General features: G+C 47.2%; 10 protein-coding genes and 1 long non-coding RNA gene across 19 annotated transcripts; 7 read left to right on the top strand and 4 right to left on the bottom strand.

The window, feature by feature from the left end:
• Positions 1-39567: 39567 nt before the first annotated feature.
• SMIM40 (small integral membrane protein 40) lies at positions 39568-40179 on the top strand. Of its 2 annotated transcripts, none has more exons than XM_045497909.1 (2): positions 39568-39883; positions 40063-40179. In XM_045497909.1, exon 1 carries the CDS (start codon positions 39602-39604, stop codon positions 39842-39844), a length of 243 nt encoding a protein of 80 aa, XP_045353865.1. In that variant the 5' UTR covers positions 39568-39601; the 3' UTR covers positions 39845-39883; positions 40063-40179. The 2 variants fall into 2 exon arrangements, with proteins under 2 accessions (XP_045353865.1, XP_045353864.1); XM_045497908.1 differs by having other exon boundaries at positions 40087-40136.
• A 6500-nt stretch (positions 40180-46679) lies between these two features.
• Positions 46680-51231, top strand: DAXX (death domain associated protein). Of its 2 annotated transcripts, none has more exons than XM_045497891.1 (8): positions 46680-46854; positions 47773-48031; positions 48185-49016; positions 49142-49356; positions 49513-49750; positions 49906-50383; positions 50542-50764; positions 50970-51231. In XM_045497891.1, exons 2-8 carry the CDS (start codon positions 47825-47827, stop codon positions 51027-51029), a joined length of 2253 nt encoding a protein of 750 aa, XP_045353847.1. In that variant the 5' UTR covers positions 46680-46854; positions 47773-47824; the 3' UTR covers positions 51030-51231. The 2 variants fall into 2 exon arrangements, with proteins under 2 accessions (XP_045353847.1, XP_045353848.1); XM_045497892.1 differs by having other exon boundaries at positions 46724-46854; positions 47776-48031.
• Positions 51232-52320: 1089 nt separating this feature from the next.
• LOC123608236 (TAP binding protein) lies at positions 52321-66990 on the top strand. 2 transcript variants are annotated; one of them, XM_045497897.1, is made up of 8 exons: positions 52321-55682; positions 55822-55992; positions 56220-56480; positions 63356-63754; positions 64149-64490; positions 64602-64691; positions 64850-64887; positions 65884-66990. In XM_045497897.1, the coding sequence occupies exons 1-8, from the start codon at positions 55646-55648 to the stop codon at positions 65893-65895; spliced, it is 1350 nt and encodes a 449-aa protein (XP_045353853.1). In that variant the 5' UTR covers positions 52321-55645; the 3' UTR covers positions 65896-66990. The 2 variants fall into 2 exon arrangements, with proteins under 2 accessions (XP_045353853.1, XP_045353852.1); XM_045497896.1 differs by lacking the exon at positions 64850-64887 and having other exon boundaries at positions 55463-55682.
• Positions 52775-55269, top strand: ZBTB22 (zinc finger and BTB domain containing 22). Its single transcript, XM_045497894.1, has one exon. The coding sequence runs from the start codon at positions 52775-52777 to the stop codon at positions 54683-54685; it is 1911 nt and encodes a 636-aa protein (XP_045353850.1). The 3' UTR covers positions 54686-55269.
• A 738-nt stretch (positions 66991-67728) lies between the features above and the next one.
• On the top strand, positions 67729-75247 carry RGL2 (ral guanine nucleotide dissociation stimulator like 2). The gene is made up of 18 exons (XM_045497890.1): positions 67729-67842; positions 68057-68256; positions 69547-69630; positions 69889-70067; positions 70186-70236; positions 70325-70622; positions 70894-71145; positions 71231-71334; positions 71432-71516; positions 71618-71686; positions 71884-71958; positions 72547-72579; positions 72702-72823; positions 72921-73016; positions 73115-73226; positions 73341-73631; positions 74316-74430; positions 74560-75247. The coding sequence occupies exons 2-18, from the start codon at positions 68098-68100 to the stop codon at positions 74769-74771; spliced, it is 2337 nt and encodes a 778-aa protein (XP_045353846.1). The 5' UTR covers positions 67729-67842; positions 68057-68097; the 3' UTR covers positions 74772-75247.
• Positions 75248-75902: 655 nt separating this feature from the next.
• On the bottom strand, positions 75903-77694 carry PFDN6 (prefoldin subunit 6). 4 transcript variants are annotated; one of them, XM_045497905.1, is made up of 5 exons: positions 77584-77694; positions 77066-77213; positions 76749-76819; positions 76530-76654; positions 75903-76297 (listed from the first exon to the last, which is right to left on the bottom strand). In XM_045497905.1, the coding sequence occupies exons 2-5, from the start codon at positions 77127-77129 to the stop codon at positions 76168-76170; spliced, it is 390 nt and encodes a 129-aa protein (XP_045353861.1). In that variant the 5' UTR covers positions 77130-77213; positions 77584-77694; the 3' UTR covers positions 75903-76167. The 4 variants fall into 4 exon arrangements, with proteins under 4 accessions (XP_045353861.1, XP_045353862.1, XP_045353860.1 ...); XM_045497906.1 differs by having other exon boundaries at positions 77066-77144; XM_045497904.1 differs by lacking the exon at positions 77584-77694 and adding an exon at positions 77362-77568 and having other exon boundaries at positions 77066-77144.
• Positions 77695-77703: 9 nt separating this feature from the next.
• WDR46 (WD repeat domain 46) lies at positions 77704-85918 on the top strand. The gene is made up of 15 exons (XM_045497895.1): positions 77704-77907; positions 78013-78225; positions 78335-78415; positions 78556-78668; positions 78788-78875; positions 79045-79106; positions 79375-79479; positions 79569-79719; positions 79842-79977; positions 80171-80270; positions 84462-84775; positions 84924-85018; positions 85193-85288; positions 85437-85550; positions 85646-85918. Exons 1-15 carry the CDS (start codon positions 77839-77841, stop codon positions 85745-85747), a joined length of 1839 nt encoding a protein of 612 aa, XP_045353851.1. The 5' UTR covers positions 77704-77838; the 3' UTR covers positions 85748-85918.
• LOC123608240 lies at positions 80609-84464 on the bottom strand. Its single transcript, XR_006717141.1, has 2 exons — positions 84299-84464; positions 80609-82197 (listed from the first exon to the last, which is right to left on the bottom strand). It is a non-coding gene; the product is annotated as an uncharacterized LOC123608240 (long non-coding RNA).
• A 266-nt stretch (positions 85919-86184) lies between the features above and the next one.
• On the bottom strand, positions 86185-88130 carry B3GALT4 (beta-1,3-galactosyltransferase 4). Of its 2 annotated transcripts, none has more exons than XM_045497900.1 (2): positions 88002-88130; positions 86185-87635 (listed from the first exon to the last, which is right to left on the bottom strand). In XM_045497900.1, exon 2 carries the CDS (start codon positions 87610-87612, stop codon positions 86461-86463), a length of 1152 nt encoding a protein of 383 aa, XP_045353856.1. In that variant the 5' UTR covers positions 87613-87635; positions 88002-88130; the 3' UTR covers positions 86185-86460. The 2 variants fall into 2 exon arrangements, with proteins under 2 accessions (XP_045353856.1, XP_045353855.1); XM_045497899.1 differs by having other exon boundaries at positions 87830-88106.
• Positions 88131-88573: 443 nt separating this feature from the next.
• On the bottom strand, positions 88574-94102 carry RPS18 (ribosomal protein S18). Of its 2 annotated transcripts, none has more exons than XM_045497902.1 (6): positions 94076-94102; positions 93051-93149; positions 89189-89275; positions 89003-89104; positions 88813-88904; positions 88574-88691 (listed from the first exon to the last, which is right to left on the bottom strand). In XM_045497902.1, the coding sequence occupies exons 1-6, from the start codon at positions 94076-94078 to the stop codon at positions 88616-88618; spliced, it is 459 nt and encodes a 152-aa protein (XP_045353858.1). In that variant the 5' UTR covers positions 94079-94102; the 3' UTR covers positions 88574-88615. The 2 variants fall into 2 exon arrangements, with proteins under 2 accessions (XP_045353858.1, XP_045353857.1); XM_045497901.1 differs by lacking the exon at positions 94076-94102 and adding an exon at positions 93619-93726.
• On the top strand, positions 93763-109225 carry VPS52 (VPS52 subunit of GARP complex). Its single transcript, XM_045497893.1, has 20 exons — positions 93763-94148; positions 95013-95097; positions 95244-95296; positions 95482-95557; positions 95756-95823; positions 96124-96299; positions 96693-96843; positions 97132-97232; positions 97344-97476; positions 97616-97673; positions 98030-98163; positions 98642-98797; positions 99273-99391; positions 99790-99913; positions 100188-100283; positions 100400-100507; positions 100732-100797; positions 107710-107821; positions 108026-108144; positions 108347-109225. Exons 1-20 carry the CDS (start codon positions 94059-94061, stop codon positions 108491-108493), a joined length of 2172 nt encoding a protein of 723 aa, XP_045353849.1. The 5' UTR covers positions 93763-94058; the 3' UTR covers positions 108494-109225.
• Positions 109226-116098: the final 6873 nt, after the last annotated feature.

Below are 116098 nucleotides of genomic sequence, written 5' to 3'. Positions count from 1 at the left end.
GTCCCTGTGCAGCTTGCCTGCTTTTTCCTATCAACCTTATATTTTTGAGATTTATATATTTTGAAACATGTCGACCCAGATGACTCATTTTATCTGTTCCATAACAGTGCTGTCCAGTAGAACTTTCTGCAATGATGGAAGTGTTCTATATCTGCACTGTCCAATATGGTACCACTACTGAGCACTTGAAGCATCTGAATGCAGCTAATGTGATTGAGGAACTGAATTCAAACTTTGAAATTTAAAACATAGAATTCATTTGAATCAATTTAAATTTATAATTTTTAAATTTAAATGTAAAGAGTCCCATGTGGCTTGTGGCTACCATATTGAACAGCACAGCAGTCTAATATTCAATTTTATAAATATATCACAGATCATGTATCATTGTTTCGCTTATGGATATTAAAGTTATTTCCACCTTATTGGGGCGCCTGAGTGGCTCAGTCAGTTGAGCGTCCGACTTTGGCTCAGGTCAGGATCTCACGATCCGTGAGTTCGAGCCCTGCATTGGGCTATGTGTTGACAGCTCAGAGCCTGGAGCCTGCTCCGGATTCTGTGTCTCCCTCTCTCTGCCCCTCCCCCACTCATGCTGTGTCTCTCTCTCTCTCTCTGTCAAAAATAAATAAACTTAAAAAAATGGCATAAACCACGTAGACCTATCAGACATTTATTTAAAAAAAATAATTTCCACCTTATTGCTATATAAAATAATGCTGCAATAAACATACTTCTGTATACCTTCTTGTGCAAACGTGGGAGAATTTGGGTATAAGTCTATAAGTGGAGGGGCACCTAGATGGCCCAGTCCACAAAGTGTCCAACTGCAGCTCAGTTCATGATCTCATGGTTTGTGAGTTCGAGCTCTGTGCTGATGGCTCAGAGCCTGGAGCCTGCTTCGGATTCTGTGTCTCTCTCTCTGCCCCTCCTCTGCTCGAGCTCTGTCTCTCTCTCTCAAAAGTAAATAAACATTTTTTTAAAAGTGTATAAATGGAATTGTGTTATCACCTCCACTAGAGATTGCCAGTGGTTTTTCCAGTTTACTCTCTGACCCAATGTAAGAGGGTCCTTATTGCCCCATAGTCTCACATTTGATATTACCAGACTTATCTTTGCCAATCTGATGGATGTGAAGTGTTATCTCGTTATTTTCATTGGCAGTTTTTGTTTCTTCTTCTTTGAGGAATTGTCTTGTGTCCTGTCTTCACTTTTTCTGTGGGGTTTATTGTCTTTTTCATATTGAATTTGTGGAAGCTCTCTATAAATTCTAGATAGTAATTCTTCTTGGTTATATGCCTATATATGACGTCTACATTAATGCACCTTTTATTATTAATTTTTGGAATAGCAATATATTCACATGTATTTCAAAAGGCACACAAAGATAACCAGGGTTCTTCAAAAAGTTAAATATAGAATTACCATATGACTAAAAAAGATTCTCTCCTTGACCAAACTCTAGCCAGGTGTCTCTAAACCCTTTCAATCTAGACCTATAAAGACTTAAACAAATGCTAACATCGTTTCTAACAGCTCAAGGCCACATCCTTGCAATGACCCTTGACCCCCTTAAAGCACCTGCCTGAGAAAACTTGAGGCTGCCAGAAGAATTTACTGTTTGTTCCAGCTGATGCCTGAAGGTAGGACCCCTGCCTCTCAGCCTCTTTGGGAGGGTAGAAGCCTAACCTGGATAAGCACCAGTTAATAAACCCAAATGGATTTCACACGGACCAACTCCCCCGCTTCCTGCTTTTTGTAATTTTCCACTTCCTTGACTCTACAAAGTTGCCACTCACCCCCCTCCCTATTCCCTCATTCTCCCTTTAAAATGCCCAGTTACCTCTGTACGAATCAAAGTTGAGTTTCATGCATGTGGGACTCTTTTCTCCACTGCAGTAGTATCTTACTGACTAAAATCTGTCCTTCCCACTTTAAGTAGCACCCAGCTTTGTTTATTCTTGGTATGAGCCAGCAATTTTACCCAAGAAATAAAAGCACATGTACACACAGAAAGTTGTACAAGAATGTTTATAGCAGCGATTTTTCTAGTAGCCAAAAAGGTGGAAACAGCCCAAGTGTCCATCAACTGATGAATGGATAAGCACATTATGATACATACATAGAATGGAATAGTAAGTATTCAGCCATAAAAAAGGAATGTAGTACAGATACATGCTACTTTGATGAACGCTGAATTATGCTGAGTCTAAGAAACCAGATACAAAAGGTCAAATTGTGTGATTCCTTTTTATACGAGATATATATATAGGCAAATCCATAGAGACAGAATGCAAAATAAACTTACAAAAGGTTGGGGGGGGGGCCTCTGGCTGGCTCAGTCAGTCGAATGTCTGGCTTTTGATTTTGGCTCAGGTCACAATCTCAGGGTTTGCAAGATCCAAAAGCGCTGTGTAGGGCTATGTGCTGACAGCTGTCTCTGCCTCTCCCTTACTTGTGTGTGCGTGTGCGTGCCCTCTCTCTTTCTCTCTCTCTCTCTCAAAATAAATAAATAAACTTAAAACAAAAAACAGAGTAGAGGTTACAGGGTGATGAAGTCAAGGGGAATGTGATTACTTAATGGACAGGAAGCGTGTTTATGGGGTGATGAAAAATCTTTGAAATTAGAGAAAGGTAGTGGTTACATTAACATTGTGAATATACTAAATACCACTAAACTATACACGTGAAAATGATTAACTGTATGCTATTTGAATTTCACCCTTTAAAAAAAAGTAACCAGGGGCGCCTGGGTGGCTCAGTCGGTTGAGCGGCCGACTTCGGCTCGGGTCATGATCTCGCGGTCCGTGGGTTCGAGCCCCGCGTCGGGCTCTGTGCTGACAGCTCAGAGCCTGGAGCCTGTTTCAGATTCTGTGTCTCCCTCTCTCTCTGCCCCTCCCCCGTTCATGCTCTGTCTCTCTCTGTCTCAAAAATAAATAAACGTTAAAAAAAATTAAAAAAAAAAGTAACCAATAAAAAGTCTCCCTCATTATCCTATTGCTTGGCTACTCTGTAAACCCTTCTCAGAGGTAACCAATGTTTTGTTGTTATTTTGTTTTTCAAAACTCCACGTATAATGACTTTTATTTATTTTTTTTAAAGATTTATTTTGAAGTGATCTCTACACCCAACGTGGGGCTTGAACTAACAACCCCATGATCAGGAGTCACATGCTCTTTCAACTGAGCCAGCCAGGCGCCCCAGAAGTTTTAAATTTTAACAGAGACAAATTTATCAATGTTTTCCCTTTGGACTTGTGCTTTTCAAGTATCTTATGCAGAAATTGTATCTTATCCCAATATTCTACTGCCCTACATTTTTCTCTGAAAGTTTAAAATTTTCGCTTTATGCATTTAGGACTTTAATCCAGTTGGGCCTCCTTTCTCTGTATGAAATGAGATAGAAATCTAGTTTTATTTTATTTTATTTTATTTTATTTTATTTTGAGAAAGAGTGCATAAGTGAGTGAGGGGCAGAGAGAGAGAGAGAGAGAGAGAGAGAGAGAGAGAGAGAAGCAGGGCTCACTCAAAGTGGGGTTCATGCTCACCCGATGCGGGACTCGAACTCATGAACCGTGAGATCATGACCTGAGCCGAAGTCAGATGCTTAACTGACTGAACCACCTAGGTGCCCCTTTATTTTATTTTTTCATATGGAAAACCAATTGTCTCAGTGCATTTTATCGAATACTCAATCCCATCCACAGAACAAGGACAACTTACCTATGTCAGTATTAGATGTCCATACATATGCATAATTATTGTTAAGCTTTCTTTTCTGCTCCATTGCCCTGTGAGTTTATCCCTGTATCAGTACCCAACTATTTTAATTACTAAATAATTGCCATAATTCTTTTTTAGTGTTTATTTATTATTTATTTATTTTTAAAATTTATTAATTTAGTTTGAGAGAGAGAGAGCTGAAGAGGTACAGAGAAAGGGAGAGAGAGAGAATCCCAAGCAGGCTCTGTGCCATCAGCACAGAGCCTGATGCGGGACTTGATCTCACAACCAGAGATCGTGACCTGAGCTGAAATCAAGAATCCCATGCTTAACTAACTACGCCACCCAGGCACCCCGCCATAATTCTTGATATATGGTAAGGCACATATCTTGTGATATCTAGTTGTTCTTGGCTCTTTGTTCATCCATATAAATTTTGGAATCAGCTTGTGATGTCCAGAAAAACTATTACTAGGAATTTTTATTAGAATTGCATTAGATTTACAGATTACTTTGGGGAAAGTTGACACTATTGTAATATTAAGTCTTCTCATCCAAAAACATGGTGTGACTTTCCATTTATTTAGGTCTGCTTTAGCACATTTCAATAAAATGATATAATTTTTCTCAGAAATTTCTTGAACATTTTTGTTCAATTTATCCCCTAGTTACTTTCAAATCTTTATTGTATTGTAAAGGGCTGTTATAAAATTATATTTTCTTACTGCCACTTGTATAAAGAAAACCAGTTTTTTTGCTTATTAATCTCATATCCAGTAATATTTCTAAGGTTTCCTATCAATTCTAATAGTGTGTTGGGTTTTCTATGTAGACAATAAAATCCCTATAAATAATACAATAATTATTTATGGGGTTTCCCCCTTTTTAATTGTCAGGTTAGCAGTACACACACAGCTGGGTTAGATTTACACACACACACACACACACACACACACACACACAGCTGGGTTAGATTTACAAAAATCTTGTTTAGGATTTTCCCAACTATGTTTGTTAGTGAGATTAGCCTATAGTTTTCCTATCTTATACTGTCTTTGTCTAATGTTAACAAAGTTATATTGAGCATTATAAAATAATTTGAAAATGTACTCTCTTTTTTCTCTTCCCTGGGAAAGTGTATGCTGTTTTTGTTTTAATGTCAGTTATAACCCTGTATCCAAGTAATAATCTCATGGAGTGTTTTTTCTACCTTCAAATAATTTGTACAAAACAGTGAGCCCCTTGGCCCCACACTCTTTAATTATTTTTTCTTTTTTAATAATCTCTATGCCCAAGGTGGGGCTTGAACTCGTTAGTCAGAGATCAAGAGTCACATGCTCTACCCGCTGAGCTAGCTAGGCGCCCTAATTAAAAAAAAATATTTTTAAGGCCTAGGGCGCCTGGTTGGCTCAGTTAATTAACCGTCAGACTCTTGATTTCACTTCAGGCCATGAGCTCACAGTCGTGGGATCAAGCCCCGAGTCAGGCTCCACGCTGAGTGTGGAGCCTACTTGAGATTCATTCTCTCTCTCTCTCTCTCTCTCTCTCTCTCTCTCAATCCTTCTTTCTCTCTGCCCCTCCCCTACTCTCACACACACACTCTCTCTCTCAAAATAAATAAACATTAAGAAAAAATTTAAGTCTCCTCACTCTTTTACTGGGCTAATTTCTATTCATCCTTCAGTTCTCACTGTGAACTTCATATCCTCAGGAAGCTCTTTACTGCGTCACATGAGATTAGCTGTCCCTGTTCCATATCCCTCATAGCACATTTTATTTGTTCTATCATAACTCACTTCACATTTCATTGTAATGTTTTACTAAATGTTAATATTTTCAGCTGGGCCACAAGCTGCTTGAAGGCAGGGACCCTGTGCTTCGCACACTGATGGCACAAAGTTGACCATCAATATTTGTTGACTGATTAAGTGAATGAGTAAAAGAAATAGCCTCAAAATGGGACTTGAATCAAGTTATTCTTGGATATGGGCAAATTTGAGCTCCCCGCGAAGGCCTTCTGCTTCAGAACAAGTAAAAGAACTAAGAAAGACCACGGCACCAGCTATGGAAGTAGAGGCCTATGGAAGGAGGTGGATGCCCCACCCTGGTCCCTCTGTGCAGAAGCCCAGTATAAAAATAGTGATGGGGACAGAGATGTGTCAGCACCAGGGACCGCATCACCACTGGAGTTCTGTTAGAATCCTGGGCATTCATTGTGCCACCCGAGAGCCAAGTGCTATGTAGGGTTATGGGGAAGACCCTGGAGGTACTCTCACAGACAAGAAGCTGGGGCTTGGACAGGGCTAGACTTCTCTTAATAGGAGGAGGAGTCCCTCAAAATATCAGTTTAAATTATATATAATATATATATATAAAACATATATATATAATTATATATATATAATTTAAACTGATATATATAGATATAGATAGATCAGATATCTGATATATATATATATACATATATATTCACACACACACACACACACACATATATATATATATATATATATATATATATATATATATCTGATAACTGATCTATCTTGTACTGTGTGACAAAATTGTATCCAGGCCTGAGAAATTAAATTATACTTTCAGAATTACCAAATCCTGGGGCGCCTGGGTGGCGCAGTCGGTTAAGCGTCCGACTTCAGCCAGGTCACGATCTCGCGGTCCGTGAGTTTGAGCCCCGCGTCGGGCTCTGGGCTGATGGCTCAGAGCCTGGAGCCTGTTTCCGATTCTGTGTCTCCCTCTCTCTGCCCCTCCCCCGTTCATGCTCTGTCTCTCTCTGTCCCAAAAATAAATAAACGTTGAAAAAAAAATTAAAAAAAAAAAAAAAAGAATTACCAAATCCTGTCAAGACAGGCATGTTTCAATGGCTTCTGTGGGGCCCTAGGGAAACTTGCCTAACATGTCCTCATCCCTCTGACTCATGCTCAGTGACTATCATGTTTATTCTGCATCTGTACCTCAGTAGTAAGAAGTTCCTTGGACAGAGGTATGAGAAATCTACTCACTGGAAAGACATGATATCCTGGGTATTCTAACTGATCTGTCTCACATGACTTTGACTAATATCAGGTAGACCTTTGAGCTTCAATAACTCTAAATACACTGGCCAACAGATCTTTAGGCTTGCAGGGAGGTTCATCAGGCCCTGATCCTATATTGTGGCTGATCCTATATTGTGGTTTGTTCATTCATTCAGTAAACCTTCATGAACACCTACTGTGTGGGATACAATTGTTGGGTCAGTTCCTGGTATCTACCTAGAGAGGTATTTCCATGTGGCCCAGAAATTTTGATCTATAGAATAGATTTGAAGACTGATGGCTTAGACTTGCTATTTGCCAAATTTCCTTTTCATTGTTTCAAAGCAGAAGAGGGGGATGAAGGGAGCAGGTGCTTGAGGGGGCTTATTTTAAGTGTGTAGGTTGATTAAATTGTTGAGTGAGGTCACCATCACCTAACATCTCGTCCTGCATAAAACTCAGAGGAACCTCAGGACTAGCCCTACATCTGAGTATCCTCTGGTGCCTGGCCCTGACTCTTCTCTGAGTTGTATGGCTACAGGGCCAGATCAAAGCCATGTTGGTATTTTTTTACTGCTATACCCAGACTTTCTGCTTTTTCACCATGGAGGCATTTAACTCCATTACCCGTTGAATCAGCTGACATGTATCTAAGAGACTTCAGCCTCACACAAGACTTGGAGGGCAAGGTATCATAGTAAAGTAAAAGCATGTGCTCTGTAGACAAAGCTTGGGTTCAAATCCAACCTCCAGCACTTACTTCTCTAGGCCTCAAGGAAAAATAGAGTTAATAAGAGTCTAACCAGTTTTGGTTAGGATACACTCAGCTGCAACTGACAGAAAACTCAACTAACAGTATAAATATTAACTCATTTCATATTACAAAAAGGTCTGGAGGTAGGTGGCTGGTAAACACCTTAAACTATGTCATCCAAGACCTAGGCTTTCCTCATCCTGCTCCATCATGCTTGGTATGCTGGCTCCTTGGACCCTCTGTGATTCTCCACTGATACTCTTTGCACACGGGAAACTTTGCTCCTAGAATTCACACATCATTTTGGAAATATTACTGCTTGGGAGTGAAGGGTGGGCAGGGAACAGTGGTCCTCTGGCAGTTTCAATTGTTATTCCCAATTCTCTGCCTCCCCTTTATTTAGGTATACATCCATGCCTTTTGCTATGTGACTTTCCTTGGGCCAATAGAATGCCATAGAACATGATACAAACATATACTTTAAATGTGCTTTTGTGATTTGACTTTGCTTCTACACTCCTGTGATGTGGTAAGAGAAGAGCAAATTCCAGACATGCACTGCCCCTCCAGCTTGGGTCCCAGATTAAATAACTGAACATAACCAGAAGTCTGAAGCCCTACTACTCCCTGTCAAGCCCAACTTGGATAAGTCAAACCATAGCCAACTTCTATCACCAAAAGCATGAAAATAGGTGGTTTTTGTTATAAGCCATTGAGATCTTGGAGTTGTTTGTTACACAACAAAAACTGACTCTTGCAGTACATTTTGAGGGTCCCACCAAGGTCTAAGCTCCTTAATAGGGTCAATTATCTTATACTACAACTCAGAGATGTGAGGAGAAATAGTTTATCTATAAGCAATGTAGTCTTTCTTACAAACTTCATCCACTGGGTGGCATTAAAAGCTGTAGTTGTTTCAGTGCAATACCACAGAATAAACAGGCTGTTCAGATATTTTTTAATCTATCTAGCTCAAAATGCTCAGAGTCTCAGATTTCTCAGAGGTCTTGCCTCTTCCCAGGCTTTTTTCCAAGTAGCTGTGAGAGTGCATGGAGAGAGAGAAGAGGAGTGATCTCCTCGGGAATGGGTGTATGAGGAGAATTGGGGTCCTTGTGCTCTCAATGTGTCCTTTGGCTCCTCTGGTTTATGGGCCAATATGCACTTGGTCATTCTCCCCCTGCTGGCCTTTGGCTAAAGTCAGCACTTACAGTATCTCACATGTCTTTCTTTCTTTCTTTTTTTTTTAAGTTTATTTATTTTTGAAAGAGAGAGAGCATGAGTGGAGGAGGAGCAAAGAGAGAGGAGACAGAGAATCCCAAGCAGGCTCTGTGCTGTCAGCACAGAGCCCAATGTGGGGCTCAAACTCGTGAACTGCCAGATCATGACCTGAGCCAAAATCAGGGGTCAGACACTTAATGGGCTGAGCCACCCAGGTGCCCCCTCACATGTTTTTCTTGACTAGGTCTGACTTCAACCTCCCCATAGCTCTGCAAATCCCAGTGGACCCCTTGAATTTTGACATGGCCCCCATCCAGGGTCTGACCCAAACTACATGCCTCTGTTTCCTGTTTGGATCTTCCTGCCATACCATTCTCCATGGCATGCCCGTGGCTCTCAACTGAATACTCATCACTGGAGGACTAGAAGTACAAACTAGACCCTATCTCTCTGACAGTTTACCCTGATTTGTCCATTTATCTACATTGGGCACAAGTTTGTGCCAACTTCAATGATTTCTTCTCTTTCTGGATATTTCTGAAGCCATTCCCACAAAAGCAAGTTAAGCCTCTTTGATTCTTATCTCACTCTCACCTTCTAGCTATCTTCTTCAATGTCCAAGAAAGGAAAGGGCAGGCTTCTCTTTTATTCCTTCGATATCATATCCTTGGCTTCCTGGCCCACTTCCTAAGTCCCACTTCAGAAGACAGAAGTTCATTCTGGAAACAATCCTTTGATATAGGTGTTACCATCATCGTCATGAGTAGATGAGGAAATCAGAGACAATAGACTAAATTACCCCTACTTTGGTGGAGATTTGAATCTAGTTTTGGATCTTGATCTTGTTAAATGGGAGCTAAGTGAATATAGAAAATTATTTCTCTCACAGAGTCCAGTTTTCAAGCCTATTGTTTTGCTGGAAAAAAAACTATTTTGAATTTCAATAATGCATATTAGCTCTTTTCTTCTTAGTATTCCTCCTGAAACAATCTTAATCTCCTCACAAACAGATTGATGCCATAACCAAATAAGAAGGAGGTCATTTCCTTGCTAAGTGCAAAGGGAAAAACACATTAATAGTTTCTAAGGATCTAAGTCAATGGCAAAACTAGAGCTAGAATGCTCCCTACTCTGAAGTCCAGGGAATGTTTGGCTAGTCCTTTGTGGTCATGCACACGTGTCAGTGTGTGTATGCATGTGTGTGAGTATGTGTGCATATGCGTGACAATGTTGAGAAAAATCAGGTCTTCAATTATTCTTTTAAAGAGGTTTTCTTATGTCATGAGTCGTTGGCTTTTAAAGCCCCAAAGGAAAAATTTGACTCATTTATAATCGGTGTTGTATTATCATTCTTTCTTGAGATAAAACCAGAACCCTTGTTTTCTGTGATGAGCATAGGGATGGGGATTACAGAAAATATAGGGTAATAGGTTACTATTGTAAAAGTCTAGTATCTCTAGGATCTAAGTCAATGGCAATGGAGAGAAGAGAGGGCAGTGATGGTCCTGACCAACTATCACTGAGCTGTCTAGCCCTTTCGCTTTTCTTCGACCTCCTTGAGTCATAACTCTGGCTCCAATAACTTACGAATGCAGCAAAATGAAGCCAAGATATTTTTGAGCCTTAACCATATGCCCAGCAGTATGTTATGTACTTTCATATACATTACCTCTTTTATTCTCAAGGCAATCCTTCAAGATAGGTATTAACATTCTCGCTTTTCAATGATGAGGGAGCACAGACTGAAAGAGGTTGAATAACTTCTCCAAAGCCCCACAGCTAAACCATGAAAGAGGTGGGATTCAAGCCCTGTCTGCTATGGTTACTAACCTCACCTCCTTTCCTTATATTAAGGTACTTCTTGAGAGAATGTACCAGCACCACATGAAGAGGATTCTGTAAAGATGAGTATTTTCCTTCTTGCAGGAGTTTATTTTTAAAATGTTTTTCTTTCTTGCAGGAGTTTATTTTTAAAACGTAACCTGGCTTTATGGTGGTAGAACAGTCTCAGAACTGTTTGTATCAATTTGCCATTTAAGTTTAAAGTAAAAGACTGGGGGCGCCTGGGTGGCGCAGTCAGTTAAGCGTCCGACTTCAGCCAAGTCACGATCTCGCGGTCCGTGAGTTCGAGCCCCACGTCGGGCTCTGGGCTGATGGCTCAGAGCCTGGAGCCTGTTTCCGATTCTGTGTCTCCCTCTCTCTCTGCCCCTCCCCCGTTCATGCTTTGTCTCTCTCTGTCCCGAGAGTGAATAAACGTTAAAAATAAATAAATAAATAAAGTAAAAGACTGGTTAATGATAACAATGAATCATAAAATCTTCAGAAGGAAAAGAGGTTTTGTGGACCATTTGTGTGTGTGTGTGTATGTGTGTGTGTGTGTGTGGCAGTTTTAAGTTACTCGTTTTTAAAGTCAGTACTTTTTAATGGAAACAACTTGAACAAAAATCTGTCACAGAATTTTGAGACCCATTAAAACAAAATTTTAATGAGAAAAAAACCCAAAAAACTTATGTTGGCTTCATTTATATATTAAAAAATTTTTTTGATATTTATTTATTTTTGAGACAGAGCCCAAGCAGGCGAGGGACAGAGAGAGAGGGAGACACAGAATCCAAAGCAGGCTCCAGGTTCTGAGTTGTCAGCACAGAACCCAACGTGGGGCCCAAACCCACGAACTGGGAGATCATGACCTGAGCTGAAGTCAGACGCTTAACCGACTGAGCCACCCAGGCACCCCAACCTGGCTTTAAAGGCGTCAGGGGTGCCTGGGTGGCTAACTTGGTTAAGCGTCCGACTTCAGCTCAGGTCATGGTCTCACTACTCATGAGTTCGAGCCCCAGTCAGGCTCTGTGCTGACAGCTCAGAGCCTGGAGTCTGCTTTGGATTCTGTGTCTCCCTCTCTCTGCCCCTCCCCCGCTCATGCTCTGTCTCTCTCTCTCTCTCTCTCTCAAAAATAAATAAACATTAAGAAAAAATAAACTAAAGGCATCAGATCGGGGCACCTGGGTGGCTTAGTCAGTTGAGCACCTGACTCGATTTTGGCTCAGGTCATGATCCTGGGGTCATGGGATCGAGGCCCAAGTTGGCTCTACGCTGAATATAGAGACTGCTTAAGATTCTCTCTCTTCCTCTGCCCTTCTTCCCTGCTTGAGTTCTCTGTCTCTAAAATAAAAATAAATAAGGGCACCTGGGTGGCTCAGTCAATTAAGCATCTGCCTTTGTCTCAAGTCATGATCTCATGGTTTGTGAGTTCTAGCCCTGCATCTGGCTCTGCGCTGACCCCCCGTGAGCCTGCTTGGGATTCTCTCTCTGCCCGTCTCTCTCTGCCCTTCCCCCAATCACATATGCAAGCTCTCTCTCTCTCTCAGAAGAAATAAACTTAAAAAATAAAATATAGGGGCGCCTGGGTGGCGCAGTCGGTTAAGCGTCCGACTTCAGCCAGGTCACTATCTCGCGGTCTGTGAGTTCGAGCCCCGCGTCAGGCTCTGGGCTGATGGCTCAGAGCCTGGAGCCTGTTTCCGATTCTGTGTCTCCCTCTCTCTCTGCCCCTCCCCCGTTCATGCTCTGTCTCTCTGTCCCAAAAATAAATAAACGTTGAAAAAAAAATTGTTTAAAAAAAAATAAAAAAATAAAATAAAATATAAGTAAGTAAGTAAATAAATAAACTACAGGCATCAGATTTAAGCCACTGCCAAAAAATATCACAAATGGAGGAGGCCCCAGCTCCCTTGCCATGGGTTAAAGGGGGCTCATACTGGGATCCGTAAAAAGCCACCCAATCTGAAGGTAGTGTTTGGGGGCATTTCCCACTCTTGTCTTTAAGTTTAGGTTTTTGAAACCAATAGTGAGTAAAGGAGAAAATGCCTAAACTCAAATCTTTTTTAGAGATTTTATAAAAATTCCAAGGACACCTGGGTGGCTCAGTCAATTAAGCATCCAACTCTTGATTTCGGCTCAAGTCATGATCTCAAGCCTCACGTCGGGCAATGTGCTGACAGTGCAGAACCTGCTTGGGATTCTCTCTCGCCTTCTCTCTCTGCTCCTCCCTCCCTCCCCCCCACTCTAAAAATAAAGAAACTTAATAAAATTCTAAAATGCATATTTTTCTTCCAGACCAGTATATGCTTTTTCTTTAACTCTTTTTGCCATTTTCTTTAGCTCTTTTTGAGCACAGTCTCAATGTCATGACATCTTGATGGGTAGAGGCAGTCCCTCAAACATCAAGTACCCGAAGTTCTTCTGGTTCAGTCTGGTGACCTATCGACGCATAACTGCACCAAAACTCGATGTCGTAAAACAGTAACCGCTTTATTGTTTCTCACAACACATGGGTCAGGAATTCTGGCAGGTCGTAGCTGGCTTCTGATTCATGTGATGCCCACTGGCGCTGGAATGCCCTCAAAGGCTTCTTCACTCACAGGTCTTGAGCCTCAGCTGGCAAGGCTCAAGTGGCCAGGGGATGACTGCAATTGCTCAACTGGTGTCATACATCTGAAGCCTCAGTTCTCATTGTTGCTGGCTTCCTCAGTTCTTTGTTGTGAAATCTCAGGGCCCCTCCCTCTCTGTGTGGCCTTTCCACACAGTCACTCCAGCAGGGTAGACAGACTTCTTACCTGGAGACTCAAAGTTCCCAGCAGAGCAAAAATGAAAACTACCAGGGTTTCTTTAGGCTTAGGCTCAGAACTGACTCATAGTCCCATCCACTGTAGCCTATTGGCTACACAAGGTTGTGAATATTGCAAGGCATCCATTAGGGGTCACCGATACAGCAGACCACCATAGGTCTCAACCTATATCAGCCAGTCCTGCAGAAAGTTCTCTTCCCCTTTTGTTTTGTTTTAATTTTTTTAAGTTTATTTATTTTTATTATTAATTTTTGAGAAAGAGAGAGAGACTGCAAGCCAGGAGGGGCAGAGATAGAGGGAGAGAGAATCCCAAGCAGGCTCCGAGCTCTCAGGGCGGAGCCCAAGGAGGGGCTTGAAATCACAAACTGTGAGATCATGACCTGAGCCAAAACCAAGAGTTAGATGCTTAACTGACTGAGCCACCCAGGCGCCCCTCTTCCCTGTTTTTTTTTTTTTTTTTTTTTTTTTTTTTTTTTTTTTAGATGAGCCCACAAGAGGCCTTACATGTGTTTGTAAATATCAGCTCTAGCCTCCATGAAGTATCTGCCGTGTTCCTCCTCTCCTATTCTGATTCAACACTCATAGTTCTCAAAGCTGCTTAAGGAAGCTTTGCTGTTACCGGAACTGATATCCTACAGAAGAAGCCATCAGCCAGTCCTCAGATTACCACATTAACGTGTGTCAAACTGGGACAATAGGCCCCACAGCAGCAGGACTTGTGTCTGGAGTCCCCGACATCTCTCAGGAAACAGCTCCTTCTGCTGATGAGCCTGGATCTATTAACCACTGGCACTCACACTTGTACTAGGGCCCAGGGTGGTGGTGAGCAGACATCACATCCTCCTTTTCTCTTTCTCGTAGATACAAAGCAAAAAGCCAATCAATGCTCTCAAGCTTCCAGAGCAATAAAGGCAGAAAGTTGAAGGGGAAGACTGTCTTCACCAGCCAGGCAAGATGCCCTGTCACTCAAATAACTTTGTGACAATCTCTTTCTGAGAAGTTACCAATGTGGAGTTTTCCCAGTTGATTAGAAGTAAAATGTCACATTGTCTGTGATAAAATAGCAGGTTATAAAAGGACACAGAGGGAATTCTGGTAAGGCATTCTTTTTAATGACCGAAATCACACAGTGAGGAGAATAGAAAAGGAGACAGTAGCAACAAAATGTTGGAAATTGGAAAGCTGCAAGGCAAATGGTAACTAATTTAGTAGATTAGAGAAAGCTGGGGAAACCCGAGCAGCAACCACATTTACATCAAAGAAGCTGCAAAAGGAATTAGTGACACAAATCACCTCTGGAGGTGAGTATGGGGCTGAAAACAGAACGTTTAGCTGGAAGTCTACTTAAGAAGCAGCTGAACCCCAAATACCCCTCCTCTGACAGCAGGTATATGACTTCTCCTCCCAAACTAGCAGAAGTCTGAGCATTTATATCCCAGAAGGTACCAATTAAAGAGTTTCTAGACTGGAGGACACCAGATGGCAAGGGTGTCATTCTAAAATGGGAGGATTGGGGTGCCTGGGTGGCTCAGTCGGTTAAGCGTCCAACTTTGGCTTGACTCAGGTCATAATCTCACGGTTTGTGAGTTCGAGCCCCATGTTGGGCTCTGTGCTGACAGCTCAGAGCCTGGAGCCTGTTTCTGATCCTGTCTCCCTCTCTCTCTGCCCCTCCCCCACTTGTGCTCTGTCTCTGTGTCTCGAAAAATAAATAAGTAAATGTTTAAAATTTTTTAAAAAAAGGGAATTTCATTCAGAAGAAGGATAGACTACTTAACGTATTTGAAGAAATTGAGAAGAAATATGCACTGGGGGATATTTGAACATTGAATTCATGGTAAGAAGGTAGAAATAATTCACAAAAAGGCAATTATTAGGTCAAGGGGAAATGAGAGGTTACGCAGCAAGTAATGTTTGTGCAGTGGTAATAGGTTAACAGTGAATATCCATTTAACCAAAATGAACTATGTTGGACTGACCCGGGGATGAGAAATGGGCAGATAAGGCCCAGTAGGGGGTGGGTGTCGTTTTCGATAACAAGCCCTGTTGAAGTATTTAAACTGTATGCATGAATGACTTTGATAAAATATAATAATATTATGAAATTAATACCAAAATAAACATAAATAAAGACAGGAACTCTAAACAGGAAAGGAGATGAAAGCAGGGATCAGTGGCCTGTTTTTTGTAAAAAGTCTCATAAGATTATTCGACTTTTTGTTTTTCAGCGTCTTCATTGAAAACTTTTTATGGAAGCATGTAACTTGCGTACCCAAAGGGTACATATCATAAACATACAACTTGATATTTTTCACAAAAATGAACACAGCCTTGTAACTACCTTCAAGAGAAAGACATGGAAGATTCCAGAATATTCCCTCATGGGATGGCTTCATCTACCCTCTTCCAATCGCTACCCACAGGGGTAATCCTTTTCCATTTCTAACATGTAGATTCATGTTGACCATTTTGTATTTTATATAAATGGAGTCATACAGTATGTCACCTTTTGTGTTTGATTTCTCTCATTCAACATTACGTCAATGAGATTCATCTGCGTTGTTCCGTGGCCCTGTAGTTCGCCCCCCTGTCCCTTTGTGACAATGTAACACAATTTATCCATTCTACTGTTAATGGCATCTGTCTAGCTTCGAATATGGAGCTGCTACGAGGAGTGGTACTATGAACATTTTAGTAAATGTTTTTGGTAGACATTGTATACACACTCTTGTGGGCGGTATTTTTGGAAACTGCCTGACAATTTTCCAAAGTAGTTGTACCGATTTTACATTTATATCAATAGTGTGTGAGTGTTCCAGTTGCTCCACATCCTTGCCAACACTTGCTGTCATTAATCTTTTTCATTTGAGTCCTTCTGGGGATATGTCGTGGCATCATGTTGTGGTTTTAATTAGAATTTCTCTGACAGCTAATGAAGCTGAGTACTTTTTCATAAGTTTATTGGCCATTGAATATCAGCTTTCGTGAAATGTCTCTCCAAGTTGTTTGCTCGGTTTTGTATTGTGTATTTCTGTCTTTTTCCAACTGATTTGTAGAAATTCTTCATCTATTTTCATATTGGTCTTCTGTTGCCTGTATGTATTATGAATATTTTCTCTCACTCTATTGGTTACCTATTTTCCTTTTGAACTATGTTGCACAAATAAAAGCAAGATCCAAATTATATGCCCTCTACCAGAAACACATCAAATATAAATCCATATCTGAGTTAAAAATAAAAGTATACAAAAAGATATACATGCACACACTAATCAAAAGAAAGAAGAGGGGCTATATTAATACCAGACAAATTAGACTTCACAGTAAGGAATATTACCAGGGATAAAGAGGGACCTAACAATAAAGGAATCAATTTATAACAGTCCTAAAATTTCATGCATTGAACACAGCCTCAAAACACATATAGCAAAACTTCTAGAAGTGAAAAACAAAATAGATAAATCCACAGTTACAGTTGGAGACTTCAACATTCCTGTCTCCGTAATTGATAAGACAACCAGACAGAAAATTAGCAAAGATGTAAAGACCTGAACCCACCATCAACAAATTTGACCTAATTGACGTTTATGGAACATTCCACCCAACGACAGAAAAACAACGTTCTTTCCAAGGATGCATGGGGCCTTTACCAAGATGGATCACATTCTGGGCCATAAAACAAGCCTCACCAAATTTAATCTAATTGAAATTATAAAAAGTATGTTCTCTCACCGCAACTGAACTAAATTAGAAACCAATAACAGAACGATATTTGGAAAATCTCCCAAATATTTGTAAATTAAAGTGTACTTCTAAATAACCCATGGGTCAAAGAGGAAGTCACAAGGGAAACCAGAAAATATTTTGAATTGAATAGAAATAAAAACACAATATTATCAAAATTTGCGGATACCACCAAAGCAGTGCTTACATGGAAATTTAAACATCAAACTAGAAAACAAGGAAAATTTCAAATCAGTACTCTAATCCTCCACCTTAAAAATCCAGGGAAAAAAAAAGAGCAAATTAAATCCAAAGCGAACAAGGAAGGAAATGAGAAACAGCAGAAATCAATAAAAATTGAGAACAAAAAGTAATGAAACCCAAAGCAGGTTTTTAGAAAAGATCGTTAAAATCAATAAACATCTAGACACACGTCAAGAAAAACAATTTAACAAAATCTGTATTGGCAGAAATCAGATCAGTGCTTGCCAGTAGCTCCACGTTGGGGGGAGGGGTTGATCACAAAGCATCAGTAGGGAATTTTGAGGGAGATGGAAACGTTCTATAACTTGACTGTGGTGATGTAAGTGATTGTATACATTTATCAAAACACATAGAATCTAAACAGAGTGAATTTCACTGTATGTAAATGACATCTCAATGAACCTGATTAAATATCAGAATCCATTTTAGCACTTTAGGGAAAAGGAGAGTTTCACAATACTTTTGTTTTAGATGTGACTGTGCTCTGGATTGCAGATAAAATGTGTTTGTTTGTTTTGCCCATATATTGTGGTTTAAAAAAAAAAAAAAAGAAGAAGAAGGAAAGAAACTATCGCTCTAGAACATGCCAAAGTCTTTCCTGCCTTGGAATTTTATACACTAGCCACTTCCTCTGCCTGGAAGGCTAAGACTCATTCATTCTCCTGTTTGAAGTCACCTTAGGAAGCCCTTTCCTGGTCACTCTGTCAAGTAACTAAGTATCTTCCCACTCTCTATATCTCTAACCCTCCCTCACGCTGTTTATTTCCCTCATATGATTTACTACAATCTGTAACTTTTTACTTTTGAACAATACACTGAGTCTGTGGACTTGCAGATTGTAATCAGGTAATAGCTTTACCCTCTTCTCCTACTGCCCTTTGGAATCTGCCTTACTGGGCTAGTTCTTCCACCCCCCTGCCCCCTGGAACAATACTCAGGAAGGCCACAGACCATATCTGCTCAGCCTCTGGTATAAAAAGTCCTCCAAACTTCATTTTAAACTTTCTTCTCTGGGCCAGCTAAGACTGGCTTGACGTGGAAACCTGTGGTGGGAAACAGACACGGTGTGGCTGGCTTCCTCACGCATTCCTTTCTAGGCTCCCTCAGTGTCCACCCTTCCCACCAAAGCCAGATGCAGGGAGGTAAGGGGAGAAAATGCTTTCCTTAACCAGCACAGACCAGAAGTGGTTTTGGTTTCCTCCGGCCGAGGCAGATGTTCATATCGACTCTTGCTCTTGGGGGATGTTTGTGGCTCTGTATATCCCCCGTCGCTGGCTGTCTCTCACCTGCAGTCTCTATCCCAAACCTTGAATTTTATTTTCACACCCCTTGACTCTGGATCAGCCTTATGACTTGCTTTGGTCAATAGAACAAGGTGGAAGCAATCTTGTGTCAGCTGTGAGTGTAGGCCTCAGGAAGCCTTGTATACTTTTCTCCAATCTTGGAACCCTGGCAACAAACAAGCTCAAGCTAGGCTTCCAGATGACAAGACATGGGACCCAGGCACCTCTTGTCACTCTAGAAACACACAGCCAACCTCCAGAAGTAATGCTGTCTGACCAACATCTGATTACAAACACATGAATGAGCCTTGCTGATATTAAAAGAATTGCATGCAGGAGACCAACCCATACTGCCGACCCACAGAACTGTGAGCTAATTAAGTGGGTGGGCTTTTTTTTTTTTTTTTAATCTTTATTTTTGAGAGAGGGAGAGACAGAGTATGAGAGGGGAAGGAATAGAGAGAGACACTCTCTCTTAGGAACAGAGAGCAGACAGCTCAGAGCCTGGAGCCTGTTTCTGATTCTGTGTCTCCCTAGCTCTCTGCCCCTCCCCCACCCATGCTCTGTCTCTATCTCTCAAAAAAATAAATAAAATGTTAAAATTTTTTTTTTTAAAAAAGAAGTTGTCTGTGCTGGGTTGAGAGGCAGACAACAAGAATAGCAGCACGGGGCAGCGGTTCCAGTTTAAGGAGACTGGTCCAAACCCTTATTTGCTTCTCCATCCTCCTGAGCCTCCCCCACTCCTACCTTGTGCACCGTGAGCCTCTGTTCCTACACTCCACCCTCCACCTTTTATTTTCCCCACTATTGCAGCCGCCTCCAGGCGTGTTGCTATAGAGCCTACCAGTGTGTCCATAAACAACAGCTGGAGCAACAACAACAACAACAACAAACAAGAAGTTTTATCTGTGCCAGCTGGATTCTGGTTCATAATTTGCATGACTTTATTTTTTAAAGACTTTATTTTTAAGTAATCTCTACCCTCAACGGGGGCTTGAACTCACAACCCCCAAATCAAGAGTCACATGTTCTACCAACTGAGCCAGCCAGGCACCCCATGTGACTTTTCTTTAGCCTTGTTTGGGTCCTTAGGATTGTTATTAAAAAGCCAAATAATAGGACAAGTATTATTATTTGTTTTGGTCTTCTAAACTATCTTTCCTTGGCATAGGCTCTTTCACTCCACCTTATGAGGAAGAGATTATTATTGTCCTAGTTTTATAGATAGCTAATTGAGTCAAAGAGCTTTAAAAGATTTGTGCAAAGTCATTCAGCTAGCAAGAGGCAGAGCCGGGATGTGAACCCAGGTAGCCTGGCTCCGGAATTGATATTATTAAACACGATCTATCTGTTTCCTGCCATGGTGACAAGTATTTCCTGGGATGTATGTAAACCAGTTTGAGGAACATGGGTTTAAAATAAGGCATCTCTATATTGTTACCTCCAGCTTTTCTATTATTTCTAAAGAATAGGCACCATTTCCCAATATATAAAGAGCTCTTTCAAATCAATAAGAAAAATACTGACAACTGTCGAAAATGGGCAGAGCGTATAAACTATTTTTGGAAAGGAAATTCAACTGGTTTTTGAACCATTTGATTGAAATCGAAGCGTGCTCAATTTCAGTCATACTGATGAAATGTAAATTAAAATAACAAATGGCATACTATATTTTGCCCACCAGACAGACAAAGATAAAAAAAGTTTGATAGCAAAAGAGAGAGAGATTTGATAGCATTCTCAGGTGGCAGGAGTGGGAGAAGGAAATTGGCGTTGTCACAGTGACCTTCCAGACAGCAATTTTACAATATCTATCTGAATTAAATATTTATACATTTTTTGAGTTAGCAATTCTGCTTCAACACCATATAACTCCACTGGACACTTTTGAGAATCATAGGGAGCACTCTTACAAAACAAGGACTCACCTGGACATCTGCATGGAGAGGCACCCTGACCATGAATTATGTGCAAGGATATTCACTGCAGCATTGTGCGTATTGGTAAAATATTGGAAATAACTCAATTGTTCATCAGTAAATTAATGGTTAAATAAAGGTACCATTTAAGCCTACAATAGAATGCAACACAATAGTTAAAAAGGAGGCAGCTCTGTAAATATTGATATCAAGATATTAAGTATAAAAAGCAAGGCAGAGAATGGGTGTGGTATACTACCATTTATGTGTGGTTTTTTGTTTGTTTATTTTTTTAAGTTGGAGGAGCCCAACACCAGGCTTGAACTCATGACCCTGAGCTGAGGTACATACAGAGTTGGACGCTTAGCCAACTGAGCCATCCAGGTGGCCCCCATTTAAAGGGTATGTATGACTACATGTTTGTATATGAAGACACTATCTCTGGCAGATCCAGGGTTGGGAAGTCCTGAAACTTGTACAATTCTGGTGGCCCTTTTTAGCAAATGAATATAGGGGCACCTGGGTGGCTCCCTCGGTTCAGTGTCTGACTCTTGGTTTCAGCTCAGATCGTGATCTAATGGTTTATGGGTTCGAGCCCCATAACCGCCTCCATGCTAACAGCATGGGGCCTGCTTGGGATTCTCTCTCTCCCTCTCTCCCTCTGCCCCTCACCTTCTTGTACTCTCTCTCTATTTCTCTCGCTCTCAAAATAAATAAACTTAAAAAAGAAAATGAATACAAAAAGTACAAATCAAAATTGGGTTCAGGGCCTGGGAAGGGTCCTGAGCAATAAGGATCTCTGATGCCAAAGCATCATTGACTTCGCAGTAAATTGACTGCCTTATCTGGAAAGAGGTAGGAGAAACCAGTATAACAGTTTGGTTCCCGGGAGGTGACCTGGGTGGTTGTGGGACTGGGGAAAACAGGAGATGCACCTTTCTTCCTTTGGGATTTTGCGCACGTGGTATCTATCCAACAGGAAAGATTCTTTTGTTAATTAACTGCAATGTCAAATCAGTATAATACCTAAAAATAGCCAGGACAAACAGGACAGTCATTTTTCAAGAGAAATATGCATTCTTTTCTTTAGAGACTCTCATTTTCAAGAGAAAAAAAAAGAGGATAAATACCGTTTGTTGTTTGAGCTAAATACAATGAGGCCAACTGTTATTTTATATATTAAAAAATGTTTTTTAAATGTTTTTATTTATTTTTGAGAGCAAGGCACAGAGTATGAGTGGGAGAGGGGCAGAGAAAGAGGAAGACATAGAATCTGAAGCGGGCTCCAGGCTCTAAGCTGTCAGCACAGAGCCTGATGCGGGGCTTGAACTCACAAACGGTGAGATCATGACCTGAGCCAAAATCAGACACTTAACCAACTGAGCCAACCAGGCACCCCTTATTTTTTTTTAATATTTATTTATTTATTTTGAGAAAGAGAGAGTGTGCTCATGCAGGGGAGAGGCAGAGAGAGGAGAGAGAAGGAGCGAGAGAACCCCAAGCAGGCTTCACACTGTCAGCACAGAGCCCAACATGGGGCAACATTTTTAAATTAGTTAATTTTTTAGAAGATTTTATTTCATTTAAGTTAATTTATTTGTTTTGAGGGAGAGAGCATGTGCAGGGGAGGGGCAGAAAGAGAGAGGGAGAGAGAGAATCCCAAGCAGACTCTGTGCTATCTGCATGGAGCCTGATATGAGGCTTGAACCCACAAACCATGGAGATCATGAGCTGAGCCGAAACCAAGAGTTGGATGCTTAACCGACTGAGCCACCCAGGTTTGATGTGGGGCTTGAATCCATGAGCCGTGAGATCATGACCTCAGCCAAATTCAAAAGTGGCTTAACCTACTGGGTCACCCAGGTACCCCTAAAGATTTTATTTTTAAAGTAATCTCTACACCCCACATGGGGCTCAAACTCACAACTCTGAGATCAAGAATTGAACACTCTACCAACTGATCCAGCCAGTTGCCCCACAACTGTTACTTTTTAAATGCTAGTAGCTTCTTCCTGCCATAAAAAGTAAAATCCAGGGGTGCCTGGGTGGCTCAGTTGGTTAAGCATCAGACTCTTGATCTCAGCTCAGGTCTTAATCTCAAGGTCATGAGTTCAAGCCTCACAGTGGGCTCTATGCTGGGTGTGAAGCCTAGTTAAAAACAAAATAAAATTTGGATCTTAAAATTGGCCTTAAGTTTTTCTCACATACTGTTATTTCTTACATACTATTGATCTTCTTATGGCAATTTGCTGGGTTTTTTTTTTTTTTATAGCATCCTGTTCTTTTTTTCATATATATGCAGTCTTATCTATGAGTAAGTTTACTATAGTTTATGTGACGTTTTCCTCTTCTGTCTGTTTCCCTTATTTTATTTTTACTTTTTATTTTGGTTTGTTGTTTTTGTTCAGAGTCTTCCTCGAATATCCTGTGTTCCTTAACTGAACACTCACTTAAGATAGAGCCACCAACAAGCCACTAGGCCACCCTGCTACCTCGGTGGGAACTAGTAGCCTTCACTATAGGGCAGTTGAGAGAGAACCCAGATTTTTAAAAAATTTGAATAACCCCTAAATGTTAATATCTGTAGATATTTTTTTCTTGAGGCCGTCAGTTTCCTTAGAGATTCAGACTCCTGTGGGGTAAAAGTTGCCAACCTTCTGGGAAGCATCTGGGAAGAGGGAGCTGAAGGGTTCACTGCTTAGGATACAGACTTCAGAAGTGTGGAGCCTCATCTCTGCTCTCAGCAGAGCCTGGTGTCCCCAAGACCAGAATCTGTCCAGTTTGACTTTCCCCAATCTTTTCCCAGCATGATGTGCTGGCCTGGGGGGTTGTCTGGTTCCTAACTGTGGGGAGAACTAACTCTGCTTCATCAAAAACTTTTAATCCATCTTCCCATTGTATGTCTGCTTTCAAAGGGAACTGGGGCCTCAATTCCTGTGTCTTCCTGAAGTTCTGTCTCAGGAATCAGCTTGTTTCATGTTATCCAGATCTATTGCTCTTACCTCAGGGTTTTGCTTTCCCAGGTTGGCAAAGTCAATTATCACCCCTCTTTCAGCTCTTATCAGCTTTCTGATTTCTAAAAAGTTGGCTTCTCCTATCTTTTTTGTCCATATAAGCCTTTGTCTTTTTCATTCCTTTCCTTCAGGGAAGTTTGGGGCATGAGGAGAGAGAAACTTGAACATCCGATTCTCAAGATTTAACCAAATGAGCTTAAAATTGCCTTTGTAGTCAAAGAAATGAAGCTAGAATTTGTCCTTGGATCAAGATATGCCTTTGTTTGGGAAAGGATTACATTTTTAAACCTTTTATTTGCCATTGGTTCATTCATTAATCCATTAAAAGATATTTCCAAGCATCCTGTATACTGCACAGACTGGACATGACAGGGTTGGTTCCTGCCCTCACAAAGCTTAGATTCCAGTTTTGAGAAAGGACACAGATAAAGGAGAGAAAAACCAACAAATAAATATTATAATAGAAACAAATAAAAGACAAAGAGAAAGAAAACCCCATTGTCCTCTTTTTCACATCCCAGCAAGAGTTGTTAGTATTGACTGCTTCCATCCCCCATCTCCCACTCATTTCCCACAACCTACTCCAGCTGGGCTTCTGCGTCTTACTCTAAATTCCCCAATGCCTTCCATATAACCAAACCCAGTGGACTTTCCAGACCTCCTTGTACTCGGTTTCCAACAGCAGATGGCAAATGGACTTCTACTTTATTGGGACACTTGTCCCTTGTCCTACATGACCCAACATATTTTTAATCCCCCTCTCACCTCTCTGATTGTCTTTGGTCACCATTGCCTTCTTTATCTTGACATTGAATACTGGAGCTGTCCAAAACTTGGTCTTGGATACTCCTCTCACTTTACAATCCTAGGACAGCCCATCCTTAAGAACTGAAAATTTTAGGAGCATCTGGCTGGCTCCATCCATAGAGCATGCAATTATTGATCTTGGGATCATGAGCTCCAGCCCCACGTTGAAGGTATAGAGTTTGGTTTAAAAAAAAAAAAAAACATAGAAATTTTAGCACTCACTTTCCCGTCTGGCCTCCACCAATAATACTGATGTTCCCTTTGGATATGGCCTCAATTCCTTTTCTACTTTATTTTTTCCCAGCATTTTTGGCAAAGCCCTAACTCTACCAACGCTGCCATTGTACTCATGTGGCTGAACATTTCCAAAGGGAATGAAAACCACACAACTTTGCTGGCTGATCTCACTTTGAATTTATCACAAGCCTCCAATAGACCTCAGTGCTGGTTGATAATCCTATTGTGCTTCCCCAGTCCAGAGGTCTTCACCCTAGAGTATTTGGACTCCAAGGAGTACACAAAGACCTTACAAGGGGTATGAGGGCAAGGCCAGTTAAGAAGGTATCCATTTTTGCGTTCCCTGTTGCTATGTGTTCTCTTACTTAAAACTGGCTTGCCTGAGAACTGTTCTGCAGATTCTCTTTTCCCTCTTCTTCCTCTTTTATCATTGCCTCTATACCATTCTCTCAAGGTAGGGAAGTGTGAAAACATCTGGGTTGTCAAACAAAAGTACAATTTGGAGTATTTGAAATATTGTTTTTGAACGTAAATGACTTCAATGATTGAGTAATGAACCCTTTAACAATTCAGGTGGTTTCCAATTCTTTGCTTTCAACAGAATTAAAATAGAATGTAATTGAGTTGTCAGCTGGAATATCATTAAAAATACTTTTAATGATAGCTCATTATGTGATTTTTGGCATATAATTCAGAAGTTCAAAGAAGTGAGTGTTATTGCTATAATAAAAGGATTTCCATTCCCTTTTACTTATTTATGTAAATAAGGACTCTCAGCCCTTACTCTAATAACAAAAGAAAAAAATAGAAAAAGAATTGATAATTAGTGCTGCCTCATTCCAGCAATGTGATTCAGTGATACATGAACTCGTTGAAAACTCATTAATAGATGCATTTTGGATAACATATTAGATTAATATTTAATAATTATCAAGTTTTATAATATACTTATGTGATTTTCATCAGTTTGTGCTACTGCTAATAGTTCAATCCAGAAGAAAAATTGAAACATTTACAGTATTATGGTTAAAAGAAATTAAAAGGAACTAATCTTAAAAAACAATTTTTTGTTGCAGAGAAATATAGAGAGACTCTCAGATATAAAATCCATTAAATTAAGATAAAATTCTGTGGTGAAAGTGAATGAAATATGAATTCAAGGAGAAAAAAATTATGTAAAATATCCAACTGTGGAAAGAGAGTTTATTCCTTTCATTTTTAAAAACATTTTTTAAAAAGTAGGCTCCTGGGGCTCTCGGGTGGCTCAGTTGGTTAAGTGTCTGACTCTTGATTTCGACTCAAGTCATGATCTCACGGTTCGTGAGTTCAAGCCCTGTGTTGGGCTCATCAGTGGCAGTGTGGGACCTGCTTGGGATTCTCTCTCTATCCCTCTCTCTCTCTGCCCCTCCCCTGCTCATGCTCTCACGTGCTCTCTCTCAAAATAAATAAATAAACTTAAAAAAAATTTTTAATAAAAAATAAAAATAGGTTCCATACCCAACATGGGGCTTGCACTCATGACCCCAAGATCAAGAGCCGCATCTCTACCTGCTAAGCCAGCCAGGTGTTCCATTCACATCTTTTTAAATTTAATTTAATTTTAATTTTTTTGAAATGGGGGGAGGGTTAGGGAGGGAGACAGAAAGAGAGAGAGAAAGAGAGAGAATCCCAAGTAGGCTCCACACCCAGCAGGGAGCCTGACATGGGGCTCCATCTCACATTAGTGAGATCATGACCTGAGCTGAGATCATGGCCCAAATCAAGAGTGGGATGCTTAATGGGGTGCCTGGGTGGCTCAGTCAGTTAAGCATCCAACTTTGGCTCAGGTCATGACCTCACAGTCCCTGAGTTCAACCGCTGCGTTGGGCTCTGTGCTGACAGCTCAGAGCCTGGAATCTGCTTCAGGTTCTGTGTCTCCCTTTCTCTCCGCGCTTTCCCTGCTTGTGCTCTGTCTGTCTCTCCCTCTCAGGAATGAATAAACATAAAAAAAAAAAAAAGAGTGTGACCCTTAACCGCCTGAGCCAACCAGGTGCCCCCCTATTTGTACTTTTTCTAAAAGGCTGACGTTGAATATCAAATAATGATGGCATTTAAATTCTATTATACATTTAAAAGAGTAATATAAACAGCTTTTTTTTACAATGTCAACATTTATAAGACATCAGAATTTTTATACTCTTTGTAGTTATTTAAATTCACAGGGAAGGGCGCTTGGGTGGCTCATTCAGTTAAGCATTCAACTTTGGCTCAGGTCATGATCTCATGGCTTGTGAGTTCAAGCCCTGCATCGGGCTCTGTGCTGACAGCTCAGAGCCTGGAGCCTGCTTCAGATTCTGTGTCTCCTTCTGTCTCTGCCCTTCCTGCTCGTGCTCTGTCTCTCTCTCTCAAATATAAATAAACATTAAAAAAAATTTTTTTAATAAATTCACAGGGAAAACAATTAGATATAAGGTAAAAAATATGGAAGAGGTTACATAGTTTTCCAAAATGTTTTTAGGAAACAGGCAAGCAAAAAAATTTGAAGACTGATAGACTAATCCTACTACTGTTTTTTACCCATGCAAGAAGGGACTCTGGCTTGAGATCCACATTCAAGAGGGCCCCACGAGTCATAACACAAAAGGAGTAAGTTTGGAAAAAGTATATGGGTTTCTCTGTTATTAAGGATCTGACACTTAGTTCTGGCACAGCATATTAGTTATCTATTACTGTATGAGAAATTACCCCAGGACACCTGGGTGGCTTAGTCGGTTAAGCAAAGGACTCTTGATATCGGCTCAAGTCATGATCTCACTGTTGCAGGATCGAGCCCTGCATCAGGCTCTACACTGACAGTGCCGAGCCTACTTGGGATTCTCTCTCTCTCTCTCTCTCTCTACCCCTTACCCTGCTCTTTCTCTCTCAAAATAAGTAAATAAACTTAAAAAAGAAATTACCCCAAAACCTAGTGACCCAAAACAACACACATATTTACTCATGGCTTCTGGGGGTCAGAAATCTGGGAAAAGCTTAGCTTCAGCTCTGTTTCAGGGTCTCTCACAAAGCTGTAATCAAGGTGTTGCCAATGATCTCGTCTAAAGGTTCATCTAGGGAAGGATCTCTTTCTAAGCTCACCCCGACAGTTGTTGGCAGGATTTAGTTCCTTAAAGGTTATTGGACTTGAGATATCAGTTTCTTGTTAGCTGTTGCCCAGAGGAGGGCAGTTTCTTGCCATGTGAGCCCCCCCAACATGGCAGCTTGCTTCATCAAAGCCAGCAACAGGGAGAGTGTCAGCAAGATGAAAGTCATGGTTTTTTTTAATAAATTAATCTTAGAAGTGACACCTCAGGCCCAGCCCCAGGCTGCCTCAGCCAGCCTCCTTTAAGGCCTGCGGCCTGGATGTCCTTCCCCACGTGTGCCCCTTATGGGATCTACTCCCAGAGAGGCTCCTGTCTGGCCACTGGGCAGCGGACTGCTCTGCCCTTCATGCCCGCATTGAACCCCTTCCTGGGGCTCTGGGGCACCTATCTGCTGTTGTCTGGGCCTCCTTCCCTGCCTCAGGAGGCTCCACAGCTCAGACCACATCCTTGTTGGTGGCAGTCAGCGTGAAACCTGAGGGTCCCAGCACGCAGATGGCACAGATGGTGATGTCGGGCTGAGCTAAACCCCCCTTTGGACAAGAATGATATAAAGAAAGTCTTATACAAGTTTTACAAGAGGGAAGAAATTCAGAAACTGGGTGCTGATTATGGACTTGATGCTCATCTCTTCCACCAAGCTTTCTTAAGTTTTAGAAATTATAAACCATGGCAAACCATGAGACACTCTTAAGTACAGAGAGCAAACTGAAGGTTGCTGGAGGGGTGTTGGGTGGGAAGATGGGCTAAATGGGTGATGGGTATTAAGGAAGACACTTGTTGGGATGAGCACTGGGTGTTATATACAGGGGATGAATCACTGGGTTCTACTCCTGAAACCAACACTATACTGTGTGTTAACTAATTTGAATTAAAATAAATAAATAAATTTAAAATAAAAAAAAAAAGAAATTTGATCATGCAGTCTCATTCCCTGGATGTGGCCATTCGGATTATGTTGAAAGATATTTGCTTCAGTGCAGCTCATGTGGATGATTTATTTCCATTTTTCTTGAGATGTGAGAAGCAGATATTTCCTGTGTTGGATCCTGGGGTGATCTAGGTAAGATCGGTGACTTCAGAATCCACCTGATCCTAAGAAGCCAGAGCCATACGGTGGAAGATAATATTCCATTCAGGCCCCACAAATGGTGGAAAGGCTTATCATGCAATCCAGAAATACTTGTCAACAAAATCTGGAGTATATTGTGGCCCTTTGAAACTATTGGCACATGATCTCTTCGAAAAGAGAAATACTGCTGCTGTCGGTACACTACTGAATATTTGCTCTTTTTCTTGTTAATTTGGGAGGGTTGGGCAGGGTGAAGGTGGGAGGTGGGAAAGGGCATATGTAGTAATTTACCATTAATAAAAGTGGCCATAGTTAGTTCATTGTTAAAAGAAGAAGAAGAAGAAAAAGAAGAAGAAAAGGAAGTAACATCCCATCACTTTTGCCATATTCAATCCCTTACAAGCAAGTCATTAGATGTAGTCCACACTCAAGGGGAGGAGATTGCACAAAGGCATGAATATCAGGAGGTGGAGATCACCTGGAGCCATTGTAGAAGGCTGCCTACTATACACAGCGTGACCAGAAGTCTAAACATCTTCCTTTAAAATTTACACTATTCAGGTCCTGGGGCACTTGGATGGCTCAGTCGGTTGAGCAGTCCTGGCTCTTGATTTCAGCTCACATCTTTAAGAAAATTTTTTCAATGGTTTTTTTTTTTTTTTGAGAGAGTGAGAGAGAGACAGACAGCGAGCTGCGGAGAGGCAGAGAGGGAGACACAGAATCCAGAGCAGGCTCCAGGTTCCGAGCTGTCAGCACTGAGCCTGATGTGGGGCTCGAACTCACAAACCGTGAGATCATGACCTGAGCTGAAGTCTGATGCTTAACTGACTGAGTCACCCAGGTGCCCCTCAGCTCAGGTCTTGATTCCAGGGTCATGGGATTGAGCTGTATGTGGGGCTTTGTGCAGAGTGTGGAGCCTGGTTGAGATTCTCTCTCTCTCTCTGTCTCTCTCTCTCTCCCTCTGCCCCTCTACCCTGTTCGTGCTCTCGCTCTCTCCAAAAAAACAAAACCAAAACCAAACACTAATCAGGTCCCAAGGAAATGTGTTTCCATACCTCTTGTCTTCTATCATTGAAACAAAAGGTGATGGTAACCAAATGCTGTGAAGATTTATGGGCTGTGCCATTGCCGACTCTAGAGATGGACCCTTGTTTAGAATGCAGGGACAATTTAGCAGTGATAGTGATTAGGTAATAGAAAAGACAAATTAATCAATTTGTCAAATATTCTCTCCCAGTCAGTTATGAAAGCAATGCTTTCTTTTTTTTTTTTTTTTTTTTTTTTTTCAACGTTTATTTATTTTTGGGACAGAGAGAGACAGAGCATGAATGGGGGAGGGGCAGAGAGAGAGGGAGACACAGAATCGGAAACAGGCTCCAGGCTCTGAGCCATCAGCCCAGAGCCCGACGCGGGGCTCGAACTCACGGACCGCGAGATCGTGACCTGGCTGAAGTCGGACGCTTAACCGACTGCGCCACCCAGGCGCCCCTGAAAGCAATGCTTTCTTACATAATGATGTCTCATTTCCCGGTAGGTAGGGCCACAGTTGTACCATGGTGGCTGAGGAACATTTTCCTGTTCTAAACAATTTATATTACTCTTAGATTTGTGAATATATTTATGTATAACAAGCATGACACATGAAGTTATACTGGCAACTAAATCAATAGCCAACACCTGAATTACATATAGCTTTATTTTTATAAAAATATTTAAGAAGGCTTAACTATAATCTCAAAAAGTTAAAATTTAAAATACCATCTTTCTGGGGTGCCTGGTTGGCTCAGTTGGCTGAGCATCCGACCCTTGATTTCAGCTCAGGCCATGATGCCAGGCTTGTGGGATCGAGCCCTGCATCGGGTTCTGTCCTGAGTGTGGAGCCTGCTTAACATTCTCTCTCTCTCTCTCTCTCTCTCTCTCTCTCTCTCTCTCTTCCTCTGCCCCTCTCCCCAGCTTGTGCACTCTCTCTCTCTCTCAAATAAATAAATAAATAAAGCACCACCTTTTTATAATAATTTAAAATATTTATTTAGGGGGTGTCTGGGTGGCTCAGTTGGTTAAGCATCCGACTTTGGCTCAGGTCATGATCTCGAGGTTGGTGGGTTGGAGCACCACATTGGGCTCTATGCTGACAGCTCAGAGCCTGGAGCCTGCTTTGGATTCTGTGTCTCCCTCTCTCTTTCTGCCCCTCCCCTGCTCATGCTCAGTCTCTCTCTCTCTCAAAAATAAACATTAGGGGCGCCTGGGTGGCACAGTCGGTTAAGCGTCCGACTTCAGCCAGGTCACGATCTCGCGGTCCGTGAGTTCCAGCCCCGCGTCGGGCTCTGGGTTGATGGCTCAGAGCCTGGAGCCTGTTTCCGATTCTGTGTCTCCCTCTTTCTCCGACCCTCCCCTGTTCATGCTCTGTCTCTCTCTGTCCCAAAAATAAATAAACATTGAAAAAAAAAATTAAAAAAAAATAAATAAAAATAAACATTAAAAAAATAATAAAACAAAATATTTAGTATAACTTGCATTTTAAACTTTAGTTTTAATAGATGATTTAAACTTAGACAAATAATATTTGAAAGCATGAGTATAATTTTAATTTTAGGTTAACTTCATTTTACATCTGTATGCAAATACTGTATGCAAATATATTCAAATTATGTGAACTTTGAATACAGTTGCATTTGACTTTTTTTAAAAGTTTATTTGTGGGGGCGCCTGGGTGGCGCAGTCGGTTAAGCGTCCGACTTCAGCCAGGTCACGATCTCGCGGTCCGGGAGTTCGAGGCCCGCGTCAGGCTCTGGGCTGATGGCTCAGAGCCTGGAGCCTGTTTCCGATTCTGTGTCTCCCTCTCTCTCTGCCCCTCCCCCGTTCATGCTCTGTCCCTCTCTGTCCCAAAAATAAATAAACGTTGAAAAAAAAAAGTTTGTGTATTTTTGAGGGGGAGACAGAGAGAGAGAGAAAACAAGTCGGGTAGAGGAAATGAGAGAGAGAGAGAGAGAGAGAGAGAATCCCAAGCAGCTTCTGCACTGTCAGCGCAGAGCCTGATGCAGGGCTCAAACCCACGAACTGTGAGATCATGACCTAAGCCGAAGTTAGACACTTAACCAACTGAGCCACCCAGGTGTCCTGAGTTGCATTGACTTTTAAATTCTTTAGCCCATTACCATCAATAGAACACAGATTATTTGAAAATCCTTATTATAACAACATAGCGACTTTGCTAAAATAAAGATAAAATTCATTTATAAAATTAATATTTTATTAATTTTTAAATAATGCATATCTTTATTACTCATCCAACCATATCTTATCCGCCAATTGAATACTTAGATACATGTGATAATGATTAAATGATTAAATATAGTCATTTTGATGTTCTTCCAGTTGTGTTGCTTTGCACATATTTTTTTATTTTGTTATGAAGGTAGATTTCTCAAGGTATGAATAAAGAACATACTTAACAGTTCATTAGCTTGGTTAGTGACTTCAAAAAAATTAGACCTATGATATGTAAGCATCCATTTTTACTCTTGCACTGGGATCCTGCAAATGTCTACACCTTTCTGTCCTCAAATTAACCTCCTGGTGCCCTTCTGATTGTGTTACTTCCTAGTTCACTGAAAGGTGGAGAACTTTCTCCACCTCCCATTACACCTCCCCACCTATCTACACTTTTGCCCTTAGACTTTGTCTTCCCTCCAGACACCATAAATGTAATAGTCTATCTAAGGCCACCTCTTTTACTTGTGGCCATTGAATCCCAGACCCACTCACTCAAGGATACCATTCCTACAGTTGCCACTTTACTCCCTAGTCTCCTCTCTCCCTACTTAGTCATTCCTATAAGCATATCAAAATATCAGAATATACTATTAAAAATATTCTTCCTCTTAGGGTGCCAGGCTGGCTAAGTCAGAGGAGCATGCAACTCTTGATCTTGGGGTCATGAGTTTGAGCTCCTTGTTGGGTGTAGAGTTTACTTAAAAAATAAAATCTTTAAAAAAATCCTTCCTCTTGATCCCATGTTTCCTTCTACATTATGCTGCATCTTTCTCTTTCCTCTCAGGGCAACATTCTTGGAAAGGGCTGGCTGTGTTCTTGCTCTCCTCTTATTCACCTACCACACTCTCTTGAATTCTCTCCATTTCTTCCATCAAGAGGTGGATTTATGAGGTCCATATCTCTTCCTTATAAATCTGAACAGGCTTGTGGCTCTCTTGTAGCCAATAAAAAGCAATGAAGTCGTGCTGCATGATTTCTGAGGTTAGATCTGAAATGTGATGTACCTTCTGCCCTTTTCTCAACGTTTTTTATTTTTATTTTTGGGACAGAGAGAGACAGAGCATGAACGGGGGAGGGGCAGAGAGAGAGGGAGACACAGAATGGGAAACAGGCTCCAGGCTCCGGGCCATCAGCCCAGAGCCCGATGCGGGGCTCGAACTCACGGACCGCGAGATCGTGACCTGGCTGAAGTCGGACGCTTAACCGACTGCGCCACCCAGGCGCCCCCCTTCTGCCCTTTTCACTGCAACATTCGCCTTTGAGCCATGAACACCACGTAAGAATTTTAACTACCCAGAGGTTACCATGCCGTGAAGCAGCCCAGGCTACATGGAGAGGACATGTGTAGATGCTCTGGCCACCGGCTCCAGAGATCTAGCTGACAGCTAACATCAACTGCCAGAAGATGCCTCCAGATGACTCCACCTTAGCAGTTAAGTCATCTCCAGCCTTCAAATCTTCCCAACTGAGGATCCAGACATTGTTGAGCAAAGACAAGCTGTCTTTACTGTGTCCTTCCTGAATTATTGACATCATTCCATAAGCATAATAAAATGGTTGTTTTACACCACTAAGTTTTAGTTATGTTAGGCAGCAACAGTAACTGGAACAGTGTGTGTGTGTGTGTGTGTGTGTGTGTGTGTGTGTGTGTACATATATATATGTTCATATATTTCCTAGCTTGGTTTGCTGTCAGGGGCTAGAAACAATGGCATCCCCATAGTAATGAGTATATCTAGTACCCAGATCTTGGTTTCCAAATACCATTCTGTTAGAAGAAGCCAGAAGAAACAGTTGATTCCTGGGCGGAGGCAGGAAAAGTACAAATTCAGCCTGGATTACCTTTTGTACCAGAAAGTAAGGAAGTGCTCAGGGTGCCTGGGTGTCTCAGTTGGTTAAGTGTCGGACTTGGGCTCAGGTCATGATCTCATGGTTTGTGGGTTTGAGCCCCACATTAGGATTTGTGCTGACAGCTTGGAGCCTGGAGCCTGCTTCAGATTCTCCCTCTCTCTCTCTCCCTCTCTCTCTGCTCCTCCCCCACTCACGCTCTGTCTCTCTCTCTCTCTCAAAAATAAATAAACATTAAAAAATTGTTTAAAAAGCAAAAAAGGAAAGGAAGGAAGTGCTCAAATAATGTTGAGAACATCTCAAAAGGACACAGGATCCAGCTTGAAAGGATATTTCATTTACCAAATTTGGGATCCTTTGTGCATCAAAATAATAATTATAGTAACCGATTATAATTCATTAAGTAAAATAGAAACCCACAAGTCCAGACAATAAATATGATAGTAAGGCGTTACAGTTCATCGAGTAAAAGAAATCCATGAGTCCGTATGATACAAATAAATGAATAAATGAGGGAGAAGGTAATGCTCTCTCTTATAGTAGATTGTTGACTAAAAACTGAAGAAGGAATGGTGGAATTAAAAATCAATATTTAATAAACATTATCATGGTGGTTATTCCAAGGGAGGTTATCAATCGATGCTAAGGCAAATAGATGGAGATTTGATGACGTAGCAGAGACTTAAGAATTACAAAGGGACAAGTGCTGACTTTATGGAGGAGAAACCTGCCGAACTGTATATGGGTTCACCTCCTGCATTTCCTAATGTCATGCACTTGAAAGGACACAACATCATTTTCCTTTTGCCTTTACGTGCATTTAGGTTGAAGGACATCTTGCAGAAAGTAAAAAGCTTGTGCTCTTTAAAACTGATTCCTGAAAGCCAAGGCAAGACAAAGGAGCTACCCAGATTAAAGGAGACTGTAGATATGTGACAACCAAATGCAATATGTAATCCTGGATCAAAAAGGGCAGATATATTATTGGTGAAATTGGAAAGGTATCTGTGATTTGAATAGTGGTGTCGATTTGCTGTTTAGAATAGTGTATTAGTTTGCTAGGACTGTTGTAACAGACTGGGTGTCTTAAACAATAGAAATTTATTGTCTCACAGTTCTGAAGGCAGAAGTCCAAAGTCATAGTGTTGGCAGGCTTGGTTCTTTCTGAATGATGATATGAGAGAAAAGTCTATTCCATGCCTCTCCCTAGATTCTGGTGGTTTGCTGGCAATCTTTGGCATTCCTTGGCTTGTAGACACATCAACCGTATCTCTGCCTCCATGTACACATGGTATTCTCATTGTACGCAGATCTGGGTCCAAATTTCCCCTTTTTGTAATGACATTAGTCATATTCGACTAGGAGTACACTTTAATGCAATATGACCTCATCTTAATTAATCCAATTACATCTGCAATGACCTCATTGCCAAATAAGGTCACATTCTTTTTTTTATTAAATTAAAATCTTTAAATTTACATGCAAGCTAGTTAGCATCTAGTGCAACAATGATTTCAGGAGTAGATTCCTTAATGTCCCTTACCCATTTAGCCCCTCCCCCCTCCCACAACCCCTCCAGTAAACCTCTGTTTGTTCTCCATATTTAAGAGTCTCTTATGTTTTATCCCCCTCCCTGTTCTTATATTATTTTTGCTTCCCTTCCCTTGTGTTCATCTGTTCTGTGTCTTAAAGTCCTCATATGAGTGAAGTCATATGATTTTTGTATTTCTCTGACTGATTTCACTTAGCATAATACCCTCCAGTTCCATCCACATAGTTGCAAATGGCAAGATGTCATTCTTTTTGACTGCTGAGTAATACTCCATTGTATATATACACCACATCTTCTTTATCCATTCATCCATCGATGGACATTTGGGCTCTTTCCATACTTTGGCTACTGTTGACAGTGCTGCTATAAACATTGGGGTGCATATGCCCCTTTGAAACAGCATATCTGTATCCCTTGGATAAATGCCTAGTAGTGCAATTGCTGGGTTGTAGGGTAGTTCTATTTTTAATTTTTTGAGGAACCTCTGTACTGTTTTCCAGAGTGGCTGCACCAGCTTGCATTCCCACCAACAATGCAAAAGAGATCCTCTCTTTCCACATCCTCGCCAACAGCTGTTGTTGCCTGAGTTGTTAATGTTTGCCATTCTGACAGGTGTGAGGTGGTATCTCATTGTGGTTTTGATTTGTATTTCCCTGACGATGAGTGTTGTTGAGCATTTTTTCATGTGTCAGCTGGCCATCTGGATGTCTTCTAGTCACGTCTTTTGCCCAATAAGGTCACATTCTTAAGACACTGAGGATTGGGACTTCAATATATGAATTTTATGTGTCAAAATGCAACCCCTAACAGATAGTTATATTGGGGTTGAGAGAAATGAGCACATATATCCACATGTAGAATGGGGGAATTAGGGTGAAAAAGATACCAGAGTTTTTGATACCATTCTTTTTTTTTTTTTTTTAAGTAGGCTTCATGCCCAGCACAGAGTCCAAAGTGGGGCTAGAACTCATAATCTGAGATTAAGACCTGAGCTGAGATTAAGAGTCAGATGTTTAACCAACTGAGCCACCCAGGTGCCCCTTCTTGATACCATTCTTAAATGTTTTCTGTAAATTTGAAATTATTTCAAAATTAAAAAAAAATCCATTGAGGTGCTGGGTTTATATATTACACAAGACCTTGGTGCTAAACCTATCATGTAGAAGGAAAGATAAAGGTGTTTGTATAGCCTCATCATCAGGGAAATACAAATCAAAACCATGGTGAGATACCACCTCACACCTATCACGATGGCTAAAATTAACAACACAGGAAACAACAGATGTTGGTGCAGATGTGGAGAAAGGGGAACCCTCTTACACTGTTGGTGGGAATGCAAACTGGTGCAGCCACTCCAGAAAACAGTATGGAGGTTCATTCCTCAAAATGTTAAAAATAGAACTACCCTATGATACAAAAATACAAATTTGAAGCAGTACATGTACCCTGATGTTTATAGCACCATTATCAACAATAGCAAAACTGTGTACAATGGTTTTTTTTTTTTAATGTTTCTTTCTTCTTTATTTTGAGAGAGTGAGAGAGAGAGCATGAGCATGAGGGGGAGGGACAGAGAGAGAGAGGGAGAAAGAGAATCCCAAGCAGGCTCTGAGCTGTTAACACAGAGACCAACTCCAGGTCGATCTCATGAATGTGAGATCATGACCTGAGTTGAAATCAAGACGCTTAACTGACTGAACCACCCAGGCCCCCCAACAATAGACAAACTATGGAAACAGCCCAAATGTCCATCAACTGATGAATGGATAAAGAAGATGTGGTATATATATGATGGAATATTACTCAGTCATCAAAAAGAATGAACTCTTGGCATTTGCAATGACATGGATGGAGCTAGAGTAATTTATGCTAAGCAAAATAAGTCAGAGAAGGACAAATACCATATGATTCCACTCATGTGGAATTTAAGAAACAAAACAGATGAACATAGGGAACGGGGAAAAAGAGAGAGGAAGCAAACCATAAGAGATTTTTTTGTTTGTTTGTTTGTTTGTTTGTTTGTTTTTGTTTTTTAGTGTGAGACAGAGGCTGTGAGTGAGGGAGAGGGGCAGAGGGATAGAGAGAATATTTGTTTTTTTATTTTAGAGAGAGAGTGGGGGAGAGGGGCAGAGGGGGGAGAGACAGAGAGAGACAGAGAGAGAGAGAGAGAGGGAGAGAGAGGAAGAATTCCAAATAGGCTCCACCGGTGTGGAGCCTGATGTGGAGCTGGATCCCACGACTCTGGGATCATGACCTGAGCCAAAAGCAAGGGTTGGATGCTCAAACAATTGAGCCACCCATGTGCCCCAAGCGACTCTTAACGATAGAGAACAAACTGAGGGTTGATGGAGGGAGGTTGATGGGCTAAATGGGTGATGGGTATTAAGGAGGGCACTTGTTATGATGAGCACTGGGTGTTGTATGTAAGTGATGAATTACTGAATTCTACTTCTGAGTCCAATATTGTGCTATAATATTAACTAACTAGAATTTAAATTAAAATTTGAAAAAGAAAAGGTGTTTGTGTAGCCTTATTGTAAACTCGTCTGAGACATAAGTGAGGGTATCAGAAATTAATATGTTATATTAATATAGCACTTCACAATTTACAAACAAAAACAAAACAAACCCCTTATTTTACTTGTCCCTTATAACAATTTTGTGAAGCAAGAGATTTCTTAGTTTTATAAAAAAAGTTCAGTGACTTCCTCAAGATGACACTCACAAACAGGTAATAGATAAACTGAGGCATATTAAAAATTCAAAGCGTTTATTTGAGTAAAAATGGATTTGAGGGGAGCCTGGGTGGCTCAGTCAGTTGAGCGACCGACTTCAGTTCAGGTCATGATCTCATGGTTTGTGAGTTCAAGTCTCGAATCAGCTCTCTGCTGTTAGCACAGAGCCTGCTTCAGATCCTGTTTCCTTCTCTCTGCCCCTCCCCAACTTGTATGCACACTCTCTCTCTCTCCTTCTCTCTGAATGAATGAATGAATGAATGAATGGATTTGAATGGGGTAGCACCAAACCAAAAGTGCTTAGGCACATTCTGCAGACAGGAGCCAGGGGAAAGACTTATATAGATAAAGTCCAGAAGCAAAGAAAAGCAATTATTTGTCTGGCTATAGCTTAAAGCCTCGTTGACTGTGATCGTCTTCAGCATTTTGATTTCCAAACCTCGGGGAATTTACAGGCTTAGATTTGGGTTTGCTAATGCAGTCTAATGGCCGCCTTGTTTAATTAACACAAGTCCTAAGTGATTAGTTTGACTCCATCTAGGTTTTTTGACTCTTAGAGCAACCCTCTTGTGGCGACAGCAAACAATAACAGAAGTTGGCTCTAAACAAAATCGTGGCATCGTTTGTACCTTTTTGCGGGTGAGCAAGGTCTTCCTATTAGGTCAAAATGAAGTTTAGGTAAGAGATCCTAAAGGCTCCATGCATGAGGTCCACAACTATACATTGCTCCCTCCACTGGCTACCCTACCCCCGTACTGCCCCACTTATCCCAGGGGGTCCTCAGGTCTCCACATGGGCCTTGGGGCCAGTGCCTAGGGAACAGGGCCAAGAAGAGGCCTTCGACCCTTGCCCCAACGACAGCCTCCTGGAGGACACTCCCAGCCAACAACTCTTTAATCACCACCCCTCTCCCATATTATCGCGCCAACACTTAAGTCCCAACTACACACTCACACTCTGGCTCCGCTGACCAATCACATCTTTCTCTTTCTATAGACCCCGAGAGCCCTTCCCCTAGGCCTCCTCCCACCACCCAAGGTAAAGCTGGAATGGGCTGACAGCGGCTTACGGTGGCACATCAGCTACAATTGCTCACCCTCTGTCTGTAGGGGCGAAAGACGTGGGGCCTTGAACCTGGAGACCCAGAATGACTCCAGCTCGCCTGTCTCCGTGTTGCGAAGACACAGTTGCAGTAAAGGCGGACAGACTTTAGGAATCACTTAGTCCAGACCATTCACATTGCATGGGATGATTATACGATTGCCTCCTTTCTGTCTTTGATGGGGGAATTAGGGTCAACCCAAGCAGGTTCAGGGCTTGCTGCTGCCATGCCCCTTAATCCTGGCGTTGCTGAGCAAGGGCTCCCATCCCAGCCCCGCTGATCCAGTCAGCTGTCAGCTGTGAGTTAGTATGGCGGAGGAGGAAGGCGATGTGGCTGAGGAGGATGTGTTCCTGGCGTTTGCCAGGCGTCCTTGTCCTCCCAGAGGTCCCCTGCGTCGGGCCTTGGACAAGGCCTTCTTTATCTTCCTGGTCCTCTTCCTGATGCTACTGACACTGGAGGCTGTTTATAAGCTGCTGTGGCTGCTACCGTGGGCAAAGTTTGGGGACTGGCTCCTGAGAACACCTCAGAAGGAGGAGGAGCTGGAATTGTGACCACCTTTCCTATAAACATTGTCTTCCCCTGCGACAGAGGTGAGAGGTGGGGACAAGAGGGAAATAGAATGTAGGGGGCTGTGGAGGGGACACTTGCACAGCTGTCTTAAAATTTTTGCACCTATACTCTGGGAAAATTTTTTGAGAAGGTTTGTACTTCTCACATATGCTTAAGTAATCATCTACAGTTTTTCATCATAAATGAAAATTGTTTCAAGGATGGAATTTCTGGCTGATTGCAGATATTCACATCTTGGGGAACCTGGGTGGCTCAGTCGGTGAAGCGCCCGACTTCAGCTCCGGTCGTGATCTCCGGTTCTTGGGTTCGAGCCCCAAGGCAGGCTCTGCTGTCAGCGTGGATCCTCTGTCTCTTCTCTCTCTGCCCCTCTCCCATTCATGCATGTGCTCTCTTTCAAAATAAACATTAAAAAAAAAAAAAAGGAAAATAGGGGTGTCTGGGTGGCTCAGTTGTCACACTTTGGCTCAGGTCATGATCTCATGGTTGGTGAGTTCGAGGCCCATGTCGGGCTCTGTGCTGACAGAGATTCTGTGTCTCCCTCTTTCCCTGCCCCTTACAGGCTCATGCTCTGTGTCTCTCCCCTTCAAAAATAAACACTTTTAAAAAACTTTAAAAAAAGAAAAAAGAAAAAGGAAAACATTCACATTTTAAAATAAACAAACAAGGATTATTCTCTTCCTTCTTTCGCGACTCTTTTTCCCCCTTGAACAGCTATTACCAGTCCACTTCTCCACAGACAATTTTATACTTTTATACTTGAAAGTCTTTTACTGACCGATCAATCATATTTTCTTGCATATACATATTAATTGAGATGAAAAATGTTTTTCTTTGTTGTGACCATAGACAGCAAATTTTTTTTAAAAATTTTTTTTTTCAACGTTTATTTATTTTTTGGGGACAGAGAGAGACAGAGCATGAACGGGGGAGGGGCAGAGAGAGAGGGAGACACAGAATCGGAAACAGGCTCCAGGCTCTGAGCCATCAGCCCAGAGCCCGACGCGGGGCTCGAACTCACGGATGGCGAGATCGTGACCTGGCTGAAGTCGGACGCTTAACCGACTGCGCCACCCAGGCGCCCCAATAGACAGCAAATTTTTAAAAAATTTTTCTTCTCGGGGCGCCTGGGTGGCTCAGTCGGTTAAGTGGCCGACTTCGGCTCAGGTCATGATCTCACGGTCCGTGAGTTTGAGCCCCGCGTCGGGCTCTGTGCTGACAGCTCAGAGCCTGGAGCCTGTTTCAGATTCTGTGTCTCCCTCTCTCTGACCCTCCCCTGTTCATGCTCTGTCTCTCTCTGTCTCAAAAATAAATAAACGTTAAAAAAAATTAAAAAAAATTTTTTTCTTCTCTGTTATCATTACAATTATTATGAGAACAGAACTGATTTAAATAGCATCAAGATTGCACACAGTTTTTAAATGATTAAAAATTGAAAGTACATGTTTAATGAGACAGGAGAGGTGGTGTTTATGGTACCTTGATGAAAGAAATAGGCTACATGTCCCTTTACTTAAGACAAGATTAGCCCCAGATTTCATGATTGACAACCACAGGCATACCTTGGAGATAATGAAGGTTCTGTTCCAGATGACCACAATAAAGCGAATATCGCAATAAAGAAAGTCAAAGGAGCTTTTTTGCTTTTCCAGTGCATATAAAGGTTATGTTTACGTGATACTGTAGTCCATTAAGTGCACGATAGCATTATGTGTTTAAAAAAACCCAACCTGGGGTGCCTGGGTGGCGCAGTCGGTTGAGCGTCCGACTTCAGCCAGGTCACGATCTCGCGGTCCGTGAGTTCGAGCCCCGCGTCGGGCTCTGGGCTGATGGCTCGGAGCCTGGAGCCTGTTTCCGATTCTGTGTCTCCCTCTCTCTCTGCCCCTCCCCCGTTCATGCTCTGTCTCTCTCTGTCCCAAAAATAAATAAACGTTGAAAAAAAAAATAAAAAAAAAATAAAAAAGTAAAAATAAAAAAAATAAAAAAACCCAACGTACATACCTTACCTTAAAAATACTTTATTGCTGGGGTGCCTGGGTGGCTCAGTCAGTTGAGAACCTGACTTCAGCTCAGTATGGTTTATGAGTTCGGAGCCCCTCTGGGGTTCTCTCTCTCTCCCTCTCTCTGCCCTTCTCCAACTTGCATGCACATGCTCGCTCTCTCAACATAAATAAATAAACTTAATACTGCTAAAAATGCTAAACATCATCTGAGCTTTCAGGGAGTTTTAATCTTTTCGCTGGGGAAGGGTCTTCCCTAGATGCTGGTGGCTGCTGACTGATCAGGGTGGTGGTTGCTGAAGGTTGGGATGGCTGTGCCAATTTCTTAAAATAAGGCAACAATGAGGTTTGCTGCATCAATCGACTATTCTTTTCACAAACGATTTCTCTGTAGCATGCGATGCTGTTTGATAGCATTTTACCCACAGCAGAACTTTCAAAATTGAAGTCAGTCTTCTCAAACCCTGCTGCTGCCTTATCAACTAAGTTTTATGTCATACCCTAAATCCTTTGTTGTCATTTCAATGATCTTAATAGCATCTTCACCAGGAGTAGATTTCATTTCAAGAAACCACTTTCTGTGCTCATCCATAAGAAGCAACTCCTCATCTTTTGAAGTTTTATCTTGAGATTGCAGCCAATTCAGTCACATCTCCAGGCTCTACTTCTAATTCTGGTTCTCTTGCCAATTCTACCACATCTGAAGTTACTTCCTCCACTGAAGTCTTGAACCTCTCAAAGTCATCCGTGAGACTTAGAGTCAACTTCTTTCAAACTCTTATTAATATTAATATTTTGTCCTCTTCCCATGAATCACAAATGTTCCTAATACATCTACATTGGTGAATCCTTTCAAGAAGGTTTTCAATTTACTTCACCTAAATCCATTAGAGGAATGACTATGTATACCAACGACAGCTTTATGAAATGTATTTCTTAAATAATAAGACCTGAAAGCCAAAATTATTCCTTGATCCATGGTCTTCAGAACGGATGCTGTGTTAGCAGGCATGAAAACAACATTCATCTCATTGTATATCTTTATCAGAGCTCTTGGATGACCAGGTGCATTGTCAATGAGCAGTAAAATAAAGGAATTTTTTTTTAAGTTTATTTATTTGGGGGGAGGTGCAGAGAGAGAGAGGGGGAGAGAATCCCAAGCAGGCTCTGCACTGTCAGCACAGAGCCCGACGTGGTGCTTGAGTTCGCAAACAGTGAGATCACAACCTGAGCCCAGATCAAGAGCCGGACACCCAACCGACTCAGCCACCCAGGTGCCCCCAGAAAGGAATCTTTCTTTCTGAGCAGTAGGTCTCAAAGTAGGGCTTAGCAGTAACTATGTTGTCAACAGATGTGCTGTCATCCAGGCTTTGTTGTTCCATTTATAGATCACGGGCAGAGTAAATTTAGCATAATTCTTAAGGGCCCTAGGATTTTTGGAATGGCAAATGAGCATTGGCTTCAACTTAAAGTCACCAGCTGCTTTAGCCCTTAGCAAGAGAGTAAGCCTGTCATTTGAAGCTTTGAAGCCAGGCACTGACTTCTCCTCTCTAGTTATGAAAGCCTCAGATAGTATCTTCTTTCAGTAGAAGACTGTTTCATCTACACTGAATATCTGTTGTTTGGTGTAGCCACTTTCATTAATTATCTTAGCTAGGTCTGCCAGATAACTGGCTGCAGCTTCTACGTCAGTGCCTGCTGCTTCACCTTGCTTTTTTATGTTTGGAAGATGGCTTCTTTCTTTATACCTCACGAACCAACCACTGCAAGCTTCCAAGTTTTCTTCTGCAGCCTCTCAGCCTCCACGTAATTGAAGAGAGTTAAGGTCTTTGAGAGAATGTTGTGGCTGGTTTGATCTTCTATCTAGACCACCCAAGCAGCTTCCATATCATCAGTAAGTCCGTGCTGCTTTCTTATCATTCATGTGTTCACTGGAGTAGCACTTTTTTTAAATTTTTTTTTAACATTTATTTTTGAGAAACAGAGTGAGACAACGCATGAACAGGGGAGGGGCAGAGAGAGTAGGAGACACAGAATCTGAAGCAGTCTCCAGGCTCTGAGCAAGCGGTCAGCACAGAGCCTGATGCGGGGCTTGAACCCACGAACTGTGAGATCATGACCTGAGCCGAAGTCGGACGCTCAACCGACTGAGCCACCCAGGCGCCCCTGGAGTAGCACTTTTAATTTCCTTCAAGACCATTTCCTTTGCAGTCACAGCCTGTCTGGCACAAGAGGCCTAGCTTTCGGCTTGTCTCAGCTTTCAACATGCCTTCCTTCCTAAGCTTAATCATTTCTAGCTTTTGACGGATTGATCTTTTTTAAGGTTTATTTCTGAGAGAGAGAGAGAGGGAGAGAGAGAGAGAGCAGGGGAGGGGCAGAGAGAGAGAGGGAGACACAGAATCAGAAGCAGGCTCCAGGCTCTAACCTGTCGGCATAGAGTTGATGCAGGGCTCAAACCCACAAACCGCAAGATCATGACCTGAGCCGAAATTGTACACTTAACCCACTGAGCCACCCCGGCACCCCTAGCTTTTGATTTAAAGTGAGAGACATGTGACTCTTTCTTTCACTTAAACACTTAGAGGCCATTGCAGGGTTATTAATTTCAATATCCTTGTGTCTCAGAGAATAGGGAAGGCTGAGGGGAGGGAGAGAGATGGGGAAACAGCTGGTCAGTGGAACAGTCAGCACACACACACGGTATTTATTAAGTTCACTGTCTTTATATGGGTGTCATTTGTTTTACCCCCAAGCAATTATAATAGTAACTGATCACAGATTACCATGACAAAAGTAAAAATAACAAAAAAGTTTGAAATATTGCAATACTTACCAAAATATGGCACTGAGCCACGAAATGAACAAATGCTGTTAGAAAAAGGGTGTCAGCAGGAGCACCTGGCTGGCTCAGTCAGTACAGCATGTGACTCTTGATCCTGGGGTTTTGGGTTCAAGCCCCACGTTGGGTGTAGAGATTCCTTAAAAATAAAATCTTTAGGGGAGCCTGGGTGGCTCAGTTGGTTGAGCGGCCAACTTCGGCTCAGGTCATGATCTCGCGGTTCGTGAGTTCGAGCCCCGCGTCAGGCTCTGTGCTGACAGCTCAGAGCCTGGAGCCTGCCTTGGATTCTGTCTCCCTCTCTCTCTGCCCCTCCCCTGCTCATGTTCTGTCTCTCTCTGTCTCAAAAATAAATAAATATTAAAAATAAAATAAAATAAAATCTTTAAAAAAAGGAGAAAAGAAAAAAAACGTGCCGATAGAGTTGCTCAACCCAAGGCTGCCACAAACCTTCAATTGGTAACAAACAAACAAACAAACAAACAAACAAAACTACGATATCTGTGAGGCACAATAAAATGAGGTATGCCCGCATACCTTTTTGGGTTTTGTTTGTTTGTTTGTTTGTTTGTTTGTTTAAGAGACGAGGAAGTCGATTATAAAAGGGAACGGGAAGAAGGAGAACCTCAACTGCAAGCATTTACTCAGTAAGAACAATCTTGCGAAAGTTGAGGATCTAGAAATTAAATCCTTATCGTCCCCTAAGGCTGAGTACCCTTTGAGGGAATTTTCATGTTCCCTAATTTGAAGACTATAGGCTTAGATGGTGTGGGATTCTTTAATGGAAGGGCAGGTTTGAGGCTCTGGTACAGTGAGGGCTTAAGGATCTAAGAACCTCCGCGTCCTAATAGTGGCAAGATGGTCACCACTTGTAGAAAGCCAAAGGATGCAGGGGATGGGAATCTCCGTGTTAACTGTTCTGGCTTCCCCATAAGTTCACATCTGGACCCACCCTGGCCTCCACGAGTCCTTCCAGCCTCCCTAAAGTTGAGTGAGGTAGGGGGTGCGGGCGAGGCGGGCGTCGAAGTCAGTTTCTTCTCTCTTCGTTCTTTCCTCACTTTCCCCAGAGGAAGAGAAAGGGACGAGTCGAGACCCAAGGTATTTTACGAGTCTCACTTCGTCTGCCAGCCCTCACAGCGGCAATCTGCACAGATTCTTCTCACGGCCCCCCACCCCTACCCCTATATCGCCGTCCTAAGGCCCTGGAGCTCCTGGACAAAGCTCGGCCTCCAGGTCATCACCGCCTGCACTTTGGGGGACCCTCTCCAGAAAAGAACGGAGAACCACCTAGCTCCCACCTACTTGGTTGGTCATTAGTTCCATGGAGGCGCTTAAAGAGGAATCAATAACAATAGCGATAATAATAAGAACACATTTGTATAGCTCATGTGCTCATATGCATTTGTTATGATTTCACGGTTGGGAGATGTAGACACCTGGAAGTATTAGTAGCTGCTGGACAGCGGCAAGGGAGCGGGCAGCCAGCAAAAGGGAAGGGGCAGGCGCAGTCGATTAAACCGTGGAAAGGGTACCGGGCAGGTAGGAAAGCAGCGCCGGAAGGCTGGTCAACGGCCCAGCGGAAGGAAAAGGGCTTTTTTCCCTCTTAAGAGACGCTCGTTCTTTCCTGCACCCTTGCGTAGTCTTGGAGGGCCCAATCCCTTGGTTCTCCTGTTCCGTTCCCCCTTCCCCACTTGGAAAGGTGGCTCAGTCCTTCCCGCACGCGACCCGCCGGCGGTTGGGCAGGACGCAGGAAGTTTCTAATTGGCTGAGTCGCAGAAGCACCGGGTGAAAAGAGCTCTGCCAGCGGCGCGCCCTAGTCCGGGCGTAGCCAATACCGTACGGCAAAATGGCGGCCCCCAGGTAGTTTGGGACGCCCTGAGGAGGCAAAAGCGCCCCCTACTGGCCACAGGAAAGGGAGCCGCAGACTGTGTGGGCGTCACAGGAGATGGGGGCGGATCTACCACCACTTCCTGCCGCAGGGTGAGGCGTGGTCCGGGCGCCGTACGACAATATGGCCGCGCCTATGTGGCTGTAGGCGGAAACTCGGCGGCTTCCGGTCCAGAGAAGGGCCTGCGGTGGGAGGGGGAAGGAAGGCGGAGGGAACCATGCGAGGTTCTGAGATCAGCAGCGAGGGTCGCCTCGAGAGACCGTTTCTGAGGTGGGGGCCGGACGGTGTGGGGAGCGAAGGCGGGGGCGGGAATGTCGAGGGAGAGGTATTGGGGAGTCCCGGGCGCTGAGTCTGAGGGACAAGCTATGGTACCTTCCTTCCTATCCCTGAAGGGGAGTGGGGTGGCCGGGGGCCGAACTGGGGGAGGGGGACTTGGCGGGAAGCTCATCTAGGGGAAGGGGTCAGACGCCAGGTTGGGATTTGGGAGGAATCGGGACAGCTCACTGCTGGGCTTACAATCGGTTACAGGTCACAGAGAGAGAATGGGGGAAATTCGGGTGGGGTAAGAGGGAGGGGATTGAGGTGAGATCTCTCCAACCTGACGCCCCGGTTTGAGGAGCCCCGTCGGAGGGCGGAATATGAAGATAATTCAAGGAGGAGAAAGGGGAATGGATTATTGGGAGGGAACCTCCTTCACCTCAGAGAGTCTAGGAGTTGGGGGTGATCCTTCAGGATGGGATGAGGGTGTGGATTTGACGTGTTTGAGAGCGAAACGGGGAAGGCTCAGGAGGTGGTGCTGCCGGGGGTGTGGTATCTGCGAGGGAACGTCGAGGGAATCTGGAGTGCAATGTGGGAGGCGGTCCAGGGGTTGGAAGAATCAACTTGGCAAGTATGAGAATTGGGGAAATGAATGTCTGAGAAGTGGGGCAATGAAACAGAAAGAAAGCTTGGATATCGACAAGAGGGGTGGAGCTGGGGGTGGGGACTTAAGGGTTTCAGGTGGTTTGGGGCTTCCTTATGTAAAGGGCCAGAAAAGCATATGGTACTAACAGTTGCTGGAAGACAGGCAGTTGAGGACACTGTTGGGCAGGGCTGGGTGTTACTGAAACCCAAGAAGATTGGAAAGTGTGTGAGATGAGGGATGGGCTGTGCTGGAGGGGCTCTTTCTGAGGCCCCATCCCCTTCCAGCAGGAGTTCCGAAATCCCCAACACCTCCTCCCTCCGGGGGATTTGATCCCCCATGGCCACCGCTAACAGCATCATCGTGCTGGATGATGATGACGAAGATGAAGCAGCTGCTCAGCCAGGTCCCTCCCACCCACCCCCCAATCCGGCCTCACCCCGGCCAGAAGCCCCTGGCTCCTCTCAGCCCCATGGGGCTGGAGGAAGCAGTAGTTCTGGCGGCAAGAAATGCTACAAGTTGGAGAATGAGAAGCTGTTTGAAGAGGTGAGCTTTAGGGGAGAAGATTCTTGTACCCCAGGGAGGGGGATGGCTGACTGGCTCTCCTGTCCTTTCTTCCCCACTAACCCCACCTCGCCTTCTTTCTCTCAACCCCTCCCCTTGTCTCTTTCCCCCTACCTCTTCCCCTGAATCCTCTAGTTCCTTGAGCTGTGTAAGACGCAGACAGCAGACCACCCTGAGGTGGTCCCATTCCTCTATAACCGGAAGCAGCGTGCCCACTCTCTGTTTTTGGCCTCGGCGGAGTTCTGCAACATCCTCTCTCGGGTCCTATCTCGGGCCCAGAGCCGGCCAGCTAAGCTCTATGTCTACATTAATGAGCTCTGCACTGTTCTCAAGGCCCATTCAGCCAAGAAGAAGCTGAACCTGGCCCCTGCTGCCACCACCTCTAGTGAACCCTCTGGGAATAACCCTCCCACAGACCCCTCCTCGGACCCCACAAATGCCGAGACCACTGCCTCTGAGGCCCCAAGGACCCGTGGTTCCCGGCGGCAGATCCAGCGCTTGGAGCAGCTGCTAGCGCTCTATGTGGCTGAGATCCGGCGGCTGCAGGAAAAGGAGTTGGATCTCTCAGAGTTGGATGACCCAGACTCCACATACCTGCAGGAGGCAAGGTTGAAGCGTAAGCTGATCCGCCTCTTTGGGCGGCTGTGTGAACTCAAAGACTGCTCTTCACTGACGGGCCGTGTCATAGAACAGCGCATCCCCTACCGTGGCACCCGCTACCCAGAGGTTAACAGGCGCATTGAGCGGCTCATCAACAAACCAGGGCCTGATACCTTCCCTGACTATGGAGATGTACTGCGGGCTGTGGAGAAGGCAGCTGCTAGGCACAGCCTCGGCCTCCCACGACAGCAGCTCCAGCTCATGGCTCAGGATGCCTTCCGAGATGTGGGCATCAGGTTACAGGAACGACGCCACCTTGATCTCATCTACAACTTTGGCTGTCACCTCACAGATGACTATAGGCCAGGTAGGGATTAGTGAGATGCCTGTCAACAACCCTTATATGTCAGATGTTTGGTGGAGGGGGGATCTCTCTTGTCCCTTCTTCTAGGGTTTGGGCTGAGTACTCTGACTTTATATCTTCCCACGTAGGCATTGACCCTGCACTGTCAGATCCCGCCCTAGCCCGGCGCCTGCGAGAAAACCGGAGCTTGGCTATGAGCCGGCTGGATGAGGTCATCTCCAAATATGCAATGATGCAAGACAAGAGTGAGGAGGGCGAGAGACAGAAGAGAAGGGCTCGGCTTCCCCAAGCCACCTCTTCCCACTCTGCAGACTCCCCCAAAGCCTCCTTGGATTCTGGTGAGGTATGGAAGGGATAAACCCTTCAGACAGACCTTGTCCTTCCCCTGCACTAGCTAGCAGGGAGTTTAGGGTGACTGACTGGGAAAAGTGCAGAAGGAACCCGAGAACCAGACCCTCTGGGACAAGGGATTCCTTAGAGAAATTCCTTTGTCCCCCAGGGCCCTAGTGGAATGGTGTCCCAGGAATGCCCTACCACCTCCAAGGCTGAGACAGATGACGAAGAAGATGAGGAAAGTGATGAGGAAGAGGAAGAAGAGGAAGAGGAGGAAGAAGAGGAAGAGGAAGAAGAAGAGGAGGAGGCCACAGATTCTGAAGAAGAGGAGGATCTCGAACAGATGCAGGAAGGTCAGGGGGACGATGAAGAGGAGGAGGAGGAGGAGGAGGAGGAGGAAGCAGGTATGTCAAGGAAACTGTCCCCTCATGTGTCGGTTCCCTCTACTCTTTTGGATGTGAACCACCTGTTTGAGACCCTTCCCTCCCTCCTCTTACTCTCAGCAGTATTCTTTCCCTTAGTTCTCATGCTGCCTCTCCCCTCTTTTCTTCTTTTCCAGGTCAGGATGGAGACAAGAGCCCTATGTCCCCACTGCAGCAGATGTCCGCTGAAAAAAACCTGGAATCTAGCAGAGGGATCAGCAAGTCTGTGGGGGAGCAGCAGAACAAAGGACTCATAATGTCACCATCTTCACTGTCAGAAGACGCCTTGGCCCCCTCCAGCATAGATGCTGAAAGCAACGGAGAACACCTTGAGGAGTTACCCCTGGAGGAAGAGAGCCCCATGTCTCAGCTCTTTGAGCTCGAGATCGAAGCCTTGCCCCTGGATACCACTCCTTCCCCTGAGGAGAGGGACGTTTCTTCTTCCAGGAAGCAATCAGAGGACCCCCTCACCACTGTCTTGGAGAATGGAGCAGCCATGGTCACCTCCACTTCCTTCAATGGAGGTGTGTCTCCTCACACCTGGGGAGATTCCTGTCCCCCGTGCAAGAAATCCCGGAAGGAGAAGCAAACTGGAGCAGGGTCATTAGGAAACAGGTAACAATGACAAGGAGGAGAAGAGGGAGGCCAAGGACAGATTGCAAGGGGCTTTCTGAGAGTATTGAGGAACTGGGTCTGCTGGGAAGAGACTGGATGATTCCCCTCCGGCCTCAGGCTCTTCATACCCCTCCACATATTTGTGTTTCTGTCCCTAGCTATGTAGAAAGGCAAAGGGCAGTGCATGAGAAGAATGGGAAGAAGGTATCTACCCTGCCCAGCCCACCTTCTCCCTTGACTTCTATGGCCCCAGTTGCTGATTCCTCGACAAGAGTGGACTCTCCTAGCCATGGCCTGGTGACCAGCTCCCTCTGTAGCCCATCTCCAGCCCAGTTGTCCCAAGCCCCCCATTCACAACCCTCCCGGCCTGGTACTTACAAGGTAAGAGGGGGAGGCAGTTGTTTCCTGACTTGTCTTTCATTGTCTGTTCAGTTTCAGGCACTCCATCTGAATTTTGCACCCACCACATCCTCTCTCGACCTTTTTTCTAACCCCAGTTTTTAATCTCTGAGAAATCCTTCCCTTTGCTTCTTTTACCCCTATATTCCAGACGTCTCTTTCTGACTCTGTCTCTCACTCCCTGCAGATGAGTGTGGCCACACAGTGCGATCCAGAGGAGATCATCGTGCTCTCAGACTCTGATTAGCTGCCTCTACCCCCCACTCCCTGCCTCCAAAATGTTTTGGAATAGTATTTGGAGGATGGTGGGAAACAGATGACTGAGGAAGGGATTGACTGGGCTAATCCCCTTTTGGTGGTGTTTCTTTAAAAAAAAAAAAAACAAAAAAACAAAACCTTAAGTTTTACACAGAAACATTAATAAACAATAAAGTTCTTTTCTTATTGTATCCCTGTCTTTTCCTTTTCCTTGTTCTACTCTCACAGCCGATTGGCACCGGCTGTTCTCTGGTTCAAGATTAGCCTGGGCCTGGACTACCCCTGGAGCTGTCCTTTGTAGCCTGTCCTTAGCCTGCCTCTCTTTGAGTTCCCTCGGCTTCAGGCCTTCCGCTTGCCCTCTGCCAGGCACTAAAAAGAAAGAAGAAAGAAAGAAAAAAAGAAAAAGAAATGTGTTCCAGCCTCCCGAATGTGCTTTACTTTCTCACTTCGAGCGGTTGGAGTAAAAAGGCCAATCAGGGGCCGACTCAAGGTTATTTGGCCAATCCAGACCCGGAGGAAGGGGGCGGGGTTTCAGGGGGACTGTCTGAAGCTAGGAGAGCAGGGCGATTAGATCCCGCAAACCTGCTAATGGCCACAGCTCAGGGGCGGAGCCTAAGCAGCGACGGCCAAAACCCTTCGCCAATGGGAAGGGCAGGCTTACGGAATTAAAGGGGAAAGAGCGCTTCGGCCGAACCACCAAGTCCTGCGTTTTCAGCAGCGGAAGAGACCTGGTACCTTTAAGGTGGAATGAGGCGGCTGTTCTTTAAAGGAGAAGTCGTCTAGTCGGCCGAGTAGTGCCCAGCGGCACGGGCGGGGTACTCGTCTGTGCCTTTAAAGCCGGAGGGGCGGGAGGCGGAGCGGAGGCGGAGGGCGGAGGGAGTCGGCGCAAGATGGCGGCGGGAGGGGCCCAGGCTGCGGCTCTGGCCGCCGAGTGAGGGGCGGGGGGGCCCGGGGGCGCGCGGCCCGGTAAGCGGGGACGCGCGGGGTTGGGGGGCGCCTTCCGGGTGGGAGAGGAGGTCGAAGTAGCGCTTGGGGCGGAGCAGAGGGGGGCGGGGTCCTGTGTGGGCGGGGGTAGGCAAGGGGCGGGGCCGAGAGGGCCACGGGGGTGGGCCTTGGAGAGGCGGGGCCGAAAGGGCCAAGGGGCGTGCCTTGAAGGGGCGGGGCTAGAGGTAAGCTGAGGGGCAAAGGGGCCCTTGCTCGCGACAGAGCTGGGGGGCGGGGGGGCATAGCCTAAAAAGACATGGAGGGAGGGATGGTTTTCGGTACAGGAACAGACTTGCCCCCCTCCTAAGAAAAGGTTGCAAAACACCAGTAAGGTAAATTTTGGAAATTCAGGCTTTCAGGCAAATGGGAAATTCCGAGGGGAGGCACCCCACTCCCCAAGAACACCTTATTTCTCTAATCTCCAAGGAAAGAGCACTTGATTAGGAGTCAGGACATCTGTGTTTCCTGGCACTGCCACTTACTGGCTCTGTGACCTTGGATAATCTCGTAATCTTTCCGAGCCTCAGTTTCCTCATCTGTCAAATGGGGTTGAGAGGAATACCTACCTTACAGTGTTGTGGGGAATTACTCGGATAAAGGGTATGAACATGTTTTTAAACTGTAGAGGGAAGGGCTGTGTTATTATGAGATGTTATCATTCTTCTCTCTTTTTCTTCCCAGAGACCCCCCCGGCCGCCCTCCTCCTTCCCTTGTTCCTGTGGCTGGGGGGGTACCCCCTCCCTCCACGCCATGGAGCCATCTCCTCTCTCTCCCAGTGGGGCAGCACTCCCCCTGCCTCTGTCACTGGCCCCACCCCCACTGCCCCTGCCTGCAGCTGCAGTGGTCCACGTGTCCTTCCCTGAGGTGACCAGTGCCCTTCTGGAGTCCCTCAATCAGCAGCGGCTACAGGGCCAGCTCTGCGATGTGTCCATCCGAGTGCAGGGCCGGGAGTTCAGGGCTCATCGTGCTGTCCTGGCTGCCTCCTCCCCTTACTTCCACGACCAGGTTTTACTCAAGGGCATGACCTCCATCTCTCTGCCCAGCGTCATGGACCCGGGCGCCTTCGAGACTGTCTTGGCTTCTGCTTACACTGGTCGCCTTAGCATGGCTGCTGCTGACATTGTCAACTTCCTGACAGTGGGGTCGGTGCTCCAAATGTGGCACATCGTGGATAAGTGCACTGAACTCCTCCGCGAAGGCCGGGCCTCAGCCACCACCACCACCATCACCACTGCTGCTGCCACTTCTGCCACTGTCCCTGGTGCTGGGGTCCCATCGGGGAGTGGGGCCACTGTGGCCCCTGCCACCATGGGCTCTGTGCGCTCCCATGCCTCCAGCCGAGCCAGTGAGAATCAGTCCCCCAGCAGCAGCAACTACTTCAGCCCCCGAGAGTCCACTGATTTCTCATCTTCTTCCCAAGAGGCATTTGCAGCTTCTGCAGTGGGCAGTGGGGAACGTCGAGGAGGTGGCCCTGTATTCCCAGCCCCTGTGGTTGGCAGTGGCGGGGCTACCTCTGGGAAGCTGCTGCTGGAGGCAGATGAGCTCTGCGATGATGGGGATGGGAGAGGTGCTGTGGTCCCTGGGGGTGGGCTCCGGCGGCCCACCTATGCACCCCCCAGCATCATGCCACAGAAACACTGGGTATATGTGAAGCGGGGTGGAAACAGCCCAGCACCGGCACCCCTCGTTCCCCAAGACCCAGATCTGGAAGAGGATGAGGAGGAGGAAGACCTGGTGTTGACCTGTGAGGATGATGAAGATGAAGAGCTCGGGGGTGGCTCCAGGGTTCCCGAGGCTGGAGGACCAGAGGCTACCCTTAGCATAAGTGATGTCCGGACCCTGACTGAGCCTCCGGACAAGGGAGAGGAGCAGGTCAATTTCTGTGAGTCCTCCAATGACTTTGGCTCCTATGAGGGTGGGGGTCCTGGGGCGGGGCTTGATGATTCCGGGGGGCCAACCCCTTCCTCCTATGCCCCCTCCCACCCTCCGAGGCCCCTGCTTCCCTTGGACATGCAGGGCAACCAGATCCTGGTCTTCCCATCATCTTCATCCTCCTCCTCCTCCTCCTCCTCCTCACAGGCCCCAGGCCAGCCACCAGGGAACCAAGCTGAACACGGGGCGGTGACCCTGGGGGGCACCTCAGCCGGGAGCCTGGGCATGCCGGGTGGTGCTGGGGGGACCCCTGGAGGGGCAGGCAGTGGGGATGGGAATAAGATCTTTTTGTGCCACTGTGGGAAGGCCTTCTCCCACAAGAGCATGCGAGATCGGCACGTGAACATGCACCTCAACCTGCGGCCCTTTGACTGCCCTGTGTGCAACAAAAAGTTTAAGATGAAGCACCACCTGACCGAGCACATGAAGACACACACAGGTCTCAAACCCTACGAGTGTGGCGTCTGCGCCAAGAAGTTCATGTGGCGAGACAGCTTCATGCGCCACCGGGGACACTGTGAGCGCCGGCACCGCCTGGGCGGGGGCGGACCTGGACCCGGAGGGCCCGCTGGGCCAGCCCTGCCGCCCAAGAGAGAGTCTCCTGGAGTGGGTGGGGGCAGCGGCGACGAGGCGAGTGGGGCCACGCCCCAGTCCAGCCGAAGGGTCTGGTCCCCACCCAGTGTCCACAAGGTGGAGATGGGCTTTGGTGGAGGAGGAGGAACAAACTGAAGGGGGGGGCTCCTGGAGGCAGCTTTCGGGGAAGAGGAAACCGGGAGCACCAGCCAGGGGCGCTGTGGCCCTCAGGTGATCTCCCACCACGCTTACTGTCTTCCTTATCTCTACCGGACTTGTATATATTTTGGAGGGGGAACAATGTTGCACCATCGGCCACCCCATTCCATCCCTCAGCCCCTCTCCCACAAAGTATCCCTGGAACTAAGTCCTTCCTTTCCCTCAGCTCCAGACTAGGGCGCATATGGTGGTGGGGGGAGGGAAAGGGGCTATGGAGCATCCTGGAGTCACAGGGTCAAGGGTCAGGTGGTTGTAGTCTGTACCTGAAGTCTGTGTTTGTGTTGTTGTGGGGACCAGGTTTTGAGCCCCACCCTTGTCCTAGAACCTACCCCACCCCGCTAAGGACGTGCCCTTTATTTCCACCCTAATCCCTCCTATCTCTCCTTGGGGGACCTCCAACTGGATTCTCATTGAGGAGGGAGTGAAGACAAGGAGGGAATATAAGTCGTAAGAATACAAGGTTTTTATTTTAAATCTTATTTTTTTTTAAATGGTGATTAAAATATTTATTGGTCATTTCACTTGGCTTGCCAACAGCCCCTATGTGTTTGCTGGGGATCCGAAGCAGGTTGGGGAAAGCGGAGTAACGGTTCTCTAGGAAGTAGTTTCTGGAAGGAGGGCACCGAGGGGGAGCCTAGGGTTGGGGAGGGTTTCTGGAAGTGGGTGGTGCTGTGTGGTCCAAGAGGGAGGGGCGGGGCGGGGCGGGGCTGAGGTCCCCAGATCAGAACTGGAGATAGTGTTCCGGGATCTGTGCCTGGCCTGTGCGGAAAGCACCTGCCTCCCACGTGGCCTCACCCAACCAGAGGGGATTTCCGGCGACTCTCCAGCCGGCCTTTCAAGGAAAATGAAAGTGAAAGGGAGAAGTGGAGGTTTCAGAGCTGAGCAGATCGCTGCGCCATGAAGCCCCTGTCTCTGCTCCTCTCCGTGGCTTTGGGTGAGCGAACCCCGAGACTCTGCTCAAGAACAGGGAAGAGGCGGAGGGAGGTGACCCACCACGCGCCAGACGCTGGGGGTGCGGGACGAGGGTCGCCTGACCTCTGGACCGCTCCCTCACTCGCGCCCCTCTCCTCCAGGCTTGGTGACCGCCGTCTCGGCGGGACCCGCGGTGATAGAGTGCTGGATGGTGGAGGACGCGGGCGGGGGCCGCCTGACCAAGAAACCCGCCGCACTGCTGCTGCGCCAGGGCCCAGGGAGACTACCTCCCCGGCCGGACCTCGAACCCGAGCTCTACCTCAAAGTGCGCGGTGAGTCATCCCGGACTCGCCCTCAACTCCCACTTCCACCGAAACCCCCTCCTCTTTAGGTCGCACTGTGACCTCAGGCCTCAGTTTCCCCTTGTAAAATGAGCCTGGATTACCTGTAAATCTCTCACTACTGGGTAGTTTGTGCATTTGGAATTCCCTGGACGCTGCCCTCCCCGTCGCGTTCCTGGTGGTGACTACAGCAGCAATTCCCTTGTCCGCGCTCACAGACCCCGCGGGAGCCCTGCAGGCTGCCTTCAGGCGGTACCCCTCGGACGCCCCTGCGCCACACTGCGAGATGAGCCGCTACCTCCCGCTCCCTGCCTCAGCGAATTGGGCCAGTGGCTTGACCCCGGAGCAGAGCTGCCCTCGGGCCCTGGATGGGACTTGGCTCATGGTCAGCGTGTCCAGCCCGATCTTAAGTCTCTCCAGCTTCCTGAGACCAGAGTCCGAGCCTCAGCCGGAACCTAATCTCATCACCATGGTAACAGGTAGCTGGGACGGGGAAGTAGAGGTGAACGGGTAGATTCTAAGGGTCTAGATCTGCCTGTGACTCGCTCTGTGGAACTTAATTGGAACTAATTGGGGCTTAGTTTCCTTACTTGTAAAGCAAGACGGTTCGGCTAAGATTAAACAATCTACCGCTAACAGCTTATTCTAGCTCCTGCCCAGTTGAAAACAACCACGCACAACCTGCGGTTTGGGGGTGGGGCTTCGTGGAGTTCCCAGGGGCAGAGCTTTGGGAAGAGTGGCTGACTTTCCCTACACTGGACGTTGAGTAACTTGTAAGGGAATGGGGTTTGGGAGGGGCTCAGAAGCAGGAAAATTTTTTTCTCCTCTCCTCCTGGATCTTTATCTTGCGTTTCACTCTGTTTTAAAAACCAGGGTTCAAGCCCCATCCGTGCCCACATCCGGAACTTCTGCACTTAGCAAAACAAAGGCTCTTGCGCTCTAGAGCGTTGACATTTTCTGACTGCCCCTTTCCTATAGTTCGTGAGGATGCGCTGATTCTGTGGTCACCAAATGGTGGACTTGGAGGAAGAGACAGGGCAGGAGACCTCATGGTTTCCACTGCAAAGACCCATTTCTGTGCATGGTGCAACGCGGTTTTGACGCCCAGGGGTCTGGCACTTTGCCGAGAGGAGGCATGAGAAGGAAGTGGGCAGATAAAAACAATCAACTGGGTATCTAGGAGCTCACCTTTCTCGCAGCAGAAGGTGGGTAGGATATGAGTAGTCATTGGCTTCCCTCAATCTTGTGCGACTTTTTTTTAAAGTTTAAAGTTGATTTAAATTTTATGTATGTATGTATGTATGTATGTATGTATGTATGTATGTTAAGTAATCTCTACGCTCAGCCTGGGGCTCGAACTCAAGACCCTGAGATCAAAAGCCATATGCTCTTTGGACTGAGCCAGCCAGGCTTCCCTTGTGCCATTGTTTGTAAATGACACAGCCCAACCAGCAGATAAACCCCAGCTGAGGGCTGTACCCTCCCTTCCCTTCCCCAGGACCGTTTTCCTGCTACCCTCCTCCCTGAGAGTGAATCACCTACAGGACCAGGGAAAGGGACTCAGCAACTGACTAATCACCTCTGCCTACACTTCTGTTCTTAGCTCCCAGGACCCACCCTAGGCAGGGGCAGAGGCAAACTGCTCCTTGTGGGGATAGTAGCTCTCTCCAGTGGCAAGGAGTATTTCCCAGGGCTTCTGGCTTCACTGAGGTGGGGGTGACAACATACTTTTTCTCTGAGTCTGTTTTTCCAGCTCTAAAATGTGGATGCTGTTTCCTATCTGCCTTTCTGTTGTGACTATCATGTGACTATCATATCACTTTGTTAATGTATTCACTGGTTCAATATTTATTAGCACCAAGGATAAATTAGGGCCCAGTGGTTCTCAGTCCAGGCTGCAAGTAAGAGTCCTGTTGGAAGTTTCTAAAATGTACTGAATATAGGGACGCCTAGGTGGCTCAGTCGGTTGTGTTAGCCTCTTGCTTTAGGCTCAGGTCATGATCTCATGGTTGGTGAGTTCCGGCCCGAGGAGGGGATTTTCTCTCTCTCTCTCTCTCTCTCTCTCTCTCTGCCCCTCCCTCATTCATGTACCAGAGCTCACTCACTCTCTCAAAATAAATAAATAAACTTAAAAAAATAATAAAATACACTGAATCCTACCACTCCAGGAGAATTAAGTCAGAATCTTGGGGTAGCCCTGGACATTTTTAAGAGTCAAGAACACGATCAGGGGGCACCTGGGTGGCTCACTCAGTTAAGCTGCTGACTCTTGATTTCCACTCAGGTCATGATCTCAGGGTTCCTGAGTTTGAGCCCTGGGTCAGGCTCTGCAGGACCCTGTCTGTCTCCCTCTCTCTGCCCCTTCCACTGTGTGCTCTCTCTCTCTCTCTCCTCTCTCTCTCTGGAAAACAACAAAAAAAAAAGGTGATCAGATGTAGATTCTGCTCTCTAGAAGGTTCTCAGCAGGTCTGTCATGGGTAATTGTAATGTAGAGTAGAAAGCAATTTGGGCCATTAGAGTAGTACAGATAGGGAGCCATGAGAGCGCCCAGGTGGGACAATTTTCTGCTTCTCACAGACCCCTGGGGGTAAAAACTAGTTGCTGTGCTCAGTCTTCCTTTTCAAGCATTTCTGCTTGATTAGGGATTTAAGAAAATGAAAAGTTGTTGTTTCAACGTAAAATTTAAAAATGAATCTTTCTAGTGTCACAGATCATTGGTAATTTTGCTAATACACATTTAGACAGTATTTCTTATCAAATACTTCAAAATGTTTGTTGACAAATACACTGTCCTAACACAGTTTGTGTGTATGGTATTTAATTCTCATTTTTTAAAAAACAATTGTGGGGCGCCTAGGTGGCTCGGTCGGTTAAGCGTCCGACTTCGGCTCAGGTCATGATCTCGCGGTCCGTGAGTTCGAGCCCCGTGACGGGCTCTGTGCTGACAGCTCAGAACCTGGAGCCTGTTTCAGATTCTGTGTCTCCCTCTCTCTCTGACCCTCCCCCATTCATGCTCTGTCTCTCTCTGTCTCAAAAATAAATTAACGTTAAAAAAAAAAAATTCAGAAAACCATTGGGGTACCTGGGTGGCTCAGTTGGTTAAGCTTCTGACTCTTGATCTAGGCTCAGGTCATGATCTCACTGTTCGTGAGACCGAGCCCCACATAGGTCTCTGCGCCGACAGCTCAGAGCCTGCTTGGGATTCTGTCTCTCCATCTCCCTCTGTTCCTCTGCTGCTCGCACTCTGTCTCTCAAAATAAATAAATAAACTTAAAAAAAGAAACATTGTCATAAACAAACCACACAATAATTCCTTAATATCAGTTAATTCCTAGCCCATATTAAAATTTTCCCAGTTGTCTCAGTGATGTTATTTTACAGCTGGTTTGCTTGAATCAGGGTCAAAAACAGTTCTATATATCATTTTTGGTTGTTGCATCTACTTGGGTTGCTTTAACAAAATATCACAGAATAGATGTCTTAATATTTATTTTCCCACAGTTCTGGAGGCTAGAAGTCTGAGATCAAGTCTAAGATTAAGGTGTTCGCAGGGTTGGTGTCTGATGAGAGCTCTCTCCTTGTGGTTGCAGATGGCCACTTCTGGTTTTGTCCTCATGGAGGAGAGAAAGTGAGCTCTGGTGTTGCTTCCTTTTCTTAAAAGGACACCAGCATATCAGGTTAGGGCCCTATGTTAATGATCCCATTTAACCATTATCACCTCTTCACAGCCCCTATCTCCAAATACAGCTTACTCTGAACAACTGTGTGTATTGGGGGTGGGGGGTGGCTATAGGCGCTGACCCCGCCCCCAGCAGTCGAAAATCTCTGTGTACTTGACTTTCCCAAAACTTAACCATTCATAGCTTACTGTTGACTGAAAATCTTACTGATAATGCAAACAATGATTAACACGTTTTGTTATATGTATTACATACTGTATGTTTACAGTAAGCTAAAGAAAAAATATTATTAAGAAAATTAATCATAGGGGCGCCTGGGTGTCTCAGTCAGTTAAGCGTCCGACTTTGACTCAGGTCATGATCTCGCGGTTTGTGGGTTCCAGCCCCACGCTGGGCTCTGTGCTGATGACTTGGGAGCCTGGAGCCTGCTTCGGATTCTGTGTCTCCCACTCTCTCTGGCCCTCCCCTGCTTGTGCTCTGTCTCTCTCTCTCTTAAAAATGAATAAACATTAGAAAAAAAAAAAGAAAATCATAAAGAAAATACATTTATAGTATTGTACTGTAAAAAAAAAACCCAAAACCCTGCATATAAGTGGACCCTCACAGTTCAAACTTGTGTTGTTCAAGAGTCAACAGTTTAGTCACACTGGCCAGGAAGGCTTCAACAATGAACTTTGGGGGTGGGGTGGGGCGCGTATCGCAGGCATTCAGTCCACAACAGTTTTGTCTCTTGTCTCTTTTATTCTATAATTGCTCCCCCCAGCCCCCCAAATGGTACTGGTTTGTCACTTGTTCTGTAGAATTTCCTACATTCTGTATTTGGCCAAGTATTTCTTCATCGTGTCACTTGATTAGGTTTGGATTTAAATTTTTTTCTGTAATACTTTATAATAGTTGTTACCATTCACTTTATTAACAGCAAAGCAAAAACCTATGTAATACAAGCCATAAAAACAGGTACAAATTTCCATTTGTATTTTTCAGAGTCCAGTTTGTAGGATGCAGGTCTAAAATTGCTCCATCAACCCATTTTAAAGTTTATTTATTTATTTAGTGAGAGAGAGCGGGGGAGGGGCAGAGAGGGAGAGAAGGAATCCTCAACAGGCTCCGCACTGCCAGCGCAGAGCCCGGTGTGGGGCTTGAACCCCCAAACCGTGAGATCATGACCTGAGCCCAAACCAAGAGTCGGACACTCAACCAACTGAGCCACCCAGGTGCCCCTCCCATCAACCCATATTAAAGAGCACTGTTAGCTTCAGGGTTAACCTGTAAAACCTTCAGATTTTGTTTATTAAAATCGTATGGGTTTTTGACAATTCAAGAGTCTGTTTTTGGATTTTAATACACTAAGTGAATTACCTACTTTATTTTTAATTTATTCAACAAAAACTCCCATAACATTGAGAGAAGTTTAACCTTGTAATGCTCAGAAACTAGGATTAAAAATTGCATAATCACAAGAGAAGAAAGAGGACTTTTATGGGAAGGACCCAAACATCCTGGGAGGAGGTAGCAGTGGACCTGACCTTGTGGCACATGAAGTATTTAGATGTTTGGGAGAAAATGGGGAAGGACATTATAAACCGAAGGAACCTATGACCATAGCAAAGAATGGCCCAATGATTAGAGTTTCTTTCTTTTTAAAAAATTTTTTTTAAAAATGTTTATTTTTGAGAGGTGGGGGAGGGACAGAGAAAGAGGGAGACCACAGAATCTGAAACGGGCTCAGGCTCTGAGCTGTCAGCACAGAGCCCGACGCGGGGCTCGAACTCACGAGTTGTGAGATCACGACCTGAGCCGAAGTCAGACGCTTAATCAACTGAGCCACCCAGGCGGCCTGATTAGAATTTCTACTAGTCACAAGAAAGGGATTCTCTAGAGCCGGTCCTTAGGGTGCAAGAGAAGTCTGGACAGATAGGTTGGCAGGTGGATTATCAAGTACCCTGAGATCTGGGCTTTATAAGTGATAGTGAACCATCAGAAGTGTGTGCGCCATTGTCCCAAAAGCCAGGCTTTTTTAAACTTAATTCTTACAAAAGTAGGCAAGGATCAGATCACTGGACTAATGAGAAAAATATAGATTAAATGATTTCTTCGAGATACCCAGCAAGTCTGTGGTGATGATGACGACAACAGTAATGAAAATAGTAACACCTGACATTCACTGAGCATTTTCTATGGCCAGGTCTTATTCTAAGCATTTTATAGACATGATCCCATTTATTCCTCTCAACAGCCATAGGAACTAGGTACTGATATCATCTCCATGTCACAGATGAAGAAATCTGAGACAGAGCACTTTGGTAACTTGTCCAAGAACAGCTTGTAAGAAGCTAGGCCAGGAATGGAGCCTGGGCCATTTAGCTTCAGCCTGTGCCTTTAGTTGCTGGCTTCCTAGGCAGCTGGGTTTTTTAAACAGGCAAGTGACTGGATCAGAATTGTAGCGACACTGTGTGGCTCCAGTGTGGATGATGAATCGAAGAAGAGAGAGACCAAGGATAGGCAGGCCCGAGAGGAGGCTGTAATTGTCCAAATGTATGTTGGTGAGAACTTGAGTTGGAAACAGGTGAGGTCTATTTGGAAGACAGAATTAGGGCCTGATTGGGATAGTACACAGTATGTTATGTTTGGCAATTTACTCATCATCTCCCTTACTAGACTGTAAGAAATCTGAAGGCAGGGACTACCTGTCACTGCTCAGTCCTCTGCCTTGAACATCACAGGTACTCAATAAATATTAGTTGAGTGAAAGCATTAGAGAGGATGGAGTCTTAGTGACTCCAAGCCCTTTAGCATGGGGAGTGGTGGGGGGGGGGGCAGGTGCAGGGCTGGTGGTGATCATTCATCAAGGCAGAGAGAATGGGCATTGGAGCAGGGGGAGGGAATGTTGATGGGGAGAGATGCTGTCGAGTTGGGGCACGTTCGGTTGGTCTGGCTGATGGTCAAGTGTAACCACAGCAAACACTTTGGTAGACTTACTGTATTCTGGGTACCGTTCTAAGTGCCTTTCATATATAGGTGCCTTTGTTATCCAGAATCAGGAAATGAATAATTCCGGGTAGCAAGAGGCATTATATGATTTAACCTTCACTACAACCCCGTAAGATAGGCACTGTGATCATCATCATTATTCCCACTTAGGAGATTCAGCTGAGTCATGGAAAAGTGAAACAACTGGTCTACAGGACCATATAAATAGCAGTCAAAAAGTACTCTGTACGGCACCATAGGCTTGACATCCCTGAGTCTTCACAGTCTTCACCAGTGACAAGAGTGAGCTTTAAGGCTTTAAGGCCTCAAAAGCTCTTTAAAGCCTAAAGGCTCTTGAAGGGTGGTGCATGGGGACTGGGCTGGTTCAGGCTGTGTCAGAAGTGCTCTCTGAGCCCACTGAGTGGGCTGTGTGCTCAGCCCAGCCTTCAAGGACTGTCCCCACTCCCTGCCCCTGTTCATCTCTAGCTGTATCTGCTCACTCTCAGCTACTTTGGGTCCCACCCAGTCCCAGAACAAAGGGGATTTGCAGGGAGGACTAGAAGATGGAATCAGAAAAGGAGGTGTTCTCTGAGGGCTGGGTGAATTCTAGTTGTATCTTCCCTATAACTCTATTTGTCTATTTTTCCCTTTCTTTTTCTCTCCCTCATGCCCTTTCCCCTCCCTCCTCTCCCCATCTTCCCCAGCTGTGCTGACTGTCCTCACCCACACCCCCACCCCTCGGATCCGACTGGGACAAGATGCTCTGCTGGACTTGAAGTTTGCCTACATGCCCCCCACCTCTGAGGCCGCTACATCTCTGGCCCCAGGTCCCCCTCCCTTTGGGCTGGAGTGGCGACGCCAGCACCTGGGCAAAGGGCACCTACTCCTGGCTGCAACGCCTGGGCTGAGTGAGCAAATGCCACCTGCCCAAGAGGGGGCAGTGGCATTTGCTGCTTGGGATGATGATGAGCCGTGGGGTCCGTGGACTGGAAATGGGACCCTCTGGCTGCCTGCAGTGCAGCCCTTCCAGGAGGGCACCTATCTGGCCACTGTACACCTGCCATACCTGCAAGGGCAGGTCGCTCTGGAGCTTGCTGTACAGAGTGAGTTGGGGTCCAGGGGTCCCCACGGGTAAAGGATGGGCACTGGCATTATGGGGACATCATGATGGAAGAGGGATAGGGGAGAAGAGGGTGCTGGGTGAGTGATGGGAGGTAGATTGGGGTCCCTGGGCTTCAGAGGGGCAATGGTGGAAGTCCCTGGGAATCTGAGTGACTGGGATAAAGGTTCCCAAATCTGAGGAAGAGGCGTCCCTGGGATTGAGGGTTTTAGCATGGGAATCCCTCTGAAGCACCAGTGGGGAGACAGCACGTTCCCCATCCTAGGAGAGAAAAACTCAAACCCAGTTTGGGGGAAGCCATGGGGCAAACTGAGGGTCTCCATGGGAGGACAATGTGGATTGATTCCCCCCATGCTCCTTTCATGTTTTCTCCCCAGAGCCACCCAAAGTATCCCTGACACCGGCACCTCTTGTATGGGCTACCCGGGGGGAGGCACCCCCCCAGTTGCAATGCCTCGTGTCCCACTTCTATCCCTCTGAGGGTCTGGAAGTGGAGTGGGAGCTCCGGGGTGGCCCAGAGGGCAGCTTTCAGAAGGCTGAGGGGCAGAAGTGGCTCTCTGCCCTGCTCCACCACTCAGACGGCACCGTCAGCCTCTCTGCGCACCTGCAGCCAGTCCCCATAACTGCCGAGCATCATGGGGCACGCTATGCCTGTCGTGTCCACCACCCCACCCTGCCGGCCTTGGGGCGCAGCGCAGAGGTCACCCTGGAGGTGGCAGGTAAGAGCCAGGAGGAGGATGGAGTGACGGGGAGGGGAGGGGGGGCAGGGGAGGGGGCGGGCGCCGCGGGAAGATACTAAGGGGTTCACTTTTCTCCCTTCCACCTGCCAGGTCTGTCTGGGCCCACCCTGGAGGATGGCGTAGGCCTCTTCCTGTCTGCCTTTCTCCTCCTCGGGCTCATCAAAGCTCTGGGCTGGGCTGGTGAGTGTGAGTCCCACCTAGCCCCTGACCCCCACTGTGACCATGACAGTCCCTGCCTACTCCCAGAAGCCTGACACCTATCCCTCTCAATCTCATCTCCCCCATCCCATCCCATCCCTCACTCCCCCATCCCATCCCTTCTCAATCTCTCTCCACAGCTGCCTACATGTGTACTTCGAAGGATTCAAAGAAGAAGGTAATAGCTCTCCTCTTCTTTTCTTTCCCTTTTCATTTGAGACCCTCCCTGCAACTCCTCACTGGTAGAGGAAGGCTCTGGCTTCCACTGGCATGGCGGGCAGAACCTGAACTTGGAATTCACACACACCTGGGTTGACTCCTGCCACTTTGAATATTCCACTTAACCAACACCTCAGTTTCCTTGGGTGTGAGGGTAAAAAAAAAAAAAAAATTACTTAGGCAGCACTGTCCAACAGAAATATGATACAAGCCACATATGTACATTTAAATAATCTAGCAGCCACATCAAAAAGGTAAGAAGAGGTGCACCTGGATGGTTCAGTCAGTTAAGCGGCTGACTCTTGATCTCAAGGTTTTGAGTTCAAGTCCTGCATTGGGCTGCACACTGGGCATGAAGCCTACTTAAAGAAAAGCAAAAAAAAAAAAAAAAACCCAAAAAACAAAAAACATCAAAAAAAAAAAACCCGGTAAAATTAATTTTTTTAAGCGATTAATTTTGAGAGAGAGAGAGAGAGAGAGCATGTGCACACGTACAAGTTGGGGGTTGGGTAGAGAGAGAGAAGGGAGACACAGAAGCCGAAGCAGGCTCCAGGCTCTGAGCTGCCAGCACAGAGCCCAATGTGGGGCTCGAACTCATGAACCACGAGATCATGACCTGAGCCGAAGTCAGATGCTTAACTGACTGAGCCACCCAGGCGCCCCTAAAATTAATTCTAATAATACTCTTTCAGACTAGGCACATTTCAAATGTTCAAGAGACACATGTGGATGGTGGCTGCTGTATAGACAGCAGAGCCTCTGAAGGCTGTTGGGAGGATTAAGCAAAAGCCCTTGGCAGTATCTGCCAGGCAGAAAACCCCTGAAACTGTGAGCCCCATTCTTCTGCCACCCTCTGTGCCCATGATGGTGCATTTATCTCTGGACTGATCATGAGCATTTCACGTCACTTCCTAAAACCCCGGCATTCCTCACCTCCTTTTTATTTCTCTTCCAGAAAGCCCAGTGAGAACACTCACCACCATCCTGGGGAAGCCGCCGTCATCTCTGGTTTGAGCTACTGTACTAGCTCCACCAAATAGTACACCATCATCTGCTCATGCTCCCTCCAACCTCTCTCTCTCCAAGGAGCGGCTGGAATGCTTTTTTTAAAGGACACAAATCTATAGCATTTCCCTTCTTAGAGCTCTAAGGCAGTGGTTCTCGATTTTTGTTGTTTTTAATCTCCGGACCACTTAAAAACGGTCAGGAACTCTAAAGAACCTTTGCTTGTGTGGGTTATAAACTAGATATTAATGATACTAGAACTTAAAACTGAGAAAAATTTAACACAAGAACACATAAGCACGCATTCCATTAGCTGTGAGGACGATGAGGTCAATACTCAGCTGCTGGAAAACTCCACAGTACATTGTTTTTAGAGAATGAGAATGAAAAAGGCAAGTAACATCTTAGTATTGTTATGAATAGCCTTAATTTCATAAACCCACTGAAACAGTCTCCAGGACCACTGGGACAGGCGTCACATTTGGGGAACCAGTGCTCTAGAAGCTAAATCCGTTCTTGTCCTGGCCTGTGCATCTCCCACGTTGGAGCCACTGCTTGCCTCTTCAACCCCACCTCTGCCCTCCAGCCCTCCCCTCAATGTTCACCACACCGATGGCTATTCCTTTTCTCCAACGGCTCCCACCTTCCCTGGTCTGTTCCCTTTGTCTGTTCTGCCCTCGCCCTCTCTGGGCTCCAGGACAGCCTCGTTATTCCCTCAGACCGCTGCGTGTTCCTCCTGTGCGGTTCATCAGTTGTATTTAAGAGATTGTACGAGTCGTTGTTAAATGCCTGTCTCCCTTTCCGGACCGTCGGCTCCTCAAAGGCCAGGACGTGCCTGTCTGTCCACTGCTGTGTCCCCGCTGCGGCACAGGGCCAGGCGCCCACTGGAGGGCGCTCATCAGAAGAAATTAGTCTTTTTTACATCCTAAGTATTGAACAGCAAGTGTTGGGTCAGGTAACTACTGGACGAAGGAAGCGGCGGCTTGGCCTAGGGACGTCCGAGGGGCAGGACAGTAGGCCAGGCCGCTGGAATAAAGTTATGCTCTGGTGCTCCCAACACCGTGTCTCCTTCCACCCAACGGGTCCCCTCTGCAAACACAGACTCTTGCAGTCACTTCTGGTTCCTGCCAATCTCCCCGACCTCTCAAACGTTTTGGCGACACCCGATCCTCCGGAACAGTTCGGGGTCGGGCGCCACCCAAGGCGGGGAGGACGCCCTCTAGCAAAGTGCACTGGGGGTGGGCAGAAGGGAGCGCAGATACCAGCGCCGAGCGCCGGAAACCCGGGAGTGTCGAATCTGGAACCGGATGTGTCGACTTCCTGCTCCGCCCCCTTGCGAGAGGGCCGGAACCCAGCGCTCTTCGGAAAACGCGGAGTGGATTCCGGTCCGCTACACGCGTGGGTGTGGGTGGGGAGTGTAACCCCGCGGGGTGGAGTAACCGATCCCTCTCCACCTAAAGCGCTTCCCACGGTTGTTTTAGCCTCGGCGTTGTGTAGTGGGGAGGGGAATGTCAAATTTGGCCCCTGTGCTCCCTCGGGAGCTGGAGACCGGCATCCATTCCAATTAAGTGTGGGGCGAAGAGGGCTCCAGGATCCCCGAGTAGGGGGTCCCGAGCACAGCGGAGCTGGGGACCCGGGCTCCTGGGTTCTGGCCGCTGGGCATCCAGGGCTCCCCTAGTCCGCAACCCTGGCTCCTGTCCTCACTTCCTTCCCTTTTTGGCTCCTGCTGTCGGAGCGGGCGGACGTGGGGGGGAGCGGAAAGGGCGGGAGGGCCCGGGAGCCTGGCGGGGGGGGTAACGGGGGTGCGGAAAAGCCGAGGAGGGGACTCGGTCCAGGGACTCGTTTGGGGACTGGAGACCGACGGGAACAGCGGCCCGGGACCCGCGCTGCTCCCACCATTCCCGAGCAGGTCAGAGCCAGAACACCCTGTGACCCTGCCCGTTCCCGTACTCGTGACCCCCTCATCCCCCAAATGCACCAGGGCCCCCCATATTCCACTCCTATGTTGCCCCCCCCCAGGACCTCCATACGGTTACCTAGGCACCCACCCGCGTCCCTCTCTTCCCCGATCCCCCGCGCCAACCTGACTCTCCACCTGCCCCCCCCCCTCCGTTTCTCCCCAGGCGCCCCCATGGCCCGACCCCGCTGATTCCTTCACTCGGCCATGCTCCCGCGGCCCCTGCGGCTGCTTTGGGACACGAGCCCCCCCGGGGGAGTCGTGCTGAGCAGCTTCCGGAGCCGAGACCCCGAAGAGGGTGGGGGCCCAAGTGGCCAGGGCGTGGGCGGGGGGCAGGAGGAAGAGGAGGAGGAGGAAGAAGACGAGGTGAGACGCGGGTGGTGGGAAGTCGGGGAGGTATAAATTTCGGAGACTCTCCACCTTTCTCTGGTGTCTGTGTGTCCCTGCATCTCTTTCCCTCAGCCTCAGTTATTTCCGCGCCCCTTGCTGGGTGGCTGCTTGTCTCCCCGCTGCGGGGAGTCCCGGAATTTCTGTGGTTCTCTGTGGCAGTGTGACTCAGGACCTGCCCGCAGGAACCTTCCCTGTTACTGCCAGAGCGTCTGGCTCTCTGTCCTGCGGGTCTCAGGCTCTACCTGCTTATGCAGGAGTGTGCCTGCCTCTTTGGGCATTGTGTCTTGGTCCCTGTCTCCCTCCTTGTTTTTGTTTGGCGGGGAGGGGTTTGTTTCCACAGTAACCGACTCCTCTGACTCTGGGATTGGGAGGGAACCCTTCGATTTTGTGACCCCTCCCCCTCTCCTGCTGGGCAATAAGTGGAGGCGGGAAGCCCAGGTTCTCCGACTTTGGAGGAAAGATCCCAGATTGAGTGTGTATGGGGGGGTAACCAGCTTTCCTCCGGGACTAATGGTGGTGGCCAGAAGCAGGATTCGGGGCCTCAGGAGGGGCCAGAAATTGGATTCGGGGCCCCAAGGCCCTGGACTCCTGGGTCCAGAGACTGGGTGAGGGCAGGGTGACTGGCAGGGCTGGTTTTTCGGGATCGGTTGGGGGAGGGGCTGGGGCCACGTGACTCTGAGTCTGCGCCCCCCCTCCTCCCCAATCATCCCAACTTCCCCTTCTCCTTCCAGTACTGGGATTTGAGCCGCCACCTCGAGGGGGTCTCCAGCATTGAGGGACCAGGGGGAAGGGGGCTAAGGGGAAGGACTATCTCTTAGGGCTCGGTCAGTTCCTGCGGGGGAGGGGGGGGAGGGCGGAGCTTGCGGCTGTGCCTGTGACTGAGGTTCCAGCTTCTCAAGGTCTCTGCCTCTGGCTTTCTGCCTCTCTCGCTTCCCCTTGCACCTTGCTTCTGTGCTGTGTTGGGGTTCAGCTCTGGGGGGAAAGGGCCACAGCGGTCTCCAGGCCCAGGGTTCGTGCATCCCACCCACCTCCCCACTGCCACCCCCTCGACTCCACCGGGCCCTGAGGCGGCTTGGGGGGGGCTGTCTGGGCCCCAGTGGGGGAGACCTGGGGTCACCAGCCCCCCCCACCCCTCGCACTCGCTGGTACTGTCCCCCGCCACCACAGGTGAGGGGTACAGAGGGAGGAGTAGGGCCTGGGGGTGAGGGCTGGGGCCTGTGCGGGGTGGTGTGGGATTGTCTGACTTCCCCTTCCTTGCTCCTCCAGGCCCCTGTGTCTGTCTGGGATGAGGAGGAGGATGGTGCCATCTTTACTGTCACAAGCCGCCAGTATCGGCCTCTTGATCCCCTGGTGAGATCCTGACTTTGGCTTCTCACCTCTGATCCATCATCACCACCCAGCCCCCTTTCCTCTGGCCAACTTTTTGGCCAGAGTGCTAAGTTGGAGGTCTAGAGACCTGGACTCTGCCATGTGACTTAGATCAAGTCTTTTGCCCTCTCTGAATCTCATATGACGAGCCTGGACCATCTCCTAGGTCTGGGATTTTCCCCAGAGATCTAGGGGCAAAGGTGAAAAAAGGGTCAGTAATTGTCCTTCTGTCTCCAACAGGCCCCAACGCCTCCCCCGCGTTCCTCTCGAAGGCTCCGAGCTGGCACTCTGGAGGCCCTGGTCAGACACTTGCTGGATGCTCGGACATCAGGGGCTGACGTGACCTTCACATCAGCTTTCCTGGCCACCCACCGGGCCTTCACCTCCACGCCTGCCCTGCTAGGGCTTGTGGCTGACAGGTCAGGGTCATAAGAGACCAAGATGGTATCTGGCTTTCTAAAGCCAGAAAATCCCACCAAAGTAGTCAAAGCCACTGGGGGTTGGGAAAAAATGGGCAGATAGAATCTCTTCTTCCAGGCTGGAAGCTCTTGAATCTCATCCTACTGATGAACTAGAGAGGACAATAGGGTGAGTGACCCCGACTGTTAACCTCACAGTTCCCTCTGGCTGAGCTGCAGCTTGATACCTGACCCCTGGCTGCTTCCCCTTCTCCCAGGGTAGCCATCTCTGTACTGTCAACCTGGCTGGCCTCTCACCCTGAGGATTTTGGCTCTGAGGTCAAGGGTCAGCTTGACCGGCTTGAGAGCTTCTTGCTTCGGACAGGGTATGCAGCAGGGGAGGGTGTTGGGGGGGGCAGCGCTGACCTCATCCGCAACCTCCGGTCCCGGGTGGACCCCCAGGCCCCAGACCTTCCTAAGTCCCTGGCCCTCCCCGGCGACCCCCCTGCTGACCCCACGGATGTCCTGGTGTTCCTCGCTGACCACTTGGCCGAACAGCTGACCCTGCTAGATGCGGTGAGACCCTGACCTCTGACCCCATCCCCCCCCTCCCCCTTACTAACCTCTCCCTCACTCCAGATCCTTTCCTTGCTTCCAACCCTTCCTGATCCAGCTCCCAGCTTCCTCTGTCCACTCAGTTTTGACCTTTCTCCCTTTCCCCTTGATTGTTACCCTTCACACCCTGTGCCCCTTTGGTTCCTTGGCCACCTGAGATCCTCACACCTTTGATATTGGAAGGCTGACCTCGCTTGACTATGAACCTTAACCTCTGACCTCTGCCCTGCAGGAGCTGTTTCTCAATCTGGTCCCCTCTCAGTGCCTGGGGAGCCTGTGGGGTCATAGAGACCGGCCAGGACATTCCCACCTCTGCCCATCCGTCAGAGCTACTGTCACACAGTTCAACAAGGTGGCAGGGGCTGTGGTCAGCTCTGTCCTGGGGGCTACCTCAACTGGAGAGGGGCCTGGAGAGGTGACCATTCGGCCACTCCGTCCTCCCCAGAGGGCTCGGCTCCTGGAGAAGTGGATCCGTGTGGCAGAGGTAAGAGAGAGGCTTGGCCTCGTTGGGGACCCAGGTGTTGAGAGAGAGGTCCCAAAGCTCTGGCCTGCCTCTGTGACCTCCACAGGAGTGTCGTCTGCTCCGAAACTTCTCTTCGGTTTATGCTGTTGTGTCGGCCCTGCAGTCCAGCCCCATCCACAGGCTTCGAGCAGCCTGGGGAGAAGCAGCCAGGTGGGGAGGATGGGGCACCGGCCTGGAGCTGAGGGCTGGGAAGAGGCGTGGGGGTGAGCCTGGCCCATCCTCAAGGTTGCTGCCTTCCACCCCTCAGGGACAGCCTCAGAGTCTTCTCCAGCCTCTGCCAGATTTTCTCCGAGGAGGATAATTATTCCCAGAGCCGGGAGCTCCTCCTGCAGGTGAGGCCCTATTCCCTGGTGTTCCCAGCCACCCCTGCTCCCCGTGCCACACGTGCCACACCTATATCTCCTCGTTCTGTCCCCTCCCTCCCCCCGCCCAGGAGGCGAAGCTGCAGCCCTCTCTGGAGCCAAATTCCAAGAAGACCCCGAGGTCTGGCTCCCGGGGTGGGGTGAGTGACCAGTTGGGGGGTGGTTGTGAAGGAGTAAGGAGTGTGTGGGGGGCAGCAGACTGAGGGATGTAGAGGGGAGGCATAGCGGGGTGGGAGAATTAAATTTGTCCTTCAAGACAATGGGATAGGAAAGTGCAGAGCAATGGAGAGCTCTCAGATCAGGGGCGGGGGCGTCTAATCCTGACCTCTGACCTCAGGGTGTGGTCCCATATCTTGGCACCTTCTTGAAGGACCTGGTGATGCTGGATGCAGCCTCCAAGGATGAGCTGGAGGTCGGTGGTGTGTGTGTTAATGTGTGCATTGTGATGAGGGAACAAATGGGCCTCAGGGCCAGACAGACCTTCCAGAAAGGTGCCGTGGGGTGTTAGCGCTTGAACTCCAGGGCTCGAGCCAGATTGCCAGAATTCTGGTTCTGTTACTTGGGCAAGTTGCTTGACTTCTTTGTGCCTAGTGATCTGTAAACAGGAAACCAGTGACAGTGTCTATGTCAGTCTGTTATTATGAGGATTAAGTGAATTAATGTTTGGCAAGTGCTTAGAACATGCCCTAAATGTAAGCATATGTAGCATTTGTTAAATAAACAAACATTGAGATTTTGGGCAAGTTCCTCATTGTCTCTGAGCCCTGATTTTCTCATCTATGAAATGGACACCCTTTCTACCTGTGACCATTCAATTTCAAGGGTAAAGTAGGGGGCTTAGGGCATGACGGGAGTGAGGGGGAGCCAGGGAAAGGATGGAGGAGTCAGAGGCCTAGTGAATGAAGTGTGTGTGAGTTGAATGTGGATGTGTGTGTGCTTGGAAAGGGGTAGTCTCTCTGTGGCAGGGTTGGGCTTCACCCCATCCCCATTATTTTTGCAGAACGGATACATCAATTTTGACAAGCGGAGGAAGGTGAGGGGAGTGCATGGGCCGGATGCTAGACATCTCTAGTCATGTCCCAGGAAGGGGAGGGAGATGGGGAAAGTCGGGGGTCCCTGAGTTTTGGCTCCTGCAGACTGTGGGCTCCTTCCTAGGAGTTTGCTGTCCTTTCGGAACTGCGGCGGCTCCAGAACGAATGTCGTGGCTATGACCTCCGACCTGACCCTGATATTCAGCGGTGGCTACAGGGGCTCCGGCCACTGACAGAGGCCCAGAGGTGACTGGCTGGGCAAGGTTGGGACTCCAGGGCTGGGGTTGAGTGTGGGGATCGGTGTGTCACGTCCTGACTTCTGCCCATTTCCCCCCGTTCACAGCCATCGAGTGTCCTGTGAGGTGGAGCCATCTGGTACCAGTGACCCTCCTGCCCCACGGGTGCTTCGGCCAACGCTGGTCATCTCACAGTGGACAGAGTGAGGGAGTCCGCGGGTAGGGGGGGTAGCATCTTGGGGAAGCTACTTGGGAGAAGAGCCCTTCTTCTTCTGACCCTCCCCGTCTCTTGCCACTCCAGGGTTCTGGGCTCTGTTGGAGGTCCCACCCCTCTTGTCTCCTGGGACCGGCCCAACGTCGGGGGAGGTGACGTACCTGGAGCCCCTGCCCCTCTGCTGACGCGGCTGGCCCAGGTGAGCCCTGTTCCTGATCTCTGACCTCTGACTCAACACTGAACCTGCCCTTGTGAATGTTTCTTGCTTGACTTCTCTGCCTTCATGCCAGTCCCCCATGTTGTTTGTCCCCAGCACATGAAGTGGCCATCTGTCTCATCTCTGGACTCTGCCCTGGAAAGCACTCCATCTTTGCACAGTCCGGCTGACCCCAGCCACCTCTCTCCCCCAGCGTCCTCTCCCAGGCCTTCTCGAGGTCACCGCCGCTCCGCCTCCTGTGGCTCCCCACTCAGTGGGGGTGCAGAGGGGGCCTCCAGGGGGACTGGATGTGGGGGAGGGGGGCCTGGGCCAGGGGCCTCTGATTGCCGAATCATCCGAGTCCAGATGGAGCTGGGGGAAGATGGAAGCGTCTACAAGAGCATCTTGGTGAGGAAGCTGTGGGCTGGGGGTAGGGGTGAAGGATGATGCCTTGTGGGGCTACAGGTGTTGTCTTAGGTTTGAATAGCCAAGAAGAGGATGATTCTAGTTTTAATTCTGACCTTTGGTTATGGCAGCTGTTTTCTTATCTTTTTTAAGTTTATTTATTTATCTTGAGAGGGACAGAGAGAGTGTGCGCACATAAGTGGGGAAGGGACAGAGGGAGGGAGGGAGAGAGAGGGAGAGAGAGAGGGCATCCTGAGCAGGCTCCATGCTGTCAGTGCGGAGCCCAGCTCGGGACTTGATCTCAAGAGCCGTGAGATCATGACCTGAGCTGAAACCAGGAGTCGGATGCTTAACTGACTGAGTCACCCCAGGCTCCCCAAGTTATGGCAGCTGTTTTATTTTAAAGGCTACTTTGTATTAGCTAGCTGCTGCACCTTGAATTTTGGTGGCCATATTAGATTTTCAGAACCAACAGCAGTTTTGTCATAGGGAAGCAGCCCTATTTCACTGGACACCATGGAGTATAGGCTTGTGCGGTACAGGGAACCACCGTATAGGGTTTCCCTGTTCATTCTAAAGTGTTTGACACCGGTAACCATTTTTGGTTGGGATCAGTGGTTAGAACTGAAAGGCTAGAAAGCAGAGGTGATGGCCAATTTATTGTCCTTTTGGTCTCTGTCCTGCCAGGTGACAAGCCAGGACAAGGCTCCGAGTGTCATCAGTCGTGTCCTTAAAAAAAACAATCGTGATTCTGCAGTGGCTTCGGAGTATGAGCTAGTGCAGCTGCTACCGGGGGAGCGAGGTGAGAGGCCATGAAGGAAGTCAGATTTGGGCGGAGAGCTATGCCCAGCAGTGGGAAGGCGTCCACAACCAGGTGGTTGTGGGGGGAATGACCATGTTTGTTCTCGACACTCCCTCTCTGAACACACAGAGCTGACCATCCCACCCTCGGCTAACGTCTTCTACGCTATGGATGGAGCTTCGCACGATTTCCTCCTACGGCAGCGGCGAAGGCCCTCTCTTGCTACACTGGGTCTCACCAGCAGCCCCTCTGCCTCAGGAACTCCCCCAAGTGAGGGAGGAGGGGGTTCCTTTCCCAGGATCAAGGCCACAGGGAGGAAGATTGCCCGGGCACTGTTCTGAGGAGGAAGCCCTGCCGGCACAACAAAACTTATGGTGGCCACAGCAGATGTGGGTAGCCATCCTGAATGGTGGCAGTCATGTTGCACTGGGAAGAAACCCAGAAAGGTGGCCAGCCACCCTGGGGCAGTGAAGTGCCACTGGTTTACCAGACGGCTGAGGGATTCAGCTTTGGGGGAACTGGTAATCTTGGTAACCAAGTTGGATACCTGTGTGTAGCTCCCTACTTTCCATGAATGCGGCACACAGCTAGTGGTAGAAAATGGAATCGGTTTCTGATTCCTGGCCACATGCTAGCATGCCAAGGGCCAAGGAAAGGCCTGCAAGGAGGGAGAGAAGAAAAGCCTAGAGGCTCTGAGCCCTGGGGAGAGGGGATGGCAAGAAGTAGGTTCTAGTAGGAGTTCTCTTTTTCCTACTGTGGGGTTTCCTGTCACTGTGACAACACTAAGATAATAAACCAAAACACTACGTAAATTCTACTCCCTTGTTGTTGCAGTGTGTATGGTCTAGCTGCTGGGAGTGGGGGTAGAGAGTTGGCTGAAGGTAGACGCCAAGTAACAAGAAGGAGGCCAGTGTTTTCTCCCCATTTCTATCCCATTGCTGAAAGTGAGGTGTTGGTGAAAACAGTTTCCCCACAAGTTTTTGTGGGGAAATTGCTCCCCAGCAACCCCTCCACCCCAGTCCTTTTATTTGCTCTTAAGTTTTTCTCCGCAGTTGTCACAGACCCATGTCAAGTACCACCCACCCAATTAAAGTGATCCATATGAAGGACAACCCCCGGTTGAAAATTTGTAAGAAACAATTTTAGGACAAAGAAAAGGAAGAACAACTCTGTGGATACTGTCTAAACTTGGAGCATTCCATGTTGGGATTTCAAATCCGTCTAAGCTACATTCAAACACATTCCAGAAAGAGACTGACGAGAGATGCCAGGGCTATTTGGAAGATGGCAAGAAATCATAGCAAGGAGGGTCACCACATTTCACCCTGTGGTCTGTTTAGATTACTGTGAGTCCAGCAATTGAACTGACATTCCCAACAACTGTTGTGATGCAAATGCCCTTCCCGTGTTTCTTAAAGGGGTTTGCCACCCAAGATAAGGGAGAATTCAGCGTTGCACATACAGGCAAGAAGTAGGTTTGAGACATTTCAGATTTTACTCTCAAGAAAGAAAGGATTACTCTGCCACAGAGAGATTCCAGTTACAAGAATTTGGGATCTGAGGGAGTAATATAGGTGGTGTATATATAAAGTGAAAGGGGCCCGGGGGACGGATGGGAGACAATTATGACAGAAGTGGCTGGTCAGAAAACAGCCAGGTGTTTTCACATTTTATTAGCTACAGTATAGACCCTAGAGCTGCCTCATTCCCTCCCCTCCCCCTCCCCCCACCACGGGGTCAGGCCTTCCCAGAAGCCCCTGCCTTGGCTGCCTGGGCCCGCTGGAACTCCTGCTGCAGCTGAGCCAGGGTCTCCCTCTGTTGCTCTGACTGCCGTTCGAGGTCGCGGAGCTGCGATTCATATCGCTTACTGAAGAGAGGCAAGAGAGACAAGCAAGTAAGAAATTAATGGGACTTACTAAGGAAGGTGATGAAAGCAAGGAAGAGATTGATGGGGAGGAACTTTGAGATCTGGGGGAGGGTTTGGAGGAACTGGACAACTAGGGGGAGGGGGGTACTCTGGAGCTACACTATAATGGTTTTGGAACACCTCTCCCCCAGCCCTGACGGGTGCATTGCAGGCTCGTGGAAGAAAGACTCACATTTCAGCTGTGATATAGTCCAGCCTCTTCCCCACTGTGGCGCGAGCCTCCCCCAGCTCCTGTTTGACCAGCACAGGACCCAGAAGTTTAAAGACCACGTTGGACCCATCTAGCAGGGCCAGTTCCTGGTGGAGGGATGGGACATAAATGATCAATCACTGCCAGTATAGGTCCCTCCTCGTCCCCACCCCCACCCCGCCCCGCAAATCCCTCTCTCACCTCCTTCACAATATTATTTTCTGTTAGTTGCGCCTCAAGCTTCTGCCGCCCTGACATGGATTTACTCAAGTCTGGGGGTTGGGGGGGAAAGGTCTGATTAGCAACATCAAATGTGCCGCCTGACCCCAATGCTGGAGAGAACAAAATGGAGCTGAGGAAGTAGGCAAGGACGGGGCGGCTGGTCAGTGGGTGGGGAAGAGCACTGAGATGGGGGAAGGAGCTGCCCGCGGGGACTCGGGCAGAAACATTATCTTGGTTTGGCTCTGGACTGTGAGTGAAGGGATTGGGGCGAGGCCACACCGACCCTGCTCCCTTACCCTTCTGTAGCTGCTGATATTTCTCCACTTCTCCCTGTAGCTTCTTCTGGATTAGCTCAGCCATGGCGGGGACGAAGGCCTGCGGGGAGCGGGAGAGGGGCGCAAGTCTAACTCTGGGAGGTACTCAAGCTCCCCTTTCTGGCCTGGCCTGCGGAAATGACAGCACTGTTGACAGACACCCTCCCGGGGCACCGCAGCCTCTCCCCGTCCCGCAGAGCCACTCTATCCCGGTCCCAGGGGGAGGCGGCTGAGGCTAAGACCCCCAAACCCCTCAACCGTAACCCAGCCCTACTCACGTTCTCCCTTCACTATTACTAAACCTGGAAGTAAACAAAGGATGCTGGGAAAAGAGGGTGCCGGAAGTTGTCCTCCTACGCATGTCGGGAACTGTAGTTTGGGCAGGTTTAATGAATGGTGTTCCGCCAAAAAAGACTGGACTCGGGAAGGTTTAGGCAAGATGGGGAAACGAAGCCGGAAAGAGAAACTGTATTGTTTCTTGGGCCCCAGCCTCAGACTACCTTTCATTCATTACTCGGGCATAAGCTGCTGCTCCAGACGGCGGGGCCAACGCCGGCCCCGCCCCTCAAGAGAGAGAGAGAGCGCGAGAGAGAGAGCGCGCGCGCGAGAGCCCTCATTTAAGATGGCGCTTAGAAGGCTTCAGATCTGGTACGGCGCTGATTGGATGAGGGCCGGCCGATTTCCGGGAGTTTCCAAGCCGACTGTGAGACAGCTGAGAGGAGTTTTGCACGTGGATCGTCGTTCGGGTGGGCTAGATGGAGACAGTCCCCAAACCGAGCAGAGATGTCCCGCCCAAGAAGAACAGACTTCAGGCCAAGAAGAAGGTAGAGACCTCCCTGGGGTGGAAGAGAAGTTTTTAGCTGTGGGGTCGCGGGGGGCGGGGCGCGGCGCGGGCTGCGGAGTGTTAAGAGCTCCTGCTCTGCCCGTAGAAACCCCGGAGGTACTGGGAGGAAGAAACCACTCTGACCGCTGCCGGAGCTTCTCCGGGGCCCCCTGGTAACAAGAAAAGGAATCGTGAGCTCCGCCACCAGAGGCCAAAGAACACTAACATCCCAAAAAAGTCTCGGTTCTCCAGAAAGCCTCAGCTCCCGAAGAAACCCCGAGAGCGGAGGAATCCGGAGCCTCAGCGGAGTTTGTCCGGGGTGAGCCTGGGACCTGATAAGGTGGTGGGGCAAGTCGCCTTGTACTTTACGCGTGCGAGGGTTGGGGGTCAGCCCTAGCCTGTCTTCTAATTATTACCTCCTTCCCCAGGCCCAGGATCCATTTCCAGGCCCTGCCCCCGTCCCTGTGGAGGTGGCTCAGAAGTTCTGTCGCATTGACAAATCCAAAAAGGTGAGGACCAGCCAGAGAGTGGGGAAGGGTTGCAGCCCGAGAGTATATGAGTGGGGATGGAGGGGGGCTGTGTGGCTCTCGCGGAATCCTACATAATGTCCAGTTCTTCTCTCACCTCTCCACCACCAACGATCTTATAGCTGCCGCATTCGAAATCCAAAACCCGAAGCCGACTTGAAGTGGCTGAAGCTGAGGAACAGGAAATAAGCATTAAAGCTGCTCGCTCTGAGCTGCTTCTTGCTGAGGAACCCGGGTAAGTGGACTCTCGTGTGGGCCTCCCCAGGCCCTGCTTTATGGGGCTGTCCCTTATCATTTTCACGCTGGTACACCCACTTCATATTAGGAAGTTTTACTGCTAATACTCACTCCTAGGTTTCTGGAAGGGGAGGATGGGGAGGACACGGCAAAGATACGCCAGGTGGACATTGTGGAGGCTGTGGATATTGCAAGTGCAGCCAAGGTGAGTCTGAGATTGGAAAAGGGGCTACTGGCTACATTGGTGGTGCAGAGCAAGACGGAAGTGGGGACTACAAGAGGGAATTATTGAAAGGAGCCAGTTATTTCTTGACTTTCTTTCTCTCTCTCTCTCTCCCCCCCCCCCCTTTTTTTAATGATATTCCCTTTCCTAGCACTTTGATTTGAACTTGCGGCAGTTTGGACCCTACAGACTGAATTACTCCCGAACTGGAAGGTAAGGCTGGATGTCAGTGACTCTTGAACTAGGATATGGTTGCATCTCCTTAAACACTTCAGCCATGTTCACCTCAGCCAGGCCAGTGTATGTTTAGGCAGATGATGGCGGAGGGTGTGGGGGGGGTGGTCCTGTGATTTGCTTGCATGTGAGGTTGAGCATGTAAAATGTCTCATTGGAGAGGAGGGGCTGGTGTGGGGCATACCTCAGATGGTCTGAGTCACGGTGCTTCCCTGCACTGACACTGCCTGTTCCCCACCTCTAACAGACACCTGGCTTTTGGAGGGCGCCGGGGTCATGTGGCCACCCTTGACTGGGTAACAAAGAGGCTCATGTGCGAGATCAACGTCATGGAGGCAGTGCGGGACATCCGGTCAGTGGGGGGGGCGAGGCATCCCATTCTCGATTGAATGACGGTCCCTTGACCCCATCCCACTGAACCACTCTTGCCTTCCTCCCCAGGTTTCTGCATTCAGAGGCACTGTTTGCCGTCGCTCAGAATCGTTGGCTTCACATCTATGACAACCAGGGCATCGAGCTCCACTGTATCCGCCGCTGTGACCGTGTCACGCGGCTTGAGTTCCTGCCTTTTCACTTCCTTCTGGCCACGGCCGTGAGTGGCAATGGAACACGGGGACTGGGCGGCAGCCCTTGAGAAGACTGCTTCTTCTCTGGGATCCCACTAGAAGGACAGAGGGCAATCAGGACTCATTCTGATCTCTCTCTTTCTCTCAGTCAGAGACAGGGTTTCTGACCTACCTGGATGTGTCAGTGGGAAAGATCGTGGCAGCTCTGAATGCTCGGGCTGGACGGCTGGATGTCATGACCAAGAACCCTTACAATGCTGTTATCCATCTCGGACACAGCAATGGTTGGTCTCTAGCTGAGCTTTGACTCTTTGATCATCCTGACCTGCTTTGCTTCTATATTTGCACTTTGCACATCCCTTTAGATAGCCCCTATTCCTCTCTCTTGATACCTGTTGGCCTTGAGACCCCATCTTTCCCAGGTATAATCCCCTTAGCGCCTGTTGATAACTTCAGCTCCTCTTCTCTCACATCCAGGGACTGTGTCCTTATGGAGTCCAGCCATGAAGGAGCCACTGGCAAAGATTCTCTGTCATCGTGGAGGGGTCCGGGCTGTGGCAGTAGATTCTACAGGCACGTAAGTCACTTGTTTGGTCATGAGGTGCTGGGGAGGTCGCCGCTGGGTAGAAGAGTATAGAAAGCAGTATGCCTTTAGGAGCATAGACTTGCAGTCAAGCTGCCCAGATTTAAATCCTGGTGTTAACCACTGACGGGCCACGTAAGCATGGGCACACTCCATAACCTCTGTGTGCCACACACTCTTTCATCACCCCAAGAGTGGGGATGAGTATCTAGCTCAAGCGGCAGGAAGCTTTTTCTGTAAAGAGCCAAATAGAAAGACTTTAGGTTTTGCTAGCTGAGAGGGAAATTCAAGCATGTTATGTAGGTACTTAAGAGAAAACAAAGCGTCACAAATTTTTAGGCAATAAAACTTAGAATATAATAATTGAATATAGCATTTTTGTAATACAGGTCTGATGGGAAGAACTGGATTCCTCTTTTTGAGGATAACATTTTGCTCAGTTACGGTTAAAAGTTACAGTATTCTAAATCATCAAACTCATTTGCAAATGCTTGTTAGCATTGATCTGGGAAGAGATTTTACCTATTTGTCTTTGAAAACCTCTTTCACACAGATCGTGAGATAGGTGGCGCTTGAAACGTTGTCCAGTTATAATGGTGTCCTTGTGAGTTGTGGTGTGCCCACAGTGGTGCAGAGATGAGATGCCATATGTGGTGTTGGTGTTGACCTCTCTCCTGTGCTCTTGTGGTGCAGAAGCAGCCCCAGAAGAAGCCAATGAAAGCATGTGGTTGTGCTCCAGTAAAACTTACTTTGCAGACACTGAAATTTGAATCTCCTGTAACTTTCACCTGTTTCAAAAGATTTTTTATCTTTTCCTACTACTTAAAAATGTAAAAACCATTTGGAGCTCCAGGGCTGTACAGAAGCAGGTGGTGGGCTGGATTTGTTTGCTGCATGGGCTGTAGTTTGCCAAGCCCTGGGCTTAGTTCATAGGCTGTCACAGGCGGCTGGTGTCAACACGAGTTAAAGCCTGTAGGGTTTAGCGTGGTGCCCAGGGAGTACGGAGCACTGGCTTTCACCACTGGCATCCTTGAAGATGATTGTTCTCTTGAGTTCTGGCTGGTGATGTGAGGGGTAGGAGTAGGGGGCCTGCTTCGAATTGCTGCCTCTCCTGAGAGTTTGCCGCTGCTCAGCTGTGCTGTCTGATGCGTACATATGTGCGGACCTGGTGTACTGTTTTCCGCATGAGTTCCCTCTAATGGGATCAGTGGATGTTCCTCTTAATTCCTTTCATTGTCAGGCACTCACTGGGCACCTGCTGTGGACTAGGCTCTGTGCTGAGGTTCTGGGGGTACAAGGGTGAATGGGCTGTTGAGCCTGTCATGGGGCAGTATTCTACTTTATGTTCAGAAACGGGACTGTGGTTGACAGAAACGATTAGCCAGGAGACACGCTTAGTTCCTACTAAGTTGTCTTCTGTTGCCCCAGATTTAATGTGTCCATCGCGGGATAGGTCACCCCACTCCCCAGAGTTCCTCCAGGCTTGCTCCTTTTCTGCCACACTTTCCAGTCACCCAGAATTTGACTGGACACCTCCAGCTAGCTCCATTGCCCTGTGATCTTCAGCCATCAGTAAGGGCAGGAACCAAATTGCTGTTGACTGGGTGCTTTCTGGGTGCCCAGGCTCTACTGCTTGTTTTGGTGGCATCCTTTCATTACTGCCCATGCTCCCCTTTGAGGTCCTGGCTGCTTTCCCCTCAAGGGCCTCTCTGAAGTCCATTTCTGTCCATTGTTGCTGCCTCCTATTGAACACATGTGATATTCACAGACACTTTCCAGCCTCTGATTGTTCCTCCTGCTGGCAAGTCCTGGGTGCTGCTGGCATACTAATCTGCTTTCCTTCTTTTACACTGCTGCTCAGGAATCTTGTACATGAAATGTGAACTCCATCATTTTATTTTCAAATGGTTTCAAAGAAAGTCTGTAAAAAAAAAAGGGGGGGGTGCCGCCTAGGTGGTTCAGTCATTAAGCGTCTGACCCTAGCTCAGGTCATGATCTCACAATTTGCAAGTTCGAGCCCCGCATCAGGGTCTGTGCTGACAGCTCAGACCCTGGAGCCTGCTTTGGATTCTGTGTCTCTCTCTGTCTCTCTCTGCCCCTCCAGTTGCATGCTTGCATGCACTCTCAAAAATAAACGTTAAAAAAAATTTTTTTTTTTTTTAAAGTCTGGAAAAGGAATAGCCCAGTAGTCCCCAACTTATAAAAACTTTCCAGATGCTCAGACCCCCTTGCCCTCCCGTAGTTGTACCTTAGGGGCCGAGAGATATGCTTCAACCATTTTTACTCTGTATTTGTGCCAGTTTGGCTTTAGGAGAATGCTTTCTGTGGGCCATTGAACCTATGTTGTCGTTTGCCTTCCCTAGACTGCTTTGGTCAGCTGCTGCTGTGCCCGAGGCCTAATCACGTAGTTTCCTGAGATTTGGTCAACACCTTGAGTACAGCTCTGGTCCTTGATCTTGGCCCAACTCTGCTTATCTCTGGTCCTTCTCAAGAGCACCTCAGATAAGCCACAGGGGCTCAAGATGAGGCTTACTGGCTTCCTCGAGGCATTCTGGAAGCGGGCATTAGGACTGGATGGGATTCTTAGAACTAGACTGTTTTCTGCAGGGTTAGTAGCATGGTAGTGTAGCCTGGATGCCCTCTGGTCAGTGGGCTGGTATTTGTGCAGGGGATCCCAAAGGCAGGTATGTGTGGGGAGAGAAGCCAGTATGTTCCCTTGAGTTGTGGGTTGACTGAAGGGTGTGACCTGTGTCCCAGGAGCCCTCCGTAATTCCTGGTTTGCATTGATGGTCTTTCCATCTGATGCAGCTGGGGCCCTGATTGTCTTGTGAGGAGAAGTGTCCAGCTGGGCCTCTATTCAGCCCCATCACTAGGCTAGTCCCTTTCATAGGAGTCCTTTGGTACCCTCTTCTTTGGCTCACAGCCAAGGCTAAAAAGAGAGTCTGTGGCCCCTTAGCAAACTTACATACCCTGGCCTGGCTGGTCGCCCTTTAGCCTCCCTCTCTGAGGAACATCATGAACATAGAAACTCCAACCTTGGAAAACAAACTACAGTGCACGATTCCTTGAGAGGATTGCCCTCCCTTTTTCCAGGGAAAGGGGGGGGTGGGGCAGGGCCTCCTAGCTTATTACTTCATTACTTCCTAAGGTTTTCTCAGGTCCTCACAATCTTCCAGTTGTGGTCTGTCATTGCTGGAGAGCAGTGCTGGGGACTCTGGGTCCTCAGTCTGAGTTTAAAGAGCCCCTGCTGTTTGTCCCCTTGTGATCCTCCTGACATTTCCCACTGATCCCAAAAACAGACCTCTGCTTCCATTTCACCATCTCCACACTCTGATATTCATTTGTACTTGCTATGTTTCTTTAAATTTTTTTTTTTTTTCAACGTTTATTTATTTTTGGGACAGAGAGAGACAGAGCATGAACGGGGGAGGGGCAGAGAGAGAGGGAGACACAGAATTGGAAACAGGCTCCAGGCTCTGAGCCATCAGCCCAGAGCCTGATGCGGGGCTCGAACTCACGGACCGCGAGATCGTGACCTGGCTGAAGTCGGACGCTCAACCGACTGCGCCACCCAGGCGCCCCGATTTGTACTTGCTATGTTTCTTGAGAATGACCTAGAACAGCTCCTAGAGGTCCTCCCTGATCACTGCTGTTGATCCTTCTCTTTGCTGAGCCACTGTACTCCCTGTGGGTACAGTGGAACATCTCATTTAGGTACAGATGGGTATGTGCACTGTCCCTTTGATTAAGACAGCAGACACTAATGGGGCGCTTGGGTGGCTCAGTTAAGTGTCTGACTTTAGCTCAGGTCATGATGGTCTGTGAGGTTGAGCCCCGCATTGGGCTCTGTGCTGACAGCTCAGAACTTGGAGCCTGCTTAGGATTCTGTGTCTCCCTCTCTCTGCCCCTCCCCCCTCACATTCTGTCTCTCAAAAATGAATAAATGTTAAAATATTAAAAGAAAAAAAAAAGAGGGAGAAGAGACACTAAAGAGACAGGCTGGACTTGAATTCTAGCTCTACTATTCACTCTTACTTGATTATCTTCCTCTGAGCTTCAGTTTCCTCATCTGTAAAAGGGAAATAAAAATTGTTTCTCCCCACCGAGACTTTATGCTTGCACTTGGCTATAGACCTGCACAGTAAGCCCACACTGCAGATTAATTGACCTCCCTGTTTCTACCAGGTACATGGCCACCTCTGGCCTGGACCACCAGCTGAAGATCTTTGATTTACGAGGGACGTTCCAGCCTCTGAGTGCTCGGACCCTGCCCCAGGGAGCAGGGCACCTGGTCTTTTCCCAGCGGGGACTGCTGGCTGCAGGCATGGGTGACGTGGTCAACATATGGGCGGGGCAGGGCAAGGCCAGCCTGCCCTCCCTGGAGCAGCCTTACCTCACCCACCGGCTCTCAGGCCACGTGCATGGCCTTCACTTCTGCCCCTTTGAAGATGTGCTGGGGGTGGGGCACACTGGGGGCATCACCAGCATGCTGGTACCTGGTGAGTGGGCCAGAGGATGGGGTCCAGTGAATGAACTCTGGATGGAAGTGTGGGTTGGCTTGTGATAGCCAGGAGCAAAAGGGCTTGGTTGGGCTGGAGCGGCTGGACTTGGTTCTGTTTATAGCTCCATGCTTCTCCCTCTTTCTAGGGGCTGCTGAGCCCAACTTTGACGGCCTGGAGAGTAATCCTTACAGGAGCCAAAAGCAGCGCCAGGAGTGGGAGGTGAAGGCCCTGCTGGAGAAGGTGAGCATGTACCTGCATGTGGTTTGGGCTGGGGGTAGGAAAAGCTCCCCATGGCCCCGGGGGTCTTGGGAAGAGTGGGATTCAGCAGCCCCCTGGCTTCTGTCCCTCTTTGGATCATCCTCCTGTGGCTCCTATGGTTCCTTACCCATTCCTGTCCCTCCGTGACACCTCCAGGTACCTGCAGAGCTCATTTGTCTGGACCCACGAGCCCTGGCAGAGGTTGATGTCATCTCTTTGGAGCAAGAAAAGAAGGATCGGATAGAGAGGCTGGTATGAATCAGGCCCAAGTGCCCAGACCCTTCCCCCCTTCACAGCCTCCCCTGTGCCATGTCCCCAGAAGTATGGCACAGCACATGGTACTGCCACGGTTCCTGGTCTCTGAGGCTCTTATGGATTTTACCCTTGTCTCCTCTCTTAGGGCTACGACCCCGAGGCCAAGGCTCCTTTCCAGCCAAAGCCAAAGCAGAAGGGCCGCAGTTCTACAGCAAGCCTGGTGAAGAGGAAGAGGAAGGTCATGGATGAGGAGCACCGGGTAAATGATCACTGGCGGGGGTGGACCAGGAGTCCCGTGGGCCTCTGCCCTTGCCAGCCTGCCACTTCTTACCTTGCCGCCCTCTCACCACCCAGGATAAAGTCCGACAGAGCCTTGAGCAGCAGCCGCAGAAGCAAGAGAAGAAGGCCAAGCCCACGAGGGCCCGACCATCTGCCCTGGACAGATTTCTGCGCTGAGCCGTGCCCAAGGATGGCCTGAGAGCAACACTTTCCCGCACGACTGCCCATGGGGAAATGACCCTATTCCTTGGAATAAGGAGGGGGCAGTATGCCCCTTCCCCAGCTGGGTAGGGACAGCTGGCTCCTGGGCTGGGTTGGGATTAAAGAAGAAGGTGGGGTTTTTTTGGATAATGTGTCTAGATCATTCTCAGGACCTGTTCCCCTCCCTGTGCCCAGCATGGGACTACTCTAGGATCTGAGGGGTCACGGTGTCCTGCTTCTACCCCCACCTCATATCTCGTCACTATAGCCTTAGCCTTGTTCTTTAGGGCCCTTCCTCCTCTCTTTCCCATGTCCCTGGAGAGGTCCTTCCCATCCAGCACGGTCTGGCAGCCTCCAGGCTCCCCGGGTATGTGTTCTTGGACTCCTGGTGACGACCACGCTGTACTCGAAGAGGTAGAGAGACAAGTTTATTGAGGAGCTTGTGCCCCTCTCCTATGGCTGGAGAGAACAACCCCAGCATTGTTTTGCTCTTCCTGGTGACCATCTTTGGGGCTGGCAGGCCAGGCCCCTCAATTTCTCTTATCTTCAGTGGTAGACTGAGCATCTGATAGCGGAAAGTGGCCATCTGTAGCCAGCTAGGGCCCCTGCCGTGGGCCTGGGCGAGAGACGGCTGTGAGGGGTGCTAGCTAGACCCTGAGCTCCTCACTCTGCTGTGGCCCCAGACACTGTCAGCTGTGAAGCCAGGCTATTACCCGACACCGCAGGATGCCCAAGACTCCCTGGAGCCAGGAGCAGAAGGGTGCAGTCTTTTCTCCCTCAGAGCCTCCCACTAGCTTCCAGGCCTCCTGCATCTTCCAGGGGTCCAACCTGTGGGATGTCAGCAGGAATTTCCCATAGCAGCACCGGTCCAGGGGGTAGTGGGTGGCCCCAGCCAGCTTGACACAATGGGTTGGGGTGAGGCCTCCTCGTCGGGCACTTACCCCCACAAAGACATCTTCCAGTGGTAGAGGGGGTGCCCGGCTGGCCACTTTCAGGATGAGCTGCACGGCAGAAGCTGACAGCACATACCCTGTGCCAGAGGCATAGGGTGGAAAGGGGCCCCAGGTGGGAGGCCACTGCTCCTCTGATACCTGGTGTTTGCTCCCTGGTGTCCGAGAGGGGTGCACCCGCCAGTGCACACGGCCCAGGTACAAAAGAGGCATTGGCTGGCCCCTGAAGATGGACCTTTCTTCCCACTCTTCATCTTCAAACTTATTCTCTCTTGGAGGCTCCATGCTTTTCTCCCATTGTTCCCAACGGCCCCCTCGCCGAACCAGCTCCGATACCAGTTCAGGGACGTTGACAAACACGTCATCATCTGTCTTGAGGATGTAGCGGGCCATGGAGCAATGTTTGTATGCCCAACTCAGCCCGATGAGAGTCTTGAGAGTAAGGTTCCGGTAAGAGTCCCGGAAAGCCGCCTGCAAGATGTCTCCCCGAGTCGCTGCCTCTCGTGCCAGGTCGATCTCGTGGGATTCCCTGGTGGGATGCCGCAAACTTGGCTCTCCCAGCAGAAAGAGTGTCTGCACCCTGAGCCCTCGGGCTTCACGCAGCCCGCCCCACGAAGCCCGAATGGCGTCTCTTTGGTTCAGGTTCTCTGGGGCCGTGCACACCAGTATGAGCAGGAAGGGTGGGGCGCCGGGACCCCCACATGCCTCCTCATTGGGGATCAGGAGGCGGGGCAGGGCCAGGGGCGGCCCTGGGGACGCCGGCGCCGGGAGGAGGGAGGCCAGCGAGAGGCTCAGCAGCTCCTCCCCGATGCCCGAGGGCCCGAAAAGGGTCCAAATAATCACCAGCATCAGGGCAGCAAGGAGAAGGCGCCGGAAGAGGCTGAGGGGCATGGTGTGGCGTAATCAGAAGGGACCTAGAGGGAAAGATGGGGGCGGTTAGAGTGCGGAGGCCCCAGATCTCCGTGCTCTGGGTCCGTAACGGGCCACGCCTGGGATGGAGCGCGCGGCCAGTGCCGGCGCCGGGAGCGGGGTGGGGGCGCCTAAGCCCAGGAGGCGGCGCGGCCGCGGGGGGTGTGGGGTAGCACAGCCGGAGCTGCGGGGAGGTTACCTTGTCGTCGGGGCCCCGCCGTCCCAAAGCTCGGCTCCATGGCGGGGTTTCGCCACAGCGCCAGTCGCCCCTCCTCCACCCGCGGTGGCGGCTGGGTCCCGCCCTCCTCCCTCGGAGAGTGTAGTGGCGCGTGCACACCGCCTTCCCGGAAGCGTAGAGGCAAGCGAAATACCGGTGGCGGGGCCTCTGTGCGACCGCGAATGGGATTCGGATCAGTGTGCCTCGTACGCAGAGGCGGGCGCGGGGCAGCCTACCAGCCGCGGCCTCCCTCCCCAAGTACGCAAGCGCCCCCTCGCTCTGCTGCGGAGCCCAGCTCTTCCGGGTCAGCGATTTATAGGGTTGCCTCGGTAGGGGAAGCTCACAACTCTCCGGGTCTCCGCGGGCCACTTCTTTTTTTCCTTAAGAAACCTAGGTTTGGTCAAGACCTGTGGTAGTCACACTTGCCACACCGCCCCACGCGCTAACCCGAGAGCCTTGGTTGTCTTGAAATTGGCTTAGGCTCCCCCTCTAGGCCGAGTGTTTTCTCTACCTCACATCTTAGAGGGTGGGAACCAAAGAGGGTGCGCCACTTCTGGTAGGACGGGGAGTAGCAACGCCATTGCTTTACCCTAGACCCAGGGCACCTGGTTTGGGTAGCTGAGTGAGGCCATCAACTGAGGAGGAGAAACACCCAAAGGGCCCACTGTGGTAGCTTTCCGGATCAGTGTCCCCAGAATAAAGGAGAGAACTACATACAAAGAAGACTTAGGTGTATAAACTATTTATTAACAGACAAGGTCTACAGATTTATTTCTTCTTGGACACACCAACGGTGCGGCCCCTGCGGCCTGTGGTCTTGGTGTGCTGGCCTCGGACACGAAGTCTGCAGGTGAGAAGAGAGAAAGGTCACAGGTCATACACAACATAAAGGAAACACTTGGGGGCATGAGAAACCTCCGGGAGTCTAGGGGCAGGCAGGGAGAGGAGACTCCCACCCCACTCACCCCCAGAAGTGGCGCAGCCCTCTGTGGGCCCGAATCTTCTTCAGTCGTTCCAGGTCTTCACGAAGTTTGTTATCCAGACCATTGGCCAGGACCTGGATTTGGAAGAGCAACGTTTTACCCACTGACCTCCTAGGACTAATTCTAATGGCACACCCTGCCTTTCTCTAATCTCTCCCATTTCAATACACACCTGGCTGTATTTTCCATCCTTCACATCCTTTTGTCTGTTCAAAAACCAGTCTGGGATCTTATACTGGCGTGGATTCTGCATAATGGTGATCACACGTTCTACCTGTCAAGCAGGACAAAGGTCAGATACAGATGGCCTCCCTTCCAAGGCAGGCCCAGCCCACAGCACCCCCTTCCTTGTCCTCACCTCATCCTCAGTGAGCTCTCCTGCCCTCTTGGTGAGATCGATGTCTGCTTTCCTCAACACCACATGAGCATATCTTCGCCCTACACCCTGAGGAGAGGTTTTGTAATTTGGCGTTGAGTCTGATTTTTTTTTTTTTATTGTTTGTAAGCCCCACTATTCAGCCTGCAACCACCCACTGCACTATACTTTTTTAGATACAAAGCCTAACCATTAAACAGAAAAGGTTTTATTCAGGAGCAGGTCCAAAAGAAAGCACATCTTTTCATACTGCTCAACACATACATTCATCAAGTGATGGCTCTTAAGACACTGTAGCAGCACCCAAGAATGGTACCTTCTAGTCTCTGCATTGTGGAGGACCAAAGGCTTGGCTCTCAACATGGATGCAGCAGCAAGAGTAAGGACTTTTGGGGTAACAGGGTTGATCAAGGGGTGGGATTGTGGTGCTCTGGGTCTCTAAGGGCCATAGTCCTTTGGGCAGGTCACCTCATCGCAATGATTACAGTTTTCTAAGATCACAAACTTGATGGTCTGTGCTCAGAGATGAGCAGGCCACAGGGAGCTAACCACCCAAACCAAACTCAAGAAAACTAACACACTGGTGGCATTGGGCTGGCATCAACACGGGTACTTTGCCACCCAAACTTGCACCTGAATGGTGAAGGATGGTGTGCCAGGTTGAATAGTGCCCCTCCCCTCACTCCACTGTATGTCCACCTAGAATGTGACCTTATCTGGAAAAAGGGTCATTCCAAATATACTTAGTTAAAATGAGGTTAGACCAGATTAGTGCAGGCCCTGAATCCAATGACTAGTATCCTCACAAAAAGAGAAGACGCAAAGGCCATGTAATAAGAAGAGTGACACAGCTACAAGACAAGAAATAGCAAGGACTGTTGGCAACTACCAGTAGATTGATTCCTAGAGCCTTCTGAGGGAGCTCACACCTTGATTTTGGATGTTTGGCCTCCAGAACTATAGGAATAAGTTTTCTGTTGGTTTAAGCCAAGAAGTAGCTTGTTTCAGTAGCCCAGGAAACGAAGACTTATTTCCTCTCTGTAAGAAATGACCTGGAATATCAAATTATCAGAAGATATTAAGGTCTAAGCCTCTCTCTCATTTACAGATAGGGGTGCCTGGGTGGCTCAGTTAAGCGTCCAACTTGACTTCCGGCTCAGGTCATGATCTTATAGTCTGTGGGTTCAAGCCCCGCATAGGGTTCTGCGCTGACAGGGCAGAGCCTGTTTGGCATTCTCTCTCCCTCGAAACAGATAAATGTGAAAAAAATAAAAGATTTACAGATAAAATAGTATGTCTGAGGTTTACTTTAAAATGATAGGGAAGAGTGTAGATGAAACAAGAGTTCATATTTTTAGACGATATTCATAGGGGCTAGTAATTTTCTGCCCTCTACTTTTCAATGTTAAAATTTTTCCATCATCAAGTTAAAAAGTTGCTGTTAAGCTAAAATTTTTGAAAGCCCTGTTTGCAGACTGATACAAACTCGCCAACTTCCTAAGTTAGGACCCTAGATACCCCTTTCTCAGCCAAGGAGACCACCTCTGTTTTCTCCATCCAGAAGAGTATACTCAGGGGACCATCACTCATTATTTGTAGCCCAATGGCCTAGACCATATAATAGAAGAGTTGGCACCAAATTAATATTACTCTCAGAAAGTATTTAATGCGGTGTTACTCATGGGACAGGACCTGAATTCTTCAAACATGGCCAGTGGGTTACTTCCCAGGTTTCCAAGTAACCCACAGATGGCAGTATCACCCTGATTTAGAGGAAAGGTAGAAAACCAGCCAACCTTAAATAGACACAGCAAAAGTCTTCAAGTGGAAACAAAACAATTAGGAAAGGATCGTTGGTATACAATAATCTTATAAGGTCTGTATTATTTCTCAATATCCTCTTCTGCTTGAGTCAGTTTCCATTCTTCATCCTTCCCCATCCAATTAATCTTACCATCTTTTTTTTTTTTGAGGAATCCCTCCTCATACCCAGCCTCCACTTTCTTCCAGTTTCTAATTATTAACCCCCCCCCCCCGGTTTTGGATCCTTAGAAAAGACCCTCTCCAAGCTTTAGTTCTCTCACCAAAGAGCTAGGTGCATTCGCTGGCTCTCCACACAATTAGCAAAAACCTCTGTATCATCTAGCTCTAGGAATAACCTTTCCCAGTGGTAAGCAAAGTGTAATAAGAGACTTATTACAAAACTCACAAATTACCTTTAAGTCCTTTGGTTAAATTGTTAAGTGGACTACAAACACATGTTTAATGAAAGTAAATACAAAACCAGTTAATTTCAAAGAGGCAGAGAGAAAGGGATTAACACAAGCATTCCATTAGCCATCACCATCTTTTATACAGGCACATCTCATTTCATTGCACTGTGCAGATATTGTGGTTTTTGTTCTTTTACACAATGCAGGCTTATGGCAAATTCTGTGTCAAACGAATCTATCAGTGTCATTTTCCTAAAAGCATTGTGCTGGTGTCACATTTTGGTAATTCTCACAATATTTCACTTTTTAGTTAAATATTATAGTCATTATAGTGATCTGTGATTACGACTCCTTGAAAACTCATGATTAGCATTTCTTCCAGCAATAAAGTATCTTTAAATCAAGGTACACACATTTTTTTAGACATAATCCTACACACTTAATATTGACTACAGTGTAAATATAACTTGCATATGCAACAAGAAACCAAAAGATTCATTTGACTCACTTTATTGCCTGGAACTGAGCCCGCCATATACATCTCTATGCTGTGCCTGTCTGTATTCACTATCCCATTTTAGCCTCATACCAACGCTTGAAAAAGGTACTATATTTTACACTATCTTACTAGTTTCACATAATAACCAAAGAAAGCAATCTTTTTACACACCGTTTAAGAAAAAATGAAAGCTGTGCTTCCTGCAGTATAACATGAAAAAGCAAAGGAATTTGATCTGATGAATCAAAGCTAGGATATACAATTCTAAATTAACAAGTTATTTTATATTTGTCTCCTTTAAATTTTTTGAATCCAGGCTACAGTATTCTGGATCCATTCCCTAACACTGCATAAATACACCAATTATGCACCAGAAGCAGGGGATTGTGAGCAAGACAGGGACTATACCCGCCCCCACGATGTCCACAGAAGGGGAGAAAACACACTCAGCCATTCCACAATTATACGTACGGGCCAAAAAATACAAAAGAATAATGTCTCCATCTGGAAGGCCAGTTCATCAGGTTGGTGAAGGGAATCATCCAAGCCTGTGCTCCCTGACCTAATTCACAGAATGAACCAAACACTTGTTCCCATCAACAGAAACAGGAAATGCGTTTCATTCACCTCTGGCATCAGAGTTAAACAACCTGCTCATGATGTAGTGACACCCTCCTACTTCCCAACTATTGGTTTCTTCATGCGGGAATCTGTTGGCATTTCTATGTACCCCCCCTATGTGCAATTATACAATTTCTAGGGTGTATGTATTCCCACAGTGATGGCTGCTGTTATGATGCACTCCCGTAGGAATCAGAAACCAAATTTAGAACAAACCTCACAAGAGGATCATGGCTGATGGTCCAGTAAAATTTTAGTGAATTCTGGTAGACAAGGGAACCCACTCCCTTTCCCCTAAAAGTATCTTGGCTTCTACTCAGACTGTTCTCTGGCTTTCTCTACTTACCTTTTGGGGTAAATGTGGCGAGGGATTAGGGGAATTAATCACTCTTTTAACCATTCTTTTGTTTTTACCCAGCTAGTTGGGACGTGTGTTTCTTCAACCCTGCCTCACTTACAGCTGTCTTAACCTAAGTATCATTTTCAGTCTCCATTCCTTACCCTACTTTACCTTAATTGCAGTGATGGCAAAGGCTATCTTCCGCCGCCCATCGATATTGGTGTTGAGTACTCGCAAAATGTGCTGGAACTTCTCAGGGATTACTAGAGACTGACAGAGATTGGGGGAGAAACCAGACATCATGAATGAACTACCATCAAACAGTAACGTTAAGCTTGTCACACAGAGAGCAACGACCCCCCCCCCCCTTCAGTTTTCTCACAACAAACTCTCCTCAGTGCTGCAGACAACAGGACATGAAGTGTTCAGGCCCAGAAAAACGCAACCTTTAGGAGGGGGCAGGTCTTCTGCCCGTTCCCAAAAGTACACTCTGAGTGGCACACACTGGAGGTCCCCATTCACGCCCAACCTTTTCGCCGTTTTCGAGCGCTCTGGGAGGAACTCTTCCTTTGGCCCACTCCCCAGATGTCTTTAGTTATTCCTCCCCGGGGGGTGCCATCCAAAGACTCACACAGAAAGTTACGAACCCGGAGAATAGGCCGTTTCCGGCCTCCTAATAGCAGACTTTCTGTGTCCCAGTTCCGATGTCGCCAGATCCCGCCACTAACCCCAAGCTTACCATGGCGGCGGCCCCAGCGGCGGCGTGTAGGCCTCCTGTGGAAGAGAGAACGGAAGTGACGTCGTACCCTTATATAGCTACCAGACGGAAGAGGCGGAGCTATCTTGCCGGAGCGCTTCAGGAAATTGTGCCAGAGCCTAGTCGACTTCTGGGAGTCGCCATTGATGGCTACAACTTCCGGTGCTGCCTCCCTTTACGATTCGTAAAGTTCTTTGGTGTGAGAGCGGCAAAGGTTCCGGGATGGGATAGTGCTTAAGACTTGCAATTCCCATTTTCAGTTGGGTGAAGTGGTTAGGGCTGAAGAGGGAAGGTTGGAGTCAAACAACTTAATTCAAATATCTGGGAACGATTTCGCGCTCCTCAAGACCTTCTAGAATTTGTAGTTCCACTCCAGGGACGGACTCGGCGACTGACAGCTGCCGGAAGTGAGGCTGCGCGGAATGGCCGCCGCTGCGACCATGGCGGCAGCTGCCCGAGAGCTGATGTTGCGGGCTGGGGCCTCAGATATGGAGGAGGAGGAGGGCCCGCTGGTGAGAACGCGAGGCTCTTTCTCTTACGGAGTCTTGTCCGGTCGTCTTCGAGTCAGAAAGGCCTGGGCTGGGTTTAGGCACAAGGGTGGGAGCTCGACTGCTACCGATGATGCTACCTGTTTGGCTTTCCATACCCCCTCCTTGGGACCCGACTTGAGTCTGAGCCGGAAACAGAGTGGCCAAGAGTCAATTTCCCAGAGGCACAATTTCAATTTCCAGATTTGGGGGCAGGATGGAGAAGCAGTGTAGTGTAAAGGTTAAGAACATGGCTTCTATAGTCAGATTGGGTTCCAATTCCAGTTTTGCCACTTACACGCTGTGTGTCTTGGGGCAAGTTAACCAGTCTCTCGGTCGTGCTTTATACACATATAAGGTGAACGAAATAATAAGACCTACCATATAGATTGTTGATTATTATGGTGAGATGAATGAGTATATGAAGGGTGGCACCTGGCACGCAGGTAAAAGCTGTGTGTTAGCTGACGTTTCTAGAAAGGCTGGTGCTCCCCAGAGGGATTGTTGATAGAACACTTGAGATAGCAGGAGTCTGGAAAAGCCTGCATTCAACTGTAAGTTTTGCTCTGTCCTCTGCAACTCCTGATTTTTCCCATTGGGACACCTCTACTCTCCGTGGGTTGCCTGTTTCTTTGTCGTATTCCCTACCTATAAGCCCCAAGTAGTAGATTGGGTACAGTGTGAAACTCTTGGAATTTTTTGACTCAGTACGTATGGCTCCCTAGTAAACTCCGGCCCGTCCTCCTCTCCCCTCTCCCACCATGCCATGAAGGTTTGCGGATTATCCCATTATATTTGTTCTCCCTATGTTCTTCCTGTGTCCTTTCCCATTAACTTGTCCCTCTCCAGGGGGGTGGTCCTGGTCTTCAGGAGCCATTGCAACTTGGAGAGTTGGACATCTCCTCTGATGAATTCATCCTGGATGAAGTGGATGGTAAGTGATAGAGGTGGATGCAGACTGCTTATGAGGATCTGAGAGGCAAGGGGGCTGGAAATAATAAGGCTGGGATTGGTGGACAGATGTTCAGTTGGGGGAGGGAGCTGTGGAGCTGGACCCTTACGATAAACTTCTATTTCCAGTTCACATTCAGGCAAATCTGGAGGATGAATTAGTAAAGGAAGCTCTTAAAACGGTGAGGCTTTCGGCTATACTGATCTGCCCCTCCACTTACCTTCCCTTCAAATAATTAAAAAAGGAAACAGTCTCTTGGACTTATAATGTTACCCTGGTGTCTTATTTTCTAGTCCTGTGTTGTTTCTGTCCCAGTGTCCCTTCACTGTGACTTTCTCCTAAGCTGCCATGTTTCTGTTCTCCCAGGGCGTGGATCTCCGACACTATTCAAAGCAGGTTGAGCTGGAGCTACAGCAGATTGAGCAGAAATCCATTCGGGATTGTATCCTCCAGTAGAGAAAAAGGGTGATGTTATTAAAATAGGGATTTTGTGGAGTATGGTGCAGGCAGCCTGGGGTGGGGGTGGGGGCTGACATCTTCTCTCTGAAGTTTCTGTCATCTCAGGGAGAAACTGGAGAGGTCCTGCAGGTCTGAGAATCTCCAACTTTATGGTGAGGCCCCTTGACTTTTTGCGGGTCAGATATCCAAGAGAGTGAGAACATAGCATCTCTGCACAACCAGATTACAGCCTGCGATGCTGTTCTTGAGGTTAGTAACTATGACCTGTGATCCCTAATAACCCTGAACCAGATCATGGTGTCTGGTGCCATTCTTTAGGTCATCAGCCTCAGATGGGGATAGTTAGATTCATTTTCGGGATGACCTCAGCAGCCTTTCTTGTTGTTACTGCCATAACTAATGTTGCTTGCCAGTGACCTTTGGGGTGCTTTTTACCTCATCACCTGCTACCCTCATGGACTGACACCAAAGACTTCAATAAACTTAGGTGGCCCATTTGTCCCCTACCTACCCTGTGGTGCTCCAGCAACATCTCTGTCCTCCCCCCAGCGCATGGAGCAGATGTTGGGAGCTTTTCAGAGTGACCTCAGCTCTATCAGCTCTGAGATCCGGACACTGCAGGAACAGTCAGGAGCCATGAACATTCGGCTTCGAAACCGCCAGGCAGTTCGGGGGAAACTTGGGGAACTTGTCGATGGTCTGATAGTGCCCTCTGCTCTGATCACGTGAGTTGCCAGTTTGAAGAGTCACAATGTCTGTAGCAGGTAGATGGGCTGGGGTGACCTACCTTACTTATCATGTGGGTCTCCTGGCTTCATGTCATCAGGTGCCTTCCAGAAACTGTTGGGTGGGTTGACAGCCCTTTCAATCTTGATGCATGCGTTAGGCATCCAATATTAGGAATCATTCAGGGTCAGGCATGTAGTGAGCAGTTTCAAGGCTTATGGGCATGGGAGCAGGGGGAGAGGTTCCAGGAACAGAAAACTTTGTACATGTATCCTGACTACATGATACAGTATGAGAAGGGAGAGGAGACGGTGGATATAAGGGATACGGTTTGGGGTCTAGGGATATCTGGGTCTCCCTCCTAACCCCTTCAACCCATCCCTGCTACCCAGGGCAATTCTGGAGGCCCCAGTCACAGAGCCCAGGTTCCTGGAACAGCTACAGGAACTGGATGCCAAGGCAGCTGCAGTCCGAGAGCAGGAGGCTAGAGGCACAGCGGCCTGTGCAGATGTCAGAGGCATACTCGACCGGCTCCGGGTCAAGGTGAGAGATGGGGATGATAGCCCAGAGATGATAATACTCTTCCTGACACCTTCAACTTAGATTTCCCTGGCAGCGCTCATTGTAGCTTGTCCCCAAAACTTCACCCTACCTTTACCTGGCAGAGCTCATCCTCACGTCTCTGGGTTCCCCTGAAAATTTAAAGAAACACTGAAGAGGTATTCTCTACCCTTCATCCTCCAATATTTAACATTTGGTACTTCCCCCACCACTTCCTGAACAGTAATAAGGTTGCAGCTTCATGCCCTGTGTTTGGTCCCCCGTGTCTAGGCAGTGACGAAGATCCGAGAATTCATCCTGCAGAAGATTTATTCCTTCAGAAAACCAATGACCAACTATCAGATCCCCCAGACGGCACTGCTGAAATACAGGTCACCACCTGAAGGAAGGGCTCGGGATGGCCTCTGAAGTGTTGAGCAGCCTATTGTAGTGTCTGCTTTCTTGGGGAGGCAGGGATACTGACTCATCCCTGGCTCCTCCAGGTTCTTCTATCAGTTTCTACTAGGCAATGAACGAGCAACAGCAAAGGAGATCAGGGATGAATATGTGGAAACACTGAGCAAGATCTACCTGTCTTATTATCGCTCTTACCTGGGGCGGCTCATGAAGGTGCAGGTGAGGCCAGGGAGAGAGGCATTCCTAGAAACGTGGGCTGGGAAGAGGGACCACCTCTGGGCAAGGCTGGACAGTGGGCAAAAACTTTTTATCACTGTAGGAAGAGATGGTTACCAGTTCTCTTTTCTCTTTTTTCTAGTACGAGGAAGTGGCTGAGAAGGATGATCTAATGGGCGTGGAAGACACAGCAAAGAAAGATATCCTAGACCTGAGGAACCCACATACTAGCCCTTGACAGGGAGGGTGCTTCCAGCTCAGCCTCAAAGGCATTGCTTCTTGCCTTTTTCTTTGTAACCAAAACCTTTGAGAATGTGATGAAGGCTATGGCCTTCCTCCCCAGAAAAAGGCACACATCATTTTGACACATGGTTTTGCATCTGGTATCAGGGAGGATAGAAGCTCTCTGAAGCCCATTCACAAGTATCAGGTAGAGTGAGGTCCTGGTACTGGGAAGGAGGGACATTTAGGCTGTGTCTAGCTGCCTCCGGTCCCTGAAGGCAGTGGGTCTCTGAGTCTCACAGTTGTGATCTTATTATTTTCCCTGACCCTTCACGATTCTTCTCGAAGCCTTCCCTCCGCAGCAGGAACACCATCTTCACCCTGGGGACTCGTGGCTCTGTCATCTCCCCCACTGAACTGGAGGCCCCCATCCTGGTGCCCCACACTGCACAGCGGGGAGAACAGAGGGTAGGAGAAGGAACAAGAGTCTGTCGCGAGGGGACGCTGAGCCTTGAGGGGGGGGGAGGCCAGACTGGGCAAAGCCACCCATGCTGTAGGTCCCTGTATCAATTTCCTTAGAACTGGGAGTGGCCTTCTCAGGTCACCTGAGTGTTTGGTGATGCGAGGAGGGTTAAGACTGTTGACTTTGGGGCATATAGAGGGAGAGACTGGCTGAGGGGCGTGACATGTCATGAGGCAGGTTGTGGAGGTGAATGCAGGCATAAAAATGGCAGGTGGGGGGTAGGTTCTTCTCTTGTGCCCCTTGTCCCCCCTCCTCCTTTCAGTACATATTCAGGTTGCTCTTTCTCAGTCTGCACTTGGGTCAGATGGGAAGGGCCTCCTGAGCTCTCATTACCCAGGCTCGCTGGTTTTCCAGCTCTGTCTCTGGGGAGTCAGTGTTGGGATCCATCCCTTCTGTTTCTCTTCTTTACCCCTCCCATCCTAGTATCCATTCGAGGCCCTCTTCCGCAGCCAGCACTACGCCCTCCTAGACAATTCCTGCCGCGAATATCTTTTCATCTGTGAATTCTTTGTTGTGTCTGGCTCGGCTGCGCACGAGCTCTTCAATGCTGTCATGGGCCGTACACTCAGCATGACCCTGGTGAGATCCCCAGCTCCTGTGCCCTTAGACCTCTTTGTCCTCAGTCCTCTTTAACACCCTAGTGGAGTCCTAGCTGTGGTGGTACTGAAACCAGGATTCCCTTATTCTAAAATGTCTAAACCTCATACTCGCAGAGTATATGAAACCCTCAAAGCTTGGGGTCCTGAGGTTACCCCTACTACTGACCCACACTCAGGCAGTAACATCTGAAAACAGAGGGGCCCCCGAAATAGTGCTCAGCCCTGAATTCTGCTGTGATGGGCTTGTGATCATAGATCCTGATGGGCAAGGCAGCAGGACCATGTGAGTGGCCAGTGGACAGGGAAGAAGGAGGGAGTATTTCCTGAGAGATCACACCTCTCCCTCCCTTCCTTCCAGTGCCACCTCCCCAGAGGAGCACATGCATTTGTCCATAGCCGCTGGGAATGACACAGTAACGTTCTTTTCCAATCTTCTGTTTGTCCCTGAATCATAGAAACACCTGGAGTCCTACCTCACTGACTGCTACGATGCCATTGCTGTGTTTCTCTGTATCCACATTGTTCTCCGATTCCGCAACATTGCAGCGAAGAGGGATGTTCCTGCCCTGGACAGGTCACTGAGTTCTGGTCCTTGATGCCCACTGCCCTTGAACCCATAGTCTTACATGACCCTGCCCTGACCTTTGGACTGCTACTGACCTGATACCTGATTCTTACTCCCATTCATCTGCCTGGAGATAGTACTGCTTTCTGATTCACTTTTCATACCAGTCCTGCTTCCACCAGCCATCAGCTGTTAATTGGGTTCCCCCCACAGAAACTCTTCCCCTGCCCCCCCCCATTTGTTACTGACTTCTTAAGTTTTTATTTTAATTCCAGTTAGCTAACATATAGCATTCTATTAGTGTCAGGTGCACAATATAGTCATTCAACAATTCCATACATGACCCACTGCTCCTCACGACCCCCTGTTTCTTGCCAGCTGATCTCTGATTCTGATTAAGCCTGCAGGTACTGGGAGCAGGTGCTTGCCTTGCTCTGGCCACGGTTTGAGCTGATCCTGGAGATGAACGTCCAGAGTGTCCGAAGCACTGACCCTCAGCGCCTTGGGGGGCTGGATACTCGGCCCCACTATGTAAGACAGGACAAGGGTAACAAAGGGGTTCTGAAAGGCAGGGCTCTTAGCTTCACTGTGGGGTTGGCCAGGTGTCCAGTTGTGTTGTGGGCCTGGCTGGATATTTGGGCACACTGTGTGAGGGGGCAGTGTAGGAGTGCGCGTGAACTCAGGGTGAGCTGGGCACTGTTGGTTAGAGGGATGGGAGGTAGGAGTCATAAAGGTTAATTGGCCAGCTCCCAGGGACTTGGGCAGGGGGTTGGTGTGAGTTTTCTTCCTACTTTGTCTCCCCAAGATCACACGCCGATATGCAGAATTCTCCTCTGCTCTTGTCAGCATCAATCAGACAATTCCCAATGAGCGGACGATGCAGCTGCTGGGACAGCTACAGGTGAGGGTGGGCAGGACGGACTTCCCAGCAGCCCAGCTGCCACAGCCACCTGAGTGTGAGGAGGGCCGTGCGCCCTTGCCTCCACTTGTGTCACCTCCTTCTTCTGACTTTTCCAGGTGGAAGTGGAGAATTTTGTCCTCCGGGTGGCAGCTGAGTTCTCCTCAAGGAAGGAGCAGCTGGTGTTCCTGATCAACAACTACGACATGATGCTGGGTGTGCTGATGGTACAGACACTGCTTCTCCCTTCCTCCCCACCCGGAGAGTTTGGCTTCCCCTACTGCTCTGTTAGCTCCCTGAGGACAGACATGATGTTGGTTTTGTTCCATGTTTTATTCTTGGCGTCTGGCACAGTGCCTGGCCAAGTACAGTAAATGCGGAAGGAAGGGGATATCCTGAAGTGGAGGGCTGCTTCTCCCCACACTTGAGATTTCCCTTTGTCGTCCCTTAGGAGCGGGCTGCAGATGACAGCAAAGAGGTTGAGAGTTTCCAGCAGCTGCTCAATGCTCGGACACAGGTAGGGGTGTGGGGAAGAAGAAAGGATGGGCTTGTGTGCTGTTTTCAGTTCTATGTGTGTGTCTGTGTGTGTCTGTGTGTGGGTGTGGCAGTTAAAGGATTTTAGGTACACAGACTTGCAACTATTGGTCAGCTTTATTTTCTTTTGTATTTTTTTTTTATGATATACGTGCTCCTGAAGCCACTACATGCCTTGGCAATAACCAGCATCAAACACTGAATTCTTCCTCACTCCATTTCCTCACTTCTCAGGGTCTCCCCTTGACCTATATGTTGTGTTTACCATGTTCTTGCTTTTAAAAATACATAACAGAAAGAAAAAAAATGTATATATATACGTATATACACACACACACACACATATATATATATGTATGTATGTATGGTAAGGCAATAATTATTTAGTTTTGTTTTTTTAAAGTTTTTGTTTTTTATTTATTTTCTTTTTTGAAGTTGTCTCTACACCCAGTGTGGGGCTCAAACTCACAACCTGACACTGAGCCACCCAGGAGCCCCTGTGTATTTCTTTTCGATTTATAAAAGTTTTTTTGTATTAATTTTATTTATGAAACCAATGTTTTGATCATATAGTTTGTAGATATTTTTCGGTGTTTTATCTTTTTATTTTTTTTTATGTTGTCTTAAGATGGACATCTTAATTGTCCATCTTAATTGTCTTAATTGTCTTAAAATTAATCTTAATATGATTGACTTTACTGATCTTTATTTTTCTGTCTTGTTAGAAATGTTGGGGCGCCTGGGTGGCTCAGTCGTTTAAGCGTCCAACTCTTGATCTCAGCTCAGGTCTTGATCTCGGGGTCATGAGTCAAGCCCCACATTGGGCTCTGTGCTGGGTGTGAAGCCTACTTAAAAAAAAAAAAAAAGAAATCTTACATTATCCCAGGGTCAGAAAAACATTATACTACATTTTCCTGTTAATGTAGAATTTTGGTTTTTACGTTTAAGCCCTAAATTTACCTGGAATTGATTTTGTGTATGATGTGAGGTAGGAATCTAATTTAATATTTTATGTATAGAAAATGATGGAACCAGAACTATAGAAAATCCCTTTCTTTCTCCATACACAGTGTGCTTCTGTCAGATAGCAAAATGTGTCTTTGTCTCTGTTCTTTTTTTTTTTTTTATGTTTATTATTTTGAGAGAGAGAAAGCAGAGAAGGGGCAGAGAGAGAATCCCACGCAGGTTCTGCACTGTCAGCACAGAGCCCAGCACGGGGCTTGATCTCACAAATCATGAGATCGTGACCTGAGCCCAAACCAAGAGTCTGCCGCTTAACTGACTTGTGCCATCCAGGCACCCCTTGCCTGTCTATTCTATTCCATTGATCAATTTGTCTAACCTGCAATGCAGTTTTAATTATTGTGCTTTGTAACGATGGAAACATGCTCTATGATTATGCAAATATTATGCTATATTATTACACAAATTCTACCTTTTTTAGGAGTATGTTGAGTAGTGTTGACCTCTTGAGTTTTCATATAAATTTTACAGTCAGCTTGTAAATTTTGACATTTAAAAAAGTCCGTTAAGCATTTTGATTGGAATTGCACTGATCAATTTGAATCAGTTTGGAAGAATTGATAGTTATGGTATTGAAACGTCTTATCCATAAACATGCGCTCCCCATTTTTAAGGATATTCTTTAATGTCTTTTTTTTTTTTAACTTTTTGTTTTTAGTGTTTATTTATTTTGAGAGACAGAGAGAGACAGCAAGCAAGGGAGGGGCAGAGAGAAAGGAGAGAGAGAATTCCAAGCTGGCTCCAAGCTGCTAGTGCAGAGCCCATTGCAGGGCTTGATCTCACAAACTGTGAGACCATGACCTGCACCAAAATCAAGAGTTGGACGCTCAACCAACTGAGCCACCCAGGCGCCCCTGTCTTTAATGTCTTTTCATAACCTTTTATAATTTTCTTTAAAATTTTTTTTTTTTTCAACGTTTATTTATTTTTTGGGACAGAGAGAGACAGAGCATGAACGGGGGAGGGGCAGAGAGAGAGGGAGACACAGAATCGGAAACAGGCTCCAGGCTCTGAGCCATCAGCCCAGAGCCTGACGCGGGGCTCGAACTCACGGACCGCGAGATCGTGACCTGGCTGAAGTCGGACGCTTAACCGACTGCGCCACCCAGGCGCCCCAACCTTTTATAATTTTCAACACAAAGACATTGCAGATCTTTTGTTAGTTATTCCTAGGTAGGTGTAATATATAGATTTCATCCTACCAGGAGTAAATAAATCCTCTCTAATTCTCTGTGTTTAATTTCTTACATCTTTGATCTTTTACTGTTCTGGCTAGGACCTCTCTGACAATGTTGAACAATTGAATAGTGTGCAATAGTGAGAACCCCTGTCCTGTTCCTGATTTTAAAAGGAATGCTTTCATCACTTTCCCATTAGGAATAATGCTGCTGTGTTTTTGTAAATGCCCTTTATCAGGTTAAGAAAATTCCTTTCAATCCCTAGTGTACTGGGAGTTGTTACTGTAGTTATTCCTATTAGGAATAAACCCACATTCAGGAATAATTACTAGGAGTACTAGGAATAATTGCTAACTTTTTTCCTTTCAAATTGTTCAGACTTCCTGATCTATTCTTTTAGAATTTTCCTTTTAAATAAACTTGTTACTTGAATATTATCATTTTTAAAAGAAATTTTCTTGTTGTTTGAATTGCCATGTAGAAATGCTCTTGAGGGTGCCTGGGTGGCTCAGTTGGGTAAGTGTCACACTCTTTTTTTTAATGTTTATTTATTTTTGAGAGAGAGACAGAGCACGAGCAGGGGAGGGGCAGAGAGAGAGGGAGACACAGAATCCAAAGCAGGCTCCAGGCTTTCAGCTGTCAGCACAGAGCCCGACGCAGGGCTGGATCTCACGAACCTCCAGATCATGACTTGAGCCGAGGTCAGACGCTTAACCGACTGAGCCACCCAGGTGCCCCAAGTGTCTGACTCTTGATTTCGGCTCACGTGATCTCCTGGTTTGTGGGCTGGAGCCTCACATGGAGCTCTGTGCTGACAGTGTGGAGCCTGTTTGGGATGCTCTCTCTCACTCTGTCCCTCCCCTGCTCACGTGCGCATGCTCTCTCTCTAAACAGACAAATAAATAAATAAACTTAAAAATGTATTTAAACAAAAAAGAAATGCTATTGATTTTTGTGTATCAACCATATACAAAGCCACCTCCTTAACTTTTTATTTCTAAACATTTCTGGAGGTAGTGTGTGCATGTTTCTATGTAGATATGACAGTTTTAGTTATTCCTTTCTAATCCTTATGTCTTTAATTTCTTATGTCTTTATTCTCCTCCTGTACTGGCTAGTACTTCCACACAAATCTGAATAGTTGAGTAGAAGTGATGACAGTGAGAACCCTTATCTTTTCTTAGTTTTAAAAGGAATGTTTTCATCATTTCCCCATTAAGGGTAACATTGCTGTAGGCTTTTTATAGTTACCCTTTCTCAGGTTGAGAAAATTCCTTTCAATCCCTAGCATGCCAAGAGTTATTATCATTACTAGTTTTTCATTACCTGTCAATAATTACTTCATTTTTAAAAATTCAAGCATAATTAACATACAGTGTTATATTAGTTTCAGGTGTACAATATAATGATTCAATACATGTCTCAGTGCTCATCAAGATAAGTGTACTTTGAACTTCCTTAATCTATTTCACCCTTCCCCCTACTCTCCATCCCTCTGGCAACCACGTTTGTTCTCTGTGTCTAAGAGTCTACTTTTTGGTTTGTCTCTTTTTTTGACTTTGTTTTGTTTCTTAAGTTCCACATATGTGTGAAATCACATACGGTATTTGCCTTTTTCTGACTGACTTATTTCAGCTAGCATTATACATTCAGGGTCCTTCCATGTTATTGCAAATGGCAGGATTTCATTCGTTTTTATGGCTGATATTCCATTGTATATTCCTTGTCCTTTCATCTGTTGATGGACACTTTGGTTATTTCCATATCTTGGCTGTTGTAAATAAGGCTGCGATAAATATAGGGGTGCATATTATCTTTTCAAATTAGTGTTTTTGTTTTCTTTGGGTAAATACCCAGTAGTGGAATTACTGGATCATATGGTAATTCTATTTTTAATTTTTTGAGGACCCTCCATACTGTTTTCCACAGTGGCTGCACCAGTTTGCATTTCTACCAACAGTGCACGAGGGTTCATTTTTCTCTACATCCTCACCAACACTTTGGTGTTTAATTTACAGTAGGCCAGAAGTTACTGTTTATTAAAAGCATGAATGGGTGTTGAATTTTTAATCAAGAATGTATGCTTTTTCTGCAGTGGTTGAGGTAATTACGTGGTTTTTCTTCTTTATCAGTTTTATGGTTTATGACATTTGTAGACTTTAGAATGTTAAACCTTGCCAGAGGCTTCTGGGTGGCTTGGTTGGTTAAGTGTCCAACTTCAGCTCAGGTCATAAATCTCACAGTTCGTGAGTTCAAACCCCATGTCGGACTCTGTGCTGACAGCTCAGAACCTGGAGCCTGCCTTGGATCTGTGTCTCCCTCTCTCTCTGCCCCTCCACCACTCATGCTCATGCTCTCTCTCTCTCTCTCTCTCTCTCTCTCTCTCTCTCTCTCCCTCAAAAATAAATAAACATTAAAAAAAAACTTAAGAAAAAAAAAAAGAAAAGAATGTTAAGGGCACCTGAGTGGCTCAGTTGGTTAAGCGTCCAACTTCAGCTCAGGTCATGATCTCGCAGTTTGTGAGTTTGAGCCCCACATCGGGCTCTGTGCTGACAGCTTGGAGCCTGGAGCCTGCTTCGGATTCTGTGTCTCCCCCCTCTCTCTGCCCCTCCCCTGTTTGTGTTCTGTCTCTCAAAAATAAATAAATGTTAAAAAATTAAAAAAAAAAAACAAGAATGTTAAACCATTCTGGATTTGATCTAATTCATTTAGAATTTTTGTTTCTTTGTCCATAGGTGATACTGGCCATTGATTTTCTTTCCTTGTACTGTCTTTGTATGGTTTTGGTACCAGAGTCATACTGGATTCGGAGGAGGAGGTAGAAAGGAAATATGCCTTCTTTCTTTCTATTCTGAAAGAGTTTAAGGTTGAAATGATCTCTTCCTTGAAAGTTTCATAGAACTTGCCAACAAAAGCATTTCTGAAGATTTAAAACAATGAAATTCCCTCAAAGTACCGCTTTTATTGAATTCTGTAGGTTTGAATATGTAGCATTTTTGAAATAAGGCAGTTCTAAGAATTTTAATATTTCAATTATTTCTTCTTTAGATCCATGAGATTTTTGGAGGAGTATTTTAAAATTTCCAAAACTGGTTTTCTTATTTATCAAAGGTTTTTTTTTTTTTTTTTTTTTTTTTTAATTAATGTCTAACTTAATTACATTGTGGGTAGAGAATGTGGGGTTTTTTTGGTACTGAGTTTTGGAAATTTGTTTAGATTCACTTGTGGCCTAGTACATGATCAACTTTTATAAATGCTCCATGCATGGTTGAGAAGGATGTGTATTCTGTAATTGCTCAGTGTGGAGATCCAAGCTTTTTAATTGTATTGTTCAAATTATCTACATCTTTAATGATTTTTTTTTGTGTGTGTACTTATCAGTAGTTGAAAGAGATGCTTTGAAATTTGTAGACTTGTCACTTTTTTACTGTAGTTCTATCAAATTTTGCTTTACGTAGTTTTAGCTTATTTTATCTAAATTCTTAAAAGTTTAGAATCAGGGGGCGCCTGGGTGGCTTGGTCGGTTAAGCGTCCGACTTCGGCTCAGGTCATGATCTCACGGTCCGTGAGTTCGAGCCCCGCGTCAGGCTCCGTGCTGACAGCTCAGAGCCTGGAGCCTGCTTTGGATTCTGTGTCTTCCTCTCTCTCTGCTCCTCCCCTGTTCATGCTCTGTCTCTCTCTGTCTCAAAAAAATAAATAAACGTTAAAAAAAAAAAAAAAAAAGTTTAGAATCGGGGGGCACCTCACCAGCCCATTCCTAATCTTGTTGAGTGGTCATCTTTGTGTCTATATTTTTAGCTTCTTTGAATGTTTCATACAGAATGTACAACCACTGTGTATCTGATAGTTCTGATGTTGGCAATCTTTGCAGGTCTAAGTCCATTGCTTACTATCTATACTGATTCTTATGGTAGTTTTTCCTTTCTTATGTGTCTGATGATCTTTGAGTTGATTGCCTGATCTTATGATCAGGGGGAGTCATATGGGCCTAAAATGGGATTGAGGATATTTTTCTTTTTTCAGTAATTTTATTTTTTAATCAATTATTTTTTTGAGATAGAGAGAGGAGAGGGAACACATGAGCTGGGGAGAGGGGCAGAGGGAGAGAGAGAGAATCTTAAGCAGGCTCCACACTCAGCATGGAACCTGATGCAGGGCTTGATGCCCATGCCCCTGAGATCATGACCTGAGCCGAAATCAAGAGTCGGAAGCTCAACTGAGCCACCCAGGCACCCTGAGGATATTTTCTTTCAAGAGGATTTGTCTCTGCCTTTGTAATAGCTGAAAGACGCAATCCACTTGGATCTACATCAGTACCTCTTTGAGGTTCTCATGAGAGACCCAGGCTCTGCTTCTCCACCTGAGTGTGCCATCAGACTCCCTCTGTTTCCAGATAGCAGATTTGCTATGGCCATTTGCCTTCTGGTAGCCTTGCCTCTCCCAGCCGCCCACCCCTCTGGTTCCGGCCCTGACCCCAATTTATTATTACTCTGCTTCCAGCTCAAGTTTAGTTTTTTGGTTTTTGTTTTTGAAGAAGGGGATCCTTGGAGATTTCCCCTACCACTGAGACCAGTGGTGTCTTAAAGTATATAACTTGCTCTGGGAGTGTTCTGAGGACCCGGTCAGTCATGATCCGCAAGGAAAGGTGCTGACACCAAGGCCACTTGACCCTGTGTATATGTGTATTTCTACAGGAATTCATTGAAGAGTTGCTGTCTCCCCCTTTTGGAGGTCTGGTGGCATTTGTGAAGGAAGCGGAGGCTTTGATTGAGCGTGGACAGGCTGAGCGGCTTCGAGGGGAAGAAGGTATGAGGATGATGTGGTAGTGGTGGGTTCAGTGGTAAGGTGAGTGGAAAAGAAAAATGAGAGGGTGCAGATCCCATGAGGAGGGTAGAGTAGGAAAATGGGGTTGGATGCCGAGGAAGGCTGTGCCTGGGGGAGGACTTTGGGACAAAGATCACCCTAGCCAAGTCCTTCTCTGACACCCTCTCTCTTTCCTCCTGCCATCAGCCCGGGTTACTCAGCTGATCCGTGGCTTTGGTAGTTCCTGGAAATCATCAGTGGAGTCTCTGAGTCAGGATGTAATGCGGAGTTTCACCAACTTCAGAAATGGGACCAGTATCATCCAGGTGACTTACAACTCCCAGCCCTCATTTTGCCCCACTCTGTCACTAGTTGTTTTCCCTCTCTTTTCCCTGGGCTCGCATCATCCAAGTGACCCTTGATCGTCAACTACCAGCATGCCCAGAATCCTGGATGAGCCCTAGCCTGATTCCTAACATCATCTTTAGCACCACCCCACATGATCCTTCCATGACTTTCTCTGACCAGGGAGCTTTGACCCAACTGATCCAGCTCTATCATCGGTTCCACCGTGTGCTCTCTCAGCCCCAGCTCCGAGCTCTCCCTGCCAGGGCTGAGCTCATCAACATTCATCATCTAATGGTGGAGCTCAAGAAGCACAAGCCCAACTTCTGATGTCTCGGACCCTGGGATCCACCGGCCTTCTCCATGGACTTCTGTACCCTATCCCAGACTCTTCTTCACCTGGGGTTTCCTTTCCAGTTCTCCCTCTGCCTCCCAGGTCCTTGACATGCCTCACCCTGCCTTCATTCCCCAGACCCTGCCTTATCAGGATAAGCTGAATTTCCTTGTTTTCAGGTTCCCAGGACCACTTCCCCCTGGCCTTCCAAAACACCTTTATCATTTTCCCTATTTCATTCACCATCCTTCCCCCACACACATACACCCAAGTTTTCTTTCCCCAGTAAAACCTTCACTGCCTTGGTCTCTGGTTTACTCAACTCTTGTCACCATGTCCTGAGTCACAAAAGCCCCAGCTCTTGGAATTGGTGGCAAGGTGAAACTGCCTCCAAGTCATTGATTCCTCTCCCCTGGCCCCACCCACAGTGTTTTGTTTTTTGTAGCTTTTTTTTTTCTTTTAATATTTATTTTTGAGAGAGTGTAAGTGTGGGAGGGGCAGAGGTGGGGGGACAGAGGATCCAAGCGGGCTGTGCACTGACAGCAGCAACCCGATGCAGGGCTTGAACTCACGAACCAAGAGAACATGACTGAGCCACCCAGGTGCCCCTTTTCTATGGCTTTTTGACCTAAGATCTCAGCAACTTGAACACTAACCAATCCCCTCCTGGCTTGAGAGTTACTCCAAGGTCAGTTTGCAGAAAATAATAAATATTTAATATGATGTAACACACCTTTCCCATTTCCTTCCTCTTTCCTCCTTGGGCCTTCAAGTGGCCCCATCTCTGTTCCAGGGTCACCTTTCCTCTCAGGCTACCTCCTGGGCTTACCTCCCTTCTGATGGGTGTCCATAAGGAAGGGGTACTGGTAGTAAACTTTTTTTTTTTTTTAATTTTTTAACGTTTATTTACTTTTGATGTGGAGACAGTGCAGGCGGGGGAAGGGCAGAGAGAGAGAGGAAGACACAGAATCTGAAGCAGGCTCCAGGCTCCCAGCTGTCAACAGAGCCCGACGGGACTCGAACTCACCAACTGTGAGATCATGACCTGAGCCAAAGTTGGATGCCTAACCAACTAAACCACCCAGGCGCCCCCCCCCCCCCTCCCCAGATAATAAACTCTTAACTGCTTCAGGCCAAAGAAGTGGTGGCATTGGTTTTAGGCAGGAACTATTTCATGAGTAACCAGCCTGGTGGAGGAAGGTGGCCCCTGTTTAAGATGGCCAATGTATCAGGTGCTGGGAACATGGCTGTGTGGCCTCCGGCACTGTCCTACGGCTGCCTTGGTTCCCCACTACGGTCTCTCCTTGCATCCCTGCCCCCAAGCTGACCCTGGGACTGTCTCCTTTCCTTGAACATCAGCTTTTGAGCTCCACTGGTTCTGGCTGGCACAACCCTTGATGGAGGGCTGTAGCACCTACACCATTGAGGCAGGTGTAGGACAGGTCTGCAATGTGTCTGTCTCATCCATTTCTATGTTTGACTTGGAGCCTTCCTGCTGCTTCCCACCTATACACCTCGTTTGAACTCAGACTAGGTAGGAGAGACTCGGAGGGGCCTTCAAGTCCTAAGGGGTAAGGCACAGACAGACTAGGGGTGGGAGGGATGGTAATTGAGGATGTTTCCTCCTCCCCTATAGCCTGAGGATTCCTTCCCAGGTCCCAGCGAGTGATGGAAGGAAAATGATTTCTGCTTCCCGCTTAGGCCTTCTGGATGCGGGCCCGGCCTGCCAAGGCAGGGGCGGGGTGGGGGGTTCCTGGAAGGCGCCGCCAGAGTCTGAAGGCTGGGTCCTTAACCGCCCAGGGCGCGGGAGGTGGAGAGAGAGGTAGTAGGCGCGCGGGTTGGCCGAGTAGGAACTGTCCCGCCTGGCAGACTCTCCGGATTGGCTGTTGCGGGGTGGGGGCGTGGCGGATGGGGTGCCTTCCCTCGCTCCCGCCTTCTTTGGGTTCCGCCCCATCTCCGAGAGCCGCACTCTGATTGGAAGCCGGACATCAAAGCTGCCTCCTCACTGCTTTGAGAGCCTGGGCGCCGGAGGCTAAAGTGCGGCGGGGACGGGGTGATTTGGGGGGACTGTCGGCGGCTCCTGATTGGCCCAGATACCTCAGAGGCGGAACCAGGGCAGTGTCCTTAACTGACCTCACCCGGCGCCTCCGCCCCTCGCTCCCTGCTCTCGGCGTGCTTCCAGGTTTACCCTGACTGACTCTGCCCCACACATTCCCTGAGGCCTGCCGCGTGCTAGGCGGTGGTGTTGGTGTGCTGGGCTCAGAGGGGCCCGCAAGCTCTCCCCCGGAACTCTCTGTCCCTCCGCCTTCCTTTCCCACTTCTCATTCCTCGCCCACCTACACCCTCCCCACTTTTAGCTCTCAACCTTAGCGGATCCAGATGTTCATCACATTTGATCTGACTGCAGCCTCAGCGTGAGGGGCACAGAAGGAGGTTCGCTCAGGGTCTGGGACTTGGGACAGGGGAGGCACAGGCCGCTTTGACAAAACAGCGGGTTCCCAGAGAAAGGGTCGAGGAGGACTGCCTCCAAGACAGGAGACTTCATCGAAAGTCAACTAATGTTCGGATGGGACAAGGGCTGTGCAGGCAGGCACTTTGATTTCGCGCACTACAGACCACTTCTATCCATCTCCGAACCCAAATATTCAGACGAGCGGTAAGCGCGTTATTTTGCAGGGCTCACTGAGGGGCAGTGCTGTAGTATGAGGAGACCCTTGATGAGGGAACCCGGAGGTATGCACATAGTTTTCGGGGACATGGAACTCGCCGGGAGAATCCATGAGAACGCTCATCCAACAGTCTCTCGGGACCCGGATGAGACAGAACTGCGTGAAAGGGAGCCGCGACATCCACATCGACCTCCAGGGGGCAGCATCGACCAGGAGATGGGGTCGTTCCCAGTTCACAGGCTCTGATGCCTCGTCTTGCTGAAGAAGACTACGAAGCTTTTCTCATGCTCCCTTCACACTGAAGCAACTGAGAGTTTTCCTTCAGCCTACACACCCCCCCCGCCCTTTTTAAAGTTTTTTTTTTTTTTTTTTTTTTTTTTTTGGCGGGGGGGTGCGCCTAGGTGTCTCAGTCGGTTAAGCGTCTGACTTCGATTCAAGTCATGATCTGGAGGTTCGTGAGATCCAGCCCCGCCTCCGGCTCTGTGCTGACAGCTGAGAGCCTGGAGCCTGCTTCCGATTCTGTGTCTCCCTCTCTTTCTGCCCCTCCCCCGCTCATGCTCTGTCTCTTTCTCTCTCTCTGTCAAAAATAAATAAACATTAAAGTGTGGTTTTTTTGTAAGTTTATTTATTTATTTTGAGAGAGAGCATGACCTGGAGAGGGGCAGAAAGAGGGAGAGAGAATCCCAAGCAGACTCCATGCTGCAGAGCCGGATGTGGTCATGACCTGAGTGAACTCAAGCATCCCAAAAGGTTTTTTTTTTGTTTGTTTGTTTTGTTTTTTTTTTTTAAAGTAATCTGTACACGCATGGTGGGCTCGAACCTACAACCCAGAGATCAAGAGTCGCATGCATGCTCGACTGAGCCAGCCAGGCACCCAAGCCTTTTGGCTTAGATAGAACCTTGTGACCCCCAGGCTGAAACTCAACTTCTGATGAACATCACTGCCCCTTGCGTTTCTCCAACACTGCTCAGGGATCTCTGTCCTTTAAAGAAATATCATTTCCCTCTATTTCTCTACCACTGTACCCTCGGTTTGCCCTGAGTTATCTCTTAATTGGGCTCTCGGGGAAACATTTACTTAGTGTTTCACACCTCTGTTTCTGTGCAAGATGGGCATGCTCATCTCGGCATCAATTTCCGGACCACTGAATGAGGTAGGACAAAAGAAATAAAGGACATCCTTCTTTCTCCCCATCCTATTATTGACCCATCCTCCCTCCACTTAAGAAGGGTGGCTTTTTTTTTTTTTAATTTCAGGAAATCAGTCAGAAGGCAAATTAGCTGGATTCCAACAGAGACTTAGGGCAAAGATTCAAGGAAAGAAGGAGAAAGCAAGACCAACACAAAACTTTGAGGGGAAGAATAGGAATCTGTTCTCTTCATCCTGGGAATAATGGATACAGCAATTCATGTTACATTTTGGAGTTTCTCAAGTGTTTTCAGATTCAGATACACCCGTTAAGCCAAGGTATATTTATTGACCCCCTTCTGTGTTCTGTGATAGGCACTGATAGGATTCAACAGAGAATAAATCAAAGTCCTTGATCTCATGGGAGCAGATATTTCGTCTCACTGAAATCCACACACCTGCCCTGTGAGAGGATGCTGTTCCTGTTTCTCATGCTTGAATAAGTTGAGTCCAGCACCACCCAGCCCCTCAGTGGTTTGAACCTTCTCTGCCCACATTCACTTCTTGTTCCATGACTCCAGGCTGGGAGTCATGGGGCTGAGGAAGTAGCTATCTGTGGAGAAGCAACAGATTAAGAAGTTAGAGTAAGTTATTGGAAGGATATTTACAGAAGTGAAGGAAAACGTGAACAGGCAGGCTTTGGAAAAGACAGAAGCCAGGACAGTTACAGGATCTAAGTAGCAGGGACTAAGGGTCACAAGGCTCACGGGCAGAGAGCAACATGTTCTCCTGGCCCGGCTCCCTTTCCGCTGAAACATCCCTGGTTCAAATGCAGGGCTCTTAACCAAGATCCTAAAGGCTCTGTGAATGAGGATCAGGAAAAATTACATTGTATTTTCTCTAACCTCGAGCTGCAGCTTAACATTTCCTCCAATGATAAGTGTAGGCAACCCACCACAGCAGAATTAGCAGTACCTGTGACTGTTATCAATAGACATCACAGTCATTTTTATGTCACCTTATCACCTTCTAGTTACAGAAATTTCAAAATGTCATGTGTGCTCATTGTTACTTCGTAGTTACGATAGTGATTAGACCTACACTAAATCTTAGTATCTATCACACCTTTGATTTTTATTTTGATGCCTGTGTTTCAGTACAATTGTTTTCTTTTGTAATCCTATGTATTTTATTTTATGCAGTTTACCCTCCATTGACTTCATCATATAGCCAAAGGGGTTCAAAACAAGAAGGTTAACAACTCCTTGAGCTCTCATGAGATGGTTATAGTTTCCTGGTTTTGCATTCTTTTACAACATCAGTAATTAGGAAGGTTTTCTTCACATTTAAACAAAACGCCCATATTTTCTTGTCTTCATTATTACACCGTTCAATCATTCATTCATCAACTATATAGGAAACACCTCTCTTGTACAAAGCTATGCTGCTCAAAACTCTGCCGTCGTGTGCAAAATAACCCTCACTTGCCATGGCTTCCCATAGGGCTCCCATTCTGGTGGAGGAGTGGACCGTTTACTCACATGGGTCATCCGGGCTGTAGCTTACTGACGGCAGAGCAGAGGGAGGGTTGCCCCAGGGCAGGCAGCGAGAGGGTGTGTTGTCTGTAGAACATTTTAAGACGATACTGAAACCAACTTTTTATTGTTCCCATGCCACAGCAATTCTACAACATTGTTAGTGACAAAATACTCCTCCTTGTGGTGCTATCGCCTTGCACTTCATCCTGCTTGGTATGCAGGAGTTTAACGGTGTCCTGTTTACACACACACACACACACACACACACACAGGCTTTTGAAAAGATTGCATTTACTTCCTCAATCTCCCCATCCCAAATCTCATCTCACTCCACTCAGGGTGGGGTCTGCAAGCTTTTGGACCAGTCTACTCCAGGGTGAGCGTCCAAGCCATCTGTCTGTGAGCCCAGTGCCCACCCTTCTTGAGTGACAGTAATGTGACTGCCACGTATCGCATGCTTGCTCTGTACAAGGCACTGCTTTTTCCCCCTCGCTTTGTTGAATTTCTTCATTGAGAATTGCTATTTCTATTTTATTCATGCCATCTCTTTATTATTTCTTCTATTTGCTGTGTTTGAGCTTGATACGCTAACCTTTTTTTTTCGTTGTTAAGATGAATTCGAATCATTGGTTGCCAGCCTTGTCTCCTTTTCTAATATATGGTCGTAATTCTATAACTTTCCCTCTAAACAATGTTTACTTGTGGCTCACAAAATCCTTTGTCTCTTTCTATTGTTATTCAGCTCCAAAGATGTTCTAATTTCTGTTGTGGTGTCTTCCATAACGCAAGGGTTATTTAGGAGTATATGGCTTGATATCTGAACAGTTCAGTATTTTCTTATTTTATTCTTGATTTCTACCTTCTGGAAAACATACACTGAATGGTTTTAATCCTTTGACATTTTTTTGAAGCTTGTTCTGTGACATAGCATGGGATAATTTTTAGTAAACAAAATTTATTTTACAAAAGAATGTGGATTCTTTTGCTGCTGGGGGAAGTGTCTTGTATTTGTCAAATAGATCAAGTTGTTGATTGTGTCCTTCAAATGTTCTATATCCTTACTGATTTTACCTTGTGTGTGTGTGTTTTTTCCCCCCATCAGTCATTGAGGAAGGTATGCCAGAGTCCCTCACTATGAATGTGGATTTTTCTGGGGCTTTTTTTCCATTTCATTTTGTCAAATTCTGTTTTGTATATTTTAACATGTTTGGGCTATATATTGAATTGGTTTTGGGGAAGGGAAGGAGTCATGACTTTGTGGAAATGCAGTATCCTATTGTCTTTAAAATGGAATTAGGATCCGGGTTCAACTTTCAGTTCAGGATCTTGATCAGAGTCAGACACTGCTGCTGAGAGGTGGGGTGTGGTGAGAGAAATCAGGACACAGCTACAGAGATGTTCATGGAGTGTTCAGATCCAGGGCTCTCATCGGGTTCCTGCAGATCCTCAATATAGACCACCTATAGGAGACGGGGAGCAGCAGCTCCTTGAAGGAAACACGGATAGGTCACCCCTGGAGCTATTAGTTCAGGAGGTAGGAGATCCCCATATCTGCACAGAGAAGACCTGAGAAGATGTTGTCCTCCCATGTATATCCCAGAACCCTGTGGAGGGCCTCCCTCAGGGCCAGGGACAGGATCAGGACAGGACAGGGATCAGTCGTTGGCCTCATTCATAGTCCAGTATAAGTTCTACAAACTTAGCATCTGTGGTCATTGTCACCAGCTCTTCCCTGCGCCCCTGTGCTTGAGCCCCTTGGCAATTGCTTTTGCCACTGCATGATTTCTGTTCCTCATCTCCAGATGTGTCCTGTCATTCAAGAAATCTCTGGACTTTTGAAATCCTCCCCGGTTCCAAGCTCCTTTTTCCTCCTTTGCTTTCAAAACACTTCTCATCGTTTTACCTGGAAGTGTCACTGTCTCCATTTTTTGTTTCTGAGTTTTCTCTCATTCTTGGATCTGTAGCCACAGGGCCTCACCCAGGACCTGCAAAGAGCAGACACCTCGTCTGAGCTGCTCTAATCGTGGTGCGTAAGGATATCTTCTTGTAGCCTCTGCACTTTTTTGAGACATCATATTCTTCCTTCAGCTTGAAACTTTGCAACCTCGACATGAACTTTGTAGTCTCTAATCTCACCTTTATTTAATGCGAGGTTTGCAGATCCCTCTCCAAGTAAGGATCTTGAAGTAACAGCAAAGCCCATCTCCTGTAAGATTTTTTTGGTTATCTTTGTAAAGCTTGACCTTGAATCCTTCTGAGGATCTC

Source organism: Leopardus geoffroyi, chromosome B2 (assembly GCF_018350155.1).
Source record: "Leopardus geoffroyi isolate Oge1 chromosome B2, O.geoffroyi_Oge1_pat1.0, whole genome shotgun sequence".
NCBI lineage: Eukaryota > Metazoa > Chordata > Mammalia > Carnivora > Felidae > Leopardus > Leopardus geoffroyi.
Note: the sequence above shows the minus strand (reverse complement) of the source record. Positions and strands in the feature narration are given on the sequence as shown.

Coding starts and splice junctions, on each gene's coding strand:
- DAXX (XM_045497891.1), top strand. CDS start 47,825: ATGGCCACCGCTAACAGCATCATCGTGCTGGATGATGATGACGAAGAT. Junction 49,357..49,512: donor CCTCCTTGGATTCTGGTGAG/GTATGGAAGGGA, acceptor TTTGTCCCCCAG/GGCCCTAGTGGAATGGTGTC. Junction 50,765..50,969: donor CCCGGCCTGGTACTTACAAG/GTAAGAGGGGGA, acceptor CACTCCCTGCAG/ATGAGTGTGGCCACACAGTG.
- LOC123608236 (XM_045497896.1), top strand. CDS start 55,646: ATGAAGCCCCTGTCTCTGCTCCTCTCCGTGGCTTTGG. Junction 64,491..64,601: donor GGTCACCCTGGAGGTGGCAG/GTAAGAGCCAGG, acceptor TCCACCTGCCAG/GTCTGTCTGGGCCCACCCTG. Junction 64,692..65,883: donor CAAAGCTCTGGGCTGGGCTG/GTGAGTGTGAGT, acceptor TTTCTCTTCCAG/AAAGCCCAGTGAGAACACTC.
- WDR46 (XM_045497895.1), top strand. CDS start 77,839: ATGGAGACAGTCCCCAAACCGAGCAGAGATGTCCCGCCCAAGAAGAAC. Junction 79,978..80,170: donor CCATCTCGGACACAGCAATG/GTTGGTCTCTAG, acceptor TCTCACATCCAG/GGACTGTGTCCTTATGGAGT. Junction 85,551..85,645: donor TCATGGATGAGGAGCACCGG/GTAAATGATCAC, acceptor CTCACCACCCAG/GATAAAGTCCGACAGAGCCT.
- SMIM40 (XM_045497909.1), top strand. CDS start 39,602: ATGGCGGAGGAGGAAGGCGATGTGGCTGAGGAGGATGTGTTCCTGGCG.
- RPS18 (XM_045497902.1), bottom strand. Junction 89,105..89,188: donor GAGAGCTCACTGAGGATGAG/GTGAGGACAAGG, acceptor CCTGCTTGACAG/GTAGAACGTGTGATCACCAT. Junction 88,905..89,002: donor AGGATGGAAAATACAGCCAG/GTGTGTATTGAA, acceptor TTCCAAATCCAG/GTCCTGGCCAATGGTCTGGA.
- VPS52 (XM_045497893.1), top strand. CDS start 94,059: ATGGCCGCCGCTGCGACCATGGCGGCAGCTGCCCGAGAGCTGATGTTG. Junction 97,477..97,615: donor GGCGGCTCATGAAGGTGCAG/GTGAGGCCAGGG, acceptor TCTTTTTTCTAG/TACGAGGAAGTGGCTGAGAA. Junction 98,798..99,272: donor GTACACTCAGCATGACCCTG/GTGAGATCCCCA, acceptor CCTGAATCATAG/AAACACCTGGAGTCCTACCT.
- B3GALT4 (XM_045497900.1), bottom strand. CDS start 87,612: ATGCCCCTCAGCCTCTTCCGGCGCCTTCTCCTTGCTGCCCTGATGCTG.
- ZBTB22 (XM_045497894.1), top strand. CDS start 52,775: ATGGAGCCATCTCCTCTCTCTCCCAGTGGGGCAGCACTCCCCCTGCCT.
- RGL2 (XM_045497890.1), top strand. CDS start 68,098: ATGCTCCCGCGGCCCCTGCGGCTGCTTTGGGACACGAGCCCCCCCGGG. Junction 71,687..71,883: donor GGTCTGGCTCCCGGGGTGGG/GTGAGTGACCAG, acceptor CTCTGACCTCAG/GGTGTGGTCCCATATCTTGG. Junction 71,959..72,546: donor CCTCCAAGGATGAGCTGGAG/GTCGGTGGTGTG, acceptor TTATTTTTGCAG/AACGGATACATCAATTTTGA.
- PFDN6 (XM_045497905.1), bottom strand. CDS start 77,129: ATGGCTGAGCTAATCCAGAAGAAGCTACAGGGAGAAGTGGAGAAATAT. Junction 76,820..77,065: donor ATATCAGCAGCTACAGAAGG/GTAAGGGAGCAG, acceptor CCCAACCCCCAG/ACTTGAGTAAATCCATGTCA. Junction 76,298..76,529: donor GACTATATCACAGCTGAAAT/GTGAGTCTTTCT, acceptor GCCTCTCTTCAG/TAAGCGATATGAATCGCAGC.